Here is a 144,179-nt window from a genome sequence, read left to right on the forward strand (position 1 = left end):
AAGTGATGAAGGAGAAAAACCTGCAACCAAGATTACTCTACCCAGCAAGGATCTCATTCAGATTTGATGGAGAAATTAAAACATTTACAGATAAGCAAAAGCTGAGAGAGTTCAGCACCACCAAACCAGCTTTACAACAAATGCTAAAGGAACTTCTCTAGGCAAGAAAAACAACAGAAGGAAAATACCTACAATAACGAACCCAAAACAATTAAGGAAATGGGAATAGGAACATACATATCGATAATTACCTTAAATGTAAATGGACTAAATGCTCCCACCAAAAGACACAGATTGGCTGACTGGATACAAAAACAAGACCCATATATATGCTGTCTACAAGAGACCCACTTCAGACCTAGAGACACATGCAGACTGAAAGTAAGGGGATGGAAAAAGATATTCCATGCAAATGGAAACCAAAAGAAAGCTGGAGTAGCAATTCTCATATCAGACAAAATACACTTTTAAATAAAGACTATTAGAAGAGACAAAGAAGGACACTACATAATGATCAAGGGATTGATCCAAGAAGAAGATATAACAATTGTAAATATTTATGCACCCAACATAGGAGCACCTCAATACATAAGGCAAATACTAACAGCCATAAAAGGAGAAATCGACAGTAACACAATCATAGTAGGGGACTTTAACACCCCACTTTCACCAATGGACAGATCATCCAAAATGAAAATAAATAAGGAAACACAAGCTTTAAATGATACATTAAACAAGATGGACTTAGTGGATATTTATAGGATATTCCATCCAAAAACAACAGAATACACATTTTTCTCAAGTTCTCATGGAACATTCTCCAGGATAGATCATATCTTGGGTCACAAATCAAGCCTTGGTAAATTTAAGAAAATTGAAATTGTATCAAGTATCTTTTCCGACCACAATGCTATGAGACTAGATATCAATTACAGGAAAAGAGCTGTAAAAAATACAAACACATGGAGGCTAAACAATACACTACTTAATAACAAAGTGATCACTGGAGAAATCAAAAAGGAAATTAAAAAGTACCTAGAAACAAATGACAATGGAGAAACGACGACCCAAAACCTATGGGATGCAGAAAAAGCAGTTCTAAGAGGGAAGTTTATAGCAATACAATCCCACCTTAAGAAACAGGAAACATCTCGAATAAACAACCTAACCTTGCACCTAAAGCAATTAGAGAAAGAAGAACAAAAACATCCCAAAGTTAGCAGAAGAAAAGAAATCATAAAAATCAGATCAGAAATAAATGAAAAAGAAATGAAGGAAACGATAGCAAAGATCCATAAAACTAAAAGTTGGTTCTCTGAGAAGATAAACAAAATTGATAAACCATTAGCCAGACTCATCAAGAAAAAAAGGGAGCAGACTCAAATCAATGGAATTAGAAATGAAAAAGGAGAAGTAACAACTGACACTGCAGAAATACAAAAGATCATGAGAGATTATTCCAAGCAACTCTATGCCAATAAAATGGACAACGTGGAAGAAATGGACAAATTCTTAGAAATGCACAACCTACCAAGACTGAACCAGGAAGAAATAGAAAATATGAACAGACCAATCACAAGCACTGAAATTGAAACTGTGATTAAAAATCTTCCATCAAACAAAAGCCCAGGACCAGATGGCTTCACAGGCGAATTCTATCAAGCATTTAGAGAAGAGCTAACACCTATCCTTCTCAAACTCTTCCAAAATATAGCAGAGGGAGGAGCACTCCCAAACTCATTCTACGAGGCCACCATCACCTTGACACCAAAACCAGACAAGGATGTCACAAAGAAAGAAAACTACAGGCCAATATCACTGATGAACATAGATGCAAAAATCCTCAACAAAATACTAGCAAACAGAATCCAACAGCACATTAAAGGGATCATACACCATGATCAAGTGGGGTTTATTCCAGGAATGCAAGGATTCTTCAATATACGCAAATCAATCAACGTGATACACCATATCAACAAATTGAAGGAGAAAAACCATATGATCATCTCAATAGATGCAGAGAAAGCTTTTGACAAAATTCAACACCCATTTATGATAAAAACCCTGCAGAAAGTAGGCATAGAGGGAACTTTCCTCAACATAATAAAGGCCATATATGACAAACCCACAGCCAGCATCATCCTCAATGGTGAAAAACTGAAACCATTTCCACTAAGATCAGGAACAAGACAAGGTTGCCCACTCTCACCACTCTTATTCAACATAGTTTTGGAAGTTTTAGCCACAGCAATCAGAGAAGAAAAGGAAATAAAAGGAATCCAAATCGGAAAAGAAGAAGTAAAGCTGTCACTGTCTGCAGATGACATGATAGTATACATAGAGAATCCTAAAGATGCTACCAGAAAACTACTAGAGCTAATCAATGAATTTGGTAAAGTAGCATGATACAAAATTAATGCACAGAAATCTCTGGCATTCCTATATACTAATGATGAAAAATCTGAAAGTGAAATCAAGGAAACACTCCCATTTACCACTGCAACAAAAAGAATAAAATATCTAGGAATAAACCTACCTAAGGAGACAAAAGACCTGTATGCAGAAAATTATAAGACACTGATGAAAGAAATTAAAGATGATACAAAGAGATGGAGAGATGTACCATGTTCTTGGATTGGAAGAATCAACATTGTGAAAATGACTCTACTACCCAAAGCAATCTACAGATTCAATGCAGTCCCTATCAAACTACCACTGGCATTTTTCACAGAAGTAGAACAAAAAATTTCAAAATTTGTTTGGAAAAACAAAAGACCCCGAATAGCCAAAGCAATCTTGAGAACGAAAAACGGAGCTGGAGGAATCAGGCTGCCTGACTTCAGACTATACTACAAAGCTACAGTAATTAAGACAGTGTGGTACTGGCGTAAAAACAGAAAGATAGATCAGTGGATCAGGATAGAAAGCCCAGAGATAAACCCACGCACATATGGCCAACTTATCTTTGATAAAGGAGGCAGGAATGTACAGTGGAGAAAGGACAGCCTCTTCAATAAGTGGTGCTGGGAAAACTGGACAGGGACATGTAAAAGTATGAGATTAGATCACTCCCTAACACCATACACAAAAATAAGCTCAAAATGGATTAAAGACCTAAATGTAAGGCCAGACACTATCAAACTCTTAGAGGAAATCATAGGCAGAACACTCTATGACATAAATCACAGCAAGATCCTTTTTGACCCACCTCCTAGAGAAATGGAAATAAAGACAAAAATAAACACATGGGACCTAATGAAACTTAAAAGCTTTTGCACAGCAAAGGAAACCATAAACAAGACCAAAAGACAACCCTCAGAATGGGAGAAAATATTTACAAATGAAGCAACTGACAAAGGATTAATCTCCAAAATTTTTAAGCAGCTCATGCAGCTCAATAGCAAAAAAACAAACAACCCAATCCAAAAATGGGCAGAAGACCTAAATAGACATTTCTCCACAGAAGATATACAGACTGCCAACAAACACATGAAAGGATGCTCAACATCACATTAATCATTAGAGAAATGCAAATCAAAACTACAATGAGATATCATCTCACACCAGTCAGAATGGCCATCATCAAAAAATCTAGAAACAATAAATGCTGGAGAGGGTGTGGAAAAAAGGGAACACTCTTGCACTGCTGGTGGGAATGTGCATTGGTACAGCCACTATGGAGAACGGTATGGAGGTTCCTTAAAAAACTACAAATAGAACTACCATATGACCCAGCAATCCCACTACTGGGCATATACCCTGAGAAAACCATAATTCAAAAAGAGTCATGTACCAAAATGTTCATAGCAGCCCTATTTACAATAGCCCAGAGATGGAAGCAACCTAAGTGTCCATCATTGAATGAATGGATAAAGAACATGTGGCACATATATACAATGGAATATTACTCAGCCATAAAAAGAAATGAAATTGAGCTATTTGTAATGAGGTGGATGGACCTAGAGTCTGTCATACAGAGTGAAGTAAGTCAGAAAGAGAAAGACAGATACTGTATGCTGACACATATATATGGAATTTAAGAAAAAAAAAGTCATGAAGAACATAGGGGTATGATAGGAATAAAGACACAGATCTACCAGAGAATGGACTTGAGGATATGGGGAGGGGGAACGGTAAGCTGTGACAAAGCGAAAGAGTGGCATGGACATATATACACTACCAAATGTAAGGTAGATAGCTAGTGGGAATCAGCCGCATAGCACAGGGAGATCAGCTCGGTGCTTTGTGACCTCCTGGAGGGGTGGGATAGGGAGGGCGGGAGGGAGACGCAAAAGGGAGGCGATATGGGAACATATGTATATGTATAACTGATTAAATTTGTTAAATAGAAAAAAGAAAAAAAATTAAAAATAGAACTACCATATGATTGAGCAGTTCTACTTCTGGGTACATATACAAAGGAAAGGGAATCATTATCTCGAAGAGATATCTGTATTCGCCTGTTCACTGAAGCATTACTCACAGTAGCCAAGATATGGAAACAAACTAAGTGTCCATTGCCAGCTGAATGGATAAAGAAATGTATACACACACACACATACACACACACACACACAGTGAAATATTATTCAGCTTTAAAAAATGATGAAATCCTGCCATTTGGGACAACATGGATGAAACTGGAGAGCATTATGCTAAGTGAAATAAGCTAGACAGAGAAAGACAAATTCTACATAATAACACTGTAGAGATGGAGAGGGGATGGTAAAAGTGTACAAACTTTCAGTTATAAGATGTATAAGTTCTCAGGATCTAATGTGTAATATGGTAACTATAGTTGATAATATTGTGCTGTATAATTGAGATTTGCTAAGAAAGTAGAATATAAAGTGTTCATACCAAAAAAAGTAAATATATGGGGTGATAGATGTATTGATTAACTTGATTGTGGGAATCCTTTAAAAATGTACATGTATATCAAATCATGTTACACATTAAATATATTACACTTTTATTTGTCAATTATACCTCAATAGAGCTGAAAAAACTCAAGAAAAAAATGTGATTAAATTTCAATGTCTGAGAACTTCCTTGCAGATATGCCTGACTCACATAATGTAAAATAAGCATTTTAATCTTCAGCCCTATTATCTGTTATTTGCAGATTATATCGATTTCCCTCCACCTATGAAATACTGTAAAATATTATGTTAAAAAGGCTTAAGTATATTTGCCAAAATTAACATTCAGAAAAAGAGTGAAGGTGATAGTTGTCCATATTGTTACTTCCATTCTAATACTCATCATCATAGTATTTATTCTAGGGAAACCGTGCTCTACCTATTTTAAGTTTCATTTTTATCATTTTGCCTATATGAGTTTCTGAAGGCAAAGTCCTTGGGTAGAACTATGGACAAATTAGAAAACTTTAAAGAATGTTTTCACTCAAAATCTGGAAGGTGCATATAGAAGATCACCAAAAATATCTTAGATACAGTTTGACATCAAACAAAAATTAAACCTCTGTGTCTGTTCATAGATACCTGTTTAGTTTTTTTGGTAGGTTTCCTGAATTAGTGGCAAATTTAGCTTTTATTTGCTTATTTTCTATATTGTCTTACCAACAGACAAGTGTTTCCTTTTTCCTCTACATTCCAATTGAAAAATATTCACAAATGGAATGAGAGTAGTAAAAGGAAGGTGCTGAGAAATATTGATGATTACAGCTAAAGGCCAAGCAAGCAGCATCGCTCTACAAAGAAACATTGATGTTAAGGAACCAAGATTTTTTAAATTTGATTTCAGTTGTATTAAGCTATATGTGATCATTTCTTCCACAAGAGAGTGGGTGCTCTATACCATAAAACTAGCAGTTAAGTGTTCCTAGGCATATCCAAAAAGAAAGTCCCTTTCTTTGAATAAAAATAACATACCATCCATTTGATTGGGAGCATATCATTGCTATGAAGAATTCATAAAATGTATCATTCATAAAATGATAGGTATCACCAGTTTTGGAAGTGCATTAAAATTAATTCATTAGAATCACACAATTTCTAATCCTATAATTTTAGAAAATAGATCTATGCTAAAATGTCTTTAAGTATTGTCAATTATTAAAAGTGGAGGACTTCCCTCATGGCTCAGTGGTAAAGAATCCTCCTGCCAATACAGGGGACATGGATTTGAGCCCTGGTCCAGGAAGATCCCACATGCCGCGGAGCAACTAAGCCCGTGCAGCACAACTACCGAGCCTGAGCTCTAGAGCCCACGAGCCACAACTACTGAGCCCACGTGCCACAACTACTGAAGCCCGTGCCCCTAGAGCCCACACTCCACAGCAAGAGAAGCCACCGCAATGAGAAGCCTGCGCACCGCAACGAAGAGTAGCCCCCACCCACCACAACTAGAGAAAGCCTGCGCGCAGCAACGAAGACCCAACGCAGCCAAAAATAAATAAATAAATAATTTTTTTAAAGTGGAAAAATTCTAAAATATGCTTACTATTTAATTCTGTGAAATTCATCAGATGTAATATAACGTCCTTTTAATCTTTGTATAGAAAATCTTAAATGTTTTGGATTAAGAAATTATTCTAAGTGATGACAGCTCCATTTATCTTAGAAGTCAGATGGAGATAGCTTTTATTTTTGGTTGGTACTTTAGTATAATCTGAATTCTTAACTTCTCTTTGAGTAACTGTTGTTTCCATAAACAAAATGCTTTCAATTTTTAACCCATAACAAAGTTATATACCTCACTCCAATTTTTTGGTTAATTTTCTGATAAGTTTCTGAGTACCAGAGTATTAAAAAATATTTATGAAAAAATTACATAGTTGTAGTTAATAGAATAAAAATATTATAATAATATTATTTTGATAACTACCAAGAGTGATTTATGAAAATGGAAATATGGCTTAAACTGTTATTTCATTTTTTTAATGCAGGTTACTTGAATTCCGAATAGAGGAGTGGAAATGCCACCCCCAGCAGGCTCCCCACCGCTGCATCCACCTCCTGATGGAGGATGGGGCTGGGTAGTGGTTGGAGCAGCTTTTATCTCCATTGGATTTTCATATGCATTTCCCAAAGCTGTCACAGTTTTCTTCAAAGAAATTCAGCTAATATTCAACACTACCTACAGTGAAATAGCATGGATATCATCCACTATGCTAGCTGTTATGTACGCAGGAGGTAAGGTTCTTTGGACTAAATATAATTCTGGTTTAAGAAAGCAATTGCTCCATGCCACAGTATTTTACATGTAGTGCCTTGGTACATTAAAGCCCTGTTTTCATATTATCCTCACTTAAAACCAACCAGAAGTATAATTAGGACTGAAGTTTTAGTGATTTTAGTAATTCAACATCTTAAACTATTCACTTCATTCTGAGTCTTACTAGAGTATTTATTTGAATGAGGATGTCTTTGCACAAACTAAGATTTACTAAATTATGGAATTTTCAAGGGTGGCACCTTTCCATTTAATTTGGAATAGAGTCTATACTATAATGGTATTATCATTTCCTAATATTGCTACAGTTGCTTTTTTCTGAATGAAAAAGAAACTCAAGTTGCTGACAATCTATAAGCCTAGAAAGTAATTCACTTTAAGTTGCAAAATAGAGTGTTATCATGTACATTCTGGATCCATTCAAGTTCGTGTGAATAAAATAATTCCTTATCTCTGTAGTACTTATTAAATATGACATTTTTTAATTTAAATGGTTGCCTGACGATTATCTTATTACATTCCATGTTGAAATGAGGGTATGATTCATAAGGGATAATGAATAAATAAGTACCATATGACTTCTGACTGTTAAAAATTTTTGGAATTATTAGTTCATTGCTATGTCACCTATCTGCTTGAAATCAATCCTAACAGCAGACAAGACTGTCTACAGATTTTTTTTAGTCATTACTTAAAATATTTAGATTTTAGGGTTTTCATTTTCAACTGGATATTTGACTTTAAGATACAGATATACACTCAGAATATAAGCACTTAAAGAAATTATACAAATCATCTTTCAATGTCTTACTTTATAGGTGAGGATAATATGGTTCATAGTGATGGGGATATACCGTTAGGAATAATATCTAACACATGTTCATATTTACTTTCAGCTAAGTCCTCTCTAAATGCTTGCTATGTGTCATATGACCTGATTCTTTTAACCTTCTGTGAAATAAGAATTACTTCTTTCCATTCTATAGCCGAGGAGATAGAAAGATAAAGTACTTTTCCCAGGTCAAGCAGCTCATTAGTGGCAGATAGAAATTGAGACCCCACACATGTAATCACTCTGCTCTTTTGCCTTTATCTTACCTCCATAAAGTAAGTGACAGAGCCAGGTCTGTGCAAGGCCTTCCACAAACCTGATTTAGGTACTGCCCCACCAAGGTCATTTGTTTAGTGACATAATAATTATTCTTTAGGGTATTGTCTTTTTATTGTACTACCAAGGTAAAAATTAGATCTCCAAATAATCCTGCACATGTGTGTGTGTGTGTGTGGGGGGGTATTTTCTACTTTCTGTATGTCAGTGATTTTACATTAATCCACTGTATGTCTCCATTACCTTTTTGGTTAGGTTAAATTGATGCATTTCTGCTCCAGTACCAAACGGTAACTTTAAAGTGCTCTTTGGATATGTCAATGAAAACCTTTGCTTTTAAAACACTTTCTGAGATTCTCCACTGGACAGTTGCTTTAAAGGTTGTACCTGTGTTATCTCTGATGACTGTAGAAACAGTAGATACTATATGCTGGTCTTACCCCTCTATTCCATGGGTCAGCTGTTCCTTAATAATGTTTTGCTAAAGCAAGGCAGAAAGTCCTGAGCTCCAAAATGTGCTAATGTTAAAATATGTCATTTTCCCCCCTTCTTAAATATAACTGAGACAGATTCCTCTAGTGAATTTGTGTAAGTCTCTTGAATTTGGATTTTGGGTTCCATATATTAATAATTTTCAGTTGAGCTGATCATTGACTAACTTATAAGCAACACAAAAATTTATGTAATTTTTTAATTAAGTCAAGTCTCAGTTGACTTTATTAGTTTTAATCAAACAACCTCAAAGTCCCAGGGTCTTAAGGGAATTCAAGCTTTTTTCTTGCTCAAATAATGTTTTATCTAATGGCTGTGCCATCACCTAAGGCTTTGTAGTCTTCCCTAAATGTGCTCCATCCAACTGGACAGAGAATGAACACAGATATCATGGAACATCATCTGGGATATTTTAGGGCCAGGCCTGGAAGGGTTAAACGATATTTCTGTACACCTTCCATTGGTCAGAACTCTTATACTGCCCTACCGAGAGGCAGGGGCAGGCTTCCTGGGAAATTCAGGGTTTCTAGAGGAAGAAATAAAATAACATAGAGCAAGTCTCAGATAGCTTGATACCCCAACAATCATTCCCCATCCGATGCAAACAGGTTGTATTTATAGACGTACCATGATCATATGACATTCTTCCACTCCCAGGCTGGCTCTAAAAGGAGGCTTAGTAACTATATTTACTATTATAGTTACTGTTATAGTTACATAGTAACTATTTAAAACAAAAAGTCTGATAGACTCAATTAATCTAAGATACAGACCTTGGTCCTGTTACTAAAGTGGCAGTGCTTTTCCAAGTATGGTCCACAGATTTTTTGCTTCTGAACCATCGGTCTGTTATTAAAAATGCATAGTTCTGGGTCTTATCCCAAACCCTTTTTTATCCGAATTTCTGTTGGTAGAGTCCAGAAACTTACATTTCAACAAGTATCTCTGAACTGTTGTAAGAGCAAATCAATATTTGATTTAAAAATATTGTATTTAAATTTTTGTCTAATATTTGAAAAATCTCTACTTATAGAGGCCTTTTAGGCTGATGATTATGAAATAAATTCAAAGATGTAAAGCAAAAAGGCATATAGTTTACTATGAAGTATAATGAGTCTCTCTACCAAGTAACTGAAACATTGTGTTCAACATAGTGCTAATTACATTAGCCTAGAGAACATCTAAGATCTGACACTCATTAGGGCTTAGCACTCAACCTATTAATCACCATGGTGGGGTCACTGGGTAAGACGGAGTATGTTCAGAGGCTTGGCCTGTGATGTCGGGGCCGGAGTCTCTTGTAATAATTAGTTGGCATTTGGGCCTTGGTAGCAAGGTATTATCTTCCCTTCTTATGTCTGAATTAAAAATGAAACTAATAAAAGGCATGCAGGAAGGATGGAAAAGAATGCAAATTATGTTTACCCTTTACTTCATCCTTAGAATAATGGCATTAAATTATAGTACCCCATCTGGCCATCCATATGGTCTCCTGAAGCTCTAACGAATTTCAGCAAATAGGTCAAGGAGAGTGGTTACCCCATTAATAAAGCACTAATTAGAGGTAGAAAACATATTACGATTTAAAGTTTCCACATTGTTTAGACAGATATAAGGATTTATTTTGTAAACAGTGATTATGTTGGATTATCTTTTAGTGCAATGTGTGTCTTTGTTACTATATCAAAAGATAATGTGAACATGGTTAGCTACTCAACGACAGAACACAGATTTGGTGCTGCCAGTCTCTGTGAGTACCTCATGTTATTTTTCTGGTAATATCTGTTATGACTTGGAAGAAACAGCCATTCTAAAGCGGAGAGTTGGCTTTGTCTCCATGGCAACTTACTCTTCTGTTTTTTAATTTTTTAAATTTTTAAATTTTTATTTTTGGCTTGTTGGGTCTTTGTTTCTGTGCAAGGGCTTTCTCTAGTTGTGGCAAGCGGGGGCCACTCTTCATCACGGTGCATGGGCCTCTCACTGTCGTGGCCTCTCTTGTTGCGGAGCACAAGCTCCAGACGCGCAGGCTCAGTAGTTGTGGCTCACAGGCCTAGTTGCTCTGCGGCATGTGGGATCTTCCCAGACCAGGGCTCGAACCCGTGTCCCCTGCACTGGCAGGCAGATTCTCAACCACTGTGCCACCAGGGAAGCCCCACTCTTCTGTTTTATGTGAGCAGTAACTGCCAATTGTGCTAAAGGAAGGGTGATGGTTTTATGATGGACTACTATACCCAAGGGACCAAGCATCAGACCACTGAGCTTATTTTACTGGATGCCAACAAGCAAAAGGTTTTAGGCATAGGAGGTTGGTGGCCATAGTATATAATGTGTATTTTTCTATTCCTTTTTTTTTTTTTTTTTTTTTTTTTTGGTACGCGGGCCTCTCACTGTTGTGGCCTCTCCCATTGCGGAGCACAGGCTCCGGACGCGCAGACTCCACGGGCATGGCTCGGGGCCAGCCGCTCTGCGGCATGTGGGATCTTCCCGGACCGGGCCACGAACCCGCGTCCCTTGCATCGGCAGGCGGACTCTCAACCACTGCGCCACCAGGGAAGCCCCTCTATTCTTTTTAAAGCCTAAATAAGCTCACTATATTATTTTGCTCTGTGCTCTAAATATGTTTGCAGAATGAAGGAGACTATGAAAATAAGTCATATAGTGCTGTATCTTAGCAGCAATTAAGATAGAAAAGAAGTTCATTCTAACCTTGCAACTAAGATACCTAGGACTTTCAGCTTAGCTTGACAAAACCCAGGGTACCCAAAGTACCAGGTACACTTGGACAGCCCTGTGCAAGCAGGCTGTGTTCTTCTTATACCTACACCATGGTGGGTTATTTTTTCCATCCATGAATGTAGATATTGCTAAGGTTTTCCTAGGAAATATGGTCCAGTGTGGCAGAAACCATTTTGCTCACCAAATTTCCATGTGCTCTTGAATATTTCCCAGCTTCCCTTTTATTTATTTATTTTATTTTATTTTTGGCTGCATTGGGTCTTAGTTGCGGCATGCAGGATCTTCACTGTGGCATGCGGGATCTTTCCTTGTGGCGGAAGGGCTCTTCATTATGGCACACAGGCTTCTCTCTAGTTGTGGCCTGCAGGTTTTCTCTCTAGTTGTGGAGCGTGGGCTCTGTAGTTGTGACACGCAGTTTCCAGAGTGCATGGGCTCTGTAATTTGTGGCACGTGGGCTCTCTAGTTGAGGCACGTGGGCTTAGTTGCCCCGTGGCAGGTAGGATCTTAGTTCCCTGACCAGGGATAGAACCCACGTCCCCTGCATTGGAAGGCAGATTCCTTACCACTGGACCACCAAGGAAGTCCCCAAGTGACTAGTTCTGACCAATGAAATGTGAGTGGAAGGATGTTTGTCATCCCTGGACACCTGGACAAGGCAGTACCAGCTGGCGTGAATCTTCCTTTTCCTTTTTCCCCACAACCTTATTTCATATGATGTGGCTACAAGGGGAAGATCCTTGGTCCACTTTATACTTTGAATGAGTAAGAAAGAACTTTTTATTAAGCTTCTGCAGTTTTTTCATGTGGAATAAAACCTAGATTATACTGATCAGTACAAACATGAAGGCTTAGATTGTTGTGTAACTACAGTATAAATTATGTAAATTTTAAGTAAGGACTAGAACAGACTATGGGATGTCCTTAGTCATTGAGCTTATATTATGTCATGAGAAGGTTTGTACATATGCTACTTTTTCAGATCTCCGTTAGAGAAGAGGAAGCCTTCAGTACCTCAAATGAAAAAGGAGTTGTAAGTGGAAATCCCATTGCCATTTTTCATGGGAGTACAAGTGAGAGGCAGGCACTTCAAGGCACAGAAATAGGGATCAAATAATGCCCATGGAACTTTCTTTGTCCCTCTCAAGGCAGGGATGGAGGAGGCAGGAATCAAGGGCAGATCCCAAGTATGCTTAGGCCTTTGAGACTATTCAAGGAAATACTTTCGCTACAGAAGGCTGCTAATCCAGTCCACATACTATTGGATTATTACTAAAGGTTATTTTCAACAGAGAAAATTTAAGAAACTTTACTGAAATCCCTTTTTTTTTTTTTTTTTCTTTTTTTTTTTTTTTTGCGGTACGTGGGCCTCTCACTGTTGTGGCCTCTCCCATTGCGGAGCACAGGCTCCGGACACGGAGGCTCAGAGGCCATGGCTCACGGGCCCAGCCGCTCCGCGGCATGTGGGATCTTCCCAGACCGGGGCACGAACCCGTGTCCCCTGCATCGGCAGGTGGACTCTCAACCACTGCGCCACCAGGGAAGCCCTGAAATCCCTTTTGATATGTGTGCTTTAGACAGTGAACATTTTACTTACGGACTTACAAAAAGAACCTACTTACTAATTTATGGCCTGGCAAGAATAAGAATATCTTTCCTGATTTTTGGCTTAAAATTTCTCTAAAATACACTATTTTCTCATTACATATTTTATGCAGATGTGTTTTGGTTGCAAATGACAGAACCCCTATTCAAACCCCCTAAGGTCTAAAGAGAAAACATTCCTGCATACAGGTCAGAGGAAGGACTTTGGTACCAGAGTCTTCCAGGTCGACTAGCACAGGTGATTTCCATCTGTCCATCACATTGTTCTCTCCCCTCTGCTGCTACTGGTGGGGTAGCCTTGTCTATCTGCTTCGGTATCCTCCCCCTGACACAAGGAAGATGATTACCAGCTTCTCCATCTCATATTTCAGTCTCAAATTTGACGTGAGAGAGATTGCCTCTCTTCCCTAGATTATACTTAGACAAATTCTAGGGAAGACTGCTAGGGTCTGTCCTCCTTTCATCTGCCCCTGCAGGCAGTGGATGAATGAGGAGCTAACATTGGCAGGCTGAGTGGAACTCTGTATTTGGTGTAGGAAAGGAGCAGTTCCCTAAAGGAAGGCTGACACTCTTCCCAGAGGAAGGAAGGCTTTTGAAGAGACAAAACAATAACTGCTCACTACTCTTTTAAAAATAGAGTAATAGGGCTTCCCTGGTGGTTCAGTGTTTGAGAGTCCACCTGCCGATGCAGGGGACACGGGTTCATGCCCCGGTCTGGGAAGATCCCACATGCCGCGGAGTGGCTGGGCCTGTGAGCTATGGCCGCTGAGCCTGCGCGTCCGGAGCCTGTGCTCCGCAACGGGAGAGGCCACAACAGTGAGAGGCCCGCGTACCGCAAAAAAAAAAAACATAGAGTAATATATGATTTCCCAAGAATAAAACCACTTGTTGCTTTTACTAATCACTCATGAGTAACTTTACAATTAGATAATTTCTCTATAGCTAAGTGGCTATCTAGGTATATGTCAAAATGCTTATACCAGATTGTCTAATGAAATATAATATTTAGTAGCCAACCAGAGGACTCAACTGTACCTGACAAGAGTTGGCCCCTTTAGTGGATCTTCGATCTGCAAAGTCCTGGGATCTCCGGAGGGTTTATTAATGGTTTAATAGCCCCGTGAAAGGCAGAAGAACATTACCATTAAAATAATGAGCTCCAAGATAACAGATATGAAATGTGGACTTGGCCACTTTGTTGTTTGGGCCACGCATTTGACCCTGGATCCTCAGTTTCCCCATCTGTAAAATTGCAAACGAAAAAAATGTTTGTATATGTACATATGGTATCCACTGGTCAGGGTCGTTGTCATGAATAAACGATTATAATGTATAGAAAGTACTGGGTTCCATGCTTAGGAATTTTTAGTATTTGATTCGTGGTAGTTGTTCCTGTGTTCCTGTGTTGATCTTGATATTAACCATTATAGAATGAAACTGCAGATTAGGTTCACGCAAGATAGTAAATCTGACTAGAGCAACCTGTGCCAATAAGGTTTGGAAACAGAGGGTGAAGCAAGAAATAAATAGGTCAATAATCAGTTCTAAAAGAATACTATAGCCTTTACTCATATTTGCTGTGGCATCTCCCCTATGCCTCCTACTACTCAGGTGGTGAAATGGACATAGATCATTCTTTGGAGCCATCATATATCTCTAAAAATCCTTCCTGTAAATAGGGGATTCCCAACTTCGTGATTTCCTGCATCCCCAGGTAAAAAGCCAGAAATTTACTTTCATAGAATTCCTTTCACCTAGAGTACCCAGGACCCATTAACCCAGTGTAGCAAGGCCAGGTTTGAGTCAGAAACCACTGATGTGAAGAAACAGATGCCCCAGAGAACACATTCAGATGACATGGTTGCAGATAGTCCATGATCCAAAAGCAACGCAAAAATAGTGTCAGTGTTGAGAGTCAGTGGGATTTGTGGTATAGGCTGTAGGGTCTGTGGTCATTGGTGGCAGCAGTTGGTATGCCTACTCAGGAGCAATCCATTTTATAGTGTGATTTAGGCTGTGCTGAATTGTGTCTTCTCCGCACATTCATAGTTGAAATTCTAACCGTCAATATCACTGTTTGAAGATAGGGCTTTTAGGAGGTCATTAGGGTTAAATGAGGTCATAAGTATAAGGTCCTACTCCAGAAGGATTGGTGGCCTTATAAGAAGAGGAAGAGACAGATCTCTTTCTCTCCATGCCCACACACCAAAGAAAGGCCATTTGAGGACACAGCAAGGCAGCAACTGGTCTGCAAGCCAGGAGGAGAGCTCTCATCAGGAATCAAGTTGGCTGGCACCTTGACTTTGGACTTCCAGTCTCCAGAACTGGGAGAAATAAATTCCTGTTGTTTAAGCCACCCAGTTTATTGTATTTTGCCATGGCAGCATCCAAGCTTGCTTTTTTGTTTTTGTTTTTTTTTTTTTGATCCTCCCTTATATTTCTGTGAGTTACTTTTCATGTCCTTGTTGAATGCTTTCTTCTTTAACTAACTAGAAAAGATCTATGATAGACATATGTGGGTTAAATTTCTAAAAGGTCCTAGTGAGGTCTAGCATGAAATACTTTCCTGAACTACATTGGTTAATTTGCAAACTATTTCTATGAATGTTTCCTTCAAAAGAAGGAGCCGTTCTCTGCCCCCTCAAACAATATATATATTAGGATTGGGAATATGCAACAGTTCTTTTTCAATTAACTATTTTAAAAGGACATTATAAAAATTAAATTTCATATTTTCATGTGCTGTGAGTAACTTAAGTTTGACAAATTATGTTAGAAAATTGGAAATACCCTTTGAATACTTTTTTATTTCTTACAAAAATAGTGACTTTGGCAGAGTAATTGATCTATTCCAGAGAGATTTTTAAACAATTAATCTAGATGGCTGTCCTTGAGCAAGAATTTGCTCAGCCAGTTAGAATTACATATGCAGATGTGTGATTCATGGATCTGACCCTAAGATGAGATCCCCAACTGTGGCAGAAATACCAATTATGCACAGTATTTGTTTGTGATCATCAGAGGTGGGGATGTGTAGGTAATCCAGTGTCATAATTGGGGACTAAACCTTATATAATTTCATTCATTCATTTATCCTACAGATGTACATTGAGCATCTACCATGTGCAAAGTAGTGGCTTGGCACTGGAAAGCCACACCAAGCCATCAGACACCAGATATGCTTACAGAATGTGAAATAGATATTTTCACCTTCCTCTAATAACAGTTATGATACACATGAGTAAATAAACATAGTAGTTGCCATGAAACTATATAAAAAGGAAACATCTCAAAGCTGTGATCAGGAAATGTTTCTTGAGCTGAACTTGAGAGTGAGGATACAGCATTAATCAAAGGAAGGGAAGTATTCAAAGCAGAAGAAATACTATAAATGAAATCCCTAAAGGGGAAGAGTTATAGAGAGTTCTAGTAGCAAAGGAGGTGAATGTGATTAATACATGAGGGCAAGATGGAGAGAGGTGTGGTTGATGGCCTAAAAGTCCACTGAAATGATCCTGGGCAACATGTTTTGTGTGTCCATACAGACAGAAGAGATCAGAAGATGGGCATCTAGGATACCAAGATCACAACTCTGAGTACTCTCCCTGCTTTTGTTCTATTTTAAGAACATATTCATAATCCGAATGTGCTAAGATACAATTGATTCTCATTATGCCAATTAGTTAATTATGGTCTATGAAATTGACATGGACACTGAAGTATTGATTACTGAGCTCCCGCTCCTAAGAGAAATACAGGGTTAGGTTCCTACGAGCCGCTGGTCACAGTTTCATCAATCGATCAATACATAACTTTGTTTTATATGCGTTTCTGTTTAAAGACACCTTATTTAATGTGTATCGTTGATTCATTAACATGGAACTCATGACAAACAGCATTATAACTCATGCCTGAAAGAAAAATATATAACATATATATTTTCTCTGTAAGGCACATCACAGTCTTCTTGCACTTAAGAACACTAGCCAGCACTTCAGCACTATGCTTGAAGGCCATTTCAAACTTCAAAATCACTAATAAAAAGTACACAAGTGTGGGAAATGTGGCACTAAATAGGGAGACACTTATTTATAGTATGAGAGCTGGAAAAAGATGGCAGAGTGTCACCTTCTTTGACCTCAGCTGGGAACATGTGTAGCTGCTGGTTCCAGTTTGTCCCCAGTCTGCACATCTCTGTGGATGACAGTGAAAACACTGCAACCATTGATTTGGGGGTTACAAATACATTTTAGTGAGTACGCAGGTGAGTATCCTTGGAACCCAAGGATAATGAGGATTGACCGTACCTATAGACTTTCTCTGATAGGGTTACTGTTTCTTGTGCTGTATGAAAAGATTTGGAGTTACCCAACATTTTTATTATAATTGTTTTATCTGTTGTTTTTAAGAATGCAATAAGCCTGCACAATCACAAGGCTAATTTACATTAATGTTTATGATTACAGTGATGCATATTGATTATCACCCTCAATTTTACTGAAGTTCTTACTAGAGGAATATAAATTTCTCAAGCTATTAAAGTAATAATAATTACACTTAGAATCTTTCTAGTCACTAGGGGGGCATTAAGTGGAAAGCTTTGGGCAGCTTCTGTGGGAGCTTTGATAGATTTTGGAAGCAGTGCTCTCTAGCCTTACACTGTTCTCCTTAGGATGTGCTCTGCACTCCCTAGGAATGTTTGATGGTCATAGCATGTTTTTGATTCATGCCATTCTTCTTTGGCCTCACCACCCATGCAATCAGTGATTGGATTAAAGATTCATCTGAAGGACTAAATGGAAGCAACCTATATATTTTCTCAGCACCCCAGTAATGAGTGTACATTTCCTGAAAGCTGAATAGGAATAAACCCAAGAAATAGAACTTTGATCTACTTTGGATTCATCTGTTCTCTTCAGATGATGAGCAAAAAGGATCTGTGAATAAGAACATGAGTGAAATCCAGATAATGAAAGGAGAAACATTATGTGTGTGTTAGTGATTTGGAGTTTCTTTTAATTTTTCCAGACATCTACCAGGTGACACAATGTTCAGGTCCATGACTTATGTTGATGAAGAAGAATCATGTAGAGACCAAAAACATTTAGAGCAACCTTTTAGTCCTATTAATTAGGAGAAAAAAAAAATCAGAGTAAGGTAAAAGTATTTGAGATTTTATCTCATTGGTTGTAAGCTGTTATGACATTGGTGGAAAGATGCAATGGTATGTGCTGTGGAAATGACAGTTGTGAAATCCATGTGGCAGAAATAACAGACAGTTGCTAATCTGACTTCTGGGCTAAAGAAACTGTTTTTGAAACAGAGTTCTTTCTCAATGTTGCAGATTTCTCTCATCTTCCAGAGTGGACATGGATCTAGAGATTGAGAAACTTTTTAAAGTTTCTCAATTTCTTTGTCCCTTGTTGTCTGGAACAAACTTTTCTTTGTCCCTTGTTGTTTGGGACAAACAGACAACAAGGGACATGTGGGATGCGTGAGGCGCCAAGTCCTTCCCAATTGCAGAGAAGTTGTTGTGTGCCGTCATCTTTTGCTGTGAATGGCTGCACACAAAGTGAGCACCGTACTTGGTAACATAATGCGGCCAGAGAAAATTCAAAACAGAGAAGCTAAAAGGATCAGAAACACATATTTGTGAGCCTGTATTTGTTTTTGAAATAGAGAATACCTCTTCTATCAAGACAGACAAATCAGATTTTGTCTTTATAGGGTGGAAATACCAAGCCTAAAAAGGGAGATAATAAAACAATATGAAGTCCTGAAGGGTATGGATTATGTGAATAGTTGTAACTAAATTCCACAGTATTGGAATTGCGGTGCGAGAGAAGGAAATGTGGCCCAAGACAGCCTGAAAAAGGGAAATTTTATAATATGACAATGATAAGCCAATAGAATTTATGATCCCAATAAAAAAATGAATTAGACCAAAATTTTAACAGAATCAAACTTTAGATAAATGCATGAATGGTAGATCTAGATATAAATGAAAACAAAGGTATTTAACATATATTCCTTATCAATTCACCCATATTGGGGTTGTTGAATTGTGAATTTACTGGGAATAAGATAGCATGTTAATCTTTCAAGAAAATGGGACACATACCTTGGTCTCTCTGACTTTCATGCTCATATTTCTGTTCACTTTTCAGTTTTAGTGATATAAGAACCATATCCTTTTCTTTCCTGCTCTCCAGGTTGGGGTAATGTGCATCAGCCATATATTCCATCAAATCCATTATGGCATCACTGTCAAAAGAATACAAAATTGGAAGGAGAGTAGATTTGTCCTAGTTTGAAATTTTCTTACTTTATTGTTATTTTTATATTTATAGTTGACTAAAATTTCTAATTACATCACTTTTTTATTCTTGTAACATACGTTCATGAATTTGGCCTATGTTTTCTTGAAATAGAATATGGTCAGACTTGTGAAGGCATAATTAGTTCTCATGCCAATAGAAATATATCTTTCTATTATTGAAAAGGACCAGTCATGGTAGTATGAACTTCCTATGTCACTAAAAAAAACAGAGAGAAAAGTATAACTTTGAAGTCAGATAGGCCTAGGAATGTCCTGTTTCTAATATCTCCTAAAGCGTGTTATCTATCCCTCAAAGCTTTAGTACTTTCTCTACAAAATGGGAGGACGTTATGGATTCCAACCTGGACACTTTGTTGTAATAGAAAAGATAGTGCTTGAAGTAATAGTTACCGTCATCATCATGATCACCATTATCATTCAGTCCCTCTCCAGTGAGAACCTAACTCCCATGTTCACACCCTTAAACTTGTCATTACCAGTAACTTTTAAACCCTTCATAATCTCAATTTTCTTGTATTTTACTCTGCAACACTAGGTTCTATCTCTCAGCCCATTTCCTCTAGTACCCCAACTCTAGTAATCCTTCAGCCCACTGGTACTATCCATCTATGTATTGATGCTGCCACACTTATCAGTGCTCCCCTCATGCCATCTTTACCCTCCTTACTTAGCTAAGTAGCAGATTCAATGATTATCACTTATTTGCATACATTCTCAACTTGTTTACCTACCTACCCATTTTCCTGCATGCCTTGATGAAACCAGCTGGCTCTTCACCTGCTCAGTGCCTGCATCTTCACAGCTCAATGTAACTGAGGAAAAACATGTTGCAGGATGTACTTGTCTCTTAATTGATGATCGGTAATCTCGAGAAGGCCCTTAAGCTGCCTGGTAACCATACTCTATTTTCTGTTGCTCTAACCCAGCCTCTCTCCCATTCCATGAGATGATTATTTCTCACCGACTTCTCATTCTTCAAGTCCACTATCATCTCCTCCTTTATTCTTTTCCTTTAAACTTTTTATTGAAGTATAGTTGATTTACAATGTTGTGTTAGTTTCAGGTGTCCAGCAAAGCAGTTCAGTTATACATACATATATGTCTATTTTTTCAGATTCTTTTCCTTTATAGGTTAGTACAAAATATTCAGTATAGTTCCCAGTGCTATACAGTAGCTCCTTGTTGGTTATCTATTTTATATATTGTAATGTGTATATGTTAATCCCAAACTCCTAATTTATCCCTTCCCCCTCCTCCTTCATTCTTTATCCCAAGTGATAACTTTGATTCTTACTTCATTCAGAAAGTTGAAGTAATCAGAATGACTGTCACATGTTTACACCACATTTTCCCACCTGTGTACATCTGAGCCTGTATACTTTACCTTCTCACCTGTACTGTCCGCATCCCAACTAAGGCCAACCCCTTTACTCATGTGCTTCACCTTTTATCTCTCACCTGATCATTGCTACAGATGAAATTCTTTCTTCTCCCGCCTTCATTAACAATAGTGTCTTTACAAGAAGATCACTCCCATAGCACATAAACATGATATTTCATCTTCCAACTTGGGGAAAAAATGAAACAAAACAAATTAAAAACATTCTCTAGACCCATATTTTCTGTCAACCATACTCTATTTATTTCCTTCTCTTTAAGCAAAACTTCTTTAAAATGTTGCTGTATTTAGTATCTCTAGTTTCTCTCTTCCCCATCTCTTTGCCCCCATTCTAATCAGATTCTTGTCCTCACCACTCATCTGAAATTGCTGTTTTCGAGATCAATCGTGACTTCCATGTTATCAGTTTAGTGGTCATTTCTCAGTCCTCATTACACTGGACCTTTCAGCAGCATTTAATATAGTAGTGATTGTTCTCTTTTATTAAAATTTCTTAATTTTACTTGTAAAAGACCACACTTGTGTTTTTTCTTTTGATACCATTAGCCACAAATGGCATCTCGGTATTTATTTCTTGTATGTATTTCCTTAAACTCTCAACGTGGAAAGGTCAGCTCCTGTATCTTTTCTTTTTCCACATGGACTTGATGTGTAGGTGACTCACACTCTCTCATGACTTGAGCTATTATTTATAAATTGATGCCCCCCAAATCTCCCAAATTTATGGATCCAGTCCCAGTCTCTCCTGAACTTTAGACCTATGTATGAAGCATCTCTTCAACAGTTCCACTCAAAAGCCTCATAGGCATTCTCACTTAAGCTATCTAAAATTGATCTCCTGAAATTCTTCCCCAAACCTGTTGAAGAGGCCAAAAAGATTGGAGCCATCCTTGATTTCTCTGTTTATTTATTTTTTTCTTAATCCCACTTAGCCCATTTTTGGTTCTACCTTCTAAACAAATCCAATGTTTGATCACCTCTCACTGCCTCTGCTGCCATTACTTGGTCCCAGGTATAGTTATTTGTGGTCCACATTATTATTGTAGTCTATGATTTGGTGTCCCTGTTTCTGAATATAGCTGCCAGTGAAATTCTGTTGGAACCTAAGTCTGATCTTGTCCCTCCTCTCTGTAGACCTACCCTAAGCTTCCAAAGCTTCCCATCTCACTCTGAATGTCACCTCTCCTTCGTTACTTGCCTGACCTCATCATTCTCCCTTTTGCTCACTCTGCTCAGCTACACTGATCCACCTGCTGTTCCTAAGATATGCCAGCCCCATGGGGACATGCTTTCACCTCCGGGATTTGTACCTGTTCTTCCCTTTACCTGGAATTGCATTCCCCTGATGAATATCATTTATAGTATGGCTACCCCCATGCCTCCACTTCTTTCAGGTCTTTACTCAAAATTCACCTTCCCAGAGAGGCCGTCTAGAGCTATCCTATCTAAAATTTCAACATCACATCCACACAGTTCTGCCCTCGGTCCTTGCATTATTTTTCCCCTCTGTAGCACTTGTCACAATTAGTTTTTTTTATTAGAAAGCTTTCTGTGATGATAAAAATGTCCTTTAAATCTGATTGTCCAATGTACGTTATCTATTAGCCACATGTGGCTACTGAACACTTGATATGAAGTTAGTTTGAGAAAGGAACTGAATTTTTATTTTATTTTATTTTAATTAATTTAAATTTAGAAAGCCTCAGTTGGCTAATGGCTATCCTGTTGGACAGTGCATGTTTAAAAGACAAACTTTCACACACACCCCCACTGGAATATCCTCATGAGAGCAGGGATTATTTTCCCTCTTTTGTTCACTGTTATATCCCCAGTGGGTAGATATGCCCTAGAACATAGTAGGTGCTTAATATTTTGAAGGAATGAACAAATGGATCATTGTCAAAATTATTGTAAAAATCATAAAATAAGCCATGAAAAACTGGGTTCTCTTCCTGGCTATGGTACTCAATAATGGTGTGATTTTCAGGGTCACTTACATTCTCAGAACCCAAATTTCTTCATTCATATTTTTTTCTTTCATTTAATAAACATGTATTGAGCTCTTCTGTGTGCCAGGAATTATGCTATATATTGATGTCCCAAAATGAAAAAGACATGGTCCCTGACAAGGAGTTTCATCCAGTTAGGACAAAAGAGAAGTAAAAATTATTCAATCTGTGGGATACTTCTAAAGACAGAAATATGAACGGCTGTGAGAACAGAGAAAAAACATAAAAGGCAGGCTTAATGGTCAAAGGAATAGTTGGTATAAAGGGGAATAGTGAGACTTCCTGGAGGGTAGAGAGGATTTGAAATGTTTAGAAAGAATCGATATTTTAGTATAATGGCAACAGAGACCATATTCACAATTAATTCCTTCTGTAACACAAAATGTGGAAACATGAGATTTTTGAGTGCAAGGCATTGCATAATATGGCTTTGTGTGCTATTATGAGGTCATAGTGTAAGCAGAAGACACTCATAAATTCTGCAAATCCTTCAACTACTTTCTATTACGAAGTTCTAAAATAATAGTTGTTTTCAACTGTTGTTCCCCTGCTTGCATTGCTTTTTAAAAAATGTCCATTGCCTTTCTTTTTATGTATATAAAAAGGGATTTCTGGCTTATAGTTAGTGAATATTTTACAAATCCTTCTTTTTCATTCCTAAACAGGCATGCAGGTCATAAAAACTGACAATGAACATTTTAATTGTGGCGATAAAGAATATATGTATAAATAATGTCTATGTCATAGAATATCCATCTATATGATTTTAATATTATAGATATCTCATCAGCTTCATAAGAGGTTGTATACATCTTCCAAGAAAATTTTAGAGCAGAAACACCTGAAAGGCCGTGGAAGTGCAGAGCAACTTCTCTTACATCCTCAATACAGCTTTTGTGTCCATCTCATTCTAGTGCTGAGGATTAGGTGACAGTGGAAGAAAGAGTACTGTTAACATGGTAAAGCAGGGTGCTGTTTCCCCTTTCACACCAGCCAAAGAACATATCAGGTGTCTCCCCTGAAGGCTAAGCTTATTGTCATAGTTCAATATCAGTTTTCAGGCACATACATCTATAAGGAAAGAAGAAAATACAATTATTAAATAAGCATAATAACATTAATATTGACAATGTGCTTAAAAACCACATTTCAGTTCTTTCTTGAGGTTAGTCTTCAGGCTTCTATAACAATGATAAACAATTAAAAGAGAATTATAATTGAAACTTGCTAATCTGATGTATTACTTCCCAGGTAAATATATGTTGTGTTTTATATGATAGAATTTATAGTAGACTTGCTGGAACTAGTTGGGTGCTTATATCTGAGATGATTGTCAAGTTGCAAAACTAAATAAATAAATAAAAATGAATAAAATGGGGTTGGAATTTAAGGCATAAATGAGACTGTAATTTAATTATATGGATCATTATAAGCAGTTAATATTGTCATTAGAATATTTTTATTAAAAGTCCATATAAAGAGATGGTGGAGGGTCTTTTTCCTTTTAGGGATAATTTCTTTAAAATTGAGATGTTGGTGGAATTTCTGCATTTGAGTAAAACAATGACAGAAAGTCCTATATAAGTTTTTTACCTGTGAAATAAAGATAATAGAACATTTTTAGTTTATGAAAATACTAGTAAATTAAATTATGGAAAGTGTAGTATACTTCCTACTATGAAACAAATTGCTTAAAAAATGATAGCTATTGAAATTCCAGGGCCAAAGGATAATAGTATATCTCCAAAAATATTGTTGAATAAATGCTTTTTCTCAAGAACACGTCCATATTTAATTACAGGGATACAGGGAATAATTCTTTGATCATTTTCATAACTAAATAGATAGAATGTTGTTGTTGAGTTTATGTTAATGTCATGTTATTGTATAGTTTATCATTAAACACTAAATATTAAATAGCTAAAATCCACTTCCAACTGCATATAACTTAATATTATTTCAAGAAACATTTCACACTTTGAATCATAATTACACGAATTCATAAACCTTTACAAAGTGAAGGAAGGTTTTCTTCACTCTACTGCTGCTTTACTTTACAGATAAAAAAACAAACTAAGAAATTTATGAGTTTTCCAAAGCCATCCAGACAGAGTCAGTGGTAGGCTGAGGACATCTGCTTCTGACTTCCAGGCTTTTGTGATGCCATGTTTCATTCTTTAATGATTACTTCTCCTTGTGAGGTCAATCTCCACCTTTCCTATGAAAAAAATTGTAATAACTTTCTTCCATAAGAAATAACTTCCCTCGGTCAAATTATTTTCACCACCAAAAAAAAATGTCTTATGGATTTAAAATAATTTCTGTGCTGCTTAATTATACTCTGAGATATGTCAGATATATTTTGAAAATTGTGCTAAAGAAATGTCAGCAATATAGTGATTATTATTATTACCCTACTTGGTGAATAATAAATGTTTTTACTTTTCAATACGTTTAAGCCTTTCTTTCAAAAAATATGAGCCGTTATTCCGTCACCTTCCTTAGTACTGTTTGATCAACCTATTCATTTTTTGTTCTCTTAATCAGCCCTCATAAATCAGTCCCTCAGCCTTTTAGACATTTCGCTTGTTTCTCCCTGAACTGCCTCCTACCTGTTCTTATTATTGTACTTTATTTTTTGAGTGTTGACAGTTTACTTGGCCCTGTTCAAAACATAACATCTTTCTTTTTAGAGAGGTCACTCAAATTGCCACATTGTGTTTAGCATGGTCTCAACAGACCACAGAAGGAATGTGGACTAAACCATCACAGTAGAGTTTGGATTATGAGAAAGAGATCAAAACCATTAGTTAGAGAGTAGAGTTCAGAAGCATTTTTCACCTCAGTCTAATCTTTCCCCTATGTTTAAAGTTATCTCAGTTATAGTGAGGCATGAGTACATGTGGCTAATTTGGGTTGCCTTGTACCTATGGATTACCAGAATGGTACCCTGAATTCCAGCAGCATTCATGTCTAAACTAAAAGCAACTTGAGAGAGAGGGAGATGCAAGAGGGAAGAGATATGGGGATATATGTATATGTATAGCTGATTCACTTTGTTATAAAGCAAAAACTAACACACCATTGTAAAGCAATGATACTCCAATAAAGATGTTAAAAAAAAAAGCAACTTGAAACTCCTTTGGGAAAGGTCTTTGGAATATAAAGAATAGCTATTTTCAATTGGTCAAACTGTGTTTTTTAATCAGTATTTTTAACTGTTTTGAAAACAGAATATTTAAAGTTTTTAGGTGTATATTGATAGACATACTAAGTATATGGCTTTTTTTTAACATCTTTATTGGAGTATAATTGCTTTACAGTGGTGTATTAGTTTCTGCTTTATAACAAAGTGAATCAGCTATACATATACATATATCCCCATATTTCCTCCCTCTTGCATCTCCCTCCCACCATACTACCAAATGTAAGTATATGTCTTTTAAGTAGATGTTCCAGTTTAAAAGATAGAAAGGAAAGAAAGGTAGAGAAAAAAAGGAAGAGAGAGAAAGATACTGATTTCAGAAATTATGTTTCTTCTCACTAATCTCACTGCCTTTTAAGTCGCTTGATATCAAATTATATGGTCTAAAATCTTATTGGCCAATTTCTGATCCACTAGATTTTAATGACTCTGTTAATAGTGAGCAAGTTAGTAAATAATATTGAAAATTAAAAGGATACTGAACTGGGCACCAGGAAACCTGACTTCTAGCCTTGGATCCTCCATCTTCAGGCTCTCGGTGTAGCTGGCTGTGATGGTGCAGGTTGTGCTCTGCTCCATTTATCCTAAGACCTAGTACCCTCAATTCAACTCCTCCCCAAACTCACTCAGTAGTCATTACTTCCATTTCTGGAAAAAAAAAATTGGGAACTTTGTATGATACAATATTTGGAAATAAGATTGTCCAGAGATTTATATTTTATGGCCAATGCATAAATGGATCAGAATAGAGATATGCAAAGTCACCTTGAATAATAAGAAAGAACCTCTAGGCTGTAGTAGTAAACATACTAAATCCTTTTATTCATCTAAGTAAGAAAGATACTCAAAAGGAGTGGTCATGAGGCAAAACTTGTCAGTATCTATCCAAACACTGTCCAATGGTGAAGGGACTCTAGCCAACTGATACTGAGTATTACACTTCTGTTAGCAAGATTATTGAAAATATGAGGTGGATATAAATGTTGTATGGAGAAGAAATATGAGTGCATGTTTAGGTAGAGTCTGGTGTTTAGACATGGAAAGGTGAGTTAATCCCTGTGATGACTTCTCCGGTCTCCATAGGCTGACTGTGGAGAGGTGGGTGCTCGAAGAGGGAGGACAGGTGCTTTGAGGACAGAGCGAATGGTGTGTGAAATCCCAGAGGGTGGCAAAGCTAGATTATTAGAAAAGTATATAGCAGCACTGGGACACTGTTGAGATTCCATTTGTAGTTTGAGATCATGAAATTTAAAGGCACCAGTCAGGACAGTTTTATGATTTTTCTACACCAATTTTCAGGTCTTTAGTGTAAGAGTGGGAAGGCGAACCTGCTGGGAACCTGCCTGAGTTCATGCTGAGTTAGGTATTTTCCAGATAAACATTATGGAGGAAGGAGTAAATGAGTCAAGGATGCTTTTGAGGGAGTTGTTATAAGCATTAACCATCCAATTTAAAATCTACAAGGGAAAGAAGTGTAGGAGAACTTGATAAATGTTGGAGGTTGGAGGGGGAAGCAATAGCATCTACGGATTGGAAACCTTGATGAGACTGAGAAATTGTTAATAGTGAGAGTAAGAGCAAGTGAAATGAAAGGTTCAAGTTGGTGAGGGGGATGCTTACACTTGAATTGTGGAGGGAAGGTAGTGCCGTATTGGTTGATGACAAATTCCAACTTATGACCATTCAGTGCATCATTGAGGTAGAATTCGACAAAAAAAGAGAAAGAAAGTCAAAAGGTCAGGGGAAATAAAAAGGTCAAGAAACTACAAAGCTACACGTATATTGATGTTCCTAAGAAAGATGATCGGCAGTGAGGTAGAGATAGACTCTTTGCCAGGAGCCAGCCATGAAAGTGAGTGGGTGAGACCCAGGTGACAACAGACAATAGCAAAAAGGAGGTTGGAGAAGTTGCCATAACTGGATGAAAACAGCTTCAAAGAAGCACAGATTTATAAAAGCTGGATAGGAAGTTTAGAGGTTGATAGAAAACAGGGAGAACATATATGCAGCCTCCTGGTCCTGAGTACTTCCGTGGGAGATAAAACGTTTTGCAATTGAAAGGGCATCAAGGGAAGTAGTTTTATAATGGAACAGCCATGACACTCGGAAAAGCCAAAACAACAAAAAACAAACAGACAAAAAATGTGAGCTCCATAGTGCACAGGAGAAAGGTAGAAAATAGAGTATCAGGTGATAGATTTGATAGAACGGCAGGGCTATGAACGATCACTTCTAAGGTGATTAGAATAAACAAGGATTTGATGCAAATTGGACTAGGACCAGATAGAAGAGTGCAGGCACTCACTCAATTCTAGTTCTCTGTTCCTAAGTATTCGTTTTGTGACATGGAGGCATCAACTGCATATTCTCCTCTTGGCTACACACAGGGTATATCCCTGATGGCTGTGTTAATGGCTGGCAGCATTTAACAGTCTGTCAATAAATGATGATGGCTTGAACTAGCATGGCAAATAGTCAAAATGAGTTTGCCCAGAGGTGATGAATATGCTCTTAGATTACTGACAAAAATAGAATTTGAGTATTTGAGAATCAGAACAAAAATAGAATTTGAGAATTTGAGAATCAGAACCTATCCTCAAACAATGTTCTAGATTATGACAGCCATGCTGTGAGACCTATGGGATGATATTCAGCCATATTTTCCCCTGAAGGGACCCACACTTCTATATATTGTGGTGTATTTTTCTTTTTCTATTACACAAGAAAGTAGAAACCTAGAAATTCTGAAAATTTACCAACTTCTGAAATAAGGAAATATCAAATAGGTGCATGCCCTATCTAGATATTTGTCTAAGATTGTTTTTCCAGTTTGTCTAAACTTTTACCTTATAATTCATTTTTGTAAATTAAAAATTGTGGGGCTTCCCTGGTGGCGCAGTGGTTGAGAGTCCGCCTGCCGATGCAGGGGACACGGGTTCGTGCCCCGGTCCAGGAAGATCCCACATGCCGTGGAGCGGCTGGGCCCATGAGCCATGGCCGCTGAGCCTGCGCGTCCGGAGCCTGTGCTCTGCAGCGGGAGAGGCCACAGCAGTGAGAGGCCTGCGTACGGCAAAAAAAAAAAAAAAAAAAAAAAAAAATTGTGAAGTACTTTTCCATTTCAGATTGTTAGTGGTGCAATTAAGTTGGGTGAAAGTCATGCCCCATATGTATCATCAGCGGATACTTAACACATTCTCATTAATCATGCCTGTGCGTGGTTTGGATAATTAAGTTCATAATTATCCAATTTTCCCCTTAAAGTCATTTTTTCTTAATTTTGAGCTTAATATTAAAAGCTACACAATTTTAGAAAACCCATAGGAGGTGAGGGTATCTATTGGTATTATAACCAATAATAATAGTTGATTACCAGGCAGGTCAAGTGGGTATTTCCTTCCCTTTTCCCATCATCTCTTTCTGACTTCTTTGTGTAAGTCTTCTGTGACAAAAAAAGAAAAATTATTGTCTGGAAAAATGCTGTCTTCACTCTCTCTGTGTCTCTTTTGTTTCTTTTTATTAAATGTCATTTTCTAATTCCCATATCATTATTAATTCAACATTTTCATTCCTTTCATTTGATTATAATTTTATAGCCTTAATTCTTTAATTATCTGTGAAAACTAATGCTTTTATGACTCACTTTTCTCTAAAGGAAGCCCAACTTTTTTTTTCATCCTAGTAAAGTTGAAGAGTTTTATAGTTAGAAGGTTTTATTAATCAGATACCTTTATGGTTTTTAAAGTGGTCATGTAACAAAGGGATGAATCCTCACCTTGTAAACAGATTTGTTTCATTAATTTTTCACTTAGACCAAGTCGTTATTCGTCACTTAAACTCAGCCGGATCAAAGTAGGCATCTGAAAACAGAATGATAGTTCAGGAGAAGCTAAACACTTTCAAATAGCTAGCTTTCAAATAGCACGATAAGGCTTGCTGACACCGTAGCTGACTTTGATACCTAGGTAGCGCTATCCAGTTGTCTGCTTCTGTGAGAAAAGTTAAAGTAGGTCTGGAAAGAGATTCATTCTTTAAAATTATTTATAATTATTGAGAATCTACTTTTGTTGTAGTTGGTGGCCTTCAAGCTTTCACATTTGTAAAAAAAACTCTGCAGTGTCTACACAGAGGTCAGTTGTGACCCAACTACTTGTGGGAATCTAGATTAATTTTCAGGAGAGAGGTTCTCAACAGTTAGCTCCACATCTACCAGGAATGATCGAAGGCTTACCCTGCAGGTGTCCACATCACTTATTGCTACCACATTTCCTTATTGTAGTCAGTGTTCTTTGGGATCCTAATACAAAAGGAAAAAACCCTGCGACACTTAGGTACATCTCTGTGAGTACCATCTACCAAAAAGAACTCAATCTTTTAGTCCCATCCACATAAATATTCTTAAATCTGCTCTAAAACCCTGGGCTCTCTAAAATTAAAAATAACCAGGAAACAGAGCTCCTAAAATGATAAACTGCTGGAGTTTCCAAAATTTTTCTCTATTTTCTATGCTAGTATATAAATACATTTTAAGTGTGAGAATTAGGTGAGTATGTATTAGACTCACTGTTATGTAGTTGCAACTGAGTAAAATATTGGTAAAGCAAAAAGCAGTATTATTAAGTAAACCAAGGAAGTCACCAAAAAACACAGAGAATAACTTAGCTAAGGAGCACTAGGTTGATGGCCATATTTCAGACATTTTGCCTGAGTATATGGAACAAGTCCATATATTTTACTTTTTCTTTTCCTAATTTATTAAGAGATGTGTTCAGATTCCAGGTGGCATATTTATGCTCAGCAACTCTCTCTTGAACTACATGCTTCTCAGAATGGAACAGTTTAGTCCTTTTCTCTTCCACTGAAATATGACTCTTAAAAGAGCTAAGGAGGGCTTCCCTGGTGGCGCAGTGGTTGAGAGTCAGCCTGCCGATGCAGGGGACACGGGTTCATGCCCCGGTCCGGGAAGATCCCACATGCCGCGGAGCGGCTGGGTCCATGAGCCATGGCTGCTGAGCCTGCGCGTCCAGAGCCTGTGCTCCGCAACGGGAGAGGCCACAACAGTGAGAGGCCCGCGTACCGCAAAAAAAAAAAAAAAAAAAAAAATAGAGCTAAGGAACTTTCAAACTCTGAAGTCTCTTCACCACCTATGCTATCTACAGCAGTGCTTATCCATCCAGTCTTCCTATATAGAGCCCAAGACCCATAGAGAGCTTTTTTTATAGATCATAAACAAAAGGGGAGGAAAATCTATCACTCTACAAAATAAATAATCATGAAAGTATAATCTAAAGCAAATAAGTTGATTAAATTTCTGCTGAACAGGTTCTAAATATCTTTAAGCCAAGTGTCTTTTCTTGTTTTGTTTTGTTTGGTGTGATGGAGGGGCTGATCTAATTCCTTTTATAGAATAAATAGTTAATAATGCATACTACAAGTTAAATGCAAAATATTCAAACTCAAACATGTTTAGATATTTTATTCTTATATATGTTCAAAACTGAGTCAAAAAAGAAGCTACCTTTAAGACTTTTTCAGAAAACCTTAAATTAAGTGACAAAAAGCAGTGATATTTTATATTTGTATAGCATTTTAAAATTTCTAACATTCTTTAATATGCATTACCTCATTTGAATTTTGAACAACTTTTGAGTTTAGGGAAGGATATGATCATCATTTTCTAGGGTACAGAAGTGAAGTTTAAAAGGTTAAATGACTAGCATAAGATCACAGGGCTAGTTGTAGGAAAGCAAGCCTCGTAGCCCCAAGCTCGGTGCTTTGAAGTATTTGGCAGCAGGATAAGAGTCCCAGCAATGTCTCATTAACTTTTATCTCTACTTTTTCCAATCCTTGAGTTCATTGGCTATCTAAGCACTTTAGACTTAAAATAAAAAGACTACATTCTAGTCGTTACTATTGGTTAGCCATGTGACCCTCATGCAAGGCACCTAAACTCTGAGCCTGACCTATTCATCTCTACTGTGGTTAGCATGCAGTTCCTGGCTCTTTACACAGAGACCATGTGATGCACACCCAACCCAGACAGTGCTCTGAAAATGATTGGGTGCTGCTCTTCTAAAATATAAATAAATACTATTTCTTAGTACTGTACATTTCACCTTAAGGTAAAAGTCATAGGGTCAAACCTCAACTCCACCTTTGGGAGCTGTGATTCCAGACAAGTCCTTGAGCCAATGTGAGAATCTGTTTTTTTCCACTGTAAAATAATGATTTTTCAAGTGATATTTATTTATTTTTAATTTTTTTCCAGTTTTATTGAAATATAATGGACATACAGCACTGTATAAGTTTAAGGTATACAACATAATGATTTGACTGACACACCTCATGAAATGATACCACAGTAAGTTTGGTGAACATCCATCATCTCATATAGATACAAAATAAAAGAAAAAGAAAAACAATGTTTTTTTCCTTGTGATGAGAACTCTTAGGATTTATTCTCAACAACTTTTAACTATAACATACAGCAATGTTAATTATATTGATCATGCTGTACATTACATTCCTAGTATTTATTTATCTTATAACTAGAAGTTTGTAATTTTTTGACTGCCTTCATCCAATTTTCAGCGATATTTATTCATTACAGATTGTTGTGAGAAGTCAAATGGAATAAACAAAAGAGTGAAGGTCTTCATACACTGAAAAGGTGCTGCCATGCAAATATACATATATTGGAGAAAAGCCTCATTAGCATGTAGTATACTTTAAAATGTTACGTTTTTGAGTCCGTATGTCAGAAATGTAATGGTTCTTGAATCTTTATGGGTTCTAAAGGAAATAAGCCAAAGCAGGTACATGAAAGGGTGGAGGAGGACCGTCTATGAGTAAAGTATAATGTGTGACTTTTAACTGGCTTGTCTTCATACATTTGCCCTTCTCAGGGAGTTTCAACCTCCTCCTTCCTTTATTTCTTAATTTTCTTAAATACCCAAAGTTCTTATTTTTCTGCTGCTTTATAAGGGACTTCATAAAAGTTGAACTGACATTCCATACTGACCCCTCCCTTTATGATTCATCACCGTTCACTCCATTAAAGCGACCGAGTGCTTAAGTGAGAGCCTGTTACCCTCCTAGACTGGTTAGCTCTAGGCCTTCTTACCCACTCTTGCCAGCATCTATCTTGCAAAAGAGAGGGTGTTGGATGAAGAGCTAATTTCTGTAAGAGGTGACATAAGAGATCACTTTTTAAAAAATTTATTTATTTAATTTATTTATTTTTGGCTGTGTTGGGTCTTCGTTGCTGTGCGTGGGCTGTCTCTAGTTGTGGCGAGTGAGGGATACTCTTCATTGCAGAGCCGGGCTCTAGGAGCTTGAACTTCAGTAGTTGTGGCACATGGCATGTGGGATCTTCCCAGACCAGGGATCGAACCCATGTCCCCTGCATTGGCAGGAGGATTCTTAACCACTGCGCCACCAGGGAAATCCCAGAGATCACTTTTTAAATGTCTTGGTTGAAGAAGTATGCAGTTTATTCTCACTAGTATGTGAAAGATATCCCTGAGGTTGGCCAGACTAGGGAGACAAAAGAAGGGATCTAGGAGGTGAACAAACATATTTAAATGGTAATTTTACACCCTTAATGTTCAAATGCTGCCAGTTGTCTCAATTCAAACCTGACTTTCTGGCTATAGAGGGAATTCACACAGTAATCTGAGAGATTCAGGTTAGAATCACAGATATTCCTAAAATTTCCTTAAGATTATAATTGGTGATGTGGACTTGGAGACTTTGATGGTTTAGATTATTGTAATTATTTTATGTAATTTGATACTGTTCAAAAGTTATATTTGAAAGAAAAATTATGACAAGATTAAGAAGAGTTGTTTCATGAGACTTATAACCATATGTTTTTTAAATCCTCATATATTTCTATAAATTCATACATTCGTGCATTACTCTCGATTCTTAAAATTCAGCTGGAAGTTTCCTTTTCTATGACACCAATAATAAAACCCAATACATTTCCTGTATAATTAAATCATCTTGAAAAGAGTTTAAAACATGATATAAAAGTGAAAGCAAAATTGTCTTTTATAGCTCATGAATATATTTTGAATGGTCTCTGTGTGCTTTGTGATTTAGGTGGCAAACAGCTAACGTGTAAGTAGTATACCACTGCTAGGTTCCTGAAAAGTCATTTTGATTTGAGACATATTTAATTTCTACCTCAGAAACATAGTTTTTATAATGGAAGAAATGCTTTTGCTACTAGGAAACCTAAATAATATTCTCATCACAAGCATAACATGCTATATATCCTTCATGAAGTCGGTGTATTTCATTGGACCATTTTAATGTGCTTTGGCTGAAGAATATCAATTTCATTCTTCAGATGAAAGGAGTTTCCAGTAATGCCTGATGTCTAAGCATCATTTGTAATATAAATGATGGGGAGCCTGTGGCTTAATGGCCACTAATTTATTTTGAATTTATGATGCATTGCGGCCATTAGAAGTAAGCTGCTTTACATCAGCTCATGGGGAATAAGAGTTCTCTTTATGGTGGGTTTTATTTCTTGATGCCACACAGGAAAATATGCCATTTTAAAATGAAAAAAAAAAAAAGGAACAAGTCTGCAATAAAGTGGGATAAAGTCAGAAGTCTACCAATTCCATGTAACCATTCTCATATATCATGCACATCACTGTACCTTATCATAGGTAACCATGAGGGAATTTTTAAATGAAATACTGTGTGGCCCTCTGGTTTTGCATTATATTCAAACATAAGTTTAACATGCAATTTCCACTGGCTCTTTTAAATGCTGCTTCTTAATATATATTTATCATGGACTATTTCAGAGTAAGTAAAATATAAATTTTATGTAATGGAGGTTACCATATATTTAAATACACACCAATATTAGACTAAAATTAAACTCTCAAGTAACACTTATCAAGTATAAACTCTCAAGTAACACGTATCAAGTATACTATTCTATGATTGGTACCACAGGAAAAGAGAGAAACAGAATGCATTCATTTGTCCTTCAAGGAGATTACCATCTACTTGAGATAACAAGGTTTGGGTAGGAAAGTATATTTTAAGGCATGGTTTTAATAAGAACTCAAGGCAAGAGGTGGTGAGATTTATTCCCACAATTGACAACAGATGGCGTCAGTGGTTGGAAACAGGAGAGCAAGGCTCCAAGGACAGACCCTCATAGACATGGTGGAGTTTGAGTCTTAAAGGAAGAGCAAAACATGAGTAGAAACTTGAGTAGAGAGCAAAGGATAAGAGGAAGATGATAGATCATGAAAGAATGTAAAAAGCAAAGTGGAAAACTGAAGTTGAAGACAGGTGACATGATGAATGGGCCATATCTCATTTTTAGGTATTTAATCTTTATTCTGAAGCTGATAGACAACAGTTTTAAGAAGGAAAACCATGATCAATAATAAGCTTTTTGAAAGATCACTCTGGTCATCTATTAGTGTCTTGTAATAGGCAGTGCAGACTTCAAGTAAGAAAACAGAACAAGGATGGAAGAAGAAAATGGTTTTAAAGTATATTTAGGAACTAGAGTTGACAGTACTTTGTAATTAATTTGATATCAGATATGAAACACAAGGAGTAATTTAGGATGATGTGTAGCTTTTTGGCTTGATTGAATGGACAGTGATGTCACTAAATATAATCAGAAATACAGGAGCCAAGAAAATTTTATTTTAGAGGCTTGAATGAAGCTATATTTGTGACTCAACTAATTTTGAGGTGTCAGTGATATACACAGCAGAAATGCTAGAAAGGGCTTGCTGTCCTGTTCTGTAATCATTAAAGAGTTCTAGTTTGGAATTTTGGATTTAGAGCCTCTATAGTAAAGTCTAAAGAAAGCTTAGAGAGTAAAATAAAAATATGGTTAAGCCGAGCAAAAGCAGACTGTAAGTTAATGTATCATTACTATTGTTATCTTCATCCAGAGGATCCTTAAGAGTATCCCAGTTTAGTTCTAGCCATACCGGTATTCCTCAGAGGCTCTACACCCCTGCATTTGAATCTAGCAGGAAATTATTTTAGTTTTCCTTCAAAGAATATTGACAAAGTAGACGCCAGGATAATTAGGGAATTTCATGGATGAAGATGTCCTTGCAATGCTTTTTCCCCAAAGTCAGGCAAGCAATATTTAGGGTTCTTTGTGTTTAAAATGAATGACAGTTCACTACTAAGAAATATACATACATACATATAGTTACATAGTAATATGAAAGAAAGGCTCTAAAAATTAAGTTACCATTTAAGCAGAAATTACTACAACTATTAAACTATCTTATAATAAAGTCATTGTTGTGCTACATATTTGAATAAATCAATTATTAATTACAGTTGACCCTTGAACACAGGTTTAGGGGCACCAACCCCTTGCGTGGTCTAAAATTCAGACTTCCCTAAAACTTAACTACTACTAGCCTGCTGTCGACTTACTGATGACATAAACAGTTGATAACCCATATTTTGTATGTTATATGTATTATATACTGTATTTTTATAATAAAGTAAGCTAGAGAAAAGAAAGCATTAAGAAAGTCATAAGAGAAAATACCTTTATAGTATTGACTGTATATATCAATACTGTAAGTTTACGTCATTTGTTTACGAGATGAATCATCTGTCAGTACCTCCATCAACATTTGTCTTACACTGTACAAAACACTGTAGATGTTATATGTATTACTAACAGTAGATTTCAAAAATGAAAAGCTATTGTGAAAAAGAAATTCATATTTATTTACAAGTATATTCATGCATTGATAATGAAGAAGCAGCAGTATGATTGCTTTATGGTAGCCTAGTGTAATTGATATGATTGCTTCACCATAGCCTAACCTATACACAACTGAATGTATATTATAAAAGTTTTAGGGCTATGTTGTTGCAATCATATTCATAATACAGTATTGGAAACATTGTTACATTTTTAAAAAAAACCACTTACCTGTGATGATAGGCTGATATACAGGCATACTGTACAATAATGTAATTCTTTGAAAGCCAAGTCATAAAACAGTAGGAAAATAACATATTATTAATTTTATATTAAATATTACTCACCTTATGCCTATATAAGAATAAACCAGTATCTACATATAGTTTAGGCATTCATGCCATACCTTTTTCTTAATTTTTTGATATTTCTAAGCTATATGGTTCATCTGCAAGTTTTTTCAAATCATCCCAAATCTCCAAAGTTTTTTTCAATATATTTATTGAAAAAAATCCACATACAAGTGGACCTGCACAATTCAAACCTGTTTTGTTCAAGCCAGTTCTATCAGCTAGAGACATAACAATGAAATTATCATTTAATACAAGGATTCAAAGTAGATATATCTCTATGGAAAAATAATACAATATATTTATAATTTTTTTCTAATTGTTTTCTAACTCAGTGTTCTAATGAGTTAAAACACTAGACTGTATCTTCCTATTCCCTGATCCCCACCACCTATCTAGATCTTGTGATCTTACCCCCTTCTGTCTGGCTGAATGGCACAAATCCAGTAAGAAAAGCGGAACATAGAAGTAAAACCTCATGAGTAAGAGGATGCAAGGTGCCTAGTTCACATTTTTTAAAGCAGATGATATCTCCAAATAGGTTCAATCCATTCTCAGACTCTAACCAATCAGGTTAGTAATTCCTTCTCTCTAGGTCTGGCATAGGAAAAGTGTAGATGGAGCTGTATAACTGAAAACGGTGTAAGCAGAGGTGATCTTTGTGTAGGAATGGGAAATAGAACTTATTTCTTTAACAATTGCAAAACTCTTTCCTATTCATTACCTCATTGGATTCTCCAAAGATCCTGTGAAGTAGTCTATAGACCATAGACCGTAGAATGAACACTGAGTTTCAGAGGCGCTGTAATTACCCTAAGTCACTATCTTACAAAGTTGATCTGAGATTTGATGATAAAGATTTCCTGATTTTTTTAAAGCATTATATCAGAGTGATTGTGCTGTGTGGTATATTAATAGACAGACTTCACTTTCCATCAGATACAGCATATCCATAAGTGTGTACCTTACAGTTAACTGATTTGGGGGCATCTATGTCTGAAAAATAAACACATCTTCATTTGTTAGACTGCTTTAAAATAACATATTCTTTTGTGAGTATTTTTTTCATTTTGGGGTCTTGTTGCTATTTTTAAGGCTGTCAACTTTATTATGTAATTTGATATAAAAATATTCTTGGGTTAACGACCAGATTTTTCATGACTCTTTTGGATGGATTTTTTTTCTATTTAAGGAATGACTTCTCTATTTTCTAAAAGTAGATATATTTTAATCCATTGTGTGATAATTACTGGCTATGAATATAATGACAAGCATGTAACTTGGAACTTTTATCCTTATTCAGAATGGTAAAACTAAGCAAACAGCCTATCATACTATTTATGATACAGTGTAAAGAAGTACCTAGTACAGTACCTAAATTAAAATCTGTCTATCTACCTACCTGTCTATCTGTAGAGCTCCACTTTTCATATGCGATTACATTCTTAGAAACATTAAAATAGTACCCGATTTTCTTACTCACCGAGTAAAATTCATTTCATATTTATGCACTTTTTTCTTAATACCTTTTGGCTATAATTAGGGAATTATTAAATTATAAATTTCACTTATGTTCCATTGTTCCTGCACAAGTTATTAGACGAAGGAAAAAAATATCCAGACTCCAAAAAAGGGATACAGTTTTTTTAAATAAATAGAAATCGGGCTTCCCTGGTGGCGCAGTGGTTGAGAGTCCGCCTGCCGATGCAGGGGACACGGGTTCATGCCCCGGTCTGGGAAGATCCCACATGCCGCAGAGCGGCTAGGCCCGTGAGCCATGGCTGCTGAGCCTGCACGTCTGAAGCCTGTGCTCTGCAACGGGAGAGGCCACAACAGTGAGAGGCCCGCATACCACAAAAAAAAAAAAAAAAAAGAAATCAACATCTCTCTAGAGACCTATGGATTTAAGACTCAACAAGTAATATTTTATTGGATAACTTTGGAATAAATTCAGAGGAAAACATATTAGTTCAGTATGCTTTGATGTTCTGCCTCTGAGTGATAGAACAATGGTCTGTTTAGAGGTGAATTATGCAAACATTGAAAGCTGTGTCTTTTCAGCAGAATTATTTTAGGTCAGTTCTTATAAACTTTCTGTTTCTGCAATTGTAGTAGTTATTAGAATAACATTAAACCTAGCTACTATGTGGTTCTAATGAGTTTTATTTGTGGATCAGAAATAGATGGCCTGTTGTTTTCAGTGGCCATAGAGAAACTAAATGTTTTTGTTAGCACCCTGGGATTTTTTCACCTCCATGGACCACATTAGTTAAAAAAAATCATAGATTATAGTAGCTAAGAAGTACACAGACAATATAACTCTGCTACTCCAAGAACAAAACAGTCCAGACTTAAGTTTTGTGAAACTAAAACTCTAATCTTGAGATTTTTATTTATATTGCAGACAAAAAATACTGGCATTTCTAGGAGTAAATCTAGATTTCGTTGTTTCTGAAATATTGTATCTTTTGGAGGAATCTCTTTGAAAAAAAATATAAAAGCATCTTACTTTTCATATTTTACTAAGCATATGACCTTGTGGATATATCTCTAAGCCCTTAGGCCTTGCAAGGAACCCATGCAAGTACAGGGCTCTGGACCTTAAGCTGCTTTAGCTTTACAGTAAACCTACATTTGGAAGTAGTAAAAAGATATGAATCAAGAAGTAAATTGGTTAATGGCTTCATTACCATTAGTTAAATATTTGATAACGTTGTACATGGATTCACTTGTTAAATATTAAACCAAATGTATTTATAACCAGCTAGTTCCCAATATTTCTAATATTTAACTCCATTTGTAAGAAATTCAGATATCTCTTGACAATATGATCTTTAATTGCAGGGATTACTACAAAAGATGCTTGTATTTGCAAGCAGAATATTTGAAACTTTTCTTGATCTCTACAGCCTTCATTCAGTGCAGCTTAGTCAGAGTGAGTCCCAGGAACATGGAACTATTCATAATATAATCAGTAAATAATAAATAATCAGTAGATAAGATTTAGGGGTTTTTGTTCTGTGTTGTTTTTTCTTTTCCTGTGTTAGAAACATTTATGTCCTCTCAATGTCTAACAATAGGTCCGTAACTCTTCGAATATTTGGTTGATACGTTTAGTACTTAAGTTCAACTTGGGGGATATACAGAGGCATTCTTTATTATTTGTAATGGAACATATAAAATCTCAATGCATTTGTGATTCTCCCACTAGTAGCCTGTTATAAAGATGTAAAGTTTGTTGCTTCTGAGTCTATTTATTCAACCCTTCTACCTCCTTTACCTTTGTTTGGCTAACATAAATTATTTTATGTTTCTTTTTAACTAATCAGCATAACAAATTGAAGCATAGATTGCTCTCTAGAACACATACCATGAGTACCTGTGTGTATCAATGAACACCTGGTATTTGGCATTTCTAGTTAAGCAATAACTATTCAAGTGAACAATTCACATTCCTAGCAAGAAACAGAAGAAAATGCCGGAGGCCGAGTCATAATTCCTTGGAAATAACAATGCCAAAATGCCCAAGGAAACTCTGGGCAGGGCTATACATTTTCACATATTTCTCTATTTGTTCCCTTGGTGTCAGACCTCTAAACCAAATTCAGAGCATTTGCATGGTGTTGGGGCATAATTCCAATATTTACTCAAAGAGAAATTCTGAAGGTGGTCATTCTACAGAAAGAATAAGTAGGATGGGGCTTAGGCTTGTTGTGTTTGATCTTACCAGTTTTTCTCACTATATTCTGCTAAGGGGCTCCTTTCTTTCATCTTTTGGGCCCTCACCACATCACGCCCATATAGGATGGGTGGTACACTTTAGCTCTGGCTGAATTGTTTTCTAATATAAACTGACTCAAGCTAACACGTGAAGAAAGTTTACCAATCTGCTGCTTTTTATGAACTGTGTCTAACTTTGGAGTCAAAGTTGCTCTGGCCTTAATTTTGAGGAAATTCCATAAATTGTGTATCTTAAGCCAGAATGCCACGGATAAATAAGGAGCCTTTGTCTTTATACCCTCTCTTAGAATTCATCATGGAAAGCTTTCTTATTGTTTCACTCTACCTTGAATATCTAAATGGAATGTCTCAAGATAAATTCATAATTACATTTTCTTTATTATAATAGTATGTATATAGTATGACATTGACTGTGAATTGGATGTTAGTTTTATAAAATTTTGAAAATCTGCATCTGAGCTTGTGTATTATTTCTATGTATGCTTAAAATTAGCCAGTGACCTTGCAAAATGTCCGTTAGACACATTCACTATCAAGCAACAATTCCCAGAGCTCAAACATGTCTAGAGGTTTTCTTAGAATTTTCTCTCTACTGCAAATTATTGTACAAGGGAAGAATAGAAATAGTGACTTCTTTCTGAAGCAACAATGGGATATAAATACCAAATGATTTGATGACCACTGTCATTCATTTAAATGAATGAATGAGCATAGGACCATGAAATGGTAAATTTTGCATTCTGTCTTTATTTGAACTTATATTTCTATTATACTTCTGAAAATTATTTTTGTGTTTTTAAGTATTTCTAATCCCTTTTTTCTTTCTTTGCAAAAACACTGCATATAAATATAAGTTTTAAAAAAATTTTCTGGGATCATAAGGCACTACTTGTTAGCAGAATTATTCTTATTGGGCTTCATTATAATATTATTACAGCAAATGTGATCAAAATAAGATAATTATTAAAGAAAAAGTAAACATTTAGTGGAAAGGTGTCTTTTAATGAAATAAATGGGCCTCCTATATATCTCCAGATAAGTATTCTTTGTTGCTAGCTAAGGAGATACAAGTTTTAGTCTCAATTATATTCTCTTTTTGTTTTGTTTCATTTCTAAAAAAGTAAGCACTGAGTAAATTGTTCACATAATAAAGTAAACAATAATGGAAATTATTTGATTTTAGCAATATCAGACAGTTCTTTGAAAATTGTTTGTAATGATCTATTAGCTAGCAATTCAATTAAGTCTTCCCTTAATTTTATGAAAAACAGAGAATTGGAAAGCATTTCATTTACAAAAGGATTATTTTTCAGTCAATAAGTTTCTCAACTTCTGAGAAGTTTACCAAAAACATTTACCAACATTTACCAAATAATAAATATCTACACTGCTCTTTTATCATTTAGAGACAAATTTTTAATCCAATAAGCTTATGAAGGGTAGAGAAATTAAAATATACACTTTTTTCAATACAGTACTTGTAATTAAAAGTTTTGTCTGTCACATGTTTTAAGTCTATATTTGTGAAAATTTTGGAGATGCAGACTTAGCTCATTCAATGTGTGGGAAAATGATGCCCTCTAACTTAATTAGCAAAGCCAGTCCCTACTCTCAAACTGATCAGTGAACTAAGATTTAATTTGTCCGAAAATGTCTGAATTGATTTTTAAATTCAAATAAATACTTTACTATGCTTTTGAGGATTATTGTAAAAGCACTGAAAATCAATATAGTATGCATCTTGTAAAAGTTAAGTCAAAATTAAAGTGATAACACGAGCTCTAATGTATTCATGTGTTTTTGCAAAGAGCTTAATAACAAGAACAAATCTATAGGCTGTTTCTGATACATATTTTGAAATTATTTGGTGTAATATGCAAATAAGATGATTATTTATTTGTGAAGTAAGAAAATGACAAAAGACACAATATTACTTTAGTAAATATGTATCTGAAAGTGTTTTATGAATCAGGTGTAAACATTCAAAAATACCTTACTTTATATATACGTAATTATGAACAGATTGCAGTTTTCTCTAATTATTTCCTTATGTGTCTGAGCCACTCTCATTTACTAAACTCAGTTTCTTTAGAATATGACCACCACCATGCTTTTAGTGTGAGGTAGGGTCATTTTACCCCCAGCAACTAAGGAAACTCTTAAAATGTCTAGCATGTAACCAGCACTATCTGTATTTGTTGATTGAATAAAGGAATTCCAGAACAAGTTACAAGGGCATAGGATTGTCAAACTTTATAAAGAAAGCTTAAAAATCACTTAGCCTAGTGATTTTCAACAATCATTCAATCAAGTGAACAGAACCCTGACAGAAATAAAAAGACTTGCTTTTTCTGGGATTCTTGTAGATATGAGAACCCACCTCTGTTTGAAGCTAATATCCCCATGATGGCTTGAGCGCAGATGGCTGATTGCATGATAACTGGGGATATTCAGAGATATGCCCAAGGTTGTAAAACCACGACCAATTTTTTGCTACCTTACTAACGCACATTGCCATTTATTCATTTCTCCATCTGAAACGAGAAACTAGTCATCCACTACGTAGTTTCTCAGAGAGCATCCCCCTCACTACCTTCCCAATAGAGTGATAAACATCTAATTTTTGATGAGCAATTAATTAATGGAGTCAATTCCTATTAACTTAAACAGGAACGAACTGTGAATGTTCCAGAATCTAGGAATTCACTTGCATCTTTTCAAAGTTCTTTGCTTTTCTAGCATTCTTTCATAATCATGTTATTTTTTAATGCTACAAATGAAATTATGATAAATATGTCATGAATGATAACCGTTAATACTAAAATAGCAAGATCAACAGAAGGTAGAAAAGCTGATTTAACACTTTACCTAATAATGAAACTAAAGGTTGCCTATTTATTGTAGGAAACAATATTTGATAAGTAATGTGCATTATTTTTTTAAGAAGTGTAAGCCGCTCTGGTAGGCACCATAGCAATTAAACTTAAAAACTATTTCAAAACTAGATCCAAATTAGTCATATAAGAAATTTATAGTTTAACATATTTTAAATTATAGCTTTTATTAGTAACATTTTAAAATTCTATTTGAAAATCTTGATTGAAAAAACATAAATGTCTAACCAACCTTCAGTTCTTAAGTCCCTCTACAATATTTTTAACATGTGGTCACATACTTCTGCTTGAACAGTTTAAGGCCAAGTAACTCCCTTTCAAATAATTGAAAATATCTTTCCTATACAAAAATCAACCTTCTCTAACTTTTGTTCTGTCTACTAACTCTCAATTGAAAGTTTTTCAGATAACGAAAAGAAGCTATTGTTTTTCCTAAATCATCTTTATCCAAGATAAATATATACATTTTTTCAACCATTCCTTATATAACATTATATCAAGTGTTCATGTGTGAAATAACTCTCCTCTTCAAATAATGCACTTCTATTTATCTAACCCAGAGTATTTCAGTGGGAGCTTAATAGAATTTGGGTTTGGACAAGTCTTTGTGTTATGGATCTTGCACATTGCAGGAAGATTAACATCCCTGATCCCATCCATCAAACACTAAAAGTGCTCCAAATTCTAATGAAAACAGATGTGTTCTCTAACATTGCCAACTGTCCCCTACAAAGAATAGGTTTTATCTCAGTTAAGAAGCTCTGATGGAAAAAAAATATATATCAAAACCACAATGATATTACCTCACAACCCTTAGAATGTTTATTATCAAAAAGACAAGAAATAATAAATGCTTGTGAGAATGTGGAGAAAAGGGAATCCTTGTATACTGCTGGTGGGAATGTAAATTGTTATAGGCAATATGGAAAACAATATGGAAGTTCCTCAAAAAATTTAAAATGGAGCTACCATATGATCCAGTAATCCCACTTTGGGGTACATATCTGAAGGAAATAAAGTCACTATCAAAGAGATATCTGCACACTCATGTTCATTGTATTATTCACAGTAGCCAACCTAAGTGTCCATTAATGGATGAATAGATATAGAAAATGTGGCATATATATAAAATGGAATATTATCCAGCCCAAAAAAGAGGGACATCCTGTCATGTGCAACAGCATGGATGAACCTGCAGGACATTATGTTTAGTGAAATAAGCCAGGCATAGAAAGACAAATACTGCACGATCTCACTTATATGTGGAATCTGAAAAAGTTGGACTCATAGAAGCAGAGTGGAACGGGGGTTGCCAGGGGCTTAGGAGAATGGAGGAAATGAGATGTTGGTCAAGGGTACCAACTTTCCATTACAAGTTGAATAATTCTGGAGATCTAATATATCACATGGTGACTTAGTTAATAATAAGGTATTGTACACTTCAAATTTGCTAAGAGAGTAGATCTCAGGTGTTCTCACCACACACGCACACGCACGCAAATGGTAACTATGTGAGGTGATGGGTATGTTAATTAGCTTGACTATGGTAGTCATTTCACAATGTATACACATATCAAAACATGTTGTACACCTTAAATACATACAATTTTAAAAAATCACCTCTGATAATGTAGGTGAGGTTTTTGTTTTTCTGTTTTGTTTTTGCTTTTGGTAGCAAAATGATTTTCATGTCCATCAAGTATCTCAGGTGTTACACATTTGCCCATCTTGTCCCTTCTTTGGGTTACTATTCACGACTCTAGTTTTAACTTCCTCAGCTGTATTATCCCTCTTCTCTTGAGTTTCCATTTCTACTCCAAAAATCCACACTTGGCTTCTATTTTAGTGATCTTAAACTTATTTTGTATTTGTCTAATTTCTCCCTTTTCTGTATCAAATGATTAATATACTTCTCAATCTAAACTCATATTTCTAGATGTTTACAGTTACTCCTTTGTTTTTTATATTATTTCCTACATTCTGTATAAGATTTTTAAAAATCTTTTTAAAATCAAAATATACTACAAATACCTTTCTCTTTGCCTGGAGTATTGAGATGTTTGCTTATGAAAACCAGTGTTTGCATCTCATATATCCAGTTAATTCTCTTTCTGCGTGTCTTCACTGCAGGTGCTGTTGCTACAAGTAGCATATGATATTTTCTGGAGCTTGCTGGTTCCTCATTCAGAACATACACAGTTTATTTGTTAAAAATGGGTTTTTTTCATTCATTCATTTATGCTTGCTTTGTGAACACTAATATAGCTGGATCCACCCATAGAGGTTCTAGATGATGCCAAAATATATAAAATGTCTTAATGTAGCTTTTTTGGATAATATTGTCTTCTGGATTAACAGCAAGGTTACATAGATTAGAAAGTATATGTCCCACAATTAATTATAAATAATGAGACTTCAAAGACCATTCTTAACCTTTTAAAAAATTGTATTGTGAATTAAGTGTGTGTGAGAGTGTGTCTGTGTGTGTGAAGATAGTTTGTATAAAGAGGTTAAATATAAGCCAAACACAAAGACAATCTCCATGAAGTTCAGAACACCAATAAATCCTTGTCAACTTAAAACTCTCATTTAATTTATGAATGTGTGTAATGCAATAAATTTGCATGCCACTTATTTCAGGAAACCTGTAAAACAAGCTATCAAACAAAATACCCAATTCTTCAAAGTAAAACTGAACAACAGCTTCTCAGTTGGACATGTGCTTGAACCAAACATTTTTGTTCTAATTATTCTTGGTATTTCCAAATCATTATACCACAATATTTAAGGAAAAATCATCTATTTTACTACAGGTTTATCTGCTGGGATGCTTTCAAGGTAAATACTCAATAGCCTTCCACACTAACTAAACACATTACCGCATTTAATAAGAATTTTAAATATAGGGTAACCATAGAATGGCATCATTCGGGTTCCAAGTCCACTGTGATGCTCTTGGAACTGTTAGCTTCTGTGTTTCAGCTTTTTCTTCAAGCCAGCTCTCTTTCTGTTCACAGGACGGCTATTGTGGTTCAAGGCAACACATGCAAATGAGAAAACATTTAGGGATTTCTTGGTAACTTTTTAAGCAAAGGAAAACTGTTCCCAGAAATTGCTAATAGATTTCCACTCACTGGCCAGAACTGTGTCCTAAACCCAGCCCTAACACAGTCAGTGGAGAAGGGAATGAGATTACCATGACTGGCTGTCTTAGTAAATCAGGAGTGACTCCCAACTCAATACAGAGTTTAATTCTCTGAGCACATGGCTGCACAGTAAAAAGCAGATTCCTGGAAGGAATCAATGTTCTCCCAAAAGAGGAAGTAGGAGAAGATGGAAGCACAATCAATAACAAAGAGTGTTAGCCAAGGGAGGACTCACTTAAATATCAGTTATGATTTCTCTGATGATGACTATTTATACTCTGGAATAAGTAGAGAACACTAATTGTTACTATTCCGTGGAACTTTATAGCATGTTAGAACTTATATAAAATGTGCACAAAGAATACTTGGAGCACTTTCTTTTGGTACTATGTCCCTTGGATTGACAGCACACACACCCACACACAAATACACCTGTTTCTACACTATATACACAATCAAATACTGTAGTAGATAGTGGCAGGGCTGTTGGAGCAGATGGGTCTCATATCTTTAGTTAGGAATTTTGATTGCTTAAAATTTGTCGTTACTCATAAACCAAGGCACTTTTGAAGAAAAGATTTAAGATGAATGGAGATCATACACACATCTCTAAAATGACCTTTAACCTGGCGTATGTGCTGTATTTTTGTTTCCCGTATGATTTAGGTAAAAAGAGAAAGGATATAGATTAAATATCCTCTTTTAAATTTTGTCTGCTATGATAAATCCTGATATCATACCAATGTAGTGATGGTGGCATCATATGAAAATCCTAGATGAACTTAGAAAACAACTTAATCTAATTAAACTTAAAAATTACTATCTACTATATGAAATATATTTATCCTATGACTAAATAAATTATAACTGAGTAATATTACACCCCTGCCCTCCAAGAGCTGAAATTCTAGTGATTAATACAAATATGCAAATAAATATACCACAAAGTAGAATATTAATACTATCTTTTAAGAGGGATAAGAACAAAGTAGTATAGCAATTAAAAGGTTAGGGATTACATTAGACAGATGGGTTGATAGAATGCATTATGGCAGTGTTATTTAAAACTAATTTTGAAGAATAGAGGGAGGGAAAGAATATAAAATGTCATAGGACTTTACACAATATCCTATGCACAATAAGAGTTATGAGGAAAAAATATCCATGAGCAGAAATGTATTTTAGCATCCTTTGGAAATGGTCATATTGCTTATTAGTTGCCTAAAACAGATATGAATCTTGAATTTACAAATTGCATTTTCCTGACTGGCTAATGAAAATATACACATATACATATATTTTGAAGATACATTCTGAATTACATATTCATATTTCAAAATCCTATTGAGGGGCTTCCCTGGTGGCGCAGTGGTTGAGAGTCCGCCTGCTGATGCAGGGGACACGGGTTCGTGCCCCGGTCCGGGAGGATCCTGCGTGCCGCGGAGCGGCTGGGCCCGTGAGCCATGGCCGCTGAGCCTGCGCGTCCAGAGCCTGTGCTCCGTAACAGGAGAGGCCACAACAGTGAGATGCCCGAGTACCGCAAAAAACAAACAAACAAACAAAAACATCTCTTTGAAAAATATTTCAAATTTAGAAAGCCTCTGTTGGTAAGAAAAACACTGTCATAGTAAACACAGATAAATTTCTGTAATTGCAAACAACTTTGTCCCAGTCCTGCACTAGTGCTTTTTGTCATTTGACTTGACAGGATACCACATATACAAATTTGAAATAAAGCAAATGAAAAATAAATTATAGCAGTTTATCACTTCTTCTGTTAGTGTTTATGCTATGCATAAAAATTTTATATAGTGGAAATTGATAGTCAATCCTAGTTCATGGTTTTAGATTGATCAAATATATTTTATGAAATGTTCATTACATAACATACTCTTCAAATTTTCTCACGTTTATCAAGTACTCATGCAATATTCAAAAGAAATAAAAATAAGCACTATGAGTTCATCTTTACAGAACAGGATAACAATATAGCAAAGAATAGACCAGTTCATATATATGTCATATGTTTAAAAATATGTAACAAAAATCATCTGTTTAAAACAATATATACAAGGACTTCCCTGGTGGCAGAGTGGTTAAGAATCTGGCTGCCAATGCAGGGGACAAGGGTTCGAGCCCTGGTCCGGGAAGATCCTACATTCCGCGGAGCCACTAAGCCCATGCACCACAACTACTGAGCCCGCACTCTAGAGCCTGCAAGCCACAGCTACTGAAGACCACACGCTTAGAGCCTGTGCTCTGCAACAAAGAGAAGCCACCGCAATGAGAAGCCTGTGCACCGCAATGAAGAGTAGCCCCCGCTCGCCACAACTAGAGAAAAGCCCGAGTGCAGCAACAAAGACCCAACGCAGACAAAAATAAATAAATTTAGTTAAAAAAAAAAATATATATATATATACAAAACTCAAAATTAGCAGTAGGAGAGATATAATATATTAGTTTTATTAAGAGTCCCCAAGACCACTCCCAGGTTTGATGATTGGCTAGAAAGATTCACAGGACTCAACAATGTCTTGTTCATGGCTATTGTTTATTTATTTATTTATTTATTATTACTCAGCCATAAAAAGGAACAAAACTGGGTCATTTGTAGAGATGTGGATAGACCTAGAGTCTGTCATACAGAGTGAAGTAAGCCAAAAAGAGAAAAACAAATATCGTATATTAATGCATATATGTGGAATCCAGAAAAATGGTACAGATGAAGCTATTTGCAGGGCAGGAATAGAGATGTAGACGTAGAGAATGGACATGTGGTGGGTAAGGGGAGGGTGGGACGAATTGGGAGATTAGGTTTGACTTAAATACACTACCATGTGTAAAACAGATAGCTAGTGGGAACCTGCGGTGTAGCACAGGGAGCTCAGCTCGGTGCTCTGTGGTGACCTAGATGGGTGGGATGGGGGGTGAGGGAGGTCCAAGAGGGAGGGGATATAGGTATACATAAAGCTGATTCACTTCATTGTAGAGCAGAAACTAACACAACATTGTAAAGCAGTTATAATAGTCCAATAAAAAAAATAAATTGACAGAAAAAAAATCATGGCTATTGTTTATTAAAATGAAAGGATACAAAGTGAAGTAATCAGCAAAGGGAAAAGCATGCTGTATGAAGCGTGGAAGAAACCAGGTACAAATTTTCAAGAGTCCTCTCCTGATGGAATCGCAAAGGATGGGCTTAATTCCTTCAGCAACTAGTTTTGACAACACATGTGAAGTGATGTCTACCAGGAAGCTCATTAGAGACTCAATGCTTAAGGTTTCTATTGGTTTGATGATCACAAAGGCATTCTCCGTCCAGCAGGCACCAAAATTCTAGACTCCCAGAAGGAAAGCAGGTGTTCAGCATAAACCACATTGTTTGTAAGACAGTGTAGGCAGAGTGAGCCAGTCTTACCCGTTAGGGAATGGTGGGAACATTTCTGAAATCCAAGTTCCCAGATGCCAGCCAAGAGCCAGCCTTGCAAGCAGGCCTGTCTAAGGATGGCAGTACTACCTTTGCTATGTTAACTGTTTTCTGCACAGTAGTTAAAAACACAAGTTTTATAATCAGATAACTCTGGGCTCATATCTACATCCTAGCACGTATATTGATGTTGACCTTGAACAAGTTATCCAAACACTTTGCACGTCTCAGTTTTATCAACTGTTAATAGCTTTAATTAGGCAATTAGTTAATTAGGCCATGAAAATCATATGTAATAATGCATGTAGAATTCTCTGCATGATTTCTACAGAGAGTAATAACTCGATAAATGTTGATGTTGATGAATAATAATAGTATATGTGTCAGTTACCTTCATGGAGCTTAGAACAGATTATGTGAACAAGTCTCACACAAATGAAATAGACAGCAAGTGTTTCATTTTGTTCATGTGTGTGTTACTAACTGTAAGTGCAACAGAAGTTCTAAGAATGTAATTTATAAGAACCCACAAAACCTTCCTTGCCAGAATGAGTATTCTTTTGCTAAGTGTTATGGTGCCTCAACCATAAAAGACAGAAGTAGCTGACAGAAATAGCTTTCAGAAGACAAAGAAGTACTTGAAAAATAGGGACAATATTTTGATCCTTACATTGCTTTCTGATGAAGCCGTCCTTTACAACTTCATAGCTAGCATGAAAGTGGCCATTGTACATGACACTAAAGATTCTGAGATAGATTGGAAAGCTGCATCAGGAGAAATTAGTGGCTAGATCAGTCTGATTTAGACACAGTCTGATACTTTTGTGTATGTTTTTGGAAATAAGACATTATTATTCTTGCACACTGTTTTTTTAACTGCTTGACAAGCAAATAGAACAAAGCATTTTGATGAACAATACTTTTGCTCTACCAAGATATGGGCTCAGATGTAACTCTCAGCAGGTGGAAGATTTTCTTTTTTAAAAAATAAATTTATTTATTTTATTTATTTATTTTCGGCTGCAGCGGGTCTTCCTTGCTGTGTGTGGGCTTTTCTCTAGTTGCAGTGAGTGGGGGCTGCTCCGGTGCATGGACTTCTCATGGCAGTGGCTTCTCTTGTTGCGGAGCATGGGCTCTACGCACGTGGGCTTCAGTAGTTGTGGCATGCAGGCTCAGTAGTTGTGGCTCGCACACTCTAGAGCGCAGGCTCAGTAGTTGTGGTGCATGGGCTTAGTTGCTCCGTGGCATGTGGGATCTTCCCAGACCAGGGCTCAAACCCATTTCCCCCGCATTAGGCAGGTGGATTCTTAACCACTGAGCCACCAGGGAAGTCCCAGATTTTCTTTTTTGACATAACTAGTGATTAAGTAACATGATTACTGGAGAAACACTTGCTGAGTAAAAACTTCCGGAATGACTGAATAAATAAATAAATGAATGAGTTCAGAATATAATTAGGCCTAAGATTCCTCAACAAGGGACACCTGTGATGCTAGTGCATGTTTAACAAAAATCATGTGTGATGAGAATTTATTTCCTTGAAACTTATTTTTTCTTGTTAATACAATAAACCGAGTTGCTTTTAAGGTCGGAGAGAGATGTCAGATGGTGTTGTGTTTTACATCTAATGTTAGATGTCTCCTCAGGCTAATATTAAGCATTTAGAGATTCTTTACAAAATAAGCTTATTTTATTCTGTATCATAATTTTAATTTTGCCTCCACAACTATTACAAAGTAGAAATAATTTATGACATTTTATAAGCATTTAATATTAAGGGGTATGGAGTGTTGACTATTTCTAAATAAATCACTTATGAAGAATATCTTTTTTGTGCTAGAAAAAGATTATACATAATTATGTAAACATATCCCTTACAGGATATCATTTAACTAAGATATATAATTTAAAATAAAGTTACTTGTTAAAATTAGAACTCTCATTGCATCTTGACTGATACCACTTGTGCATTTGAATTCATTCTGATAATCTAGTATTTATCAAAGCATCCATCAGAGTTCTTAAAATAACTTGTTGATTATTTTTTCCTCTGGAAAATAATGCATTGAGGATTATAGTTGTGCTTTTATTATTTTATCCTTGGAGTCTGTCAACTGGCTTTATACCAGGAGCTCGATACTGCATTGAACTGATCTGAGTTGAATTGAATTGAACTGAATTGGTTAAGTAATTTTAAGGCAAGGAATCGACACCTAAATTCAGTAATTAATCAAGCTAATCAATTGATTCTGACTCTCCCCCTCTCAGAAAGGCTATTTGAATTTAACTTCATGCTTTTAATTAAAATGTTCATTTCCTAAACCAATGTATATAATAAATAACTATTTTATATATAATAATATATATTATGTATATATATAATTTCTTCAGATGAGTTTTACCATATTAGGGACAGAATTCTATTCTTTTCACATCACCTTGTACAATTTTCATTGATTTTTTTCCTCTAACCCTGCTGTTCTTATAGAGCTGTCTTATATATGGCCCTTTTAAGGTTTATTTTGTTTGGTATTAAATGCAAAATGTGGTATTTTGTTTTTGAGTTCTTTTTCTAAAATTACGTGTTATTATCAATATCCTTTCAAAAGATATTGTGGAGTAATATTAAAGACTATTTGGCCACGAGTATTTATATTTATAGGTAAAGAATAAAAATATTAAGTATAGTTGTGTGAAAGAATAAGGTTGTATTGACGATTGAATCTCAATGTGTTTTAAATACCATCCATGTAGAAGCTCTCAAATGTGATGCAAATTTTTAAGTTTTAGTATTAACTAAAAATTATTTAATTTTTTCTAGGCTAAAAATTGGACTTAGGATTCTGACCTAATGTAATTTTTTTTCCTCAAAGCAGTGCCCCTAGTTTCAGATGAAATATAATTTTAAGTTAAGAAGGAAACGTCAAAGCAAACAATTTACACTCGGACAGGTCTTAGAAAGTGGTATGGACTTTTCAATGAATCTAAGATAGCCTCAATTGTTAAGTTGCACCACTATTTTATGAAGTAACACTAAAGAAAAAAATGCTGCACATTAAAATAAGACACACCAACTCTTTCTTAATATTTAGATTTTTATTTTATAATTACCAAAAGAGCTTTTGTAGACATAGATTATTTTAATCATTTTAATCACTCCTGAATATTTATATGCACACACACACATACACATATATCAGAAAATGTATGTTACATACATTGCATAAGGCATTCCTAAAACTTCATCCTATTTAGTATCTAGCTCTTCTAAATTACTTTTTGAGTCAGAGTGCTCGATGTTCATGTTTCCCACATTAAGATTTTTCCCTTTGCTGGTGAGGCAGCCTGTCTTAATAGAGAGAGCCACCATTTTCTCTGGCAGTTCTATCTAAACTGCTGCACCCATTCTGTAAATTTTGATGGTGGTACTTTCTTGACCTTACCAGAATGTATCAACAGAAGCTTTTTCAAACAACAATCAGGATTCATATTCATATTCCTTTTTCAAATGGTCCTTAAATGGTCTGATTGAAATGTGAGGAATTTCCACTATCTACCAAGCCACAGAAATAACAACCAAATTCAAGCATACATAAGCCATGGTAGCAACATACTACCTATGACTGCCCCCTGATGGACAGGAATGGTTAAGAGACCATCAGTGTAAGACATCCTCATTTCTAATATAATGAGGTATGCAAACAGTTGGTGACTTAGAATAAAAAAAATATAGTATTAAAGAAAAGTCACAGTGGAGTATAATAAAAAAAAATTTCAGCTGCAATTAAGGACATATATGTGTGTGTACAAACATACATTATTCCAGAAAATAAAATTCTAACAGACAGGTCATTTATATAATCCCTAGATTTTTGTTAGATAAGTTTACCTGCATTTATTAGGATATTTAGGCAGTTTAGCTATGTCCTGTTGAAAATCTTTTCCATCAAAAGTTGAATAATTATGGTCCTAACAAACTCTATGTTAAACAATTCTAATTTATTATTTTATGTGCTCGTATATATATGGGTAAAGATAACCAGTCAAATTGATTGGGAAGTATTAAAAAGTTTTCATGATATTCCATGTGAACTAATATTTTTCTTTAATCATTAAAATGTGCTTTCTCAAATTTCAAAATTAACACATGTTACAAATAATAAATAAATAAATGAATAAATAATAACCCAGCAACTGAATATTTCTTAATGTCCTCTCTACCTCAGGTCCCATAAGTAGTGTTTTGGTGAATAAATACGGTAGCCGGCCAGTGGTGATGGTAGGAGGTTTGTTATGCTGTTTGGGAATGGTCACAGCCTCTTTTAGTACCAGCGTAGTAGAGCTTTACATCACCATGGGATTCATTTGTGGTAAGTCAAGTTTTGTTTTCATCTTATTTTCTTCTTAACAGTCCCTGTTGTTTACAAAGCTCTGTCAGAAGCATGAGCAATAGAGCATTCTTATTGTTTTCTTTGAATTTCTTTTTTATATCAGATGCTATCTTAAACTATTGTCATCTAGTACATCAAAATACTGGCTATAGGCTGGCCAATCAAATTTCAAGCAATGGAAACAGCAAGTTATCAGACATGTTATGTGTTATGATATAAATGTCAAAAAGAAAACCTCTTTGGTTTGTTTTTACTGTTTCAACATTTAATATTCAGCCAGTGAAGATGGTATTGTGGACACAGACTTTCTGGCATATAAATAGCTTCATTAAAAAATATATTTTCATTACTTATTACTATTAGTGTCTGACTTATCACTAATACTAGGTTAAAAATGGTGCCAAAAAGATATTTCCTGGATTCACTGATTAGCTTTAACAATAGAATTGTTGTTGCCTGTATTCTGATTAGTGGTAGAGCTCTGCATGGATATCCCTTCTTTTTCTTACTAAAGGATTGTTTAAAAGCTCTGAAAGGCACATTTGCCACTAAAGACAAATATTTTAAAATGACATCCTGTCACTTGATTATAGTTGTTTATCATGCATGTCTGTAGACTCTAGCTGACCTGAATATGTACATTTGGAAAATACTATCTTTATTAGCCTCAGCAATAAATTGCATTAAACAAATCTACACTCAGAATTTTAAGAAAAATTAGACTTCAACATATAAAGAAATTGAATCATTTCCTTTTGCCCACAGACAAAAAGGTAAATGTATTTCTCTTTTTATGACTTTAGATCAGTCTAACCTTGCATTAATGTATTATTTGATTAAAAAATTAGATGTAGGGCTTCCCTGGTGGTGCAGTGGTTGAGAGTCCGCCTGCCGATGCAGGGAACATGGGTTCGTGCCCCGGTCCAGGAAGATCCCACATGCCGCAGAGTGGCTGGGCCCGTGAGCCATGGCCACTGAGCCTGCACGTCTGGAGCCTGTGCTCTGCAACGGGAGAGGCCACAACGGTGAGAGGCCCGCGTACCGCAAAAAAAACAAAAAACAAACAAACAGAAAAACATGTATTAAAGCCTACAGTAATAGTGATGTTAAAATCTTTCTCTTTACAACCTATGGACAACTTTCTTCTTTTTTGATATGGTAAAACACCTTTGACATTTAAAAAAAAATATTTATTTATTTATTTGGCTGTGTCGGATCTTAGTTGTGGTATGCAGGATCTTTCATTGTGGTGCATGGGCTCTTCATTACGGCATGTGGGCTTCTCTCTAGTTGTGTCATGTGGGCTCTAGAGCACACGGGCTCAGTAGTTGCAGCATGTAGGCTCTCTAGTTGTGGCGCTCGGGCTCCAAAGCATGTGGGCTCAGTAGTTGTGGCCTGCGGGCTTAGTTGCCCCGTGGCATGTGGGACCTTAGTTCCCCGACCAGGGATCGAACCCTCATCCCCTGCATTGGAAGGCAGATTCTTAACCACTGGATCACCAGGGAAGTCCCTCCTTTAACATTTTAAATGAGAATCTTCTTATATCTAAGAATTGTCATGGTGGAGTGAATGCCCTTTCCTTTGTGCAGAAATACTACATACAGGTGACCTTGAACAACATGGGTTTGAACTGCAGGGGTCCACTGTACTACACGATCCATGGATCCATGGTTGGTTGAATCCTGAGAAGAGCTGGCTATAAATGATACATAGATTTTTAGCTATGCAGAGAGTGGGCCCTCCTAAACCCCACATTGTTCAAGGGTCAGCCATATGTCATTTGGCCATAGAATTCAGACTGGGCCCACAAGTAGATGTATTAGGGAAAAGATGGTTTTGATGTTACTGTGTCACAAATATCAATAGCATTTTATGTTATTCTAACTTCAGTTCCCTTCCTTTGGGTCTTAAAGGCTTTGGTGCTTCTAGTCAACCATTAAATATACCTATAAGGGATTTATCTTAAGTCATTATCAGCCAAAACTTCTTGGTATCTGAAATCAGACAGGTCTAGCTTTTAAACCTGACTCAGCACACATGAGCCATGTGATCATGGATAAATAAACCCCCTTATGCCTCAGTCTCTCTGTCTTTAAAATGGGAAAATAATACCTCTTTCCTTTGGGAGTTGTTGTCATGATTAATGTAAAAATTGAATATATGGTACTTTACAGAGAGTACCCAGCATTTTGTCACTTTTAAATAAATATTAGCATATAATAATAATCACAACATCATTACTAACATCTTAAAGTTCTAGACCTTACTCGATTTTAGCAAAACCCTTTTTTGTTATTGACGGAACTGGAACTCAAGAAGACTAAGTATTTACCCAGTAGTACACATAGGTAAGTAGTCGAGGCAGATTTAGATCTTTTGATTTCAAATCTCATGTTCCTTTTACCATGACAAACAGGAAATAGATGACCACAATCTCCTAAGGAGAACTTGCATTAACATCTGAAAGCAAAATTCCAGGTGACACTATGAGGTCACAGGGAGGGAGGATGGCTTAAGGTAAAGAAATTTGAACTTGGAAACACAACTCCCGGGTTTTAATTTGGGTTCTTCCACTTACAAGTTGCTGACCATAGTTTTATTATTTAAATGTTGGATCTAATTACACTCATTCTGCATATCTCATAAGTACAGCTGAGGTAGAATCAGAGAGCATACTGCCCTGTCACTCTCCAAAGCATGTTCTTGGTTCCTTCTTGTCAGTTTTTAGAAACCCTATTACAAATATTTAATACAACTATTTGTATTAATTTGTATTAGAGGTTTGCAGTAAGTATTTGTACTCAGAACTCAGTGTCCCAGAATCTTAATACTTAACCAATTTGCAATACTGTCTCAATTTACATAAACTGGTAAATGCAGAAGAATCCCTACTTCTATATCCTAGATCCTAAAATAATGCAGAATAATGCTCAGGCTAAAGGGGAAAGAGAGGTATCAACAGTTTGTATAAATCAACTGAATTTATTTTTTAAACAAACATTTGTTTCTGTTGCCAGATAGTACCTTGGCGAGCTATAAGAAGTAATTCATTTCTCAAAGGTGATACTCAACACTGTCAAGGTGTCCCTAGAAACAGTAGAAACTTTTGACTCATATAAACAATCAGCTTTAATCCCTGAAATGAGAATATGTTTCTAGCAAAACAAAAGTTACTTATTTTTTAGTTAATACTCATGTACCTCTGTAGTCATGAAATGTGGAATGTGAGGGATGAAGAGCTTGAAATCGATGGCATTAATTGATTACTCTTTTTTATTATTTGCATAGCTTTGAAAGAAATATCTCTGGGAGACCTAAGATTATTTATAAATGACAACTTTTTTAGTCTGTTCACTCTATTCCACTCTGAAAGAAAGTATTCACATTTTAAATGCACTCTTGCCCACAAGGAAGATATTTATTCTCTATATGTGTATATAAATATAGAGAGAGGTTAATTTGTTTGTGGAATTAAGTGATTGTAACTAAGAACGAATGAATTCTGTCCCGGTTTCAACCTATTCTATGATTATTGCAACAGAAGTAGAAGTTCTTGGTTTTATTTTTGTGTTTTAAAAAGAAAGGAATATGAACCTATCATGCCTCTCAGGTGTCCAGTTATGAGAACCTTTTTGTTTACGTGCCATCCTATTGATAATAATTATTAAAAATTACTACGTGCTCTTGCATTTTTAGTTCTGCCATTTTCACTTGAATGTACATTTTGAGGAGTAGTTTCTTTTGTGAATGGCATAATGTGTTTGTGTTTTTCTTCCTTTTCTTTTGTTTTTTTTTTTTAGGTTTAGGTCTAGCCTTCAACCTGCAACCCGCCTTAACAATCCTTGGCAAGTACTTCTATAAGAAACGGCCTATGGCGAGTGGCCTCGCAATGGCAGGAAGTCCTGTTTTCCTAAGTACACTGGCTCCTTTCAATCAGTACCTCTTTAATACTTATGGCTGGAAAGGAAGCTTCCTGATTTTGGGAGGTTTATTGTTGAACTCCTGTGTGGCTGGGTCCCTTATGAGGCCTGTTGGACCAAAACTAACTACTACGAAGTCTCAAAATAAGGTTGGTGTAAGAGAGACTGATTCAGGCATGAAGAAAAGACATAAGAAGAAATCAATATGGGCAAAAATTGATAAGTATTTAGATTTCTCCCTTTTTAAGCATAGGGGATTTCTGATATACTTATCTGGAAATGTCATTATGTTTCTGGGGTTCTTTGCCCCCATTATATTCTTGGCTCCATATGCTAAAGACAAAGGAATTGATGAATATTCTGCAGCTTTCTTGCTGTCTGTTATGGCTTTTGTTGATATGTTTGCCAGACCTACTGTAGGATTCATTGCAAACTCCAAGTTAATCCGACCCCGAATCCAGTACTTCTTCAGTTTTGCGGTTTTGTTCAATGGAGTGTGTCATCTCTTATGCCCGTTGGCTGAGGACTACCCAAGCCTGGTGGTGTATGCTGTATTTTTTGGCCTTGGATTTGGGAGTGTTAGCAGTATCCTCTTTGAAAGTCTCATGGACCTTGTTGGTGCTCAAAGATTTTCCAGTGCTGTGGGTCTCGTCACAGTTGTGGAGTGTTGCCCCGTCCTTCTTGGTCCTCCTCTTGCTGGTAAGAATATTTCTCATCACGGAAAGCAAAAAGCATAAAATTAATATACATTAGCCAAGACTTTCTTTGTAGTGTAAAATGTGGTTTGTAATAATAGATACTAATTGCCTAAAAGACTGTGGTGTGTTAATTTTAGCCTTTACTATGTGTTTTAAAATTTCCTAATTAGTCTATTTTAGACAAAAATTTCATTCAGAGCCTGGAGTTATGAACTTAAGAATTTAAATTAGACTGTTAATTAGCATAATTTTCAGGTTTTTACCTATGTCAACTTGTTTTGTGTTTTTAAAAAAGTATCATAAAAATAAAATTCCTTTTTATTTTATCATTGATAAACAGATTTCTCTTCTTTTTTATTAAAATGAGTCAAAAATTTGAAGTAATGCTCTCAAAAGGTCAAAAGTCAAGATCTGTTTTCCTATTGGTTATATTAATATGGAATTTGTTACATGCTTAAGGAAGGAATACTTTTATAATATCACTAATTAGAATATATGAGTAGGAATGCAAGAATGAAGGGAAGTTCATTCAAATTCATTTTCTTGATCAGATACTTATATTCCATATTTATAACAATTACCTTTAGATTTTAAGATCTAAAATACTGTCAGTGATGCCTATAAAAAATCTCTATGCTAAATTATCTAGTAAGGATCCTGAGTAAAGACATATGTATAAGTTCATTTTTGAAGTTAAGACTTTGTTTAGTCTTAGATTTCAATGTTATAAATATTAAACACTTTTTGTTGTCCAGTCTTTTTCAGTAATCACTGTATAGCATTGCTTTAGTTAATGCTAAATGTAGGTATTTACTTAGACCTCTTGGCCTGCCCCATAATGGTCACAATAATTGCTGGGCTAAACATAAATTTTTTTCGTGTATTTAAAATCAGTGTTTAAAGTCCTCCTACATGACATCAAGGAATCATTTTGAAAGTGGGAAAATTCATGCTTAAATTGTTAATCTTAAGGCACCATTGACATTTACCTTTTGCTTTTCAATTTGGTCAGGAATGAGTGGTATAGTTGTTGACTTTTTCTGTCCACCAAGACTGTCCTCTGGTATCTAGTACAGATGCTTTGGGTGGTATATCTCTCATTATAGATATGCCAGGGCACCAAAACAGTTTTCAAAGTGAATGAAGCCAGTAGGTCTTATTCATTTTGGCCAGTATATGCCTATCTTTTCATACAGAATTAGTTTTACCAAATGGGTTTTAGAAGCCTATTCATTACCAATAAAATTCTTAGTATCAACAGAGAAAAATTTATTTCACCAGCCATGTTGGGATGAAAAAAAATCAAGTCAGGTCAATAGGCATAGTGGATAATTGCTATGGAAATGAATGAATCTGATTTGGCCATTTCTACCTGGGCTTAGACCTATTTTAATAATATTTACATCAATTTCAGTATCCTTGAGGGCTTATTTTGTTAATATTGCCAAACTATTGCACCAGTGGGATCAGTGGCAGTAATTGATTTGGGGCTTATTGTTGAAGCTCTCAGGCTATAGCCATAACAGAGTAGCCATTTTTTTTTATCCTGTTTCTGCTTTCTGTTATCCCTGATACTCCTTGACTTTTAGACTGGCTTTTCCTCTATAGCATTCAGTCACTACTAGCATGGCATCTGGCATATAGTAGGCACTCAATAAATACTTTCGAATGAATGGGTGTTGTTACTTCTTATACAGTTGCTGATGCTGCTACTAGTCTTGTTAGTACAACAGAAAAAGGCAGGGAGAGCATGATTTTTATTTTTATTTTTTTCAACTCGAACTTCCACTGCTACATTCAAAAAGAGCTGAAACTTTAGTTCTGGAAATCATATCGGCTTTCTTGATGATGCTAAAAATTCCCAAAACATTTAGAAAGTATGTTGATTTGGCAATACAAAGTGATGATATAATTCTGATGGGGCAAAAGACCTAATGTTTTTGTATTTAGATATGTAATAATCATTGTATGAATAGGAATATTTGACTAAAGTTAGAATGGAAAATTAAATTACACAATTTTTGTTTTGTTTTTTAGGTATATGTCATACTTACTCAAATTAACTCAAATAAGTTCATTCTAACATTTACCTAATTAAAGCAGAGAACTTTGTTGAAGTAAATAATTTCACAAGTAGCTAAATTTAATACCAAGCCACTAACTAGATTCTAGTCAGAGTGATGGAAATGCTTCTCTTTTTTTTCTTTTTAATTTAATTTTATTTATTTTTTTATACAACAGGTTCTTATTAGTCATCCATTTTATACACATCAGTGTATACATGTCAATCCCAATCGCCCAATTCATCACACCACCATCCCCACCCCACCGTGGCTTTCCCCACTTGGTGTCCATACATTTGTTCTCTACATCTGTGTCTCAACTTCTGCCCTGCAAACCGATACATCTGTACCATTTTTCTAGGATCCACATACATGCATTAATATACGATATTTGTTTCTCTCTATTTGACTTACTTCACTCTGTATGACAGTCTCTAGATCCATCCACATCTCAACAAATGACCCAATTTCGTTCCTTTATATGGCTGAGTAATATTCCATTGTATATATGTACCACATATTCTTTATCCATTCATCTGTCGATGGGCATTTAGGTTGCTTCCATGACCTGGCTATTGTAAATAGTGCTGCAGTGAACATTGGGGTGCATGTGTCTTTTTGAATTATGGTTTTCTCTGGCTATATGCCCAGTATTGGGATTGCTGGATCCTATGGTAATTCTATTTTTAGCATTTTAAGGAACCTCCATACTGTTCTCCATAGTGGCTGTATCAATTTACATTCCCATAAACAGTGCAAGAGTGTTCCCTTTTCTCCACACCCTCTCCAGCATTTGTTGTTTGTAGATTTTCTGATGATGCCCATTCTAACTTGTGTGAGGTGATACCTCATTGTAGTTTTGATTTGCATTTCTCGAATATTTAGTGATGCTGAGCAGCTTTTCATGTGCTTCTTGGCCATCTGTATGTCTTCTTTGGAGAAATGTCTATTTAGGTCTTCTGCCCATTTTTGGATTGTATTGTTTGTTTGTTTTAATATTGAGCTGAATGAGCTGTTTATATATTTTTGAGATTCATCATTCGTCCATTGATTCATTTGCGAATATTTTCTCCCATTCTGAGGGATGTCTTTTCGTCTTGTTTATGGTTTCCTTTGCTGTGCAAAAGCTTTGAAGTTTCATTAGGTCCCATTTATTTTTGTTTTTATTTCCATTACTCTAGGAGGTGGATCAAAAAAGATCTTGCTGTGATTTATGTCAAAGGGTGTTCTTCCTATGTTTTCCTCTAAGAGTTTTATAGTGTCCGGTCTTACATTTAGGTCTCTAATCCCCTTTGAGTTTATGTTTGTGTATGGTGTTAGGAAGTGTTCTAATTTCATTCTTTTAATTGTAGCTGTCCAGTTTTCCCAGCACCACTTATTGAAGAGACTGTCTTTTCTCCATTGTATATCCTTGCCTCCTTTGTCATAGATTAGTTGACCATATGTGCATGGGTTTATCTCTGGGCTTTCTATCTTGTTCCATTGATCTATGTTTCTGTTTTTGTGCCAGTACCATGTTGTCTTGATTACTGTAGCTTTGTACTATAGTCTGAAGTCAGGGAGTCTGATTCCTCCAGCTCCATTTTTTTCCCTCAAGACTGCTTTGGCTATTTGGGGTATTTTGTGTCTCCATACAAATTTTAAGATTTTTTGTTCTACTTCCCTAAAAAATGCCATTGGTAATTTGATAAGGATTGCATTGAATCTGTAGATTGCTTTGGGTAGTACAGTCATTTTCACAATATTGATTTTTCCAATCCAAGAACATGGTATATCTCTCCATCTGTTGGTATCATCTTTAATTTCTTTCATCAGTGTCTTATAGTTTTCTGCATACAGGTCTTTTGTCTCCCTAGGTAGGTTTATTCCTAGGTATTTTATTCTTTTTGTTTCAATGGTAAATGGGAGTGTTTCCTTAATTTCTCTTTCAGATTTTTCATCATTAGTGTATAGGAATGCAAGAGATTTCTGTGCATTAATTTTGTATCCTGCAACTTTACCAAATTCATTGATTAGTTCTAGTAGTTTTCTGGTGGCATCTTTAGGATTATCTATATATAGTATCATGTCATCTGTGAACAGTGACAGTTTTACTTCTTCTTTTCCAATTTGTGTTCCTTTTATTTCTTTTTTTTTCTCTGATTGCCGTGGCTAGGACTTCCAAAACTATGTTGAATAGTAGTTGTGAGAGTGGACATCCTTGTCTTGTTCCTGATCTTAGAGGTAATGCTTTCAGTTTTTTACCATTGAGAATGATGTTTGCTGTGGGTTGGTCATATATGGCCTTTATAATGTTGAGGTAGGTTCCCTGTATGCCCACTTTCTGGAGAGTTTTTATCATAAATGGGTGTTGAATTTTGTCAAAAGCTTTTTCTGCATCTCTTGAGATGATCATATGGTTTTTATTCTTCAATTTGTTAATATGGTGTATCACATTGATTGTTTTGCGTATATTTTGCATCCCTAGGATAAATCCCACTTGATCATGGTGTATGATCCTTTTAATGTGTTGTTGGATTCTGTTTGATAGTATTTTGTTGAGGATTTTTGCATCTATATTCATCAGTGATATTGGTCTGTAATTTTCTTTTTTTGTAGTATCCTTTGTCTGGTTTTAGTATCAGGGTGATGGTGGCCTCATAGTATGAGTTTGGGAGTGTTCCTTCCTCTGCAATTTTTTGGAAGAGTTTGAGAAGGATGGGTGTTAGCTCTTCTCTAAATGTTTGATAGAATTCACCTGGGAAGCCAGAATGATGGAAATTCTGACTAAACAAATAGGTCTATTTCAGAATCACCTGGAATATGCATATGATAAATAATATGGATTTGTGTATACTAAATTTTGCCAGTAATAATTATTGTTAAGAATTAGATGCCTGCATAAGCAAGAGGCAAAACTAAGTATAAACAGTATAAACTGAAGCATGTTTAAAAGTCAGTAAGCTTTGCAATTATATGGCACCAGGCTAGTTTTTCAATGTTCTCAATAATCAAATGGAACAAAAACTTTCTTCCTGATTAGTTTGGCCTTAATAATTTAGATTCAGATAAAGTGAAAAACTGCGATTAGCCTAAAAAGTGACACGACACTTAACCAAGAGGTTTGGTGAAGCCATTTTAAAGAGTAGTTAAGAATACAAGATGCAGACAGACTGGTTAGAGCCCAGATTCTGCCACTCATTCACTGGCTACGTAACCATGGTCAGATAACTGCGTAGTGATCTTGTAAGGATTAAATGCAAAATTACAAATAAAGCGTTTGGCCTCGTGCTAGGCATAGAGAAAGCATTTAGTAAATATTACCCCCACTAGGAACCTTATAAAAGCCTCTGAATTTGTCCTAAAGAATGTAATTTTTCCTCTTTATCAAAAAGATAGTAAATGTGGAAAGGTTGAAGCAATCTCAATATGTATGCTATAAATCTATTCATATACATGTTTACATTTGTAAATATGTATATGTATTTCTACACATGTAGGTTTAAAAATGTATCTCACACATTTATGTATCTATGAATATATACAAAAACACATATATACCCAGCTTGTCGTGGTTGTACACTTTTATTGAGGGTAGTAATTTTCAATAAATTTAATATACTGGTAATATAATGCAGAATGTGCCTGTAAATGCCTTTACTATGCATACGTGGAAGTCATAATCTAGAATATTTTTTTCTTTATTAAACTCTCATTTAGTATTAGCTTAAATAAGAAATAGGTATGCAGTGTGGAGAATAATTTGTTTGCAAATGTTAACATTTTATGGCTGATGTATTATGCTGTCTTAAAAGACATTCTTTGTCTCTTAGGCAAATTGGTGGATGAAACTGGACAATATAAATACATGTATGTGGCCTGTGGAGCTATTGTAGTCCTAGCCAGCGTGTGGCTGCTCATTGGCAATGCTATTAACTACAGACTGCTCGCAAAGGAAAAGAAGTTGAAAGAGACAACGAAGAAAATACATACATCTGAGTCCCAAGAATCTGAACCCTTGAAGACATCTAAAAGTCATGACGTTAGTGTCAAAAGTATCAAAAGTCAAAAGTCAAAAGGATCAGGGGTTAATCCCTCAGAAAGAGAAACTAATATTTAACAAGAATCACATCTCTGATTTCAGTGTTTATGACTTTCTTAGGAGTATTTTTTTTTCAACATATTAGAACGTTTTTAGTTGAAATGAGGAGTCATAATTAAGTATGGAAAAGACATTTTCCTTAATGGCAAATTTTTAAAAAGTTTGTTTTTTAAAATTTGGGCAGTTAAAATTTGAGATTATGCATATAAAGAATTCATGCAATGGGCTTATTTCCATACATGACTCTGGTTGTGGTGGTTAAAATGATTTTAAAGTCTTCCAGTGACTTCCATCTTGGTTATAGAGATCTGAATTCCAAACCACTGGCTTAAGTAGTTAGAAGGAGTATGTTCAATCCTGTAAGACTATCCTCTCCACATTTCATTTTTTATTTGATATTAAAGTGTGAAATGGAATTGAAGGAAATGAATTTTTCCCAAACATACACACACTGACTTTCACACACTTAAGAACAAGCACACAGGGCATCTGGAGAAAAAAGACAAGTTCAAAAAGAATATTATCACTGTATTTTTTTAAATCCATGGAGAAAAAAGAAATGTGTTATATCTGCATACTACTTTACAGTGTGGATTTTAAAGATAAGAACATGGGTGAAAATGAGGGTGGCCTTAATTTGAAAATACAACTAACTGCTGCAAAAAAAAGCATATGCATATATGAAATAAATTTGAAAAACTCCATTTTAAACCATTATTTCTGAGCACTGTCCGATTTGATTCATACATGCACATGATTTCTTTGAGCAGGACCACCAGTACCTGGTGCTAGTGAATAGAACCCTCAAATAATTTTCAGAATTTACTAATAAGTAAATTAAATTAAAAGCCTAAATGACTCCTAGCAATGAGCTGCCTGTTGATTTTTAAAGGATTTTAGTTAGTAATCCAGAAAGTAATAACCAGGGACTTCTTTTAACCAAACTCAATCCAGACTCGCTGTTATACTGAGACATCAAAGTGGAATCAACCGGAATCCTGGTTGACAGGCTTACATATAGGCAAAATTTTAATTTTTCCCAACATATAGTAGTGATCAGAGGGTTACTGTTATGAGTAATCCATCTGAGTAAAGCTAAGGGTGCGAGGTGCTTATAGAGAGCCCTCCAAGCTCTCTCATTTCCCTCTCCTCCATGACAAGCAAAAGCAAAAAACAGAAATCCAAACAGGCTTTTTACTCAGCCACTGAAAATATCTCATATTATAGGAAAGGTAGCACTTGAAAATTCCACCCTCTACCAATAAGCTTTCCTGCTTCCTGCGAGCATAACTAAACCAGGAGACTTAAAAACGGCTTCTAGAACTGGAGGTTGTGTATGATTTGATATATACTTGGGAAGTGTAGATTTAGTTTATAACTTGATAGAAAGTAGCCTGCAACATGCCAACCCAGGTTAATTTAGCAGTTTCTCATTTTCATAACTGTGAAAACATCTGGGACTGAATAACTCTTGAATACAGAGGCATATGATAGATCTGTGCATTCAGAACTATAAATACCATTTTGAGTAAGTACTTTTAAACAAGAAAGAATTTATACATTAGGTATAAAGTTATAAATATTCACCTTTATAAATCTGAAGTTTAAATTAAGGTCATGATTAATAAAAAATAATTTAGTTCTTGATTATTGAAGTAATGTCATTCTTAAGATGTCAAAAGGAATTTGCCATTCTTCTTACTATTATTATTCCAATAGAAGCAGGTGCTATTCTTATTTCCTTTAGGATTGCACTTGGATTCCAAGCTTTTGTGATAGTTAACACTAGGGATTTGATTTGTAAACTTTAGGCACTGTTTAAGCATGTGGCTCATGTTTAGCAAGCTATATAAAATTCCATATTTCAATTAACATTCACGTTTTTACATAAAGATATTTGTATTTTTAAAATATTAACTAAAACAATATGTGCCAATACCATAGGTAAATAAATCAGGGAAAATGTGACAATATATAGTTGTTCTTAAAGTCTTGAATGAGCTATTTTCATATTATTAGTGTTTGTATTCAATTGTGACTTGTCATAAAAAGTGTGACATCATAAATTGTTCAGTAGCTTTCCAGTCTTAAATGTTTCCAAAAAAGTGCCTTGAATTCTCTGAAGATACATATTTAAATTAATATAGATAATAGACCTCTGGGACAAGTAATGATCATGGGGTTTTAGGGCTAAGGCATAGTCCTTTTTATCACCTGCTGGTGGGTGCATTCCAGTGGCTTTCTCCATGGAAGGAGGTTTATTTACTTGCTGATGAGGTTCTTGTCAAGTCAAAACCAATTTGTATTTGTTCTATTGCTCTTTGATCATCTTCTTTAACTTTTCATTCCTAACACTGATTATATTAAATTGTTAAAAAAGAAAGGGAAGTGAAATTGCACATTCAAAGCACATGACATGATGTATACAGTCATGCGGGACAGTAGCACTGCACAAAGTTACAAATATGTATCCATCTTAATTCCTATATATAAATGTTGAAAGTTAAATCACAACACACTTGAAACAGTGATACAAACTCACACACAGTTTTCAGAATTGTTTCAGGGTAAAATAAATGTTTCAAGTTGTTTACTCTCCCAAATCCCTTGAACTTATTAGAATATTTGTTGCTTGAACAGAATCTTTCAGAGATTGAGAAGAAAATATCAACCTAGAACATTTATTATTATAAAGTTGCCTAAATGAAGAAGAAAATATAGTTGGCTTTCTGCAACAATTAATGATTAGTCAGAAAGTATTTCTTCCCCAAGGGAATGACAGGTTTTAGATGATCAAGACACCGTGAAGCAAAGTCAGAAACCATTAAAATACCTTTCAGTCCATTTTTCTGTTATGGAATTGTGCAGAAGGAAGGTTATCATAAACCTGGGTACCAAAATAATTCATGATCACTGGCTAGTTTAAGTATTTTTCCATTTGTGATAACAAGACTCCTCGTATTTTTCACCATTTAATCTTAAATGTTCCTTCACTAATTTATGAATGCAATATGGGATATAGACATGTCTTGACACATGCCCATCCTCTTACTTGATCCCTTTTGGAGCCAACCAGCACACATTTAAGAGGCAGTTGGGTCAGGTTCTGGTGTCCTTCACATTGGAAGACAGGATGTTTTCTCAGTGTAAATGGACATGGCTCATAAATTTCACTTCTTTAGTACCAAGTTCAAACCACCTTATCTCATGGGTCTCCCCTGGACACTAGGAAATAAGTAAAATAATTTGGTTTGATATATTTGAATGTACACTTTAAAAATCTAGGTATTTTTTACTCATCCGTCTCAGGCTGTACATGGCAGAAAAAAAGATAATAAGACGTATGCTGAAAATGTAAGTTTTTATATTGATGTTATAAAATGTAGAGATATACTTAATCAGTTAGTTGAAACTTATTTTCCATCCAAAAATACCTTTAAAAAAAAACCCTCTTATATGTACAATGTTGCAGGCTTTTAATAAAATAATCATGATTGTTAGGCTCAAATTAATAGGGAAAAAGGATGTGAAGTGGGAAGGGAATGGATATTTATGTTTCCTGCATTTTGCCTATTTGATATTCAAATCAAATCATAGGTAGAGGCTATTGGCCTGATATAATAGATGAGTGAAACAAAACAAAAAACAGATATACAAAGAAGTTCACAAATTACCCAAAGTTAAAAGGTAGTATGTGACAGAACCAGAACAAAAACTCAGGTTTACTTAAAAGCAGAAAGAGCCCCTAGGGTGTTCACTGCCATGCCACCTCCCCCTAGAAGCTGTAGATACAATGGTAGATAAAATATAGATACAAAAAAATTAAACACTATCTGGTAAACCAATTAGATTCAACTGCAATCCGTATTATGATTTATTTAGTGTTTATTAGAGACTGCATTTGCTATAACCTGAATATATAATTTCAACTTGCCTGCTTTTCTGACCAATGCAAATTATCCCATATAATGGTAATGATTATATAATAGCTGTAATTGCTTCAATGTGACTTTTTTTCATAAAAATAATGAAATATTTATATGACTCAGGCATAATATATTTTCCCTGAGGTTGGGTTTAGAGGAAAAATGCTATTTTCTTTATGGATAAGTAATTCCCATATTAGCTGCTACTTATTATGACTCAAAAATAAAAAGTACTTACTATGAAACATTATGTTCAGAATTATAGTGATTCTCACTTATAGGATTATCCCAAGCTACCAAAAATTTGTAAAAATCTTATGAGATACAAAAGATTTGGTTCATCTACACAGTATATATTTATTTGCATCATTTAATGCAACTGCCACTACACTGTAACTAATTTTTCAAGTTTCCTGAACATCTGGATTGTTATTCTCCTTTCCGTCACTTTGTTCTACAGAGAGAACAAATGCCATTGCTTTTGTCTTCTTCTAGACTTTTGGCATCTTTAGAATATTGCTCTCTTTAGCTCTATTTCAGATGGTGCACTTCTAATGCCATACATCTTTCACAAAGTCACTCATGCTGCATCTGGTCCTATATATTGGGTTTGCAGCAATGACCATGTTCCTGGAGTCATCAGTGTATACTTTTTGCTAAGACCACTCATCTTCACCAGTAAGGGAACTTATGTGACAAGACTTTTTGTTATTATGAATCTTCCTTATGCATGATAAATAGATAATTGAATATGACTTTTAAGAATCTAGAAAAATCAATCTTGCTGTCCTTGACATTATTCTGGATGTTTGTAACTCTCTTAAAGTGCCTGAAATTTTGAGAAACAAAGCTTACCATCACAGCATAGCATCATTATATGTCATCCTGTAGGCTCTTTCAATGCAATTACATCACAGATACATCATAACAACTAGATTCTTGCCATGACAATTAACAATACCAAAGAGCATCAAAATCATTGAGATAAAAATTGAAATTACAATCTTTTACTCATCCTACTTATTTTTTAGGTTTTGATTTCTACATATTTATGTGCACGATCTCACATTTGAGAAATGCACTTAAAACCTGAAAAGCCCAATTATTAGTAATTAATTATAATGCTTGTATAATCAAAATCACAAACTATCTTTATTGATAGTTTTTAAAAAATGAATAATTTGCTGAGTTCACATTCTTTTTTGTAGTTCTGATTTTCTCTTCTTTGTTATCAAATTGTACACTTTAGGTTTTAATGCTTCACGAGGTCCTATGATCTGGTCTATCTTAGTCTTCTGCTTTGCCTTCACTTTATTTCACTTATGTTCAGTTCATGAAAGAATTATTATAGCAATGAGAATCATAACTTTAGGTCTCTAAGAGGAAAAGGAATATTGCAAAAAAGAATTTTTTACTTTAGTGGGACATATGAAAACTTTTAGACCAAATTATTTATCCCATCCCAACCCCATGCTATGTACATTCCTCCCCTCATGCTTATTTTTTAAAATTATTTTTCTTTCATCATTTTTCATAATATCTAGGCCAACTTCTTTAGCATTTTTTAATCTAATTATGGACATTTTTAGTGCAGCATTTTTGTTTCTTTGGTGGGTTTAGTTATATCTCCACTACTTGCATAATCTCCATGTTTTGCAGTCTTCATATGTACTTGTTAATAAGCTGCATAATATTCAGGAGTATTTCAGTAGGCTATGATTCTGTGACCACAAATTCATTACCATATTAGCAAATATTTTTCTTCATATGGTAAAAATATTTTTTTTGTTTCAAATTCAAATATGGCAAAATAAGCTAGAGAGCTCTGTATGAAAACATTGGTATTCAACATTCTATTAAGACATAAGTCAGTAAAAAGTTCTGTTCAGATGAACAAAAGAATGGGATTCTTATTGCGTATGAATTTCAGGGTGAAATTTTCAAACATATTCTAAGTGTTTTATTCTGAGTTTTTAGTTGTTGTTTTACATTTATATGCATCTTAAAAAAAAGTTTTTAAGTTGGACTCAGTTTATATAACTTGTTCATTTGAGTACAAGTTTCTGATATATTATTTAATGGACTTTATTTTTCTGCCACATGCTTTCTATTTCTAACTAAAGCATGAATATTTCTGGATTTAGTGAGAAAGGACATGTAAACTAAAATGTTTATTTTCTAAGCATTAGATGTAATTGTGTTTTGATTTGTATTGCATTTTGGTTTTGATATATTAAAGATAGGTTTGTTAGATATCTGCATTTTGACAGAATAAGACTAGAGCAGGTAAGGTCTTTGCCTAAACATATACATGTCCTCTGAGTAAATGCAGACTTGGAAATAGAACCAGGTCTTTTAACTTCTAACCCACTTTTTTTCTCCATTAGCCATCCTATTTGTAATAGTGAACTTTATAGGCTAAACACCTATTTCTTGGAAACACATATTCTAATCATACTTGATAAATCCTTTATTTCCAAAATGAATACATTTCTCCTAATTGAATCATCCTTTGGAAAATGATGTTTATAAATGTAATTTGAAGAATATTTGCTGATTCCCACAGCAGATAATTCTAAGTGAATTGGACATAATAACTACTGGGATGAATGATTTTGCACAATATCTGTTGTTCTAGCAATATGTAAGTCATTAAAATAATACAGTAACTTGTTTATAGAATCCATGTGTCCATATTCCATTAATTCCTTTTATTTTGCTTATGTTCATATTTGGTTTTAGAAGCATCATTCACTCACTTCTTTTCTAAAATTATAATGCCAGAGCACAGAGTGTGCAATACAAGTTTGCTAAATTATTAATTTGTGAGAAATTTTCACTATTGTGTAACCTTGAGGAGAAGGGAACACCCCAACCATATTTTTTGATCTAAGAATCTGAGGATGAGTTAATAAAATTAATAGAATAAAATCTATCTCAAAAGTTCTTGCTTTTTAAATGGTCATTTCACCTACTTAAACAATACTGAAATCTACAACAGGTGTCTGGCAACAGTAAGACTACAGTTTCTTTTATTTTAGAGATACCATCTACTTGCAGCCCCATCTTATCTAGATCTTATTTCTAGATTTTTCCCTTTTGCTTTCATTCAAAAACAAAACAAAACAAAACAAAACACTCCTAAATAAAATCCCTGGTGAAGGTAAAGAGTGGTTGCTAATAGGAATTCACTCTGTAAAAGTGTAAAAACAGGAATCTGTCCTCAGTATTTGTTTGCTTAGTTCATCAAGGATATTTACACTAAGAACATACTTTAATAAAAGTTTTGATAAACTGATGTGTCACAGTAAACTTTTTCATAAAAAGGGCCTTAAACACATTTACAGTCAGTGACATGTCTGGATGTGTTTGGTTAGATTCAGCTAAACTGACATCCAGATGCTAAATGTGCGTTGTCATTGTGATGAGGGGGAGTCTGTAGCTACAGTGAGTACATCAACTTAATAACATAAGATTATTTCTTCGTAATGATGGTAAAAATAGCATTGCACATTACTTAGATATTAGGCATAGAAATCCCTCTTTTGAAGATGGAAGAGCAGGATCTTTTCAAATATTTGCTAAACTTTTACATTCGATTTGAAGCTTTTTATTTAAAAGCACGTTCCTCCAAATATTTCAAACCAGCATGTTGGTTAACATTTCCTAGAATGAATAATTCCCCATTTTTAAGGAATTTTTGAAAACATTTCATTTACTACTTATATTTCTTCAACACATGTTTTTTCTTTTCCCATTATTACATTTGGGCAAATATTAAAAGTAAGATTATTGGGATAAAAGTTATACATAATGACATGTTTCTAATAAGACAGACATAAGGCATTCCTTGGCAATAGCCGAACTTAGATAACTTTTGCAAGAAATCTTTAGGGATTGGATTTAGGGATTAATCTATAGAATTATTTTTTTAAATATAAATTATATTTTAGGCTGTATTTTTATGATTTTTAAGTGAAAAAAATTTAAATGTAGTCGATTTGTTTGTTCTGTAGGCATCTTCAAGACCACTGAACAAATGGTCACACTGTCACGTGGTCTATCAACTACAATTACTATGTTAGTGAATTAAAGAGAAAGGTAGCTTTGCTTGACACCAAAGGTGATCCAATCAGTTGTTTTTACATGACCTAAATCATCACTGTACATATTTTTTCTTAAAAAAATCAAAAAGGTACAAAATAATATAAATGCCTGTCAAAGTTTTAAAATAGAACCCTCTTCTTTTTGTCTTCTTACAGATGAATGTACTTAAAGTGACTGTGATTTGATCTTGGAATATATATTTATGTCTGTACTTTTTGTACATGTAGTAGTTCTGAACTGGGCAAATAAAATATGTGGGACAAAATTAACCAAAAATGAAAGAACTGGTATTTTCATACAAATATGTATTTTGTTTTTAATGTAAATATAGTGTAGATTTATTTAAATCAAGAATATATTATATTGTTGATCATTTTAAAAGTTTATTTAGGGCTTCCCTGGTGGCGCAGTGGTTGAGAGTCGGCCTGCTGATGCAGGGGACACGGGTTCGTGCCCCGGTCCGGGAAGATCCCACATGCCGCGGAGCGGCTAGACCCGTGAGCCATGGCTGCTGGGCCTGTGCGTCCGGAGCCTGTGCTCCGCAACGGGAGAGGCCACAACAGTCAGAGGCCCACGTTAAAAAAAAAAAAAAAAAAAAAAAAAAAAAAGTTTATTTAGTTCAATATGTTCCGACTTCATTTTTAAGCAAGCTTGTTTGACTACTGAACCATTTACTGCCTTTCATTTATACTATGATGTTATATGGACAAAATGTTTTAGAAAAATCTCTATTGTGGTTTTTAAGTTTCACTATATAACTAACTTGGAACCAAATGTTGAATTACTCTGTGGGAGTACATATTTTGCCTGTGGTTTTGAATATACTTTCAAATTCATCTATTTCTTACTAGACTGTGAGCTCCTTGTGGACAAGGATATTATCTTAGTTGTAATAATTTTAATGCCTAGCAAAGTGCTAGGCACAAAATAATTCCTTAATTGAAATGAATTGATGGACCTAGATTATTAAATGAATACTACAGTATTCTAAATGATGCAGACTGAATATATATTAGAAAAATTCTCTGGCTAATTTTTAAAGACTCAATGTATATCAAGGGAATTATCTGGCTAATTTTTTAAAAATTGGGAAAACAAACATGTAGCATTTGCTTTATCTTAAAATTGATACTCTGTTTTGAAGGTTTATTTTTATTTTATCAGTAAACATTCTATGCAAATGCTGAAATATGCAACAGCTAAACCTCATGGTACATATTAACTAGTTTTATTTTCTTTACAAAATCAGAAATGCTCAATTTAGGCTTCCTGGAAATAAATGTTGACAATCATTTTATTAACCAAAGGTGCTACTTATTTTCTAATATTTACCTTGATCATAAGTGCTCCTGTCTGCTGAGCTTTATTTCTTCCTTTCTGGGGGGAGTTGCAGGGAGAGGAGTACAAAAAAAATTACATCTTTTCGTCTGAATTATGCAATTTAGCAATGTGTTCCTTTGTACTCTATTATTATTGTATTTTAATTATTATTTCTTACTGCTCACTAATTTTTATTTCAGGCCTAGGCTGCTTCTTAGAAAGTATATGCATGTATATTTATATAATACGTAAGAAAAAAACCTGTATTGCTTATTAACTTAAAATTAAAATGACGAATAAATGTTTATGTTAAACTTTGAAATGAAATCTGCACTGCTTTTTTTTTTGAATGTACATAATCGATTAATGTCAATGGAAGTCAGACACAGCCAAAATACAAGCCATTCCTAAGGGCTGAAATGAATGTCTATTGTTGTTTTCACGTGTATACAGTTTACTAGATTTACACAGAGGGGACACATTCAGTTCAAGAAGAGAACATTACCTGCACCACAGAAATTTCCCCTCAAATCCCTTCCCGGCCTACTCTCCCTCCTTTAACTTTTTCTTTAATAGACTTTAGTTTTTAGAGAACTTTTAAGTTCACAGCAAAATGGAATAGAGATACAGAGATTTCTCATATATGTCCTGTCCCACACATGCATAGCCTTCCTCATTATCAGTGTCCCCTTTCAGAGTGGTACAGTTGTTACAACTGATGAGCCTACATGTATGTGTCATTATCATCCAAAGCCCATAGTTTACATCAGGGCTCAGTCTCGGTGTTGCACACTCTATGGGTTTGGGCAAATTTATAATGACATGTATCCACCTTTATAATATCATACAGAGTAGTTTCACTGTACTAAAAATCCTCTTTGCTCTGCCTCCCTCCCTGGAAAATGTAGATAAGGTAATATTTGCATAAAAACCAAAAGGCGGTGAAGGAATAAGACATGCAGATTTCTGAATGAAGAACATCCCAAGCGAAGGAAACTGTAAATGTGAAAGGTCTGAGCCAGGATCATGTCTGGCAAGTTCAAGAAAGGGCAAGATGTTCAGCCTCATTGGAATAGAGAAAATGAAGGGGAGACACAGTAGATGAGATCAGAGAAGGGATTAGGGATTGATTTTATAGAGACATACGGGTCAAAGGATTTTGACTTGTACACCAAGGGATAGTAGCATTTTTTAATACTCATTTTTCATCAAGATAGAAGACAAAAATAAGAAAAATAATGCAACTGTAGAAGAAACCTACAACTAAACCAATAGTGTTCGACCATCTCCCTCTACTATACTGCCGCACTCCACCTGTGGTCTCTGTTCTAGTTTACATAGGTCTTTACCAGTTTATTTTTAGTATCTAATCCCCTAGTCCATTTTCTCCAATATCTCTAATCCTCCAGTCCATTTCCCCTTATATTTATTCACATTCTAGCCAGATTTCTATCAAATCACTGTCACCCTCACAAATATTCAATGAACTCTCCATTTTCTGAAGGAAAAAGATTAAAGTCCTGAGCATGGTATTAAAATTCTCGTTACCTACCACCACTTACCTTTCCAAACTTATTTCTTAATAAATCCTTTTATAATTACTAAAATATAGTCACATGGGTCTCTTATTTTCATAAATCTGCCAATTTTTTTTTTTTTTTTTTGCCTCATGCTATTCCATAAGCCTACGTTTTTTCTCATTCCTTGACCTGATGAATTCCTACTTATAAAGGTCCAGTAAATGTTTTTCAGTTACTGACGTCTACTATAAGACTTAATTATTTACTAGACTTCAATTAAGATGCAAGCTTGTATGTACATCCATACATATACATCTAATTCCACCCGTTCTAAATTCTAAATAAAACTGTCAATACTCTAAGAAAAATAATCTACACTTGTACTTGAAATAGGGAAAAATTATGTAAACATGCCAGAAATTAAAATTTCTTCTAGATAAAGGGTAGAATGGCTATGTGCAAAATGCATAGGAACATTCCTGATGTTTGCTCCCTATCAAATATCCCTTACTCCTTTAAACAAACTCCTATCTTACTCATTCCTTGAGTAGATATCAAGCTCACATTTTTCCATAGACTTTCATCTCTTGGCTAATAATCTTTCTGGTTTTAGCCCTTTGTTAAGTCACTATTTCCAGACTCTGACTTTTTTTTTTAATCAGCCTTGAGATATACATGACCAAAAAAAAAAAAAAAGGCCTATATTTAAGGTGTACAATGTGATGTTTTGATATACATCATGAAATGATTACTACAATCAAGCTAATTAATATATGCATTGGCTTACATAGTTATATTTTGTGGTGAGAATACTTAAGATTAACTCTTAGCAAATTTCAAGTATACAATATGGTATTTTTACCAACACTCACCATGCTGCACATTAGACCTCCAGAACTTATTCAGCCCTCAAAACTGAACCCATGCACCCTTTTACCAGTATCTCCCCATTTTTTCCATCCCCCAGGCCCTGGCAACTATCATTCTATTCTCTGTTTCTATGAGTTTGAGTTTTTTAGATTTCACACATAAGTTAGATCATGCAGTATTTGTCTTCCTCTTTCTTCCTTATTTCACTCAGGATAATGTCCTCCAGTTTCATTCATGCTGTCACATGGCAGGATTTCCTTCTTTCTTGTGGCTGAATGATGTAATTATGTTCCATTGTATGTATACCACATATTCTTTATCCATTCATCTGTCCATGGACACTTAGGTTGCTTCCATGTGTTGGCTTTTGTGAATACGCTGCAATGAACATGGTTATACAGATATCTCTTTGAGATACTGATTTCATTTCCTTTGGATATATACGTAAAAGTGGGATTGGTGGATCAGGTGGTAGTTCTATTTGTAATTTTTTGAGAAATCTGCATGCTGTTTTCCATAATGGCTATACCAATTTACGTGCCCACCTACAAAATACAAAGCTTCTTTTTTTCCCACATCCTTAATCAGCACTTGTTAACTTTTGTCTTTTTGACAATAGCCATCCTAACAGATATGAGGTGATATGTCATTGTGATTTTGATTTGCATTTCCATGATGATCAATGATGGCGAGCACCTTTTTACATACTTGTTGACCATTTGTTTGTCTTCTTTTGAAATATGTCTATTCAGGTTCTTAGCCCATTTTTTAATTGGATTAATTTTTGTTGTTGTTGCTATTGGTTTGCTATTGGGTTAATCTGATATGAACACCTTATCAGACATATGGTTTGCAAATATTTTCTCCCATTCTGTAGTTAGTCTTTTTATACTGTTGAATGTTTCCTTTGCTGTGCAGAAGCTTCTTCATTTAATGCAATCCCTTTTATCTATTTTTGCTTTTGTTGCCTTTGCTTTTGGTGTCATACCCCAAAAAAATCATTGCTCATACCAAGGGCAAGAAGATTTTTCCTTATGTTTTCTTCTAGGAATTTTATGGTTTGGCATCTTAAATGCAAGTCTAATCTATTCTGAGTTGATTTTTATATATGGTATAAGATGTGTGTCCAGTGTCATTCTTCTGCATGTTAATATCCAGTTTTCCCAATACCATTTATTGAAGAAACTATTTTTTCCACATTGTATGTTCTTTGCAACTTTGTCAAAGATCAGTTGACCATAAATACATGGTTTTATTTCTGAGCTCTCTAGTCCAGTCAGTTTAAAACATAGAGCATCTCTTTCTAGTGGTTCCCTCATAAGCCCTGGGATTCTCTTTTATTGCATGAATCTGGGTCATATGCTCATCTTTCAACCATTCCCTGTATCTAAAGCAATTTGTTTGTCCAGTCTAAATCTCAATGCAGTCTTGCCTCTTCTCAACCTTTTTGTCTGGGTGTGAGTGTAGTACATTTTTTCAGAGGAAACCTGAAATGCTGTACTGAAAAGGAGAAGATGCTGGGTAGGCAAAACCAATAATGGCTACTGTATATTGAAAAAAATTGATGACTTCTAGTTGTTATGTTTGTATTGATTATATTTTTTCATTTCTAATTTGCTTTCATTGCGATAACTGATGCCTCATGAGGTTAGAATTAAGAACATTATCATCATTATTATTGTATCAATCTTCTTGACTTCTGTATGAAAGGCACACGACTAAAATGAAGTTTGCTCATTACCCGAAGTTGAAACTCATGTAACTATTTCCTATTTTAAGGAATAATTGATTATAAAGCATAATTATATTTGCTATCACAAAGTTAAACTTTCACACTGTATTTCACTCTTCAAGGTTAATTATCGACAAGAATATCTACTTCAAGAAATTTTCCATATTTTCTTCTTTATAGAATTTTCTTTATAAGTATGGTTTATACAACTTTCATTTTAAAATTAAGAAGTCAATTTAAAGCTTGAATTTGTTAAGTTTTATATAATATTGAGTTGACCAAAAAGTTCATTTGGTTTTAAGTAAAAATAAAAGACACATTTTTCATTTTCACCAAGAATTTTATTGAACAATGTATTCACTAACCGAATGAACTTTTTGGCCAACCCAATATTAAAACCTGATGTTCTAGCAAGTAAAAATTAAATTGAAAACATAATGATCTGATACAAATAATTTGAATACTCTTTTCAAAAATATATATAACGAAATTGTATATATACATAAGGAAAATAGTGGAATCATACATATTTCTCTAAAGTGCTACTTTGTCACAGAATTTTTCATACAACACATTATGAAACAGGTAACAGGTACTTTAACATAAATAGTATGTGGAGAAAGAAGTTGTGTAGCGGTATCACTAACTAGAGCAAAGTGGGGTAGAAAGATGCAGCTATCTTCAGGCTTATATCTGTTATATCTGTTAAAAAATAGCCTGTGGAATATAAAAATAAAGTCAGACTTATAGAAATGGAGACTAGAAAAATGGTTGCCAGGAGCAAGTGTTGAGGGAAATAAGGAGAAATTGTTAAAAGGATACAAACTCTCAGTTGTAAGACGAATAAGGTCTGAAGATCTAATGTAAAACATGGTGACTATAGTTGTTAACACTGTGTTGTGCAATCGAAATTTGCTAAGAGTAAAACTTACATGTTCTCACACACACACGTAGAGATAAATACATGCACTAATGGATGTGTTAACTAGATGGGGGTAGTCCTTTCACAATGTGTACCTGTATCAAATTGCCATGATGTACACATTAAATATTTTATCATTTTATATGACAATTATACCCAATAAAGCTGAAATTTTAAAAAAAGAAACAGATGAAATATGATGTATGCTTTTGTCCCCAGGAAAACTTTCCCAGTCACTTTTAAACTGAGTTTTGCAGAGACCAAGGTGTTTTTGCAGACAGTAGAGGAGTCACTTCTGGGGCAAAGGAAGTCCAAGAAAGTACTTATGAGACCAGGATGCTCTTTACCTGCTTTAAAAAGCAGGTAAAAAGATTGAAAAAGATTCCACTGCTTTAAATAAAAGATTCCACTGCTTTAAATAAAAGTTTGAAGACCAAAAATAATAACAATAACCTGAAATTCCTAATAATTGTATTAACCATTTCAGTTGAAAGTGATTGAGGCCCAACTTGATCCAGTTTAATTAAAAAGAAAATTTATTGACATGACAGCATACAAAGTTGAAGGAAGACCTGTAGGTATGAGGATATCTCTGACATATTGAAACTTGACACTCTCAGGATAACGTGTCTCTCATCTCTTCTTTTTTCTGTGTGTATCTTCATTCTGTCTGTGTTAGACAGGAGTGTGCTTAGGTGTTATATACACACAACTCTGACCACAGGTAAAAGAGATATCCCTCATTCCCTACACATGCATGTGTACACAATACCCCCAACTCCAACACACAGGCATGATAGTTCCAGTTAAAAATCCAGGGGAATGATTCCAATTGTCCTTTCTTGGGTTATTATGCCCATTCCTGGACCAATGTCTTGAATCTATTTTATGAATATTCCAACTTGGGTCACATGGCTGCCCCTGGGATTGGGGACCAGGTTCTATTATCAGAAGGAGGGAAAAGGACTCTTGGGCAGATAAAGACAATAGGCACTACAATAACCAAAGAAAAAAGATTGATTAGAATAATTTGAATAATTGCTTTAAATCTTTATTTTTGCTTCCCTCTGGGCCAGAAGTGTAACAAATTATTTAAGTATATAACAAGCTTTGGAGTTAATGGGGGCAAGACATGAGGGGAGTGAGCATGGAGGGAGGCATGTTGGAAACTTTGAGAGAAAATTTAATTTCAAAAACTATTTTCAAAATTGTTAGTAGCTTAATGTTTATTCAAATATTTAGTCATTTTGCAATTTCAAAGTTCATTAAATGAAAGATTCGTATTTTTATGTTTATCAAAAGAGTCCATGGGTTTTTAAAGACTTAGAAAATTGGTGTAGCAGGACTTGTTCTGATGACAAAACATAAACTCTCAAATTGATCCCAGTGTAATGCTTGGAAACAAATTTGCTAAAAATCAGTAAATAAACAAAGGGTTAACTTTCTACTCATTTGCCATCCTATATCTAGGGAATATTTAGTTAATCTTTTGGCTATTGCTCAATGACTCTAATTTCTAATTGGACGTGAGATTACATCTCCAATCTCTTTTCTTTTGTCCTATTGCATCATGACTAAGAAAAATAAAAAGCACAATAATAGCAGCATTCCCAACAGGATTCTCAAATACTTATTTCATTCCTTTCACTTCTTTGTGAAATTTCAAATTATACCAATTTAACTTAATTTTTGCTTATTGAAGATACATACTGAGAGAAGGATTTTAATGAGCCAATCCAGCTCCTGAAATATTTAACACAATTTTGCACACGCATTTGTGCTTGTTTATGAACACACATATATAGAGAGGGGACTCAGCTTTTATCAAAATTACTGAGGCATTAGTGGAAACAAAAACAACTTAAGGACCAGTAAGACTGTGGGAAACAGAGTTACTCTTTATTTGAATAGAAATATATCAAGAATTTTAAGATTTTGGTCCTAATTCATTCCACTGGGGCCTACTAAATACTTTGAATATTAGTTCTATTCAATCATATTCTATCATATTCCCAAGAATATGTCAAGTGCTTGCTATGAGCTGGCCTCTGTTACATTCTGTACATTAACTAACTTAATACTCGGCACCAACTGTGAAATAGGTATGATCAGCCTCATCTAACAGTTGAGAATATTCCAACTCAGAAAAGTGAAGTACTTGCCAAGATCACATAACAATGAGTGAAAGAGCCAGAACTGGTATCTATTTCTGATCCTCAACCCCGTCATCTTGCCAGGAGTAAATATAGTAAACACTCAATAAACATGTATTGAGTTAAATGAAAAATTTGACATGAGGAATGTGTAATAGGATAAGAATGGAACATATTCACCTCTCATTAAACTGTCCTTCAAGTAAATAAACTATACTATTCCCTTACTCCATCCCCATTCCATAAATATTATTTTTTCTGTTTTACAATATATGATCATTTTATTTAAAGTTATCTCATCATTTTGATCATTTAGAAAAAAAAATGAGTCTCCAGAGTGAGGCAGAAATCTCTAGAAGTGCAGAGAGCAGCTGAACTATTACATCCTTTCTTCTGTGCTCTCTACTTCTATTAATGTAACTTAAAGTAACATTAGCTCTTAGTCTTACATATCACATTGTTAATTATAGTCAAGGAAACGTAATTCATTTTCATGTAAGATTCTGTAAAACTACATCTTCTTCATCTATATACTTGCAGTAAGTTTTTGGATACAACTATAGTATTTTACATTTATTTCTATGACATATTCAAATATTAGATTCAATTCAATTCTAACCTAATTAGAACTTTGAGATGCTGGATGCTACATCCATATTAGTATTCCTTTTTTTAGAGCAAAATGACTGGATTTATAGACTAACCCAAATCAAATAGAGATAGATGCAACTTTGGAAAGGGAGAAATTGTGATTATTATCTTTTTCATCTTATTACTACTAGTTACTAATACTAATTACATCTAATTACTACAATAAAAAAACATTTTGTTTCCCACATTTCTACTGGCCATTCTTCAACTTATTACTACTCATTACTACTAATGATGAAATCTGTAAGTAGTTATTTAGATAATACTTTCTCATTTGTTTGCAGAGGAGAGAGAATGATCAAATCTATCCACCTAGTGTTAGCCATAAAACATGATTTCATTGTTCCTTGCTGAAGACGAAAGAAAGAAAGGAAGAAAGAAGGAAGGAAGGGAGGGAGGGAGGAAAGAAAGAAAGAAAGAAAGGAAGGAAGGAAGGAAGGAAGGAAGGAAGAAGGAAAGAAAGAAAGATAGAAAGAAAGAGAGAGAGAAAGAATGAGAGAATGAGAGAAAGAAAGAAAAGAAGGAAAGAAGAAAGGAAGAAGAAAGAAGGGGCAGGAGGAAGAGGGAACACAGTGTTGGAGAAACTCCAACAGGATTATGGGGTGGCTGAGGTAATAGAGAGGGTTGTAGATGAAGACATCACCTATGACTATTTTCTTTCAATCCCTGCTATACCCCTGAGGCAGCACAGACAACAGGGACTGATTAGACTTTGGCTTATTTTAAAGCCATGTGAGAAATTAATTAAACTGTTAGAGTCATTCCCAACTCGAATCACCAAAATCTCCTGCAGGCAGTGATGGGAATGGAGATTAAATATGTATTTGTCATCTTCCCAGGGGCTGTCCCAGCCCAAGACACAAGAAACTCAAGTGGAAAAAAAAAATCCATGGAACTAGTTTGAGAATTACATTTTACCTGATAAATAGTTGTCAGCTGTCAAGGGACAAGAGCCAGAGTTGAATAAAGTGTGGGAGGAGGGGAGGGGCAGGGTGCTGTCTCAACCTTCTAGGTGCCTGCTTTTGAGCTTGACTAGGGAACAGATACATATTTTAAATGCACCCTGCAAAGATAAGATAGAATTTGGAGAGACATAACCTTGGGGGCACAGATAGGGAAGTATTGTCAGTATTAAAATGAGAGATTTAAAATCCATAAAGTTAAGGATACATTTTATTAAACGTCTCCTTAATCTCCTTAATACCCTGTCTTAATTCTTAACTGAAAAACTGTGTTTTGGAACTGGGAAATGAAGAGGCAGATGTTCGGACCTTATTTTAACTTCAAGATAAAAATAGATCTCCTGGTTTAAAATTAAGTTGGAAAGAACACGAACCACAGACATATCCCTCTAATATGCTTTTTCTACTTAATATTGATGCTTTAAATACTCATTTATCTCTCACTATAACTGAATTTGGAAAGGGACAATTCAATACCTTATGGAATTGCACATATGTAAAATATGTAGCAAGTTCACACTGAGAAGCTATTTGGATCAGTTAGAAATGGTCAACAACCTATTTAATAGAATCATGGCCTTTAGCCCCGTGCCTTTGGTAGATGCTAAAAATATATAATCTCACATATGCCCTTCATCTTATTTTCAGATGAGATAAATAAAAACCATTCACTCATAGATGAAATAAGTAAAACAGAGAGAAGTTACATGGCAGGCTCAAATTTGCAAATCATGAAAGAGAAAGAATTTAAATATCCAGCTTCCTCCAAGTACACAAAATTGCCTCAATTTTTCCATTTAGTCACAGATTGGAAAATGATAACAGAGAGATAATATAACTACCGATTCTAATTAATAAATCATACTTGATAAAAATACAATATTTGCTTTGCTGACTGAATGAAAATGTTTATGTTCTTTAGTGATGAAAGAAAATACTAGAAAGAAGCTAGGATAATCAAGGATATTGGGAAACCATGGGAAGGAATACATTAAAGGACAATTTCCATATCAATTAACTATTTTTTTTAGGTCTATGTGTATAGCTCCAGCAAGAGCTATTTGTAATAGCGAGGCCAGAAGAAATTTATTTGTAAGTCTTACCTTTTAACCTCTTAACTGTGGAGCCGAGCATTAATAAGTTAATACTAAATATTAATTTCCTGTGGGGCTCTCCAGGTAATAATCTTTATAATTATCATCTATTTCATTAGTTAATAAAACATCCTTAAAACTGACTTTCTCTTTCAATTTTTAAAGCTTCCCTCTGTAATGTAAAACTGGTGGTTAATAATTTATTTTTATCCTTCAGATTTAAGGATGTAGAGTGGTGGTGCTGTTCTTTGCGACGTATGCTGAAACACTGACACACGACTGTTGTGTCCCAAATAGTTATAATACATAGGTCTGGAATCAAGGGGTATGCATAGAATTAGTCCTCTTGCCATTACTCCCAGAGACCCACATGGAAATGTATCTTTCCCATCCCCATAACTTTAGTCTCTACTGAATTAGAAGTCCTTATTTCCCAGGAGAGGAACAATTCCACCACTGGACACAATAATATTTTCACTGAAACTGAAGCTATTATAGCTGCATGGTCATTTGGGGTATCATATGTCAGTAGACTAGCAGACAAAGAAAATAGTTACCATGCTGGTGAGGGAAAAATTAACTCTGATTATCAAGAGGAGCTAGACTCACTGCTACCTAATGAGAATGGTGAGGAGATCTTGGGGAGCTATGGAAGCATCTCTTGGAGGGTCCATGCCTGATAAGAGTGAAAGGAAAATTACATCTTCCACAGCTTGACAAAAGCAAAACAGCCGCATGCTCACAACCTTCAGGAATAAAGATCTGAATCAGGCCACCTAGGATATGGAGACTTAATAGATCATTTGTCAGCAACCAAACATTGATAGGAAAATGGCAACCAAAGTCTCAGACTCCTCAAGGAAGAAGCGCTCCATCATCTGACTGGACAAATACCTAGAACAGCTGCAGTGCTGGACAAAGGTAAGAACAACCTAGAAAGGGCAACATAGAGGATGCCCGTAAATAATAACCATTATTTACGGCCTCAGAGAAAGCTGCGGCAATGGATACTGGAGCTTGTGTCATTAATCTAATTGCTTAGTCTTATTAAGAGAATGTAATTGGTTGCCACCTTAAAGAGTAATTGACAGAGTATAATTAATGTGGGTTACAAGTAGATCTTCGTGGTGTAAGGGTGGGTTGGAGCAGATGCTTTTGCTGGCCTGAAATATATCCTCTTACCCCTGTCCCCACTTTCAGCTGCAGGGGTGACAGACATTCCTGTGTGTGCTGACAGCACCCCATCCTCCAACATGAGCCATTCGTCTTACTGCATTTCTGTCCTGTAATTTTCACTGAAGATGCAGAAGCCGACTCAGCTCACATGCAGGCATTGCCTGGCAGTACAGTAGCGCTCATGTTGGAGAGTTTGGGATCTGAAGCATAATTACCCTAGCCATCCTCTCTATGGACACTGTTTGGAGACACTTTGTATATTTATAGGCAGACCTGGCTGAGTTGAGCACCTGTTGCCTACAACTGTGACCTCGAGAATGTGCCTTTTATTGGCTTTTCCTACTTCATGTCACATTTCCCTGTAACAGCTTTCTGGAATGTACTCCCAAGTGAAATACCTGTACCAAAATTTGTGTCTCAGGTCCTGTTTATGGGAGAACTCAAACTAAGACAATTTTGATATAACTTTGGAAAACAAGGGTATGTATACGTGGTAGATTGCATATAACAATGAACTTAGGTGTCTGGGAAGCCAACTAGGACAAAGAATAGCAAAGTACGATTATTTCACAGGAATAAAGAGTTTCACATAAGTTGGACACTCAGGAAAAATTTTAGTGTTGGAGAAAAAGTCCATCTGTCATTTGTGTTAAGATATTTATTATTAGTTGTCCTACACTGCTGTGCTTTGTGTACAAAACTAAAATGGATTGAGCAGAATAACTGTGAGCTTCTTATCTCCTCAGTGTTTTTTTTTTTAAAAATACAGCATTTATTGCTTGTTTTCCTATTTATAAAGTGATATATATTCACCATAGAAAATTTGGATATTACAAAAATATATAGAAATATTACTCGTAAGCCTACCATCCAAGAATTTCCATCAGGTAGTGTGAAAGAAGTTTAAAATTGTATGCTATCTATATTTCAATTCTGTATATGTAAATCTAGGATGGTATTTATGCCATGTGGATATAAAGTAAAAAGTCCACATTTCAGACTCTGTGAATGTGAAGCTCAAATACTGGACCTTTATTCCTTGTCCAACATCAAAACTCCTGTCATAAACCTGAAAATAGTATTTCAGCCTACAAATATGCCATGATTTATTGACCTACTCGTAGATGATCAGGATTTTTTTTTTAATTAGTTAATTATTATTACGTGGACAAATCTACAATGAGACTAATAGGTGAAAAGTTAGAAACACGTTGTTTTTAATAACATGGCCAAATTGCTTTTCTGAAAGACTAAATCGATCACCTTTTTATCAGCTAGCAGTGAGTGAACCCTCCCACCTTCACCAACACTAGGTTTGGTTTTGTTTTTCTTAAACAGTCATGGGCCTGGGTCATCAGGGGTGTCATATTAAGAGGATATTGCAGACAAGTGATTTTAATAGTGTGGTCCTGGGCCTTACCAGGTTCTTCCTGATAAGAATGAATCTGAACACTTGATGAGAACTTCACATGGTACTGTTGTGACCTGAACTAATCAATGGGGTTTACATCTAATTCATAATCACTTACCTATTTTTATATGTATATATTTGGTTTTACAATAGAGAAATCTATTAAAAAATATGACCTTAGGTGTGTGACATTTTAGTAAGAACTAAAACTTTAACTTAAAAAAAATAATCAGATCATCCTCAATGCTGTTTAGCCCTCTGAGTCAAACTCAAGCCCTCTCTCATGAGTAATGCTGTCCTCATTAATTTTCTTTACTGCCAGATGGCTTGCTAATTTAAAATCCCTGAAGTGATAGGTGTTTTATTATAGACAACGCACTTGGCTGGGAAAAGTAAGACTGCAGCCTTTCACACTTTCACTGACGAAGTTAATGAGTTCATATCAAGTTTATGAAACTCATTTCACTTATTCAGACTTGCTGAATTGGATTCAGGGAGGATGAACATGGATTTCAAGTTCCAGGAATATTTTGATTAAGTCCATCCAGAAACAGATATGGAATCAAGAGAAAAAAATATATAATATTCTTTTCCATTAACATTACCAATATTTTTAGTAAAGGCCTTTATTAACTCACAACCAGTCTATTATCAAAGGTTCTTATTGGGCTTCCCTGGTGGCGCAGTAGTTGAGAGTCCGCCTGCCAATGCAGGGGACACGGGTTCGTATCCCGGTCCGGGAAGATCTCACATGCCGCGGAGCAGCTGGGCCTGTGAGCCATGGCCACTGACCCTGCACGTCTGGAGCCTGTACTCCGCAACGGGAGAGGCCACAACAGTGAGAGGCCCACGTACCAAAGAAAACAAAAAACAAAGAAAGGTTCTTATGTCATTCAAGTCATCCATCTCTAAATTACCTTTCTTGAATTTTTCTGTAGAAACCTGTCACTTTTGCCAAGATGAGTCCACTCACAATCAATCCAGTCATGTTAATTTTGACCAGTTCAACTCTTTTGTTTATATTTCTGGTCTTGGTTTTTCTACTCCTATTTTATTGACACTTACCGTCTGAAGCCCAGCTCAGAGGCCACCTCTCTTATTAAGCCTCCTTTATTTCCTCTTCTAGGAGTTATCTCACCTCTTCTATATCTTACAGAACTTGTTTTCTGCACCACCTATGGGTAACAACTGACATATTGTCTTTTATTGCAGTTAGTTAAATTTATATGTGGTCACTGCAGATTACAAGTTATAAGAGTGCAGGAAATATGGTTTATGGATTGTTTATATTCCTTATTGTACTTGCAGAGAACTTGCAAAAAGTAGGTGACAGATGAATATTTATTTATTGCAAGTCCAAATGTATTTTCTAGGTAATGCTGATAATTGTTAAATGACTCAAAATAATACAGAACAGTGAGTTGCTTATCATGAAACATTCCAAAAAAAAATAATGTACTTTCTCAATGGCACTGCTAACTCAGGTGCACAAAGTAGAGTTTTCTAATAACGGATCTAATTCAGGCATGTGGATAATTTTAAAGTAAGAATTTAAGTATATGCTTAAAATAGTTCAGACCAATATATGACATTTCAATGAATAAGATACCATAAAATTAGTTACAGCATCATTGTGTAACTCAGTTGCAAGTAGAGAAAACTACACTTAAGAAAATTAAATAATTTTAGTTTACTGAAAGAGTGTTTTCCTTCATTAGTTAATTAACTATTACAGAGAGGTTCAGAATTTTTCAGGAAGTTTTTAGAGGGTCTGTATCTCTTTCAACACATTTTAGGAGAGCTCTAGCCTAATTTATATACTATGATAAGTTTAAATACAAAGGTTCTGCCTCTTTTTTCTACATCATTTACATCTTTATCCAAAAATTGTGTTCCATATTAACTATGTATTATTGCTGAAATATTAGAGTATAAATACTGAAAACCATTTTAAACAATTATTTATTTACTTATTTATTTGGCTGCATCAGGTCTTAGTTGCAGCATGCAGAATATTCATTGCCACGTGTGGGATCTTCGTTGCTGCATGCGGGATCTTTAGTTATGGCATGTGGGATCTAGCTCCCTGACCAGGGATCTAACCCAGGGCCTCTGCATTGGGAGCATGGAGTCTTAGCCACTGGACCACCAGGGAAGTTCCTAGAACACCATTTATCTCATGAACTTTGAAATAACTCCTTGCTTATCAAGAACTTAGAAAATTAAGGTGATCAAATATTCATTTATCAACAAATGTTTATTGGACGTCTATATGTACCAGGCAGTATTTCAAATGGCAAAATATTTCAATTGTAAACAAATGGACAAAATTCCTAACCATATGGAGTATATATTATATCTGGGTAAGATAGACAAAAACCCAAAATATAATAAATAAATTTATAATACAAGTACTTAAGATAAAAGAAATAGAAGTAAAATTATTAGGAGTCCGGGGGGAGTACAGCTTACAAAATTTCTAATTTTAAGTCTTAGTTCATGATCTCATGTATTCACCCAGTACAAAGTAAATTTTTAAAAAGTATAATTACGTTATGTAATATTGTGATATATAGCCCTGAAAACAGTAGTGAGTCAGCAAGGTAAAACATATTACCAATATGTCTTATTCATTTACAAATTATTCATGAAATATTTATTAAACACTTACTTTGTATTTGGTACTATTGTAAGTGTTAAGGGTAGTGTGATGATAATAAGACAAGTTGTCTGCTCTTGTAAATCTTATGATCAGGTCAATAAATATGTAAGTAAATAAATTAGCAATAAAACATCATATGAATAATAATATTGTACCACAAAAAATACTGTTATGGTTATAAAATAGAGAATAATTGGATGGTTACCTAATATTTGATGGTTTGGGTTGGTCCCTCCCAGTGAGTGAGGTGGGGCATAGCATGAGATCAGGTCAGAGTTAAACAGAGTCAGATGCCAGAAGCTAGTAAGAGGGGTATACCATAATTATATTTTTGTTTTAAAATACTACTTTGACCACTATGCAAAGAACAGCCTGTCGAGAATACAGAAGGGCATTACAGTAACGAGGCAAGAGATGATGGTGGCTTGACTGAGGAAGAAGTTAAAGGGATGAGGAGAAGTAATCAGATATGTTTTGGAGACAGAACCCAATAGGACCTGCTCATAGTGATAAAAAATAAGTGATAAAAATTAAAAGATAAGAAATCAATTAAGACTCCTTGGTGACTGACTTAAGCAAAAGAACGACACCATTTGCTACCCAATTGGAAAGACTGAGTGAAGTACAGGATTGAAGGAGGTTGGTATAGAAATTAAGAATTTCGTTTTATAGAGTATAAAATGATAGTTACCAGGGGATGGAGGGGTGAGAGGATAAGACTGATGGTGTTTAAGGAGACAAACTTGGAATGAGTAGTAATTAAGTCATAGATTTAATGCCCAGTATAATGAATACAGACAATGACATTGTATTATAATTATGTAATGTGATAAATATCACTACAATGGCAAAGATATTACAATATGTAAATATACCAAAGTAACATGTTGTACAACTTAAATATATACAATGTTATATGATAAATTTTTTCAATTAAAAAAAAATTCTGTTTTATCTGCATCCCCTTTTTAGGTCATTAGACACCCATGTCAACAGGTCAAGTAGTGAGTGACCCACGAACCTGGGATTCTGGGAAGAAGTCAGGGCTGGAACTCCATACCAAAATCAGTTTTCTAAACTAAATAAATAAATTGACTTCAAATTTATGTTAGAGGTTTCTTTTGGAAATTATAGGTATATCACTCTGATTATATGCTCCCAAAACTGCACAGTTTGTGGAAAATCTTGGGCAGGAGGCACTTCCGGGGAGATGATAATCAAAGGTTATTTTTTAAATTGAAATCATATGGTGGGACTGAAGAAAGTGATCTTACAACTGCAATTGTCCTTACCACACTTATTGTTTCAGAATACAAATGAGTTGTCTATATAAATTCAAACATTTTTTATAGAGCCTTTAACAGTTAGGTGAAAATTTTTAATTTTAGCAACCTTTAAGGTTTTTTTTGCAGGAAAAAATAAGATCTTAACTGAGGAAATGTAATCAGTATTATCAAAACCAAAGGAGAAGAACTGAAATACTTTGTATTTCAATGAGCTAATGCCTCATTGACCCCAACTTTCAATGGTTAAATCTATTTGCTTTGCTTTGCTTTTTTTCCCTTTGAAAGAAAATATTAAATTCTAAGCTCATCAAGGGGAAATTGTGTTCATGGTGTCAGTTCATTATCGAGGATATAAGAATACTGCCAGGATTATTTTTCCTAATTAATCACATTAAGTTTCATATTCTTCAGAACTCTCACTTTTTTTTAAAAAACGCACTCTCTAACCACAGATCAAATGGGTCTTGGATAATATCCTCATTATACTATTTCTTTCATTTTACTTCTGTTTGACTCTAACAAAAATCTCATTGCTGCCAATTTTCAAAGAATTAATAGCTTTATACTCTATCAATGTCATTAAAAAAAAACATGAGCTTTGGAATATATTTAGAATTAGAGTCACACTAATTTTACTAATTGAAATCTTTAGCTTGAAAGAGTGAAAAGTACATATTTTAATGTGTTATCATTTACAAAACTATTTTTTTAAGGCTAAAACATTCTGTAAACTGTAAAACTTGGGGGGATATAAAACAGATTATGAAGAAACCCTGTGTTTAATATATTTGATTCCTTTAATCTTACTGTCACCAAAGGCAAACTTATACTCATTAATTAATGACTACGAAAAATATCTGATTGATGGTAAAACACTAACACTTGCAGCACTCACCTCCAGGACAGAGATTATGGAGCATTTTAGGTTCCTTTTAATCCCTGCAACAAACACTTGCTGTCTATTGGTGTATATCTGGACCATTAGCTTCCAACCCTTTTTTTCTATTCTGTGACTTTTTAATTTTTATTGTACATTGCATATTCCACTACTTTGAACCCATTGTGGTGGCCTCAGAAGAATCACAACAATGAAAAATTTAATATGTATATGAACCAGTGCTGTTTTGAGTAGAGCACAGTCATTTTCCTGTGAAAAAAAATGTTTTTGTCTTCGTAACCTACTCTTTTTGTTTACTTCCCCCTTCTCCACAGAAGATACCAACTTTAATGCAAGTCAGTAGTACAGGTAGAGGAAATTTCAGTTTTTGTTCTTTGTTTTTATATTTCCTATTTAATTTTTATTTAACCTTATCCAAGTAGGCCTTAAAGTCTTATCATAGATTTCTATGTATGAGATGCTAATGAGATATCTGGTATGTGCAAGAGGAGTTTATTTTCCCTCTATTTAAAACTAAAAATGACGTTTATAGTCTAAGTTTCCTGAGGAAAAAATCAGGTATTTAGACCTTGCTTGTTATTTATGAAATTATCTTCCTTTTGTCATAAATAAAACATAATACATTTCTATGAAACAACTGGCTTCAATCAAAATGAAATTTCATATTTTTAAAGGTAAATTTAAATTAAAGGTAAAGATATATTTTAATTTATGTGATTTACAACAGGAAAATTAATGGGAAATAATTAATAGTAAGTCTACTAAAACCTTTTTTCAAAGCAATATAAACAAAATTTTAATGTTAGACCAAACTTTTTATGACTCTGAAAAAAATTTTTTTTTCCATTGAGTGACATACCAAGCTCAAATATAGGCCCAGTGGTTATACAATTAATGTGTTTTTAAATATCTTCTGTAGAAACACACACATACACAAATATATAAGCATTATTTTTAAACCAAAAATAATTAATTTACCTCTTTGCTAAGAAACCCTTACTTTATTTATTTATTTATTTATTGTTGCAGAATCAAACTTGAGATAAGTACACAAAGATCTCATTTTCAACTGACAGGAGATTACTTCTATCTTAACTTTTGGTTCTTATTAAGAATAAACTTGCAGAGTTCAGGTCTTTTGAGCATGAGCCTCCCATTCTCCTTAAGTGGCCCTTGGAATAAACCTTTCTCTGCTCCAAAAACAAAAACAAAACAAAACAGAACAAAAAAAATAAACTTGCTCACCCATGTAAGGGTTGAAAACTACAGTAAATTGTTCAGCGCTTTCCTATGAGTAGCAAGTTATTCTCCGTTCACAGAAGTTGAGATCTTGTCTTGGGACAGATTGATAAATTTCACCTTAAATGTATGATCAGACAGCAGTTCACAATTTCTTCCTCTTTTCTCCAAGTAAAGTTCCCAGGCTGAGAAGATTCAAAGAAAGGGTTGTCACCATGTTAAGCACTTACAGGGATAGTGGGTTCTGGGGGTGATGCTGCTCTTTTATACTGTGGCTCCTCCAGAGAGTTTTCAAAAAAACTTGAGAGCTACCAATATCTCTCCTCACTCTTGGGACCAAGAGGCAGTGGAAACATTTCAAAATTTCCTTTTGCAACACAATTTTTCAAAAGATTTCGTTTTCTTTTAAATCTGAGACTCTCATCACTTGAAGTCAAAACATTTTCTGAAGAGCCTTATAGGGGCTTGTTCAACTGATTTCTATGATTAAAAAAATGTGTGCTGAGCAGACAGGTTTTTGTAGGCATTCTTCATCTTCAAAACACTCAGCAACATCTGCAATTTACCTTTCAACTCAAACATTCTGGTAAGAATTCTTCTGCTGCTAAACCAACAGACAGCTGTCGGCATCAGGAGAGTTCTGAGCTCTTTTCCAGGGTTTTTCAGGGTTTTTACAGCATTCCCAAGGGAACAGCCATTGTTTAATAAAGTTAACCATTTTTGTATCCTCATCCACATGTTAAAAAATCTTCATTTCCAAGAATATCAGCACCTATCTGTGAAGAAAGCAGTGCGTTGTGACATTATTTTACAGGAGTTGAAATGTTTCATGGGGTCAGTCATTGGATGGACACTAACAATACAGTTGCCAACCCAATTCCTCCAAGACGAATCTTTGTTCATGAAACTTTAAATATATCTTGCCTTTGCTTCTTTCATGCAGTTCCTTGCAACAGAAAAGGTTTTCTTGAATTTCAACATCATTTACAAATCTTACAAATGCTATAGCATGACATTTATTGGTGAAATCTGTTGACTCATCAACCTGGAGAGAGAAGCTGCTGTCTTTCAGTTTATTATATCCAACCTTTCCAGCATGATGTGACGCACCATCAATACATCAACTGATTTACTATTTCAAAGTGGAACCTTTTTCCATGTGATCATATTGTATCTTGTCATAGCATTTTACTCTTTCTCAGTTTACATGCTGGCATTATTAGTTTTCCTTTTCTGGGCAATAAGTTTTGCTGTTACTAAGTAAATTATTTCTGATGCCTTTCAAATCTAGGCTTTTATTCTATTTGTTTTGGGATTCCAATAGTTGTTTAAAATGATCAGCACCTTTATTTATCAAATGGCTGTGAATTTGGTGGAAATATTAGTGTATTTGAAAGTTGTTTTCCATAGACAATGTACAATGGAATAGGAAGACTTGAATTACCAACCCATGTAAAATGCGTTTTTAAGTAACTTTCATTGTAGAAACAGGTGATTTTCTGTCTCCTGTTTCATTACTACAGTAAATGACACATAAGATTTAAATTCCTCATTACCCTCATCAAAATTTCCCAGAGGTCTACACCTAGAATCCTCCTCTCTGACACCTCATCTTCAAAAATTGTCACATTAGACCTCTTATGTTTGTAATATTATATGTGTATGTCATATGTAGCTAATTAAATGTGAAACAATAGGGCATAATAAATAACTAAACAAAAAATTGCCCCCCAAATACAAAGTATTCAAACTATAATTTACTTCTAACTGACACCATCTGCATTTTGTAACATTTAATTTGAGTAAAGAGGTAGAGGAAAGTTGGGGAGGGTAAGCAGATGAATCATGACCCTTAAGAATTTCTTCTAGAGAATACAAATCTCTGTCAGGTCTCTGACCTCACAAACCATCTCTTGGTTGCATGCACCTGGGTTAAAATCAAATATATTGGTGCCAAAAAGGTCTTGCTACATTTAACATAAACACGAGGAGTGAAGGAAGACAGGAATCTCGTAAAGGAAACTCTGAGTATTCCATATATTGTTTAAGGAGAGCCTACTTTAGGACTGGAGGGAAATTCCTCTATTATGCTAGCAAATACTTTACAGTTTCCATTGCTTTTAATGAGCTGGAATTGGAATGCAGAGAAAGCTCTGTTGGAAATATTCAGGAAAGCTACACAAGAAACCACAAAACTAGACTCCCCTACTGGCTCTCAACAATCTAGACTTCAGTTCTCTCATCCATAAACCTAGTAGGTTAACAGACGAGGGAACTTCAAATCCTGAGATCCTATAATTTTGCTTCTTTGTCTCAACAGGAGGCTTAAATATATGAAAGAGAGCCCATTTCTCCCTTTATCATAAACTCAGATTTTGTAAAACATCCCACTTAAGGCTACATTGAAGAATACCACTCCATCTGCTTTGTTCCTTGTAAAATAAGGAGGCATAGCCTTCTAAACTGTGGTATGCAGTAACAGAGAAGGAAAGGGTTATAGGCAAAGTGTCGCAGAAATTAAACAGACTAGCTGTGGTCTTGATATCACTTCTTCCCACTACTGTTCTGCCTTAGGTTTCAGATTCTGCCTTTTCACATCCTGGAAAAGATGTGGGGAAAATATCATTTGAAATGTGCTTGCACATAGGTACTCAGCCTGTTTATCTAGGACAGTCATGTCATGGCTCAATCCTCAAACTGCACGACTAAATATTCAGCATCTGTTGTACTCCCTCACACTTTATTGTTGATTGGAAGCCAAAAAAATCATGCCTTCCTCTCTTCACACAACAGAAGGTAAACTGCTGGCACTCAGATGTTAAATAATGTCATTATAAAGCATGTTGTGTTTGAAACATAATTAAAAAATAAACTCATAAACCACTTGAAAGGGTTTTTTTTAAATGTTATGCTATAGTAAAAACAAATAACTATTGATCACTTTCAAATCTCTCCTAGGTGTGTTAACCAAAAAAGCAGGAGTTTCAAAGGTAAACTTCATGTTAGTAAACTTATTTTTTGAGCACCCATTCACTCAGATTTGCCCTTTAAAAACATTGGATTATTTATATTCATTGGCATGAATAAAAGCTGGAACATCACCTTGTATATTTCTCTCTAGCTCTAAGATTGTATCTAACTTTTAAAATTAAGATTTAATAGTTGAACTTGGAGGATATTCTGACAATTTCATTAACAATGGTTATACAGAGGTCAAGTAATAATAAATGCAATATCCTATGTGCTTTTATATTAATTTGCTAGCTGGTGGGTGCAAACTCCATTCAAAGCAATAGTCTAATAATAAAATTAGCACCAATAATTGTCATAATATAAACCCAAGTATTAGAAGGTTAATATAAGAAGAAGGCTCAAACTTATATAGGATAGTAATAAAGAAGAAAATCTGTCGTCAGATATGTTGGGTTTGAATCCCAGCTCCATCTCTTACATGCCGAACAAGCTATTTAAAGTTCTCTCATCCTCAATTTCTTCTTTGCAAAAGCAGTGATTAAATACCTCTCTCATTGGGTGGTTTAAGGATTAAAGCACACGTGTATCTAAAGTAGTGTCACACTGCTTGGTACTTAGAGAGTGTGCAGTCTATGGAAGTCGATTTTATCTGCTGCTGCAGATCATGCAGCTCTGTAGAGAAGGGTCAGTATCCCACTAACTTTTGTATTTTCGTTGTGTAATCTTATGTCTGACACATAGTGGATTTGCTCCTGTTAATGTTTTTTTTTGTTTGTTTTTTTTGTTTTTCCTGCGGTACGCGGGCCCCTCACTGCTGTGGCCTCTCCCGCTGCAGAGCACAGGCTCCGGACGCGCAGGACCAGCAGCCACGGCCCACGGGCCCAGCTGCTCCGCGGCATGTGGGATCCTCCCGGACTGGGGCACGAACCCGTGTCCCCTGCATCGGCAGGCGGACTCTCAACCACTGCGCCACCAGGGAAGCCCCTCCTGTTAATGTTTTTCAACTCACTTTTCTTTTTGTATTCTGTGGCCCCACCAACATACTATATTCTAAAAATAAAAGCCCTAACTCTTACTACATTTTCTTCGATTCTTTCCTCCAATTGAGACCAGTTCCTAAGGATATGGAGAAACAAAGAAACACATATTTAGAAAGAGGCTAATCGTTGTTTTTCTAATCAAGGACATTCTTGAGAGTATGGCCCAACAGTTGGTTGCTAGCAGCCCCTGGGTTCACTGTCCTGGAGAACTAAATATCAGAACCAGTATCCTTCCAACTTCGTGCTGAGTACACACAAGAAGAAATCACATTTCTCTCACCTATGCATCTTTAATAATTGTTTCTTTGTAATGTCTCCTTGATTATGAACCATGTATATCGAGCGTAACACTTGGCTATAGCCCTGCAAGGCTACACTTTGTCAGCAGCCCTTGGTACCACCTCTGACACCCAGGAGCTTGGATGCCAGTCTGAATGGTAACTAATTACAAAAGTTAAATGGTAGCCAGGTTTCCCTTTCCTCTCTTTCCTGTGTATCCAAGCTAGCTTCCATTCTTTATGGATGAGTCTTTTCTTGAGGTCCTGGAGAGTTATTGTTTTAAACTTTCATGGCCAGTGCTCAGGACTGGCACTACTATGGTGGCTCTTAGGACTTTCACCTAATCACTACTATTAGGAAAGAGCATCTCTCCCCACCTACTTTTGGGTCCTGTAACGTTCACATCTTGTACCCATGGGAGAGAGGACATGCGTGCTGAAACCCATCCCACACTCCACTGATGAAGCTCTGTGCCCTCCTCAAAGCTATGCCCACCTGGAGGCATCACCTTGTCACAATTTCACAGAGCCTCCTGGGCCACTGATGTACCTGCTTTCTCCCTGACATCAATCCCAGAGTAAGGACAGCTTTCAACTTAATTTTAATGGGTTGTTGTTTAAGTCACAAACAACTATTTTTGTCTAATCATTAATTGTTACTAGCAATGAAAGCTTTTTCTTTCCTCATCTGCTAATTCGTATCAGTGCCCTAATCTTAGAGAGGCAGAATCTTTTGAATTTGGGGGAAGGTATCTGATTATATACTTTCTGACACAAATTTAGAAACACAGTTTCATAATTTTTATTGGCATTGACATTAAAGGTATTAAGTATGTCTTCTCAGTCTCCTCTCCAGCTTGCCTTCTTCTCTTCTCCACAGTGTTACATTATAAAATGGAAAAGGAAACAATTTCTGACATAAAATTCTTAGGTCAATTCAGAATTCTTGATTCCACAAATGTTTTATAAAGTTCCCACCTATATACATTTTTTTCTCATTTCAAAAATTAGGGAGCTTCCCTGGTGGCGCAGTGGTTGAGAGTCCGCCTGCCAGTGCAGGGGACACGGGTTCGTGCCCCGGTCCGGGAAGATCCCACATGCCGTGGAGCGGCTGGGCCCGTGAGCCATGGCCGCTGAGCCTGCGCGTCAGGAGCCTGTGGTCCGCAACGGGAGAGGCCACAACAGTGAGAGGCCCGCGTACCGCAAAAAAAAAAAAAAAAAAAAAAATTAGCAAAGTGGTGATCTATCTATCTATCTATCCATTCATCTATCCATCCATCCATCCATCCATCTATACATGCCTACATGTATATTTTCTGACTTTCCCCAATCTAGTTCCTGAACCACTGTAATTCTGGACTCACTGAGAAAAGTATTTTCCATGATAAAGGAAGTGTTCAGAATAAGCTATTGTGAACTTAGAACTTAGAATAAACTAAGATAGAGCTCTAGCAAGTCACTTGCATTACCTTGAACCAGCAAGTCATGGTCTTCTTTCAATCTATGCCTTTGTCTATATGGTGCTGCCTACCAAGGAAGATCCTTTTGTATGCCACTTTTATCCTCCTCTACCTCTATCTTCACAGGATTCCAAATTTGGGTCAGGGTTCTCTTCCTTTGAGAAATGTCCCTGGGTTAACTACTGCTCTTCTGTGATCTGAGACTCCCCCATGCAGATTTCTACTAAAGCACTGACTTTAGCTTCCTAAAAGCACTAGGGCTATAGCTTTATGCAGAGTTCTGTATCTCATCTTGCTATTATTCATGTCTTCATTTAGTAAGCATCTATTGAATGCCAGTCCACTATGTGGCTTATAGGGGAGGAAAATAATTCTCCCTCTACCCTTCTGAGTTCTTGGCTGAGACCCCTGTAATAAAAGACAGATTAACAACATCTATACCTCATGTATACTTGGGAGATACCCAGATGAAAATTAGTAACTCCTCTGGGGTGGTTTAAAATCCCAGCTTATATAGCACCTTAAACAAAGCATAATAAATTTGTGGAGAAATGACAAGACAAAGGAAAGCAGTCTCAGGCTTCCAGGGGCAGAGATACAGGCTAGTTAGTAAAGTTTATTATGTAGATTCCTCTGGTGCCTTCTCCAGGCTGATAGGGTCTAAAGGTGTCTCTGAGGATTAACCTTTGTTCCCAGTGGCACAGAGGGGAGAAGGGACACCTTTGTTAATTTATGCCCTGCTTTTTGGCAGACTGAGAGAGGACACAGAGCTTTTCTCATATCTACTTCTTCTCAATTGCCTTTAGCTCAAAACAATCCTTATGCCAACGTGGCATATTTTGGGGCGTCGGGTTACAATGCTAGGTGCTAAAGGGATAAATATGAACAAATAAACCATAGTCTTTGGTCTCAAGAATTGACTGTCTAGGACCAGAATTTGGCAATTAATAAAAGTGGTAATAATAATTCTAATACTAATGTAATACTAGTAACAATGAAAAAATATGTCTACTATCTTTTACTGAGAACATATGCCATGTGCTATGCTTATTCTTTTTCATGCATTATCTTTACTGAATGAATGACTTGTCTACTTGATTCAGCAGTTACCATAGCATCCTGCCACTTTCCTGTCCCTCATTCATAGTGGTGTTTAGTTGCATTTGTGACCTTTGTGTACCAAAGACCAGGCCTATTTGAGGGAGAGTGTAAAGTCAGGAAGTCCATCCACGGAGAAAGGGCATCAGAATCGCTTCAGTGATGGACTCCTTTGAAGTTCTCCATACACACATACTCCCACTTCTCACTTTCTTCTGACTTTTTTTTGCCAGTTCTTGATCTTTCACTTTTGGCCACATGCCTTATTTTTGGAACTTATTGTCTTTGCACGTAGCAGTCTCATATTCTCTTCTCTTTTCGTCATCTGGCCTTGAGATCTCAGTAGCCATGAATTTCTCTCTGGCTCTGACATATTGCTCCTCTCTTTCTTTCCCTAGAGGTAATGTCCACACGGTTTATTGTCCTCTCTTGGATCCTGTTGCTAAGCCCACAGGACAATGCAGGCTCTCTGAGACTGACAAATACCATACCTTACCTAGAAATCCTAAAATCAGAGAAGGCACTTTCCACTTACATAATAGACTCTAGTACTGGAATTATCTTTCTAATAAGAACTGCTTATGCTTTATTCATGATTAACATGATACACAACTTTTTTTTTTCCTCAACATTCGATGATCCTTTACCCATTTTCAACTTCCAATTTAATAGAGTCTCCATCCTCCCTTTGGCAAAAAATCCATTTTAAGAACTTGTCAGGCAAGTAACTGGAAATACATACAGTGTTTTAATCTCATGCTTAGGTTTGCAAATAATAAGAATAGCATTTTAATATTTTATACTTAAATGCGTACATTGTCTTGACATGTCTCTCTTTCCTGCTTTGGATAAAAAGCAGAGAATTGACATTCTTGCAATTTAAATTTACTCTTGTAGACAGTTTATCTCCCAAATATCCTTCGTCAAGAGTTGTGGAAGCTTTATTCTGTCTTGTAACTCTGTTCTATGTATTTTCGAACTAGGAAAAAATCTCCCCCATGTTCAATTGGATTGCCCTCTGTAACAAAGTGCTCTACTAGTTCAGCGAGATTTCTCTTTAAGCATTTCCCACTAAGCCCTAGATTATGATATTAAAGAGACTAATTTGGTTTTCCAGTTCGCTGCCTTACTGACTAAATATATTTATGCAGCAAGCTCTTGCTTAAGTCTGAAGCCTCTTGCTTAAGTCTGAAGCCTTTTTCCTCCTCCCAGAGCAGCCGAATTTGCTGACTTCATTCTCCATGATTTGCTTTCATAAACAGGCTACCACATAAAGGTCAACAGTAAGAGTCTAACATCCTGAAATTGAGCACATGATTATTATTTAATGTGCCTCTTTTTCTCTGATTCAGGTATGTATAAACCTAGTTTGGAGATAGGATACAAGAGTATTTTGTTTTACCATATGGAACAAATATGTTTGCTAAGAGCTTAGGGCCTGAATGCTTTTACCCTCAGAATCCTTTATAGATGGCCAGAGCATCTCCATTCAACAATTCTCCCCAGACAGAAACATTACAGCACAAAAAAATACTTTCTATTATAACTGGCATTTTAAAATTAAAAATTAAGGGCCGGGAAGAGATGCCAAATGAACCATCACTTGGCCTGCCTGTCTGTAGAATAAGGCACATGGCATTCAAGTCAGGCTTCCCTGCACAATTGTCCCATTTTGCTTGAGTTCTGATCCAGAGGGATCACTGCTGAGAATTAAAGGGCCGGCCGTTTTCAGAGACCGTTGATTACTTTGCTGCTCTGTTGAGGACTTCCAATTTCAATGTCATGTAGAAGAAGGCACACTCCAATTCACTGGGCCCTGCATTAAGGCCAGTGTGTTCCCCTCAACAGACCATTAAACAGATAAGCTCTAATATGCCATTAGACCACTATCGCTCTCAGAATTAAGCTGAACACAAGGAACCTGGGACTGTAGGAGCTTGTGTCACTTGTCAAGGAAAATATATATTAGTCTGGATAAAAACAGATATTTTTATGGTCAATGGAAGTGCAAAGGCTCTTTAACATATGAGAAACTAGAGTTATATAAGTAAAGGTATCACGTTTCAAATTGTATATCTTCTGGGACTTCCCTGGTGGCGCAGTGGTTAATACTCCACACTCCCAATGCAGGCCGCCCAGGTTCAATCCCTGGCCAGGGAACTAGATCCCACGCACATGCCTCAACTAAGAGTTCACATGCCGCGACTAAGGAGCTGGCGAGCTGAAACTAAGACCTGGCGCAACCTAATAAATAAATGTATAATTTTTTTAATTGTGTGTTTTCTTTGGTTTGCTTTTCCCTCAGAAGATCGATAGATTGGAATGAGATTAAACTGATTAATGACTGAGCTGAATTTCTCTCAAGTAAACCTTTCCATGTATTGTTTCTCACAATAATCTCTGCCCTTTGGCATCCGTGATTTTTTTCTCCCATGCTTTCATCTGCCCGAGTTATTCCTGTGTTCATGCCCCTTCTTCCTTCTCCCTGCTGATTTCCTTGAACCCTCCTCTTTTGTTTCTGCATTCCTTTAGCATTTATTAAAGGGCAGAAACGTCCAAGGTGGAGCTGATTTGGACCCTTTTCCAGACACTAAAATAGGGTATTGAATGCGGTAATAATGAAATTCAACTAATAGCAATAATAACTAACACTGCAAAAGTACTATTCTAATAAGCATTTTGCCTTATTCACTCATTTAATCCTCATGCTAATCCACTGAGTAGTTGCCAGTATTATTCCCATTTTACAGAGGAGAACAGTGAGGCACAGAAAAAGTAAGTGTCCCTAAGTCCATGCAAACTAGAAGGTTGCAGAGCTAGGATTTGAAGCCAGCTAGTCTAGGGCCAGAATTCTTATTTATAACATCACATCAAACTAGCAGTTGGGTAGTAATGGTGCCTATCCCACAGAAGGCTAGTCAATAAATATTATTTCTCTTCCCATTTTCTTTCCTCTTTCTGAACCTTTAAAAACAATGTTTTTGTTCAACTAATTCAAACAGTAAATACTGGGTGCCTCCTATATACCAAGCACTTTTCTTCATGCTATAGATAACGCGATGACAAAGGGAAATGTGAATATCACTCATTAGATCATGCTTGTAATATTTTTATTCTCATGAATGACATTTGTGGAATGATGTCTATTCTTCTCCCTGCATTTTACCCACAGCACAGACACTGCAGGCAGAGAGCAAGCTGTGTGAAAAATGGGCAAGTTATTTAAGTTATTTGCATCTTAGTTTCCACATAAGTAATTTGGGGATAATAGTGCATACCGCTTAGGGCTGTGGAGAGTGTTAATGAGTTAATTCATGTAAAGCACTTACAGCCATCACCAGCATCTATGCAGTGCTCCTTTGCTCTATTATTGTTCATCCTGTTTGTTCCCCCCAGCGCCCCAAGTGCTTTTCACATAGACTTCCTCCAGTATTTGTGGAATAGATGGACACAAAAAAAGCGGAACTACTCCCAGAACTGCTACAGATAATGCGATTCTTTGAAAGCTCTTTCTGCTTCGCTAATTTGCTTTGATTTTTTATTTCCTTCAGCACATAATGCTGAACACAGTATATATGCAAAGGTCTGCGTTTTGCCTTTACACACTATTAGTAAAAAGTGAGCTTTCATCATTAATCAGCTAATGAATAAGTGTTCATCCATTGCTGGAGAGCTCTGAACTCAGAAAAGAAAAAGGTTATTCTTTTTTTCATTGCAATGAACGTATTTACATGAGAACAGATCATTATGTCATGGTATGAAGTCTGTGCTTTCTGAATAGTCTCTTGAATTTTATTCCCTTTATCGGTCTCTTATTCATTACGCATTCTGTTTGAGAAAGGATACTTTCTTCCTAATGTCCAAGACAACACAGATTCAGTCTCTTGTTTTTTCGCTGTTAGCAAGATCACATTACACTTGCCAGAGAATTTGGTGGGGACATATTTAAACTTGACTTAAATTACTTAATCGTAAAAATTCCCCAAAGTTCAAAGAACTCACTATAAAAAATTCATCCAAATCACCTCTAGGAATGTTCATTGCAAGGCAAGCTCTCAAGGGGTCCCTCTCCATTTATGTATAACTCTGTTAAGTCTTCTGTGACAGTGATGGTTTCACATTGGATTTGAAGCAAAGTATGAATCAGCTAATAAATGTGAGAAATTTCAGGAAGTATTTATAATTGACCAGAAAACATTATGACATGAGTATATTCATTTAGTCAAACACATTATGGCACACATTGTGACATGAGTATATTCATTCAATCAAATATATTTCGAACATCTCCTAGGCATCATGCCAAACATTGTGCTAGGTGCTGAGATCAACGATGATGAACTTACATCCTCTGCTCTAAATAAGCTCTCTGAATAGTATGGGGAAGCAGACTTGCTAACTGATTGTTTTTATTGAGAAAATGGTATTTACAAAGATATGCATAAGACACTATAGAAACACCTAACCATCCTGGTGGTGAGAAATATGTCAGGAAAACTTGGAGGAGATAATGCCGAAGCTAAGTCTTATAGGATGACAAGCATTTGCTAGACCAAAGATCTAGCTGGGTAGGCTATAGCACGCACAAAGACACAGAAGTGAGAACTAGTTTAGCATGTCTACAGAACTGCAAGTTGTTCTTTGTCGCTTGAGTATAAAATATATGACATGTCATGAGGTGAGGTTGGATAGGCAGGAAGAGGTTAAATTGTGGTGGCTTGCTTTTTGTTTTTTGCCTGTTAAGGAGATTTAGCTTTAGGCTAAGGGCTAGGTGGAGCTAGTTGTACGTTTTAAACCTGGGAATGACATGGTCAGATTTGCATTTGGATAGATTATTCCATAAATTGTGTGTAGACTGGATCTGAGAAACCCAAGATTGGATGTAGAGGAGCTCATAGAAAGCTGTAGTTTCAAGAGACAGTAAGAGCTTGAAATTAGGCTGTGCAGTTAAACTAGAAGGGAACAAATTTGAAAAGTATTTAGTACATGGAAACAGCAGAGCTCAATGCTTATTTAGATTTGGGGGATGGTAAGTCAAGGATGAATCCAAGATTTATCATTTAAGAGGTTAAATGGATAATAAGTAAGAAATCAAATATTTTAATTTCTTTTAAGTTTATTACGCAGAACACGTTTCTAAACATTGTCTAAAGAAAACAGTAAAACATATATGTCATAATAAGCAGAGCACAATTGCAGAATGGTCTTTTTAATGTTTTTTTTTTTTTGGCTCTATAAAAATAGACAAATTGAATACCTAACAAAAAAACAAATTGCAGCAGAAAAATTAGGTATTTTTGTACAAATGCATGTAAATGTATCCTTGGATAATTGAAACTAAGACATGAATTAGGTGGATTTATCCTGCCAACTCTTGTCTTAATGCCATACTGGCAATGAAGCCAGACTGTCTGGTCTTGGTTTTACATTTTTGCTGCATTGACAAACCATAGAAAACCAAACAACATACTGAGTTTTGATCCAATTTCATGATAGCTGCAGAAACCTAGCCTGAGGGTTTGTTTACTATGGCTGGTGTTCACAGTTTCTGCTGATGCTCCAGGTCTGGCTGAATTAGATACTATTTTAGTTGGGTTGAGGTTCCAACTGTGCATTCTTTTCCTCTGATGAAAGGAAATTAATGGCCTTTATTTTTAATCTACTTACAGTTGATATTTATTTCCTTCATTCCTTATAAAAACTCCAGTAGCAGCCCATTATACAGGTAAGTAAATGGAAGCCAGAGACATCATAAGGCCAGAAGTGAAGGAAAAGTCCTTCTGGAGTGAGTGTAAATGTCCCTATGACACTGCCTCTAACAAGCTTGGGTGGTTTCGTCACTGGGCAGAGAGGACAAAAGAGACCAATTGCCTCCATTTATTTTAATTGACCAAGCAGTTTTTTTCCTTTTTTTTTTTTTTTGAATAAACACTACATTTGTTTAAGTTAAGGGGAAAACAGGATAGGAACTAAAATATATTCAGTGCTAACCATGTGTCTCACACATGAATTAGGAACTGGAAGTTGCAAAGGTTTGTGGACGTGGGTTTGACTCCAGGTGCTCCTGCGTGGCTCCAGGCATTCATTTAAACCTCTATGAGCTGCAGTCTTATTTTCATAAAATTGAGTGTTGTAAAGACTAAATGCTATGTTCCAAAGATATTACATAAAATAGGTAGCTTCTAAAATTTCTTCTTTAACCGTTTGTCTGGGTTATTTCACACATACAAGTCTGTAGAACAATTCAATGAGGTACTTAAAAAATTTTTTTTCAATGTTAAGATAACTGAGACTGGGACTTCCCTGGTGGCGCAGTGGTTAAGAATCTGCCTGCCGATGGAGGGGACACAGTTTCGAGCCCTGGTCCAGGAAGATCCCACATGCCACGAAGCAACTAAACCCATGTACCACAGCTACTGAGCCTGTGCTCTAGAGCCCGTGAGCCACAACTACTGAAGCTTGTGCGCCTAGAGCCTGTGCTCCGCAACAAGAGAATCCACCGCAATGAGAAGCCTCCGCACCGCAATGAAGAGGAGACCCCGCTCACTGCAACTAGAGAAAGCCTGCATGCTGCAATGACAACTCAACACAGCCAAAAATAAATAAATATATTAATTAATTACTTTTAAAAAAAGATAACTGAGACTGAGAGATTAAACAAAAATGTCAATGTTATATTATTAGAATGAAGCAGAAGCAAAATTTAAATTTCAAAGTAATTCCCCAAAGTATACTTTTTCTACTAAAATATGAATTAGAATATATTTATTAAAAATAGTAGATCATATTTATTGTTTACCTGAACCAAGCACTTTGCTTAGTATTTGATGTATATATTTTTAATTTAATTCTAAAAACAATCTTTTGAGGTAAATAGAATTTTTGTCCTTTTTTTTATAGATGAGAGAACTGATTTTTAGGGAAGGTAATAAACCTGCCCAATGTCACACATTAAGAAAATAGTGTGCAATTCAGCATCCTAAACACACTATTGTATAGATGCATGCTTTAAAATAGATATCTTCTATGATCAATCTATTTTTGTCAATTCATGTTTAAGACCTGTAAATACTCTAAAGAATTACAAAATTAAGGCGGAAAATTATTGCACAAGTGTCTGTAACCATATATACTCTAACATATTATTTGCAGACATCACAAACTGGTTCCAATCCATTAAGGCAGTGAAAAAAAAAATTACGGAAAGAATACTGAGTAATTTACAGTCTCACCGGGAAGGCTAAGACATGGAAAATCGTCAATAATATGGCAGACAGAGTAACATCCACAGTCAAATATCAGGAAACCAGTTCTGTGAGGCCCTCCTGCTATGAACACTGAGCCCTGCCCTCCACAGGTAGGGGCTTGGCCACCTCCTGAGCTGCCCACAGGCTGCCATTGCAGGACTCATCCCCTGAATTCCCAGGAATGTGTACACCTCCTCTGAAGTTGTACTGCTGGTCTCCAAATTGATTTTCCATGAGCTCTGGCCAGCTTTAGGGGAGACTGACAAAGCAAGTATCAGGCAATTTAAAATTCTGTTGTTTCAAGTGGTCTCTGCCTCCCTCTATCCTTAGAGGATAAGAGTTAAGATTCTAAGAAGCAGCCCTTCCCTACAAACAAGACAAATGTCTACTCCACTGCATAAGCAAAAATGATCAGGCAATTCAACTTTATTCTAAATTTGTACCCATCAGGTCTTTCTGTAATATATCTGCCTGTGCCTTGATTTTTATTTTTAAGGCTGAGTTGATAATGAATGTACAAACTCATTCTGTAGCATACATTTTTAATTGACCTCATGTGCTTTATTTTTTTTTTTTTAACATAACTTGAGAATTTTGGAAAACTTTGTGACTCAATAACAACTAATCCAAAATATTGATGAGTAATATTCATAAGGCTATATATTAGTCAGTCAAGTGACTCATGAGATTCTAAGCATTTAAGAACAAAAAAGTCATTAAAAGTTAGTTATCCTATCCCAACACCATAATTTTTCAAATAAGCAGAAAAAAGCCCAGAAATGTAAAGTGAATTTTTCTAAATCCTATAGCTACGTAGGGACAAAATAAAAAGCTTATTTATCTTTGTACCCTTATGTCAATCACAGTAGTTGCTTCTTGAACTAAATTGGTGTGATCCAAGTTTTCATGCCTCTCCAACTTTTCCACTATGGATGGTATAATCCTTTAGGTTCTTTTCTCCACTTTTTATACTCATCATTTAGTAACAGAAACTGAAGTGGTATAATTAAACTAAAGTCTATATTGAGAGCACAAGATCAGCTAGACCAGTCATGTATATTTTCAAGCTCTTGAAGGTACATATGTATAAAGAACACTTAATTATTGCTTCCATAACATATTACAGTTTTGGACTAACTGAATACTGTTACCATAAAAAGAGAAACTTAAGATAAGAGGGAGCTTGCAATCTATAGTATCTTAACTAAATAAACAAATATGTGTGTGTATGTGTGTGCATGTATCTCTCCTTTGAATATCTTACTAATCACAACCATTTCTATAAGCTATAAACTTTCCAGATAGATCACAGAATGTTGAAAGATGCAATCTAAGGCTTGAAGGTTAGCATTAAACCTTCTTGGGAGGAACCAAACATCTTTAAAAAAAAATATTCTATCTGTGAAAACAAGTTGAGGCAAGCTGGCATATTATCCAAGGGATATTTATTATAGTTACAGAAGCACCCAAATTGCCTTCTTATGAAGCACTCCCACTAATGAGGTGGTATCTTCTCTGGAGAAAAAGATATAACAAAGTTCCTTTGAATTCTAATTTTAAACCATGATCTTTGATATTCCTAATTCTATAAATTTAATCTATAAAGATCATTGAAACTTGTCTTAATATTGCATTGCGTCTATTAAGGTTATAGTAATCATCCTTCATCCTCACGTAGCCACACCCACAATTCCAAGAGTTTAGCTTTATGAAGACACTCAAGATCACTGTGATTATTCTAGAAATCTGTCTCTTCAATAGATTCTCAAGAAGCTTTATCATTCCATTCAAAAGTCTTCAGTCTTAGTGAAAGTCACTGGCTAGCTATGATAAGTCTTTCTTTTAATCTGGAGTCAGCACATTAGGAACAGATTCTTTGTGCTCTATCCTGAAGGTCTATAGCTACATAATCAAAATATATTGATTCAGTCTCCTCTAGATTCCAATACCAATCCCGTCCACAGACATGAAGAAGCTTAATGCTCTTGGGCCAACATTAACCCAGTTTTGCTTTTAGTCCTATACAATTTTAGTTTCTCTTTCTTAATGCTTGCATTTGTCATTAACTCATTCACCAAAAACTGAGTGCATTAGGTAACGTAGACTAGAAAGACCAAATGTATGATATGCATGTTGTTATTCCTAAAACCAGTGCCCAAGACAGACATCATTAATCAACCATGTCACTTTTGCTAGAGTAATCATCTCAACACACTGTCTTAGATAGCTAGTTACTGCCTGGGAGTTGGATTGCAAGTTGAAACATACTTACCATCCCTGCACTAGATATGGCAGGTGATAAATAAAAAACACTCTGACCACACAGAATAGTGGGTAAGATAGAGCAATAAACCATTACATACAATACAGTACTTAATAGATTTGAACATAAAAATGGCAACACATAAGAAAACTCAGACTTGGGAAGGAAGATGAGAGAATAACAAAGTCTTTTCCCATGCTAAGTGAAGCCTGAGTTTAATTTCAAGGAACAGGTTGGAATCGACTAGGTTAAGTGGAGGTGGGTGAAGGGCAATAAAATGTGCAAAGCTAATTAGACCTGAGAGACCAGGGCTCCTCTGGAAGCAGCAGCATGCTTAACTGTGGCTGAGGACAAGGAGTTGTGACAGATTCATCAGAGTCAAGGCATAGCCAACTCTGAAAGCCATGCGAGAGTTTGGCATTTCATTCTAAAGGCAATGGGAAGCCATTGGTAAATGTATGAAGAGGAATTCCTAATGGAGAAAGATCACTTTTATGCAGTGTGGAGAACAGGTTAGAAGAAGGTAGAGCAGGAGATAGGGAAACCTGTAGCGAGGCTTTTGTAGTGACTGAGAGGAATGATGTGGGCAGTGATTGACAGAAGCGTTTTTAAGTTCTAAGTGATAGAACTTGGTGACCCATTAGCTATGGTTAACAAAAAAAAAAGGAAGATAAGAAATCAAAGGTGAGTTCCAAGTATGACCCTGGCGCTTTATTTCTGTCCCTGAATTTTAGGGTTCCATGCACTGGTCTCTAAGACTTTTGAACTCCCACTATGGTCATACCTGTTGCTCTAAGCCCTTAAAGTTTCCCCATTTATTAGAACCTTGTCATTTGAAATTCTCCTGCTGCTTTAGAGTCTTCCATGATCTTAGACTTAGTTTGGACCTAGGACTAAGTGTACATGAGATCCATCTGCCCTTCTGGCAGGTAGCCTGGTCCTTCAATTAGTGCTGAATTTCCTGACAGGCACATTTTTTAAAATTGAAGAGATTTCAGATGCTCAAATCTCTGGTCTTGTCCTGTGTTGCAACCCCTAGTTTCTGCCTTACATGGTATGTTTGTGGAGACTCCTCAAACTGGTCTCCCTTGAATTTTTAGCCCATTCGGTTATCACCTCATCCTGCAGTCTTTGAAAGGAACACTTCTATTAAAAACATGAGAAGTGGGCTTCCCTGGTGGCGCAGTGGTTGAGAGTCCGCCTGCCGATGCAGGGGACATGGGTTCGTGCCCCGGTCCGGGAAGATCCCATATGCCGTGGAGCGGCTGGGCCCGTGAGCCATGGCCGCTGAGCCTGCGCGTCCGGAGCCTGTGCTCTGCAACGGGGGAGGCCACAACGGTGAGAGGCCCGCGTACCACAAAACAAACAAACAAACAAACAAAAAACTATGAGAAGTAACTGGTCTTTACAATGATTTTTTAATTAAAGGATAAGAATGAGATAACAGAGGCAAGCAGCTACCTAGCACATTTTCAAGAACTGTGTTTTACTTTTGTAAGTATAGTCTGCAAAATCATAAAGCTATTATAGAGAATAATGCAGAACAGTTACCATCACCCCCTGCAGGCAAGTACCTGGAGGAGAAAAAAACAAAATCTGTGGTTTCCACAGAGGAGGATGTATCCTCTTATGTCCATTAGGCTTTCTCGGGATTATTGACTGCAGCTGCAGAAAATTTATTTAAAATACTGCAATGCAGTTACCAACTATCAGAAAGCAAATACCGATTGTTTCTATAACTCACTGCAGGCTTTTCCAGCTAGGTCATTCCTAGTCGCTCCATTTTCATGTCACCAGCACCCTTTGTGAGGAAGCCAGAATTTACTAGTTTTCTGACTGCACTAACTGGGTCAGTTTTCAGAAACAATGGAACAGCTTAAGAATACTCCTCAGTTGAGTTTAACATTTCACAAATGGCTCAAGAGAAGCAAACATCTTGTTCCTGCTGTAGTCTGTCACGTGTACGTAATGTGCCTTCTCGTACCCATTCAATGCAAAGGAATTGGTTCATTCCTCTCTATGACTGTGAATGGCAGAACACGCATCTGAATGCTGGATGAGACAGGGATGCAAAGGGGGTGAAGGTAGAGCTAAGGTGTTGGTTGGAAACCTCTGGAGCTTCTAAGGTGAAATTGGAAACTGCTCCCTGTGCACTGGACAGCAAGGAGAAAGGGAATAAAGAGACAGACCATTTCAGACTGGTATGGGGAAGGTTTAACAAGCACAGGAGCTTACATACCAGGCTTGTCTTGGGCAGCCACGAGACAAGTAAATTTTCGAACCCGTCACCGGGATCATTAAAGTTTATACAGAAGTCTTAACTTGTCAGTCATGTACTGTCCAGATGGTCTTCACACACCTTAATCTCTCAAGGCTGTGTCCTTGGAACAGATCCTAGTGTGGGCACGGTGGACAGAACATAATTCCAGAGACGGTGGGGGGGGGGGCAGAGGGAGGGGCCTCTGATTGCCTGAGTCCAGCTCTGGGTCAATTAGCAGGCACATCCTCTTGATGACCAACTCTAACACAAGGTTGGAAAGAAGGTGCTTGGGAAAGTAGGGAAGTATTAAGGCCATCTCAGAAGAACTAAATCTGTACCATTTCTTAGCAGCGCATCTAAATAATCCTCAAAGTGATATTTTGAGAGGCAATGCTCTGTATCAAATAAGCACTAGGCTTAAGTCAACAAGGTAAAGTTGATTCTCTGTTCAAAGTTCAGGATCTCATAGCATCCTGACAATTGGATGACTAGGAAACTGCTTTTAATCAATGAATCGGTGCATAGCCTCAGGTTAAGTCTGTCTTTTGGAGGATACAGTTGACCCTTGAACAATGCAGGGCTCAGGGGCACCTCCGGGAAGTGAAAACCCAAGGATAATTTACAATCAATCTTCTGTATACACGGTTCCTCCCTATCTGAGGTTCCAAGTCCATGAATTCAACCATGGATCGTGTAATACTGTAGTATTGCTATAGAAACAAACAAACAAAAAATCCATGAGTAAGTGGACTCATACAGTTCAAACCCATGTTGTCAACTGTATCTGAAACTCTGGTGTGTGCTATGGTAGTAGCAAACTGCATTAAATAAAACTTTTTCTATGGAACTATCAGTAAACAGTACAAAAGTCAGAAAAGTGAGAAAGAAGAATTATACTGTATTTTACTCTGGGCATCTGGGAAAGTCTGACTAGGCAAAGGGGCCCAGATACTAAACCCTTTGGCAGGCAGGTCTATTTCCTTAATCAAAGATAAGTGCCAGGGGCTTACTTAGATTACCAGACTTCTTTGTTCTAAATCTGTATCTATCAAGCAGCCTTTTGATTACAATTTAACTTCCCATGTACTTTCCCAGAGGGCAGAGAATATAACTGATCTGTGAGCACTTGAGGAAATATAACTGTTTTATTTGTTATGTCCCAATGCTTGAGTTTTTTTTTTTAAAGCAGCTTTATTGAGACATAATTCACATACCATGTAATTCAACCATTAAAAATGTAGAGTTCAATGTTCTTATTATTTTGTATATTCACAGAGTTTTTCAATCATTACCAAAATTAAATTTAGATTTTCTATTACTTTTATCACCCCCAAAACTGTTACTCCCTATTTTTTTTTAGGATTTTCCTTTCCAGATTTATAGAACTATAATTGACATATGCCATTGTATAAGTTTAAGGTGTACAATTGAATGATTTGATACACACATATATTATGAAATTATCATAATAAGGTTGTTAACGCATATTTCACCTCACATAATTACCATTTGTTGTTGTTGTTATGGTGAAAACACTTAAGATCCATTTTCATAGCAACTTACAAGTGTACAGTTTGGTACTTTTAACTATAATCACCATACTCTACATTAGATCCTCAGAATTTATTCGTTTTTTTTCACTGAGAGTTTGTACTCTTTGACCAACATCTCTTCATTTCACCACTTTTTACCCATTCATCACTTGATTCGTATTTGGGTTATTTCTACTTTTTGGCTATTATGAGGATTGTTTTTATGAATATTCATATACAAGTTTAGATGTGAGCATATGTTTTCAATTTTGGGGGGTATGACCTAAAAGTGTAATTGCTAGAACCTATGGTAACTCTAAGGTTAATATTTTGAGGAAGTGCCAAATTGTTTTCTAAAGTAACTGCACCACTTTATATTCCTACCAACAATGTATGAGGGTTCCAATTTCTCCACATCCTTGCCAACACTTGATAAAGTGTGGGGTTGTTATTTTTTTTTATCCTAAGTATCTGTCTTTTCTATCATAACCATCCTAGTGGTTGTGAAGTGGTATCTTATTGTGGTTTATGATTATTGGCCATTTATATCTTTCTAGAGAAATGCCTATCCAGATCTTTTGCCCGTTTTTAACTGGGTTATTTATTATTTTTTTATTATCAAGTTGTAAAAGTTCTTCATATATTCCAGACACAAGTCTTTTATCAGTTATGTGATTTGAAAATCTTTTCTCCAATTCTGTATTTTTCTACTTTCTTGATGGTATTGATTGATTCCTACTTTTTTTTTTTTTTTTTTTTTTGTGGTACGCGGGCCTCTCACTGTTGCGGCCTCTCCCGTTGTGGAGCACACGCACCGGATGCGCAGGCTCAGCGGCCATGGCTCATGGGCCCAGCTGCTCCGCGGCATGTGGGATCCTCCCAGACTGGGGCACGAACCCGTGTCCCCAGCATCGCAGGTGGACCCTCAACCACTGTGCCACCAGGGAAGCCCTATATACGTATTTTTATTTAAGATTGTTTGGCTTCTTTTATAATGTTACTATTAGCGTATGGCATGAGAATAATACATTTTCATATACAGAACATTTGTGAAAAACAAAGATAATGCAATTAATATATACTAAGTAGAAAGCTTCAAAAGTTTTCACACCTTAATTAAAATTAATCACAATTATGAGTTTTAGCCTCCTGTAATTTATTTATGACAAAAAATAAGGTTGTGATAAGATACCTGCCAAATTCTAACATCTGTAGTAAAATAAAACAAATAAAGGGTATAATGAGGCAGATTCTTCTTTTTCTGAGAACATTTGCTAGATTTCCCTAGTACTGAAGAAGATCCATTATAATTACTATGAATTGGCATTTAAAATATTTAACATTGGGCTTCCCTGGTGGCGCAGTGGTTGAGAGTCCGCCTGCCGATGCAGGGGATATGGGTTCGTGCCCCGGTCCGGGAGGATCCCACATGCCACGGAGCGGCTGGGCCCGTGAGCCATGGCCGCTGAGCCTGTGCATCCGGAGCCTGTGCTCCGTGGCGGGAGAGGCCACAGCAGTGAGAGGCCCGTGTACAGCAAAAAAAAAAAATATATATATATATATATATATATATATATATTTAACATTATTGTACTCTTTTAAAATCATTTAAGTGTTGCTTAGTGGACTATTTTCAAAAATAAGAGGAAATTTGGAAATGCATTTTTTAATAGAAATGTGATATTTTCCCCCACAACTCAATCCTGATGAACCCATCTGAGTGCAGTGCTATCTCTGCAGTCAATTAAAGTGATGAACTGGGATCCATTTTATGGATCACAAAACTGAATGAGAAAGGCCTCCTAGAGCTATAAGACTCAACTATAATTGGTCACCTTATTTTTCAATGAAAAATAAATGTTTGGAGGATAAACTCATTCAACTCCAGCTACTTAGATCAGGTCTGACTTATAGTTGAATTTTTCCTGTAATATATGGCTTAAAAATTAGCTGCCAAAATTGAACTATGCTGCTAAGGTATCCTTAATCACAGGCCTGATTTGTTACACTTTCAGTATAAGAAATTTTAAAAGGCTGATAAAAATCAATACAAAGAGATAATTTGTATTATTTGAAGAGATAATTTGTATTTGTACTGAACTGTATAGGGAAACTGTTTTCATACATGGGGAGCTATTGTTGATATAGAGTATCAGCTTTCCATTTGTTGTTGTTTGCAGGAAAGATACTTGGTTTGCAAATATTTAAATACTGTCTGATCTTTCTAAGTTTGAGTGATAATAATTTTGTTTTCCCTTTTGTCCCTCTGCTTTATCTCTTTAATCACTCTTCCTAATCATTTCTCCTTCCACCTTTATCCCTTTTCTCTACCATGCCCCACTCCAGCTTCTCTTTCTATTTTCCTTGTAATGTTGCTCTGCACACACTACTTTTCCAGAGCCAATTTGTTTCCCAGAATGGAAGGGACTGCTTATCTCAGGGAGAGGAACTTTGCCCCACAGAGCTGTTCTGGTCAGATAAGCAGGCAGCTGCTGATTGGACAGGGCGAGCTCAGCTGTGGTCTCTTCTGGATAGAACTGAGTAGCAGAAGTAGAGTCACCTGATGATGGAGCCCGGAGCCACAGACAGAGCTGAAAGTAGGGGATATTTGGGGGTGGGATAAACATTTCAGAGATTCTAAACCTAAATATGTTTTGCTTGAGTTGGTCATTTTGTCACAGGTTTCTCTCTTTGGCTGCTATTCAGCATATTCCTAATGGATTTCCTATGGTAGCTAAACAGGCGCTATCTCTTGTACCTGCATTTTGAAAACATAAATCTTCTTCAGCAGGCCCTTATGAAACACCCCCTCTATTACCAACAAGCTTCCCATGGTGTCTTATTACTGTTCTTTGTTGAAAAATGGCTCAGGATTTGATTTGATGTATTTTCCACATTTCATAGTTGATAGGACTTTTCATAATGATAAGTTAAATACCAGTGGTTCATTTTGTTTAGGTACATAACAGGCATTTTAATTAAGAAATTATTTGTTTAGGGCTTCCCTGGTAGCACAGTGGTTGAGAGTCCACTTGCCGATGCAGGGGACATGGGTTCGTGCCCTGGTCCGGGAAGATCCCACATGCCACGGAGCAGCTGGGCCTGTGAGCCATGGCTGCTGAGCCTGTTCTCCGCAACGGGAGAGGCCACAACAGTGAGAGGCCCGCGTACCGCAAAAAAAAAAAAAAAAAGAAAAGAAATTATTTGTTTGGCTCCTTGCCAATGAAGATGATGCTTCTGACCCTGCAGCTGTGTGCAGTGGTGGCCAAATCTGCTAATCAGTGACCCTTGCTCATCACGTCACTGCTTGCATACATAAGTTAGCTTGACAACTGAGGCTGGTGCCTCTTTTCTGGCTGCTTTTCATTAATGTTCTTTCATTTTCTCCATAGGATTAGGCTATTGCCATATTCAGACAAGGCATATGAAATGGTACAGGAATTTTTTTTATGGGAGGATTTCCTGAAAAAAGACGATATTACCATGCAAATTGTTGTAATGATTCAGATAGATCAATCATTCCCCGATCTGAGAGGGCATGAGAATCACCTGGAGGGTTAAAATACCAATCCCTGGGCTCCACCCATACAGTTTCTCTTTCAATGAGTCTACAGCAGTGGGGAGGTGGCTGGGAGCTAGAATGTGCCCTTCTTATATGTTCCTAGGTGATGCTGATGCTGCTGGTCTGGACCACACTTGGAGAATGTCTGGAATAGATGAATGGATTATCCTACAGATGCCTCAGCCCCACAGCTGTATCTCATCCTCTGGCCCACTTTATGTTTGACTGCAGCCGTCATTGACACTCAGGATCTTGCCATTGCTCATCAGCCCTCCTAGGCATCATTTTATAACTAGAGGCCATGCTTCTAGCTGATTCTATAAGTTTATAATCTGTCCTTATCTTCCCATTTCTGGGATGTGTCACAGTGATTCATTTTCTGCAGACAATGCACTGTGTATGAATTTTCTCTCAGAGGAAAACAATTATGCCCTTTGAAGATGGACGAGAGGCTATAAGAACTTGTTAGTGGTGATGTGTCTTTTGAACGCTGAGCTGGGCACGTAGACAAGACGAATCAAAGTGTTTGACTAAATGGGAGCTGCAGGTCTATTACCTCAGTTCTGCTCACTGAGAAGGTGAGTGACATTAGAGATTCTGATTAAGTTTGACTCAGAGATTGAAGCCTCTGTTGTCTGACTGTAGGCCAGTGTGTAAAAACGAAGTATTGATTTTCTTAATTTTTTTTTTCTTTTAACCTCACCATCTAGTTTTGAAAAGGCCTAATAAAGTCACTTCCTTAGCTTTGAAGCTGTTGATGGGGATGTTCACAACAGATATGATCTGTCTCAGAATGTTAATATTTGACAAGTTTGAGTTGTACCCTAGGCCCTTGCCATTTTGTTAAGATAATTAACTACTGGCTACATGTTATTCAGACAGTGATAATGCCAGAACACGGGATGGATGAAAAATATCCCTGGAAGGATCTGGGGTGGGGGAATAACTTTGAAGCGCCCAAAGTAACTAGATTTCAAGTTCCCAGAGGGCAAGAGCCATAGCTTCTTCCTTCTCAATGATCATATTGACAAGTCTTGACTATATTGTGCCTTCGACACCCACACTTAATTAATTTATTAGACAAATGATATTAACATAATCTTGAGAAAAGGAAATCCTGAGAGATGATGTATCTAATTATTTCCCAAGTTGAAAAAGTGTCTTGGAAATCAGTGTCTTAGAAGTTGTGTTCATTATCAAAGAATTTTAGAAAATTTAGAAAAAAACAAAACTAACCAACTCCCCACTCAAAGTCATAATACACATAAGCAAAATAAAGTCCCCAGGAGGTGCTATAGGAAAAAATATAATAAATATCTTAAAATTAAAATCGTATCTTTAGGCTTCTTTAACCTGAGAGTCTTTAAATTTATTTAAACACAAATCTTGCTTCTATCATGACATTAAAATATATCCCTTGAAACTAATGTCATAACAAATACTATTTTCACTTCCGTTTTCTCTCCAGTCCTGTCTTCAATCAAGAATAATATCACTGTTTTCTAAAGTAGTATTTTCCTCTCCACTGGCTCCATCCAATCTCTTCCCTGGAATAATGCAATGATCTTCTCCTAGGTCATTCTAATTCCACTCTTGCCCTTTAACTCTCCCAGATCCTTTCTCTAAATATCACCAGTAGTCATTTAGCAACCGTAAATAAGATCATGTGACCACTGTAGTCGAACCTCATAATTAACTTTCGTGATAGTTCAAATAAAGTTCAAATTCTTTATCAAGGCCCCCACGGAAAGACCTATATAATGTGATCCTTACCCACTAATGATGCCTTATTTTATACGATTCTACCCCTCACTAAGAATAATACACACTGATCTTTTCTCAGGTTTTCAAAGAAAACAAACTCATTCCTTTTTTTTTTTAATTTTAGTATAGTTGATTTACAATAGTGTGTTAGTTTCAGGTGTACAGAAATGCAGATTATTTTGCATTATAGGTTATTACAAGACATTGAATATAGTTCCCTGTGCTATACAGTAAATCCTTGTGGCTTATGTATTTTATGTATAGTAGTTTGTATCTGTTAATCCCATACTACTAATTTACCTCCCCTTCTCTTTCCCCTTTGGTAACCATAAGTTTGTTTTCTATGTCTATGAGTCTGTTTCTGCTTTGTATATAGATTTATTTTTAAAATTCCACATATAAACGATATATAATATTTGTCTTTCTCTGTCTGACTTACTTCACTTTGTATGATATTCTGTAGGCCCATCCATGTTGCTGCAAGTGTCACTATTTCACTCTTTTTGTATTGCTGAGTAATATTCCATTGTATATATGTACCACATCTTCTTAAGCCAGTTGTCTTTTTATGGGTGCTTGGATTGTTTCCACGTCTTGGCTAAACTCATTCTTTCTTTAGGCTCTTTGCAATGGTTCTCTCTGCCTGAGATGCTCGTCTGATGCTCTTCGCATGACCAACTCCTTTTCAATTTAGGTTTCAACTCAACTGTGCCTCCTTCAGAGGGAGCTTCTGTGACTAACCTAGCTATCCCTAAATTAACTTTCATCATATCAACATATTTCATTTTCTTTGTAGATTATCACTAGTTGAAATTATTCAATAAGCTTGCTTTCATTTGAATTTTTGTGTCTTCCTCAACTGAACTGTGGGCTGCCTTCTGATTTGTTCATTTATCTGGTTGTATGCTTTGCCTTGTATGAAAGCAGAATTACAAAATAATAGCTAGATAATGAAAGGAAAAATATAAAGTGCTCTCAAAACACAAATTGTATTATAGATGCATAAAAATAATGTACAGCAAAGAATGTTGCTCTCTAATGGGAAGAGTCGACCGTGTAAGGTCATTGAAAAGTAACTCAAACTCCATTACATTAACAAAAGAATAAAAGTCCATTAGGCAAGAGCTGGGAGGTTGGCTATTAATTAAACACTGCAGTGTTTGCCTGCATACATAGTCCTTAGAAACCCACCTAAAAATTTCCTTGAAGTAAGTCAATGTAGACTGATCTTTGGCACTTAATAAATAAGACTTTTACCTAATGAAATAATGGAGCTGGCTTATGAGCATCAGTGGATGCTAAAACATTAGGAGAAAGATTGATACAGAACATTTTAATGGAAGATTTAGGCTAATAATTTAGCCCTCATTAGCCTAAATGCTCAAAACTATGTTAACATCACTAAAAGAGGAAAACTTGCACATTATGTGCCTCCTGATATGATCTGGGTGGGGGGGAACAACCCTCACAAAACAAAAACAGAATTAAATTAAGTCTCTAGATGTAACTACCAGCTAATAGAAATATGTGGGGATAGCGGGACATGTGAAATTATACCACAAGGATAAAATCAGGCATACCTAGAAAACTCTGTAGCACAAATGATGTACTGTCTTATGATTGGAAGATATTCCATCCTTCTGATTCTGAGATTTTTTGGAAGAAAGGAACAGGGGCATATTTAAGGAGATTAAACAGGTAAGATACCACGTGTGTGCGTGTGTATGTGTGTGTGCGTTCGCGTGTTCACGCATTCGGGAATGGGAGAAAGCCTGGGTGAGGAGCATGCTCTTCCCAGTTGGACCCCGCCTACCTCTCAGGTTCCAGTTACTCCATCCACCCCAGTGCCATGTGCCTGTGTATTCCTTATGGCAGCCACTCCACTTCTCACCATTCTTCAGACACATTTCCCCTTTCTTTGTTAAACCTTGCTTTCTTCTCCCCAAATTAGATGCTACTCCATTCATTGCGTCTCAGGAACACCATTCTCATATCTCCAACAAATCACGTACCCCCCTTGTAAACTGCCTCTGCATCTGTATCAGCCACTAGTTTGTGAGGACAACTGGGCATAGACCACGTGGTATTATCATCACTAGCATGGGGTCTGTCCACATTGCTGAGTCAGCTGTTAAAGCCCCAGATGTTGTTTAAATTAGCCAGTCTTTGGCATTCTGTTGCAGCAGCCTAAACCAAGACCATATTTATACATGGACTATATGTACAGTCTGCTTTCTCTTTCTACCTCAGAGAGCTTCTCAGAATACTTTGTAACTCCCTGGGCTGCAGGTAGTAAAGCATGTTAACATAGGCATGTACACATAGTTAACACATAGTTAACATATACAGTCAACATATAGTTATGTCCTTTCCTTTCTTTAATGACAAAAATGGAAAAACCATGATGTTAGTGCTTTTCAAAGAAAGTCAGCCCCTGAAAAATTCATCCATCCTCAGGATTTATTCCCCAAAGATGGGGCAGGCAGTCCTGAGCTATTGATGACAATGAGTTTAACCAATGACATGATTTTATTTTATAAAAATTACGTGAACTGGGGCTTCCCTGGTGGCACAGTGGTTGGGAGTCCGCCTGCTGATGCAAGGGACACGGGTTCGTGCCCCGGTCCGGGAAGATCCCACATGCTGCAGAGCGGCTGGGCCCGTGAGCCATGGCCGCTGAGCCTGCGTGTCTGGAACCTGTGCTCCGCAACGTGAGAGGCCACAACAGTGAGAGGCCCGCGTACCAAAAAAAAAAAAAAAAAAAATTACGCAAACTGGATCACAAAATTGATAAGATATAAGGATTCGGTTGAACTACAATAAATCAAGGTAAAGTCAGTGAAAGAATAATATAAAGAGGGCAAATTTGGTCTACAGCCCCACAGTGTGTTTCTGAATAACTGAAGATTTTTTTTTTTTTTTTATAATTCACTTGCACATGGTACTGAAACATTTCAGGAAGAGAAAGCCAAAATTGTTTTTAAGTGAAGATAATATTGTGAAACAAACTCTCTGCAGGGCTCCATGAGTTTAAAATCCTCAAATAATTATTCTTGTTACCTGAATGGAATTACTTAGGAAGAAATTTCACAGTTGGAATGTATAATTCATGATAAAGCATTCTGCACATCAGCCTTTCACAATCTAGGCTATAGGGATATATTTATTATTATATAAACTTGCAAAACATTGAGTTGCTAGCAAGTCTGTCAACACATATTTACTGAAGGCTTCTTATGTGGAAGGAAATGCTCTAGAAACTGGAAATAACCTGATGTACAAACAGGCATGGATTCACTCTAGTGGAGAAATAAGCAGACAGTAGTTAATTGTGGGATTAAGTTGAATGAGACTATAAGGGAGCAAGGGAGAAGGAAACAAGAACAAACCTTAACCTAATCTCAGAAGATTTTCCTGAGAAAAGTACATTTAAGCAAAGCCCATAAGTATGAGTGGGTTTAAGTAGGATAAGTAAAAGGAGGGGAAGAATAATTCAAATAGAAATAACAGCCCAAAGGCCCTGAGGCAGGTAAGAGTATGCTGTGTTTAAGTTGCTGAGCAATGCTCAGCATGGCCAGGATAGTGAGAACGAGGAGGAAAGTGGTATGAAACTAGGATTGTAAGTTACGTATTGATAGATGACCAAGTACACAGACCTCTACAGCCTGTGTTTCAGATTTGGGTCTTCAATGTGTAAAAATGATCTGAAAATAGTTTATTACCTAAAAGTTAACATCAGAAATTTTAAAAGACATAGAGAACAGACTTGTGTTTGCCAAGGGGAAGGGGGTGGCGGGGGGGAAGGTTGGATTGGGAGTTTGGGGTTAGCAGATGCAAACTATTATATATAGAGCAGATAAACAACAAGGTCCTACTGTATAGCACAGGGAAGTATATTCAATATCCTGTAATAAACCACAATGGAAAAGAATATATATATATGTAACAATCACTTTGCTGTACAGAAGAAATTAACACAACATTGTAAATCAAGTACACTTCCATTTAGAAAAAAAAGAAATTCAAGTAGGCATAAAAATGTCCTTCTTTTGGACTTCCCTGGTGGCGCAGTGGTTAAGAATCTGCTTGCCAATGCTGGGGACACCGGTTTGAGCCCTGGTCCGGGAAGATCCCACATGCCGTGGAGCAAGCAAGCCTGTGCGCCACAACTATTGAGCCTGTGCTCTAGAGCCCGAGAGCCACAACTGCTGAGCCCAAGTGCCGCAACTACTGAAGCCTGCATGCCTAGAGCCCGTGCTCCGCAACAGAAGCCACTGCAATGAGAAGCCTGCACACCACACGAAGAGTAGCCCCCGCTCGCCGCAACCAGAGAAAGCCCGCGTGCAGCAACGAAGACCCAACGCAGCCAATAAATAAATTTATGTATTCAAAAAGTCTCTGTTTGAAATAAAAACACAAAACAAAACTTTGAAAAGTTCTTGGAGTAGAAGGCAATTCTCCCCACTACCTCAGGGACCTCTGTGTTGGTTGGGGCCAAGACTTAAAAGAGGTGGGGTGCAGGCCAGAGCTTAACATTTGCAGGCTCCACATCAAGAGATCAAATGGACACTTACATACCATATGTCTAGATATTTAAAAATTATAAATCAAGCTAACAAACTGGTAAAAAATATGTTCTATCATGCTACCTTGAGAAATATATCTTCATAATAAGTTGGAGAAACAGGTTTGAAGTTAGAATTCTTGGACTTCTGGGAATTCTGTACTGGAATCTGATGGCACAGAGAGAGCCAATATTTCGGCCTTACTTTCAATTCTCAAACTATCTCCCATTTTTCCTACCCATACTAGGAGGAATCCTGTATGAAAGCATGCAGACACTCCAAGTTTAGATATTCATGTGACATCCTAGGGAAAAAAAACCTACCCAAGCCCTGAAATGAGCTTGGGAACTTTGGGCAGAGAATTCTTAAGCCCTGAGTACCCAGAGCGCCATCTAAAGGAAGACTGCTGGCTCCAAGTGGGCAAGGTCCAGTGGCCCTGTAGATTCCTCACCACCTGGAGAGGGATGGCCACAAGAAAAGGATCCTCTAAAATGAGCGGGATTACTGATGGGATGTTTCTCTGCATAATAGAAGAATAATTGGGACTTTCTAGATTAGTATAGGAAGAAAATGAGATACTGGAGGGGGAGATAAAGAGAGGGACCAACGAGATGATAAGAGTGTGGGATAAGGTGAAATTCTAGGAGCTCTGTAGCTTGCTCTTCCATTAAAATTTGTCTGCATTGCTCTGATATAAACCCTTCTGCAGCCTCTCCAAAAAATCTCAAGTAACATCCAATATCGGAAGATGAAAACCAGGAACCAGGGAAGTAATATATATGAATAAGGCTGGCTGAGACAGAAATAAAATAATTAGATGCATTGGGGACTATGGCTACCTCAGGGCAAAATGTATCTATCTATATCTATCCATCTATCTATATCTTTTTTTTTAAACAGCACATACTAAGCAAAATATGTCTGTTTGTAAGCTATGGCAATAAACAAAATAGCTGACATTTATTGAATATTTACTATGTGTCAAAATCAATTCTAAATACTTTGCATGTACTAATTAATTTATTCATCATAGCAAACTTACGTGTATTGTTATCTTCATTTACATATAAGGAAGCTCTGGCACAGAAAGAGTAATAAATTTGTCCAAGGCCATACACATGGAAAGTAAAGAGGTAAATTTAAATTCAGAAAGTTTACTTCTAGAAGTTCTGCTCTTAATTATTGTACTATATTGCTTCTCAGTGGTTCTTGTGAGTAATGTTTAGTTTCAAAATCTGAAGAAGAGGCTGAGTTTTATATTATGTTTAATGTGGCACAGAATGAGGTAAACAGAGGAAAAGATGAAATAAAAAGTCAAGAAAGATGATGAAATGTTGAGTATCTCATTTTTATCTAGATCTCAAGGGCTGTGCTAGTGCAATCTGACAATGAGTTAACTTCCAAGGCAGTGGGATGCCATAAAGGGTTTTAGGTGAGTGACATAAAAATTGCTCTGTAAATATTACTTGAGTTGCAGAATGGATTCAGGATAAAAGCAATGGATTAGTTGGGATGCTTTTGCAGTAGACACTCAAAAAATGTAGGTGGTTTGAATGGAGATGTAGAGGCATGGCTGTAGTTGAGAAAGTTGGTGTTTTATTGGTGGTAAGGAAGATGCTGGTGTCAATGTAACATACAGTTTTTTGGCCTGAGCACCTGGGTGGATTGTGATGCTATTTACTGAAGTAAAGGATGATGAATAGGGAGCAGATTTTGGAAAGTAAATTATGACTTTAGGAACTGGACTTGTTGAGCTTGGGGTACCTGGGAGAACAACTCTAAAATTGAGTAAATAAAGGCAGAAAGGTGACCATTGGCTCGATTCCAGTGAGAACGATGTTGGTAAAATGAAAGTTGTGGATTTCAGATTGTCAAATGAGTGGTTAGCCATTTCCAGTAGAAATAGTCATCATCAGGAAGTGAACGTTTTAATGTTTATACATAGTTTTAGGACTTTCTGATCAAACATTGTTAGAGCCTGGGTTAAAGGACGAGGCTTGGAAGTTAAATGGTGGTTGAAAGGCTAGAAATCTCTGGAGGAAGTTAGAGTTCTCTCCCTATGTGTTTATGTTTCAAAGGGAAATGAAACCTGGAGCTTGGCAGCCAGTTACTTACATTGCAATGGAAGGCAAATAACTAGAGAATGAGAAGAGTTACTCCCTCTCTCACAAAGACAGAGGGCAACTTGTAACTTATATAAATGCCCAGATTTCATTTTAGGAGTTCTGCCCTGCAGAACAGACCCTATCTGTGCAGGTGTGACTCTGGCTCTCAGAGTTTCACCTGCGGAACACAGGATGTGGGGAACTGGCATAGTTATTGCTGTAAGTTATAATAACTTTGATCCCTTTCCCAGAAACCTTGCATTGACTTTTAGCATAAAATCAAATTATTACAAATATTAAAAACTTCCACAGTGGTCCAACCACTATGGAAAACAGTATGGAGATTCCTTTAAAAATTAAAAATGGAACTATCATATGATCCAGCAATCCAACTTCTGGGTATTTGTTCGAAGAAAAAGAAAACACTAATTTGAAAAGATATATGCACCACTATGTTCACTGCAGCATTATTTACAACAGCCAAGACATGGAAACAACCTAAGTGTCCATCGATGGATGAACAGACAAAGAAATGTTACATATATATATATATATATATATATATATATATATATATATACACACACACACAATGGAATATTACTTAGCCATAACACAGAATGAAACTTTCAATTTGTGACAGCATGGATGAACCAGGAGGGCATTATGCTAAGTGCAATAAGTCAGACAGAGAAAGACAAATACCATAGGATCTTACTCATATGGGGAATCTTAAAAACAAACACAAACAAACAAACAAAAAGCACCATGCTCATAGATATGGAGAACAGATTTGTGGTTGCCACAGGCAAAGGGTGAAATGGGTGAAGGGGGTCAAAAGGTACAAACTTTCACTTGTAAAACAAATAACTCCTGGGGATGTAATGAACAGCATGGCGACTGTAGTTAATAATACTGTATTGTATATCTGAAGTTGCCAAGAGAGGAAATCTTAAAAGTTTTCATCACAAGAAAAAAAATTTTGTAACTATGTATGGTGACAGATGTTAATTGAACTTACTGTGATGATCATTTCACAATATATTCAAATACCGAATCATTATGTTGTACACCCGAAACTAATGTAATGTTGTATGTCGGTTATACTTCAATTAAAAAAAAATTGTCTGTATTCTCTTTAGTTTGCCTTCTACAACTCCCAGTGCACTAAATGATCTCTGAACAATAGTTCATTGTTTATTTTAAACATTCAATAATAGCTCAACCTCCTGATGTCCCTCTAAAATTTCTGGACAAAATTGGCTCTCCCATCCAAGGTGCATATGTCTTTGGTTATATGTAGCCTTTGGATATGTGGTTAATTCATTTATATTTTCTTTCCCTTCAATTCAGAAAGATGAACCATTCCCCAAATGATGAGGACCATCCTTCCTCTGTTGCTGTTCACTGATAAACCTAATCCCCTAGAGTATTGAACACACTGGGGTGGGGGTGGGGGTAGTTGAATTCTACAACCATGATGGAAATTTCTCTAATGCTGATTGAGTATCTCTGATACTCAGTGGGGGAGGGAAAAAGAGGGACATCAAGCTGAGGAGGGATCAATGGTTCACAAATGGTTAATCTTTTACTTTTCTCTCTCTCTTCTCTTCCTCACCACCCAATTCCAGAGGTGAGGATTTGTGATAAATGGGCCAGGAAGAGATTTTTTGATGACTGCCTGGGGCTGCTCCTTTTTGGCAGAGGTGTCCTAGGAGGCATTAAAAGACCAAGCCTAGATGCACTCAATATTTAATCAGGAATAATGACCAATAAAACATACCAGCCAATAAGAGCTCTACTATTCCTCAACAGTTGTAGAGAGAGATGGGAAAATAAATGAGGAGAAGAATGCTTCCTTTGCCTAAATTTAACAATACATTTTGTTAAAATGTACATTTGTACATTTGATCTTTATTCACTTTATAATATGGGGCTGTGATACACAGATACACACACACACACATACCAAAAAAATAAACTTATTAGAAACATAAAGTTTGATCAGTGTTTCTCTAAGTAAGACACATGGGGCTCTGTATTAGAATTACCTAGAGTACTTATTAAAAATAGAGGTTTCTGAACCCCTCCAAAGACTGAATCAGAATGTCTATTTATAAGGGCCTCTAAAACTACAATTTTAAAAACAGATATTCCAATAATTTTTATGAATTATTTAATTCAAGAACTACTGCTTTTATATATGTAGTTACTCTGATATTAAGGGAGTTTTGTGTATGTACCTGTGTTTGTGTCTGCGTGTGAAATGAATTGTGGTTCCATAAATCATATTATACACCAGCATTTTCCTCCAAGCTGTGAAGTCAGGAAACTACTTCTTTTATCTGTTAACAAATGTTCAATACACAAACACACTCACACATACCCAAAGGTTTTGTGGTCAAATATATTTAGCAAACTCTGTATATTACATGCCTCTTTTGGAGATTCCCAATTCACATTAGTATTTTAAAGGCTGTGAGAGCCTATAAAAATCTGGTGTTTCTCAAATCCTTCAAGCAACTGTTTGATTAGTACTTTTTATTTTTTTCAAGTAAAAGTATGAGTACCCAAGGACAGTTTGGGGAACACCATTCTATGCAAATTTTATGAAGTATCTTAGTTGTAAGACATAAAAATCTGTGTCTTCTATTTTGACTTCAGGTACTTTTGCAAACAAACAATGCTAGTTTGGAAGAAGTTTTTACTTTTTTTCCTCTATCTATCTGTAAATATAGAAACACTCTCTGTGTTGAACAAATATAAATTTACACCAGCAGACATATAAGCATAACTTTTATGCTTTTGATGGTTATTAAAATCTCTTGTTTTAATCATGTAATCTAGCAATAAACTTAGTCTGTTAATATTCAGAGAGCAACTGACAGGAACTCTTTTGTCTTGTACTCTAAAATTATTATCCTTGGTGTTTGAGAACAGACTCATTTAATAGCCATTAAAGAGTAAGAAAATATACAGCTTTAACCTACATTGAGAGGTTAAAAATAGAAATACTAGCAAATAGATTTAAATATATGTATCACCAGACATATATTTCAGTAAAACCCTTCCCTCCTTCCTCCCAAAAAAACATGGGAAAAACTGCTGTATGCATTTTTTTTTTTTTTTTTTTTTTTTGTGGTACGCGGGCCTCTCACTGTTGTGGCCTCTCCCGTTGCGGAGCACAGGCTCCGGACGCACAGGCTCAACGGCCATGGCTCACGGGCCCAGCCGCTCCACGGCATGTGGGATCCTCCCGGACCGGGACCCGTGTCCCCTGCATCGGCAGGCAGACTCTCAACCACTGTGCCACCAGGGAAGCCCTGTATGCATTTTTATATTCTAGTTTTGATTACTAAAAACCATTCGCTTCATTTTTTTCCACCTGTCAAAAATCAATTCAATATTTACGTGAATTGGGTAATAAATCTCTTCTTCCACATACATTTCTCTTTCCAATGACAATTTAGCTGTTTAACCTACATTCTGTAACTTGTTCTTAAAGTGCAGTGGTGCCCAGTAGTTCCTGACTAGGATGGGACAATGTGGAGAGAAGTGGATTTCATCCACTATATGGAGCCTGATGAGTGTCATATGGAAGCTCAGTACAGGGACGGATTCCACCTGGAGGGAGAAGTTCCTTGAGTTCTCATATTCTGAGGATGGTAGGGAAGTTACATAGCTACCCAGTAAGAAATGTTTTAGGTTATTTTATCGTTATGGTGAATGGTGACAAGGACCACACTCTTTCAGGCTGAGCACACATGCATGCATGTTGCTGTAGCCATACATTGCTCAGCCCAGAGCAGGGGGCAGGAAGGGCACTACTAAAACCTTCCCTGTGGCAGGCTGGGCATGCTAATGGAGAGGAAAAGGGATAGGATTTGTCTTTGCAGTTGGTAGTAATGTACTTGTCTAGTCTGAGTTGAGAAACCATTGTTTTTAGCAGTGGTTAGCATTTTTGGAGATCCTGTGTTGCTAAGATGGTCTATGCCTATAATGAACGTCAGCCCTTCTCTTTTTGTGAGGTCAGGAGGTCATGCTTCTGGATTTTATAAACCATCACAAATGGGATCAGCTAGTCCACTTCACCATCACTTCATCCAATTGAATCAATCATGCTACTCAAAATTCAAACTCACACCTGCATTATCATAACAAAATAGTTTAAATTTTGTGGTCTAGATGCTTTTATTATTTCTTCAAGAAACTGATGACCCAGTAAGGGAAGTCTTAAAATCTAGGCAACCAGACCCAGAGGGAAACTCCAGGCATTTTCTTTAGCTCCAGCAACCTACTCTGTCCATCTTCTGGGTGCTATTTTTGCTTATTTCTTTGCAAACACTGCAATTCTCCCCTCTTTCTAAACATTGAACTGACCATCCTTCACACATTTCAGATCTTTCCTCTGTTTCCCAAAGGCTGTGGGTGAGCAAGACAGGACAGGACTTTGAAAAGTTGGTCTTAATTAAATGTGCACAATACAGTAACTAGAAAAACATGCTATTTTTTCTAATACCATTACTTAGATAAGGATTTTTAATATTAAGCACAGAATCAGATATAACTTCTTATCTATGTAATTAAATGTGACATTAACATTTGAGATAAACATAAGGTCATTTTTTTTTTCTTACCATTTTTTTAAACGAGGAGATGGCTGATATAAATATGAGCCGTATGAGTATCAACTAGATCATGAAAAATTCTGGGAGGGAGCAGAGGCCTTAGATTTTTCTGTTATGGAAAACTGTCTTTCATAGTAGAATTTACAGTTTTTCCATTCCCAGTTTTGTTGTTGTTTCTTGGCATTATTAACTACTTCAATGAAATAAATTGTTTTAATTACATAAACTGTATACAGTGAGATGCAGAAAAAGTAGGCAATGACTTGCTTAAAGTCATAGGAAAAGTCAACTACTTTGTAAAATGGGGATTAGAAACCAGGTTTTTTGATACCATTGTACAGGATATTTACTATCCAACAGGCTACCTTTTTAATGTGCCTTTCAAAATGTGAGGCTTATCATTATGGGAAAAAAATAGAAGGAAAAAGATCAGTATACAAGAGGAAAATTGTATCAATGTGATAGGTGAGGACTTTAATGGAGACCATAGATTAAAAATGTAGTTGGTATTTCTTTTATCTATTGCTATGTAACAAAACCACCCACCAGATTTTTGTTACTTATAATTTATCTCTTACAGTTGGTTGATTGGGCTCAGATCTCTCATAGAGTTGCAGAAAGACTGCAACTGCAACAAGAAACACCTTGAAGGTCCAATAAGGTGAATATCCATGATGGCTCCTTCACTCACAAGGCTGGTCCTCAGCCAACGTGGGAACTGACTGGATGTCTTTTGCTTTCCGTGTAGCTTTTCAACATGACAAGCTAGGGCCTCCTCAGAGCACTGCAACATCACTGTAGTTGAATTATTTACCTGGCTGCTGGCTTCCCCAGAGCAAGTGTTCTAGTGTATCCAGATCGTAGCCTTTGTTTCTTATGACTTAGCATTGGCAGTCACACATTATCACCCCTACCACATTCTACTGATTAAAAGAAGTTCACAGGAGAGTGTAGTTCACAAGAGTGGGTATCTTTGAAAACTAGCTGTCACAGTTAGTAAAGGTGATGCTGAGAAATAAGAACAATGAAGTTTCACAGAAAAATCTCATATCTTTCTTTCCTTGTAATGTAAATTAGACATTGATTCTTAGAATAGGGAAAGATCTTAAGTATCCTCTATTTAAAATATCTCATGTACCCTTGAAGAAACTGAAGATCAGGTAAGGGAAAAGTCTTTGTGTCTACAAAAATTAAAAAAAAAAACAGTGATTATATCTTAATATTTTTAGACTATCAGGGTGCTACAATATTTTAACAATTAATCTAAACAGAAATCTTTAAAAAATGTAGGAAAAATAATATGTCTCATCTAAAACAATGTGTAGGAATTAACTTGATACAATTGAGAGAAATCTTCCAAAATGTGCCTAAAGTAGGCAATGGTTTGTTTGTTTTCTTTTTTTAAAGAGTTTTTTGATGTGGATCATTTTTTAAGTCTTTACTGAACTTGTTACAATACTGCTCCTGTTTTATGTTTTGGTTTTTTGGCCGCGAGGCATGTGGGATCTTAGCTCCCCAACCAGGGATGGAGCCCTCACCCCCTGCACTGGAAGGTGAAGTCTTAACCACTGGACCGCCTGGGTAGTCCCTAAGCAATGGTTTTTAAATTTCATATTTAAAAGGAAAAATATATATATATATGGAACTAGATTAAATTTTTGGTTTCTTATTTCTTTTTCTGTTATTTCGTTTGAAAACAATGTGACATGAGTTTGCGGTGATATATTTCACCATATCCTTAGTAAGGATGTTTTCATTTGAAATATTTTCATTTTGGCTAGGTACAGATGACATGAGAAGTAATAGTTTTATTAAGGAAACTGGTGATAATCCATCTGGAATTTCCCATAGATTACCCTAGGAAATGTATTATGGAAAAACCTGAAAGAAATTTTTGGCCAACCCAATACATAATGACAAAAGATATTCAAAACTTTATGTTAGCTCTTAGTATGTGAATTATTTAGCAGGAACTTATTACTACTATGAGGGGACTGCGTGTGTCATTGTTGTTAAATGTGTAGCACATAAAAGGAGACGAGGGTCTATGAGCACAGGAGCTATACTTGACCAATGGGTTTGCAATGTAAGAACTCCCATCTGAAAACTCAGGGCACATGAAGAGAAAGAGTGTTTTATTTTGCAACATAACATTAAAATATGTCAAGCACATGCACTGAGACTCGCTGGGCTGATATGTGTTCTGAGAATAAAAGAAACATAAATTGCTAAGGCTCAGGAACATGCCCATTCTATGAATAGAGATTGACTTTGCTGCCAAGGGAAGCAAGTTGCTTGGGTTTTAAGTGATGCATCTCCACTCTTTACTTTACCAAGAAAAAGGTTTGGAAAGCAAACTACTTCAAATGTTTTCCCGGAGGTTTCCAATGAATATCAAATCCATCAAGCATCTCATTTATTTTATACACAGACTCTCTATATGCCTCAGGAAACTCTTTCAACTCTAATGTCATTGGAAGCACCTGTCATCTTCCTTCACCTCTTACTGTCAGGCTATCTGTGCCTTTAAGGTAGGTCACCTTTCTTTGGCATCCTGCTTCCTTATAGGATTGGAAGCTAAATTTCTTCTTCCACGTGAGCTGTATTTGGAATTTGAGGCCTCTTTGCTTGCCCCAGTGTGCCCCACCCCACATATCCCATTGCATGGTCAAACTGCCACTCTCACTCGTGTATTTACTCAACAGAATATTTCTATATTATGTAAATATTACATTTTAAATTCATATTTTATTAAGCTATTATTTATTGAACTCCTGCTATGAGGAAGAAATAGTGTTAGGGGTAGAAGAGTCAGGGAAGTAAACTTGCCCTTGCCACCACTGAGTTAGATTGGGGAGAATGATGTCAGGAAGAAGGCAAAAGGCTTTCTGCATCAACAGAATAGAATCAAGGTCTGGTAGTACTTTTCTTAAAATGGGACTGGTGGGACTCCCCTGGTGGTGCAGTGGTTAAGAACCTACCTGCCAATGGTTCTTAACCCTGCCCACCTGACAAGAGTTTGAGCCCTTGTCCGGGAAGCTCCCACATGCCATGGAGCAAATAAGCCCGTGCGCCACAACTACTGAGCCTGCGCACCTAGAGCCTGCAAGCCACAACTACTGAGCCCACGCACCTAGAGCCCGTGCTCCACAACAAGAGAAGCCACCACAATGGGAAGCCTGTGCACCACAACAAAGAGTAGCCCCTGCTCGCCGCCAACTAGAGAAAGCCCGCGAGCAGCAACGAAGACCCAACACAGCCATAAATAAATAAATAAATAATAGAACTGGTGGGGGGGGTCCCCCGTGACATATGTAGAGACCCTGCTTCCCACTATCCCTTGCGAATTTCAGTCCAACTCCTCTATGAGGGAAGTAATGAATTGTTTTTGTAAAAAAATGGAAAACAGCTCTCCTAATTTTTTTCCCCAGATGTTTCATAACTGGCTTAGGAATGTGATCCTTGGATTCAGTATGCAAGGCTGAGCCTGGCCAATATGTTTTGTTTTATTATTCTAGAAACATTTCCTAGAGCCTCTCAAGGTTAATCAAGTACACCAGAGGCTTCTATGTGGGTTGCAGAATCTAATTGCTATTCCTTGTGGTTCCCATACCAGCTTCCTCAATGCTACTTTTAGAACTCCTTCTGCGACAGCGAACAATTCCACAGCCAGGTGCTTATGGATAGAGTCATTCTGCCTCTTATTGGATTCTGAAGGGCAAAATGAGGAGAGAAAGGAGCCCCTTTGGTTTCAATGACTGATCAGAAGTGAGTTCCTTTACTCTAAGTTGTGTCAATAATGCAAAAAGACAGTGGTTTAATAAGAATATAATGAGTAATAGGATGCCTGGATGCAACAGGAATGACTTCATTTTGAGGGAGTGGGTGATAGGGAGAGAATTATTACCACCTGCGTTGCCTTGAGAGCAGGGAAACAAATTCACCTTGATTAAGATTATATTTCTTCAGAGAAGAATAAGTAGGGAGACATCTTTAAGTTTATATTTAAGGACAAATGGATACAGGAGATAATCTTATAATGCCACCTTTTGCTTTCTGACTGGTTTAGCGAATGCAAGCCAATGAGGCTCTAACAATAAAATCATTCCAAAGAAATAGTAGAGACCAGACTAGTGACCTCATCTGAAAAAGAGGGTCAAAGATTTTATTGACAAGAATTCGTTACCTAACAAGGTGGGACTGATGCTTTCATCTCCACAGAATGGTGTTTACTTTTGGGGGAACAATAAGACTGGGGGTCACAGCTAAAAATCAACTCATAACCTTCATGCCCCAAATGAAACTTGGGCAGGGACCTGGACCACTAAGTTCACCTTGTTATAGCTGCTTAAACAAAAAATAGAATCACATAAGAGTGTGAATGTATAGCAGCAGCCGTAGGCTGTGGGGTTATGTTCTCAAGAAGATGTATTGAACTTTTAGTTAAGGTGCAGCGGATGTTATTGGTTGGTTATCCCGAAGGCATTTCTCACCCATTTATCCTTTGCAGGCTTCCCATCTTACATGCTGTAAAGATAGCTCTCTCTCACTGCAGAGGTGGCAATATAAGGTAGATCTGGAAGTTGATGTGTTAGGGGATATCTGATAGGGGGAGTTTCTGGAAAAGGTAATTTCTAGATGAATAGTTCAGGAACAAGAGAGCTGGATCTCTTCCCCTAGCCAATGCTTCCCAGCCTTACACATGTACATGATGATATCTGTTCCTTAGCCAGGCATTTATTACTGGAGAAGAGGAGATGATAACAGACATGTGGGTGAAAAAGCTTACACCCTAAGAATAATTCACAACGAAAAGAAAGCTGGTGACCTTTACTGAACCACTGAACCTCCAGACTTCATTTTAAATGAACAATAAATGCCCCTCTGATTTAAACAGCTTCTATTTGGATATTAATACTCACAGTCAAAAGCATTTCTCCCTGATAAACAAAGTATGTGGTTCCTCAAGGCATCGGCTGAAAGACAAAATACATGTGAATATAGTTATTCCAAGTTTGGGAAGTGGGTTATTTTAGTTTCCTGTATCTCCTCAAAGACATTTCACACAAATATTTATTTGGTTAACATATTACTTCTCAGAAGCAGACAAGGTCAGTGTTGATTACAGCCTTATAAATGAGGAAACTGGAACGCAGAGGTAAAGGGACTTTATCTGAAGCAACAAAACTTGATTATAGCAGAGCTAAAGCCTGAACTAAGATCTTTGATTCTTTGTCTTAAGATCCTCTGCTGGGTCATGTTGTGAGTTAAAAAATAAATAAATAAAATGACTTTGCATCAAAGAAACTGGATGACAAATGAGGGTGATTTTCTCTTTTGTTTCAAATTAGGGACCAGCAATACACTCAAGAAAATATTTTCACCTAGGTTTTCTCCATGTTCTTCGTAGAAGGGAATTTGTGCAAATACCCCAGAAAACTACCTTCCTACAACAACAACCTAGATCCTGGCTGCAGTAAATGTGTTTACTGTGGTTAGAAATCTAAAACTGAACAGTTTATAAAAGAAGCTAGAGAATGTTGTAGCAGAACCTTTATAGCTCTAGTTTTCCTGTTTCTTTCAATTCAGATCCTGCTAGAGTCACACTCGCTTTTGGGAACCCATGGTTTGCAAAGAGAAAGGACATCCAGTTTTATACATACTCTGCTGAAATGCAGCAAAATGAACAGTTTGCACCTCAATCCAATGATGTAAATCCTTAGATGGGCTAATCAGCCTTTATAGAAATCTGCTCATCTCTATACAGAAGGATGAAGTATAGTGTTTCTTCAAATGCCCTTTAAAAATAACTATAATTCAATTGCTTTTCTTTTATCCAGGTAATCCAATTTATTTGGGGATTGTCTTTTTATAATGGAGAAGAAAGTATTAAACATTTTGGAAATAAATGCAATAGTTCTATGAAAACACCCCACAACTGTAAATGTTCTACACTTTACCTCACAAATGCATTAATAAGTTGAGGGCAGAACCTGAAGCAGCAAAGATCCTGAAATGAATAGGCCCTACAGTGATTCACACCTGGCAATTCTGTAGTTATTAAGAAATTTGTGATTTTAGATCAGCGGTCCCCAACCTTTTTGGCACCAGGGACAGGTTTTGTGGAAGACAATTTTTCCACAGGTTGGGGGGATGGTTCAGCGATAATGCGAGCGACAGGGAGTGATGGGGAGCGGCAGACGAAGCTTCCCTCACCAGCCGCTCACCTCCTGCTGTGCGGCCCAATTCCTAACAGGCTGTGGCCACTACCGGTCCAAGGCCACAGGGGTTGTTGGGGACCTCTGTTTTAGATAATCTTCTGAAAAAAGTATTTTTAGATCCTACTTGGTTTTCCTATAGATGGAGACTTTTTGGAGGGTGGGTTGAAGGAGATATTTAGCATCTCCAAAAATATTTGATAGAAATGATTTTTGCATCACAGTTTCCCAAATGCAAACCATGGGGCTCATGATATAATAGATATTGGAGACATACAGGGGAGATTTCTTACGTTTTCTTTAGAGAACATCTTTTTCTTTTTAATGAGTAGGTATATTGAAGAGGAAAAAGATGATTTTTTTCCCTAACAGACATCAAGAGCATTCTGTGGTTTAAGGACATGGTACAACTTAATCAGTAGAGTTCACACACAGTAGTCTGAGTCACGACTAGGGGCAATTTCCTTTTTTTTTTTTTTTTGGCCCCCTCTCAGCTTTTGGGATCTTAGTTCCCCAACCAGGGGTCTAACCCAGGCCCTCTGCAGTGGAAGCACAGAGTCCTAACCACTGGACTGCCAGGGAATTCCCAAGGGGCAACTTCCATTATCCCATTAATTCTGAAACTGATGAGAGAATGAGGAAAAAATGCTGGAACATAGGAATGAGTAAGACACATAGTTGGAATGAACTAAAGTGATTAATTAAGAGAGAAAAGGGAGAGACTTAGGGACATAGAGAAGGTCACAAAAATGAAGAAAAAGCAACAGTAACAAACAAAAATCACATTTTTACATTGTGTGCTAATTAGCCACATTATAATTAATTTACTTCTGCTTACAATTCATCATTGCACTTTTGTTTTATATCCCTGTTATTTAAACATATCTTTTAATTTTTTTTTGAAAAATGCCTATTTTTCAAATTCATTGCTTGATTGGCTGACTCATTCATTCCTTTATTCATTCATCTAGATAGTTATTAAATATTTACTGGATTATTTAATAAATAATGAATTAAGTCTTAGAAATACAAATAGGGATGTTACTTTCCTAATGGTCTGAAATGGGTGACACAGAAATTTATCTAAATAATTAGAAATACTTTAAAAGGCATTTTGATGCAAATATATGCAAAATGCAAAAGGAGAATTTTATTTTATTTTTTAACTTTTATCTTTTTTATTGACATAGTTGAGTTACAATATTGTGTTAGTTTCAGGTGTACAGCAAAGTGATTGTTTTATATATATATATATTTTTCAGATTATTTCCCATTACAGGTTATTACAAGATACTGAATATTGTTCCCTGTGTTATACAGTAGGTCTTTGTTTCTTATCTATTTTATGTAGTTTGTATCTGTTAATCCCATACTACTGATTTATCCCTCCCCCCTCCTTTTCCATTTTGGTAACCATAAGTTTCTTTTCTATGTCTGTGAGTCTGTTTCTGTTTTGTATATAGAGTCATTTGTATTATTTTTAAAATTCCACATATAAGTGATATCATATAATATTTGTCTTTGTCTGACTTACTTCACTTAGTATGATGTTCTCTAGGTCTATCCATGTTGCTGCAAATGTCACTATTTCACTCTTTTTTATGGGTGAGTAATACTCCATTATATATATGTACCACATCTTCTTTATCCATTCTTCTGGTGATGGACATTTAGGTTGCTTCCATGTCTTAGCTATTGTGAATAGTGCTGCTATGAACACTGGGGTGCATGTATCTTTTAGAATTAGAGTTTTCTTCTTTTCTGGATATATGCCCAGGAGTGGGATTGCTGGATCTTATGATAACACTATTTTTAGTTTTTTAAGGAACTTCCAGACTGTTTTCCATAATGGCTGCTCCAATTTACATTCTTTCAACAGTGTAGGAGGGTTCAAAGGAAGAATTTTAAAATCCAGAATCTCCATGCTTCTCAACACCTCCACTGCTGCTTCCTTGGTCAGATCCATATTATCCCTTGACTGGATTATTGAAGGAGCCTCGTCACTAACATCACCACATCCACCTTCTGCCTTTGCCCCGTTGCAATCCCTTCTCAGGACAGTAGTCAAAAAAAATCCCTCTAAAACATAAGCCAGGTCATATCACTCCCAGGCTCATTGATGGCTCCCACTTTCATTCAAAGTAAAAGCCATGGTCCTTGTAATGGTATATGAGGCCCCACAGGATCTAGTCCCAACTCCTATTCTCTCTACATTCATCTCTGCTTACTCCCCTCCTTACTTACTGTGTCCATTCACACTGGCTAGTCTTATCTTATGGTGTTTGCTCTCATAGCTCTCTCTATAAAAAAGATATCTGCTTCACTCACCTGTGGAATCTAAAATATGACACAAATGAACTTATCAATGAAACAGAAACAGACTCACAGACTTAGAGAACAGACCTGTCATTGCCAAGGGGGAGGGCGGGTGGGGGGAGGGAAGGATTGGGAGCTTGGGATTAGCAGATGCAAACTATTATATATAGAATGGATAAACAAAAAGGTCCTACTGGGGCTTCCCCGGTGGCGCAGTGGTTGAGAATCTGCCTGCTAATGCAGGGGACACGGGTTCGAGCCCTGGTCTGGGAGGATCCCACATGCCGCAAAGCAACTGGGCCCGTGAGCCACAACTACTGAGCCTGTGCGTCTGGAGCCTGTGCTCCGCAACAAGAGAGGCCGCAACAGTGAGAGGCCCGTGCACCGCAATGAAGAGTGGCCCCCACTTGCCACAACTAGAGAAAGCCCTCGCACAGAAACGAAGACCCGGCACAGCCAAAAATAAATTAATTAATTAATAAACTCCTACCCCCAACATCTAAAAAAAAATAATAATAATAATTTAAAAAAAAAGGTCCTACTGTACAGCACAGGGAACTATATTCAATATCCTGTGACAAATCATAATGGAAGATAATATGAAAAAGAATGTATATATATGTATAACTGAATCACTTTGCTGTACAGAAGAAACTAACACAACATTGTAAACCAACTATACTTTAGTAAAATAAATTTAAAAAAAAAGAAATATGGGGACTGCATTTTACAGAAAAAAAAAGGATATCTGCTACGTTTTCTCTCTTTTTCAAATATTTTCTCAAGTCGCACTTTCTCAGTGAGGCTTATGCTGAGAACTCAATTTAATACAGCAAACTGCCCCTTTTCTACACATATTCCCTATTTTCCCTATAATGCTCTATTTGTTTATTTTCTCATAATAATGTTGACCATCTAACATGCAACATGATCTATTTACTTATTTTAATGTTTTGACAATGTTTTATTGTTTGTAATCCTCCCCCAGAATGGAAGCTGCAAATAGCAGGTATCTCTATTTTGTTCACTGGAGTATCCAAAACGTGGAGAACATATAGTAGGTCCTTGACAAAATGTTTCTGAAAGAATGAAAAATAAGGAGTTTATTCTACTAGAGGGTAGATAAGGAGAGGATGAAGAAAGGCAACCCCAAATTAAAGACCCATATATTTAGATTGGAGACATCAGTAGTTATTTGACAGTTACTCACAAGGAAAGAAACTCTCAGGCAGAGAAAGTTGTGTGAACAAAGGAGAAGAGGCTGGAAATAAGTATACGGAGATGTGCAAATTTGTCTCTTTTCCTAGGTCAGGGGTCATAAAACTATGGCTTGTGAGTCAAATTCAGGCAGTTCAGGCCATACTCTTTATATATAAAGAGCATATATATACATATATATATAAAGAGTATATATATATATATATATATATATATATATGTATAAAGATTTATTGGAACATACCTATGCCTATTTGTTTAGGTATTATTATTTATGGCTACAAATGGTTCACAAAAGCATTTATTTTCTGAACCTTTTAAGAAAAAGTTTGTTGCCCCTGTCCTAGGAAATAAGAAATAAGTGATGGCTTTAAGCTGGAAAGTGCCATGTTCAGAATCACGATGTGGAAAAATCATTCTCTATTCAGCTCAGTTTTTCTAGTTAATCTTTTCCTCAAGATATCTCATTAGGTTCAAGACGATGGAGTAGAAGGACGTGCGCTCACTCCCTCTTGCAAGAGCACCAGGATCACAACTAACTGCTGAACAATCATTGACAGGAAGACACCAAAAAAGATACCCCACATCCAAAGACAAAGGAGAAGCCGCAATGAGACAGTAAAAGGGACACAATCACAATAAAATCAAATCCTATAACCGCTGGATGGGTGAATCACAAACTGGAGAACACTTATACCACAGGAGTCCACCCACTGGAGTGAAGGTAGTGAGCCCCACGTCAGGCTTCCCAACCTGGGGGTCTGGAAATGGGAGAAGGAATTCCTAGAGAATCAGACTTTGAAGGCTAGTAGGATTTGATTGCAGGACTTTGACAGGATTGGGGGAAACAGAGACTCCACTATTGGAGAGCACACACAAAGTAGTGTGTGCATCAGGATCCAGGGGAAAGAACAGTGACCCCATAGGAAACTGAACTAGACGTACCTGCTAGTGTTGGAAGGTCTGCTGCAGAGGTGGGGGGTGGCTGTGGCTCACCACGGGGAAAAGAACATTGGCAACAGAAGTTCTGGGAAGTACTCCTTGGTGTAAACCCTCCCACAGTCCGCCATTAGCCACACCAAAGAGCCCAGGTAGGCTCCAGTGCTGGGTTGTCTCAGGCCAAACAACCCAAAAGGGAGGAAACCCAGCCCCACCAATCAGCAGACAATTGGATTATGTTTAACTGAGCTCTGCCCACCAGAGCAACACCCAGCTCTACCCACTACCAGTCCCTCCCATCAGGAAGCTTACACAAGCCTCTCAGATAGCCTCATCCACCAGAGGGCAGATAGCAAAAGCAAGAAGAACTACAATTCTGCAAGTCTGTGGAATGAAAACCACATTCACAGAAAGATAGGCAAAATGAAAAGGCAGAGGACTCTGTATCAGATGAAGGAACAAGATGAAACCCCAGAAAAACAATTAAATGAAGTGGAGATAGGCAACTGTCCAGAAAAAGAATTCAGAATAATGATAGTGAAGCTGATCCAGGAACTCGGAAAAAGAATGGAGGCAAGATCGAGAAGATGCAAGAAATGCTTAAAAAAGACCTAGAAGAATTAAAGAACAACAACAAAAAAAGGACAAAGAGATGAACAATACAATAACTGAAATGAAAAATACAACAGAAGGAATCAATAGCAGAATAACTGAGGCAGAAGAACAGATAAGTGACCTGGAAGACACAATGGTGGAATTCACCGCTGTGGAGGAGAATAAAGAAAAAAGAATGAAAAGAAATGAAGACAGCTTAAGAGACCTCTGGGACAACATTAAACCCACAAGCATATGTATTACAGAGGTCCTAGAAGGAGAAGAGAGAGAGAAAGGACCTGACAAAATATTGGAAGACATTAGAGTCGAAAACTTCCCTAACGTGGGAAAGCAAACAGCGATCTAAGTCCAGGAAGTGCAGAGTCCCAGGCAGGATAAACCTGAGGAAAACACACTGACACATAGTAATCAAACTGACAAAGATTCAAGCCAAAGAAAAATTATTAAAAGCAACAAGGGAAAAAGGACAAATAACATACAAGGGAACTCCCATAAGGTTAGCAGCTGATTTCTCAGCAGAAACTCTACAAGCCAGAAGGGAGTGGCATGATATATTTAAAGTAATGAAAGGGAAGAACCTACAACCAAGCTTACTTTACCCGGCAATGGTCTCATTCAGATTTGATGGAGAAATCAAAAGCTTTACTGACAAGTAAAACCTAAGAGAATTCAGCACCATGAAACCAGTGCTACAACAAATACTAAAGGAACTCCTCTAAGTGGGAAACACAAGAGAAGGAAAGGACCTACAAAAACAATTAAGAAAATGGTAACAGGAATATACATATCGACAATTACCTTAAATGTAAATGGATTAAATGCTCCAACCAAAAGACACAGGCTCGCTGAATGGATACAAAAACAAGACCCATATATATGCTGTCTGCAAGAGACCCACTTCAGACATAGGGACACATACAGACTGAAACTGAGGGGATGGAAAAAGATATTCCATGCAAATGGAAATCAAAAGAAAGGTGGAGTAGCAATACTCATAACATATAAACTAGACTTTAAAATAAAGAATGTTACAAGGGACAAAGGACACTACATAATGATCAAGGGATCAATCCAAAAAGAAGATATAACAATTATAAATATATATGCACCCAACAATAGGAGCACCTCAATATATAAGGCAACTGCTAACAGCTATAAAAGAGGAAATCGACAGCAACACAATAATAGTGGGAGACTTTAACACCTCACTTACACCAATGGACAGATAATCCAGACAGAAAATTAATAAGGAAACACAAGCTTTAAATGACACAATAGACCAGATAGAGTTCATTGATATTTATAGGACATTCCATCCAAAAACAGAAGATTACACTCTTCTGAAGTGCACACGGAACATTCTCCGGATAGATCATATTGTGGGTCACAAATCAAGCCTTGGTAAATTTAAGAAAATTGAAATCATATCAAGCATCTTTTCTGACCAAAACGCTATGAGATTAGAAATCAATTACATGGAAAAAAATGTAAAAAACACAAACACATGGAGGCTAAAGAATACGTTACTAAATAACCAAGAGATCACTGAAGAAATCAAAGAGGAAATCAAAAAATATCTAGAGACAGATAACAACAAAAACACGATATTCCAAAACTTATAGGATGCAGCAAAAGCAGTTCTAAGAGGGAAGTTTACAATCCTACCTCAAGAAACAGAAAAATCTCAAAAACAATCTAACCTTCCACCTAAAGGAACTAGAGAAAGAAGAACAAACAGAACTCAAAGTTAGTAGAAAGAAAGAAATCATAAAGATCAGAGCAGAAATAAGTGAAATAGAAACAAAGAAAAAAATAGCAAAGGTCAATAAAACTAAAAGCTGGTTTTTTGAGAAGGTAAACAAAATTGATAAACCTTTAGCCAGACTCATCAAGAAAAAGAGGGAGAGGACTCAACTCAATAAAATTAGAAACGAAAAGGACATTACAACGGACACTGCAGAAATACAAAGCATCATAAAAGACTACTACAAGCAACTCTATGCCAAAAAAATAGAAAACCTGGAAGAAACCGACAAATTCTTAGAAAGGTATAACCTTCTGAGACTGAACCAGGAAGAAATAGAAAATATGAACAGATCAATCACAAGTAATGAAATTGAAACTGTGATTAAAAATCTTCCAACAAACAAAAATCCAGGACCAGATGGCTTCACAGGTGAATTCTATCAAACATTTAGAGAAGAGTTAACACCCATCCTTCTCAAACTCTTCCAAAAAATTGCAGAGGAAGGAACACTCCCAAACTCATTCTACAAGGCCACCATCACCCTGAGACCAAAATCAGACAAAGATATTACAAAAAGAAAATTACAGACCAATATCACTGATGAATATAGATGCAAAAATCCTCAACAAAAAACCAGCAAACAGAATCCAACAACACATTAAAAGGATCATACACCATAATCAAGTGGGATTTATCTCAGGGATGCAAGGATTCTTCAATATACACAAATCAATCAATGTGATACACCATATTAACAAATCGAAGAACAGAAACCATATGATCATCTCAATAGAGGCAGAAAGAGCTTTTGACAAAATTCAACACCCATTTATGATAAAAACTCTCCAGAAAGTGGGCACAGAGGAAACCTACCTCAACATCATAAAGGCCATATATGGC

General features: G+C 36.2%; 1 protein-coding gene across 1 annotated transcript; it reads left to right on the forward strand.

The window, feature by feature from the left end:
- Nucleotides 1-6,940: 6,940 nt before the first annotated feature.
- SLC16A7 (solute carrier family 16 member 7) lies at nucleotides 6,941-65,540 on the forward strand (the record flags this gene model as incomplete). The annotated part of the gene is made up of 4 exons (XM_079715087.1): nucleotides 6,941-7,157; nucleotides 54,596-54,739; nucleotides 58,561-59,379; nucleotides 65,254-65,540. The coding sequence occupies 4 exons, from the start codon at nucleotides 6,941-6,943 to the stop codon at nucleotides 65,538-65,540; spliced, it is 1,467 nt and encodes a 488-aa protein (XP_079571213.1).
- Nucleotides 65,541-144,179: the final 78,639 nt, after the last annotated feature.

Source organism: Hyperoodon ampullatus (genome assembly GCF_949752795.1).
Source record: "Hyperoodon ampullatus genome assembly, chromosome: 11".
NCBI classification, from domain to species: Eukaryota; Metazoa; Chordata; class Mammalia; order Artiodactyla; family Ziphiidae; genus Hyperoodon; species Hyperoodon ampullatus.